General features: G+C 43.5%; 14 protein-coding genes and 3 pseudogenes across 19 annotated transcripts in view; 13 read left to right on the forward strand and 4 right to left on the reverse strand.

The window, feature by feature from the left end:
* LOC132592509 (olfactory receptor 5L1-like) overlaps positions 1 to 1,903 on the reverse strand; it is a 7,651-nt gene extending 5,748 nt beyond the window's left edge. The window contains exon 1 of one of the 2 annotated variants that reach the window (XM_060277524.1): positions 968 to 1,903. In XM_060277524.1, the coding sequence (XP_060133507.1) occupies positions 968 to 1,881 (914 nt within the window). In that variant the 5' untranslated portion in view covers positions 1,882 to 1,903. Of the gene's footprint in view, positions 1 to 764 lie in introns of those variants that run through there. The other variant, XM_060277525.1, reaches the window with a different exon arrangement.
* A 3,605-nt stretch (positions 1,904 to 5,508) lies between these two features.
* Positions 5,509 to 7,743, forward strand: LOC118090016 (olfactory receptor 5AP2-like). Its single transcript, XM_060271550.1, has 2 exons — positions 5,509 to 5,916; positions 7,191 to 7,743. The coding sequence occupies exons 1-2, from the start codon at positions 5,522 to 5,524 to the stop codon at positions 7,741 to 7,743; spliced, it is 948 nt and encodes a 315-aa protein (XP_060127533.1). The 5' UTR covers positions 5,509 to 5,521.
* Positions 7,744 to 12,771: 5,028 nt separating this feature from the next.
* Positions 12,772 to 17,718, forward strand: LOC132592522 (olfactory receptor 5F1-like). 2 transcript variants are annotated; one of them, XM_060277528.1, is made up of 3 exons: positions 12,772 to 13,365; positions 14,870 to 14,876; positions 16,784 to 17,718. In XM_060277528.1, the coding sequence occupies exons 1-3, from the start codon at positions 12,772 to 12,774 to the stop codon at positions 17,716 to 17,718; spliced, it is 1,536 nt and encodes a 511-aa protein (XP_060133511.1). The 2 variants fall into 2 exon arrangements, with proteins under 2 accessions (XP_060133511.1, XP_060133513.1); XM_060277530.1 differs by lacking the exons at positions 14,870 to 14,876; positions 16,784 to 17,718 and having other exon boundaries at positions 12,772 to 13,716.
* Positions 17,719 to 20,765: 3,047 nt separating this feature from the next.
* Positions 20,766 to 21,710, forward strand: LOC132591715 (olfactory receptor 5F1-like). The gene has a single exon (XM_060271580.1). It carries the CDS (start codon positions 20,766 to 20,768, stop codon positions 21,708 to 21,710), a length of 945 nt encoding a protein of 314 aa, XP_060127563.1.
* Positions 21,711 to 27,043: 5,333 nt separating this feature from the next.
* Positions 27,044 to 28,050, forward strand: LOC118080880 (olfactory receptor 5AS1-like). The gene has a single exon (XM_035106906.2). It carries the CDS (start codon positions 27,091 to 27,093, stop codon positions 28,048 to 28,050), a length of 960 nt encoding a protein of 319 aa, XP_034962797.2. The 5' UTR covers positions 27,044 to 27,090.
* Positions 28,051 to 33,151: 5,101 nt separating this feature from the next.
* LOC118090036 (olfactory receptor 5AS1-like) lies at positions 33,152 to 35,662 on the reverse strand. Of its 2 annotated transcripts, XM_035125331.2 has the most exons (2): positions 35,656 to 35,662; positions 33,152 to 34,101 (listed from the first exon to the last, which is right to left on the reverse strand). In XM_035125331.2, the coding sequence occupies exons 1-2, from the start codon at positions 35,660 to 35,662 to the stop codon at positions 33,152 to 33,154; spliced, it is 957 nt and encodes a 318-aa protein (XP_034981222.2). The 2 variants fall into 2 exon arrangements, with proteins under 2 accessions (XP_034981222.2, XP_034981233.2); XM_035125342.2 differs by lacking the exon at positions 35,656 to 35,662 and having other exon boundaries at positions 33,152 to 34,123.
* Positions 35,663 to 49,143: 13,481 nt separating this feature from the next.
* LOC118090056 (olfactory receptor-like protein COR4) lies at positions 49,144 to 50,091 on the forward strand. Its single transcript, XM_035125381.1, has one exon. The coding sequence runs from the start codon at positions 49,144 to 49,146 to the stop codon at positions 50,089 to 50,091; it is 948 nt and encodes a 315-aa protein (XP_034981272.1).
* A 4,657-nt stretch (positions 50,092 to 54,748) lies between these two features.
* Positions 54,749 to 56,091, forward strand: LOC118090040 (olfactory receptor 5J3-like). Of its 2 annotated transcripts, XM_060277554.1 has the most exons (2): positions 54,749 to 54,770; positions 55,172 to 56,091. In XM_060277554.1, exons 1-2 carry the CDS (start codon positions 54,755 to 54,757, stop codon positions 56,089 to 56,091), a joined length of 936 nt encoding a protein of 311 aa, XP_060133537.1. In that variant the 5' UTR covers positions 54,749 to 54,754. The 2 variants fall into 2 exon arrangements, with proteins under 2 accessions (XP_060133537.1, XP_034981247.2); XM_035125356.2 differs by lacking the exon at positions 54,749 to 54,770 and having other exon boundaries at positions 55,162 to 56,091.
* Positions 56,092 to 56,265: 174 nt separating this feature from the next.
* LOC118090048 (olfactory receptor 5AP2-like) lies at positions 56,266 to 59,340 on the reverse strand. Of its 2 annotated transcripts, none has more exons than XM_035125370.2 (2): positions 58,434 to 59,340; positions 56,266 to 56,285 (listed from the first exon to the last, which is right to left on the reverse strand). In XM_035125370.2, exons 1-2 carry the CDS (start codon positions 59,338 to 59,340, stop codon positions 56,266 to 56,268), a joined length of 927 nt encoding a protein of 308 aa, XP_034981261.2. The 2 variants fall into 2 exon arrangements, with proteins under 2 accessions (XP_034981261.2, XP_060133527.1); XM_060277544.1 differs by lacking the exon at positions 56,266 to 56,285 and adding an exon at positions 57,976 to 57,984 and having other exon boundaries at positions 58,432 to 59,340.
* A 6,676-nt stretch (positions 59,341 to 66,016) lies between these two features.
* LOC132591723 (olfactory receptor 5AP2-like) lies at positions 66,017 to 66,774 on the forward strand (annotated as a pseudogene).
* A 3,615-nt stretch (positions 66,775 to 70,389) lies between these two features.
* On the forward strand, positions 70,390 to 71,325 carry LOC118090064 (olfactory receptor 5AP2-like). Its single transcript, XM_035125394.2, has one exon. The coding sequence runs from the start codon at positions 70,390 to 70,392 to the stop codon at positions 71,323 to 71,325; it is 936 nt and encodes a 311-aa protein (XP_034981285.2).
* A 2,448-nt stretch (positions 71,326 to 73,773) lies between these two features.
* Positions 73,774 to 75,120, forward strand: LOC118090078 (olfactory receptor 5AR1-like). Its single transcript, XM_060277560.1, has 2 exons — positions 73,774 to 73,793; positions 74,196 to 75,120. Exon 2 carries the CDS (start codon positions 74,206 to 74,208, stop codon positions 75,118 to 75,120), a length of 915 nt encoding a protein of 304 aa, XP_060133543.1. The 5' UTR covers positions 73,774 to 73,793; positions 74,196 to 74,205.
* Positions 75,121 to 80,172: 5,052 nt separating this feature from the next.
* On the forward strand, positions 80,173 to 81,213 carry LOC132591729 (olfactory receptor 5AR1-like; annotated as a pseudogene).
* A 4,231-nt stretch (positions 81,214 to 85,444) lies between these two features.
* On the forward strand, positions 85,445 to 87,513 carry LOC118080942 (olfactory receptor 5AR1-like). The gene is made up of 3 exons (XM_060271705.1): positions 85,445 to 86,353; positions 86,430 to 86,487; positions 87,155 to 87,513. The coding sequence occupies exons 1-3, from the start codon at positions 85,445 to 85,447 to the stop codon at positions 87,511 to 87,513; spliced, it is 1,326 nt and encodes a 441-aa protein (XP_060127688.1).
* Positions 87,514 to 90,906: 3,393 nt separating this feature from the next.
* Positions 90,907 to 91,854, reverse strand: LOC118090084 (olfactory receptor 5AR1-like; annotated as a pseudogene).
* An 8,337-nt stretch (positions 91,855 to 100,191) lies between these two features.
* On the forward strand, positions 100,192 to 101,130 carry LOC118090092 (olfactory receptor 5AR1-like). Its single transcript, XM_035125436.2, has one exon. The coding sequence runs from the start codon at positions 100,198 to 100,200 to the stop codon at positions 101,128 to 101,130; it is 933 nt and encodes a 310-aa protein (XP_034981327.2). The 5' UTR covers positions 100,192 to 100,197.
* A 10,175-nt stretch (positions 101,131 to 111,305) lies between these two features.
* LOC118090774 (olfactory receptor 5AR1-like) lies at positions 111,306 to 112,241 on the forward strand. The gene has a single exon (XM_060277580.1). The coding sequence runs from the start codon at positions 111,306 to 111,308 to the stop codon at positions 112,239 to 112,241; it is 936 nt and encodes a 311-aa protein (XP_060133563.1).
* Positions 112,242 to 119,677: the final 7,436 nt, after the last annotated feature.

Raw genomic sequence — 119,677 nt, forward strand, 5'->3', positions numbered from 1 at the left:
AGAAATAAAAAAAATGCTTGGAATATCATTTCAAAAAAGACCGGAGACACTATTATTAAGTATAATAGGGAAAGACATACCGAACCCAATGAAGGAATTATTCTTATACGCAACAGCGGCGGCCAGGATTCTGGTCGCCAAGAGTTGGAAAGAAATAGAGGTCCCCACAGTATGTGATTGGCAGGGCAAGTTACAAGAATTAGCGGAAATGGCCATTCTGACTAATAATATTCGAGGTAAATCAAAACAAAATTTTGCTGTAAAGTGGGAAAAATATAAATTATATGTGGAAAAATATTGTAAAGGAATATTACCTGTTTTATTGCCGGACTGAAATTTAAATGTGGCGGGATAGTAGACGTTTGGATAGTAAAATATTGGTGCGATAAGAAATATGAACGCATTTGATATTTGATATAGATAAGTGTATTGTGTTACGTACGTTCAAAATTAAGACGAATAAAATGCATCGGGGAAGGCGGGAAGTTTGAGGAAGGAAATAAAATTAAATACAAGAAGGAGTTAATAGGCCCACCCTCTTATCCCACTCCTTAATGGTGAGGGTGAGGACGGTGGACGGGTAGGGTTCTGGGAGGGAAAGGGAGGGGCATGATTCGTTATTATTCATTTATTGACTTGTTGGCAAAGATGGTTTTACATTAAGGTTGTATTTGTATTTTTATTGAGAATCTACATGCACATATTGAAACGTTTTGTAATAAAGAATTAATAATAATAAAAAAGGAATAACTTTGTCCACGTTGCAACTGCAGCTGCTCACCAAAACAGCAAACAAGAAGGAATCCTAGAATTTAGCACTTTCCTAGTCTTGGGTCACTAGATGCTGTTCAACTACAACTCCCAGCATCCGTGACCCTTGGCCATGCTAGCCACTGTTGTTCAGCAAAATCGGGGACCTAAGGTGGGAGGGCTACTCTACCCTCAATCCACATGCTATCTGAGGGACATCAGTCTTTTGAAGGCACCTTTCACTTCCTTGTTCCTCAGGCTGTAAATCAGGGGGTTCAGCATGGGGATCACTATTGTGTAGAATACAGAAGCAATTCTGTCTCTTTCGAAGGAATGGCTAGCATTTGGCTGGCAATATATGAGGAGAATGGTACCATGGAATATAGTGATGGCTGTGAAGTGAGAGGCACAAGTGGAAAAGGCTTTGTATTTTCCTTCATTGGAGCGAATCCTGGATATAGATATAATAATGAAAATGTACGACAGGAGAATGATCACTATGGTGCTAGTCTCCACAAAGGTAGCAAAAATGAAAAGTAACATCTTATTGATGCTGTAGTCAGAGCAGGATAGGGCTAACACTGGGGAAATGTCACAATAGAAGTGATGGATGACATTTGGCCCACAGAAAATTAGCCTAAAAGCAGAACAAGTGTGAACCAGGGCACAAACCATGCCACACATGTAAGAAACAGCTACCAGTTGGGCGCAGAGCTTTCTAGACATGACCACTGTGTACAGCAGGGGATTACAAATGGCCACATAGCGATCATATGCCATCACAGCCAAGAGGTAAGACTCAGCCACCACCAAATTGACAAAGAGGTACATCTGTACTGCACAAGCAGAGAAAGAAATTCCTTTGGCCTCAGAGATGATGTCAATGAGCAATTTGGGTGTGATGGATGAAGAATAACAAATGTCAATAAAGGACAGGTGACTGAGGAAGAAGTACATAGGAGTGTGGAGTCGCACTTCAAGCCGGATTATGAGGATGATGCCAAAATTCCCCATCAAGGTGACAACATAGATTGCGAGAAACACCAAAAAGAGGAGGATCTGCAGCTCTGGGTGGTCTGTGAAGCCCAGGAGGATGAACTCTGATACCAAAGTGTAATTTCCTCTCTCCATTCCTTTGAGATCGTGCTTTATCGCTAAGAATTGGGGAAGGTGGTGGCGGATACAAAATTGTTGACTCAAAAATCAGCTTTGAACAAGATTATCTGTTGACATATTATTTTGTCAATGAAGAGTGCCACAATAAAGGCTTCATATTGACACCTCTGTGCATGGTCTGGATAGAGTCTTTTGGGCTGGATAGAGAGATCTGGATGACTTAAATGATCCTGTAATTGGTTTGAAAGGGAACCAGATTAATCAAAGGTTGATCACTATGAAATATTCTGTATTCATACTGGATATGTTTTTCTTGTTTTCTCATTTCTTATTTGCTGTCCTGTGTTCCTGTGTGAGGAAGGATGGCATATAAATTTAATTAACAAAGAAATAAAATGCAAGAAGCATATTAAATTCAAAGTCCACTCACTACATTTTTTATTTATTTTTATTTCAAAGGATGCTTTTGTTTCTCAGGTTTTTATCAAACCATTCTAGAAGAAATCTCAGCTAAAAAAATACTGTGTGCAAAAATCTTTATGAAACAGGTCAATTTAATATCAGTATTAAAAACTATTAGAATGTTGTCCTAGTTCAAAGGTGCATTTTTCACATATCTTACTAGACAACCAAGGGATGGACCTATTGAAGTCTTTACTACATCTATTTACTGATCAAATTAGAAATGGGTACATGAAACTGCTTGCAGGAATCAGGATACATAGCTAGTGTTATAATGACCACAGAATGTGAAAGGAGAAGGAAAATCTCCCTGCAGTTGTCTAAATCTGGGGTAAAGTTTATGGGAAAGCTATGTAGCTATTCTAAGAGTTAATGCTGAAGGGAAGGTCTTTGCCTCTGAAGGATCTTGGGAGGAAAGAGAGGGTTCCAGCCCTTCTTACCTGTCTGATCCTTATCATGGGAAGCCGTGAAGGAGGAGAGAAGATGCTCTGCCTTGAATTCAAAAGCAAATGCTACTTGAGTTTGCAGGAGCTGTTTTTCATTCACTTTTATGACCTTTGGGGTTTAATCTCTGGAGCAACTTGATAATTCCCCATCTTGGGGAAAAGAAACATTATGACAAAACTTTAGTTGCAATGCTTTTTTGCTTTTTTTTAAAAAAAGGTGCTGATACTCACCATGAAGTTGTTACAGTAAGTGCCATACTTTTTAACAACAACAAAAAGAGGTGCCAGTACTGCATCCCTTTGAGTACCCCCTGAAAAAAAAACCTGTATCGGTTGTATTTATCAGTGCTTTTTTTCTATAAAAAAAATGTTTAGGGGTACTCTCATTTTCCTACTCATATTGAAATACTGCCCCTTAATGTAGCCAAACTTAGATTGACAAAATGTTTAGGAGTATGCGTACCCCCAGAAAAAAGCACTGATTATTATAATGCACAGTTATCTTTAAAGGATCAAATAACACTGCTACCATTCCTTGCTCCACCAGCCGCAGGCTACACTCTTTACTTCCAAACTTACCCCCTGACTTACAGGACCAGAGTGTTGGGCGATCTATTTTCTAATCAAACCTAGAGATCCTTTGAACATAAGTTCTCAGTACAGTGATACCTCAGAAGTCGAACAGAATCCATTCCAGAAGACCGTTCGACTTCCAAAACGTTCGGAAACCGATTGGCTGCATGAAACTCCTGCGGCCAATCAGAAGCTGCAGAAGCCCCATCGGACATTTGGGTTCCAAAGAATGTTCGCAGACTGGAACACTCACTTCCGGGTTTGCAGTGCTCAGGAGCCAAAACGTTCAACTCACAAGGCATCTGGGATCCAAGGTACGACTGTAAAGTGAAGTACAGCCATACCTTGTTTTGCAGCCCCAGTTGCTAACTGAAAAGGACGCAGGGAAAAGCACCGTGTCTGTGCATGCACGCGGAACAGTTTGCGCCTTTGTGCATGCGCGACGAGTGATTTAGCACTTCTGCGCATGCACAAGCAGCAAACACGGAAGTAATCTGTTCCGGTACTTCTGGGTTTGCCGTGGACATTTGCTGGAATGGACTCTAGACAAGGCAGACATTCGCGGAGGTATTACTGTACAGCATAGGCAAGCTGCAGCTCATGTGCATAAATGTCAGAACTGAATTAAACTTTGGCTGCCTTCAGTGTGAGAGAGCGAAAGCTTGGAAATAACAGGCTGTGACTTGAGCCACGTTGTTGGGCTTGTATAGCTCTATTTAGGCATTCCGCTGCAACACAGCTGTAATTGTGTGGAAAGCCAGAGTGGTGCTATACCTGGTTATCTGCCCCCAGCCCTATGAAGAGGCGGGCAGGGAGGGCAAAATCTCCACTCCTCTGTTAAACCATGCTGCAGCTGCCTTTAAATGGAGGGCAAAGTGCTTCACAGAGCACTTTAGCAAACAAATTAGGATGGCTTAAGGACTCCAATTGGTGTGAAAATGGTTTGAGAAACAAGGCATCAAATAGTAGTATTGTATAAGAAAGTACTAGATACATGTGTATTTTGAGTTATGTCGTGTGAACATGTCCAGCACTGGAAATGCAGTTGAGTACACAGTAAATGGGAGTCTGAACACAGCCTAAGTTGCAGTCTTAAGGAGCTCCTTATACCAATGGATGAAAAGTTAAGCTCATAAAAATAATTAATTAAACTTGTTTATGTGGCAGCTCATCCTCAAGGATACCTTATTCTTCCATGTAGGACATAGATAGGAATAATATGTGGCACCACAGCAGTCTTGTGAATGACATGCTACACCAATGACCTAATACCAGGACCTGAGTGCAAAGATGCAGGACTGTCATATGAACTAATGAATTAAGTTCTGGATAGTTTCAAGGAGATTTTCCCCTAAGACAAAAATCCTCCTGTGCTTCCATCTCCCAATCTAACACAGAAAAACAAAGCCCAAGTGCAGAAACAACTTGAAAAAGAAACAAACAAATTCAGAATCATTGTGCCCTTGGGCTGAGGCCACGGTATAGGCACTCCTGGGGAGAGAAACAAGTCTTTCCAGTGACTCGTAGTTTCATACATGTAATGAAACAACGTTGAGAGCTTGCAGAGGAGCCATTTTGATGCCTCTTAACCGTTAAAAGTTAAAATTCTGATCTTATTTCCTTCCTTAGAAATAACTTATTCCAAATGTTTTATATGTATATGATGATATATTGGTTGATGGTGATATTTGTGCATTTGGATATGAATGGTGAGAAGGCTCAAGTGTAGCAATTAAAAACATGTAGCATAAAATAGCAGTGAAGATATTTAAAGAGATGGAAATAGAATGCAAATCAGAAACATTCTAAATTGATGTGGTTTTTTTCTGCCAAAAGTTTAATGTATATATTAACCAGTAAATATATGTTTTAATACTCAAACTAAGGGGTGTCAAAGACATGGCTAAAGGTTTTGCCAGGAGATGTAGAGAAAAGGTAGGATTTGAAATATTGAAAAGAATGGCAGGATTTGGAAATGGCTTAGATATAGGAGAAGGAAGAAGATGAGTTGGAGATGATTACAAGCTTGGACACAAAGGAGTTGACCAATATCCTTGTAGACTTTTACAGCATTAGCAGCCAACTAAAATAAAATATATTTTTTTCTTTCAGCTCCAATGCCATCAAGTGTCAGAGACAGACAAAGACTGGCATCCGAGAGCAGCATTGAAGGAATGTCTGAGGGAAATGGCTCCTCGGGAACAGACTTCATCCTTTTAGGATTTACAGATCAGCATGAGCTCCAGGTTTTGTGCTTTGTGCTCTTCTTTGCCATTTATATTTTCACTGTGGCTGGGAATCTTGGCATGATTGTGTTAATCAGGATGGACCACCGGCTCCACACACCCATGTACTTTTTCCTTAGCCATCTTTCCTTCTTAGATGTGTGCTATTCTACTACAATTGTCCCCAAGACCTTGATGAATTCTTTAGCAGACAGCAAATCCATTTCTTTCTCCAGATGCACCATTCAGCTCTTCTTCTTTGCAGCTTGTGCTACCACTGAGTGCTACCTGCTGGCTGCCATGGCCTATGACCGTTACGTTGCCGTTTGTAACCCTCTGCTACCGTGTTTCTCATATTTTAAGGCATCCCCCAAAAATAAGCCATGACAGGATTTCAAAGGGTTGGTGAAAAATAAGACATACCCCGAAAATAAGCACTATCGCAAAGCCCCGACCGAGCGAGAGGCGAAGGCGCGGGACCCAGCAGGAGCTCCCTGCCTGCTTCCCCGAGCCGTAGCGCATCGGGGGACAGAGCCGAAGATCGGCGGGCGCTCCTTGCTGGGCTTGACAAGCCCGGGAAACAGCGCCCGCCGATCTTCGGCCCTGTGCTGTATGATGGGCGGGGGTGGGGGGAAGCGGAGATCGTGCTCCGCTCTCCCCCCACCCCCGCCTGTCACCGAAGATCGGCGGGCGCTGTTTGCTGGGCTTGACAAGCCCGGCAAACAGCGCCCGCCGATCTTCGGCCCTGTGCTGTGTGACGGGCGGGGGTGGGGGGGAAGCGGAGATCGTTCTCCGCTCTCCCCCCACCCCCGCCTGTCACCGAAGATCGGCGGGCGCTGTTTGCTGGGCTTGACAAGCCCGGCAAACAGCGCCCGCCGATCTTCGGACCTGTCCTGTGTGACAGGCGGGGGTGGGGGGGAAGCGGAGATCGTTCTCCGCTCTCCCCCCACCCCCGCCTGTCACCAAAGATTGGCGGGCGCTCCTTGCTGGGCTTGACAAGCCCGGCAAACAGCGCCCGCCGATCTTCGGCCCTGTGCTGTATGGCGGGCGGGGGTGGAGGGGAAGCGGAGATCGTGCTCCGCTCTCCCCCCACCCCTGCCTGTCACCGAAGATCGGCGGGCGCTGTTTGCTGGGCTTGACAAGCCCGGCAAACAGCGCCCGCCGATCTTCGGCCCTGTGCTGTGTGACAGGCGGGGGTGGGGGAGAAGCGGAGATCGTTCTCCGCTCTCCCCCCACCCCCGCCTGTCACCGAAGATCGGCGGGCGCTGTTTGCTGGGCTTGACAAGCCCGGCAAACAGCGCCCGCCGATCTTCGGCCCTGTGCTGTGTGACAGGCGGGCGCTCCTTGCTGGGCTTGACAAGCCCGGCAAACAGCGCCCGCCGATCTTCGGACCTGTGCTGTGTGACAGGCGGGGGTGGGGGGGAAGCGGAGATCGTTCTCCGCTCTCCGCCCACCCCCGCCTGTCACCGAAGATCGGCGGGCGCTGTTTGCTGGGCTTGACAAGCCCGGCAAACAGCGCCCGCGTGCACTTTATTAAAAAATAAGACATCCCTCGAAAATAAGCCATGCCGTTTTTTTTGAGGAAAAAATTAATATAAGACATGTCTTATAATATGAGAAACACGGTATATGCGGTTGTGATGTCTCATAAGCTTTGCACAGGGCTAGTGGCTGGGGTGTACGCTGCTGGAGTGATTAGCTCAGCCACACACACCATTTCCATCTTTCGCCTGCCATTCTGCCGTTCTCGTAAGATCAACCATTTTTTCTGTGATGGGCCTCCACTCCTAACTCTGGCCTGCTCAGACACACATTTCAATGAGATGCTGCTTTTTGCAGTTGTTGGCTTCAACATCATAGTCACCACTCTTATCATTCTAGCATCGTACTTGTCTGTCCTCACCACTATCCTGAGGATCCAGACAACGGGAGGGAGGCACAAAGCCTTCTCCACCTGTGCCTCCCATTTGGCCTCTGTTACTTTGTACTATGGGAGTTCCCTCTTCATGTATTCACGGCCCAGCTCAAGCTATTCCCTGGATCAGGACAAGGTGGTTTCTGTTCTATACTCAGTTACAATCCCCATGTTGAACCCTCTCATCTACAGCATGAGGAACAAGGAGGTGAAAGATGCCCTCAGAAAAGTGAGAGGCAGATTCCTTTCTTGGTGACTAAAACTGCACAGTAAGTTAGAGGGGCGGTCATACATTTTTTCTGATGCAAGAGCCAGGCAGTGTGGCTAACCAAATGTCTGGTGGTCTCAGGGCAGAGGTGGGGAAGCTGTGAGCCTCCAAATGTTGCTGGACTCCAGCTCCCATTGTCTTTGACCATGAACCATATTGGCTAGGGCTAATGGGAGTTGGAGTCCAGCAACATCTATAGAGCCTCAGGTGGTCCACAAGTGGGGAATGCCCACAGGAGATCTGCCATCATGTAATATGCTGGGAATGCTGCTCTCTTTAAGAAATACGTTCCTGCCCTGTTCTTGACTTGGTACAGGAATCTCTGCAATTTTTGTTGGCTTGCATTGTACAGAACCATCTATTCCAATTGCATGATATGCAATACATTGGTGTTTTATACTTTTTGATAAAGTTAGATGTCTCCTCTGTGCAAAGAGGAAGCAGAAGGGGGGAAATCCACATTTGAGTAGACATTTGCACCACATGCCCAACTCTGCTCTGTTTCTTTTGAGAGTCTGCTGCTGATGTCACAAACTGAAAGGACACATATGAGCTGTGTAAGGCCTTTGGTATGATGGGGAGAGCAGTCTGCTTCTTTTTCTGATAGTGTGTTTCACATACTGGTAAGTGAGTTTGACCTTTACTGCCTTTTCTACAATTAAGGTTCCCAGAGTAATTGCACTGGAATGCTTTTACTGTAGTCCTGTACAATTTACTTCAACAGATTAAAATAGATTAAATCACACCAGTCAGGCTTCACAGTGCTATGTGAAGCAGGCAATTAATGAGCTGTTGCTCCTTCCCATCTTTAGGCTATTGTGTAGTTAATGATAACCTCTGCCTTTCAGGATGAGCAACAAAGTTGTAAGGAGCCCACCTTCAGTATTAAGTCTCATACTCAGGTTAACCTTAAGGACAAACGCCAGTATAACAAAAGAAAATTGCATATACAGAGCATGTTATATAAATGAAGGACATGTTCGATGCACTTTTAATGTGTTGCTTTGCTGTAATCAGAAGGTTTTTTGCCAATCAGAAGGTTGGGGGTTCAAATTCCCACGACGGGGTGAGCTCCCGTTGTTCGGTCCCAGCTCCTGCCAACCTAGCAGTTCAAAAGCATGCCAAAAGTGCAAGTAGATATATAGGTACTGCTCTGGCGGGAACGTAAACGGTGTTTCCGTGTGCTGCTCTGGTTTGCCAGAAGCACCTTAGTCATGCTGGCCACATGACCCGGAAGCTGTCTGCGGACAAACACCAGCTCCCTCGGCCAGTAAAGCGAGATGAGCTCCACAACCCCAGAGTCGTTTGCGACTGGACCTAATGGTCAGGGGTACCTTTACCTTTATACAAAATCCCAGTAAGGTAAATTGGTATTATTAACCCACATTGTGGACTGAGGGAGAGCAGCTTGCATAAGTCTACCTAGTCAGCTGAAAATCAGACCTTCCATGGCTTTGTTTACAGCAGTAAGTCCTGACAGTCACCTAGTTGTCCTGACACTGTGTGATTGACACATGGACACCACCTTCCTGTCAAGCTTGGCCCATGGGGGATGGGGAAGATGAGAATGAAGCCCACTGGGCAGCTCCAGTTCCTCACCCCAGACCTAGTGAGATGATGGTAGAAATGTATTCCTGAAGGGGAGTTCCTGATTTCTAACCCAGTCACTCAGCCACTATGCTATGTCAGCATTCAGTAAGCTAATTTATCAATTTATGAAGCTTTGGGTAGTACTTTTAGGTAAATAGGTCCACTAGCTGAGGATGAATTCTTTCTTCTGCCTCTCAGTTAGATTGCACCATATATTTCATTCAAGTGCTCAAGCCTTGTTATGAAAAGTACTTAAGCATGTTCTTCATTTAAACATATCAGTAATCTAACAGAAGTATCCATGCTTCCGATCATATTATGTATAATTTTAGAGATCATATGAATTGTTTTTATTTTTGGAGAAGACTCTGGACTGTTCCCCTCAAGACAATGAGCATAATATGGTTCTGAGAAAAAACGTTTCATGTAATTAAAGTTCTTCCTGGAATATATGTTCCCCCAAAATGGTGCTGGGGAGCTGTGGCTTTAAACTGTGTCCTTTGACAGGGAAGCACTGAAGGTTTCCATCCCGTCTCACATCTAATGTGGGGAAGCTGCTGAGCTCAGTTATCTGTATGGAGCCTACTAACCCTGAAAGTGATACCATCCCTGGTCCTGGCACTTATCCTGATATAATGTTGAATGATTGATCCCTGCCTTGGAAATATGGTCTGTGTTGCTTGTAAACCTGATCAATAAAGTTGTGGCTATTGATAAGGAGTTGCCTCATGGTCTATCTTCTAGCTGGTTCAGTAATATGGAAATGACAACTTCTGCATCTCTGGGTCTTTCTTACTCCTCTGAGATCAAGTCCCTCAAATTAGTAAACAGTATATCTTTCCAATTAGTATAACAGTGTTTGTTCCCATATGAATACATGCAAAAGGAATTTAAAGCCAAAAGGAATTTAAGGCACAGTGGAAGAAAGATATAGCTCTTTTGCCAACCTCAGCTGACTGGCCATCTGTCCTCAGTGAGATCAGCAGCACACTCTATAGTTGCTGTGATAATTTTACTTTCTTGAGGACTTATTTACATTACGATAAAATCAACAAACAGCAGACAGTGAGGCGCTTCCACTGTCAAGGAACTTTCATCACAGTCATTAAGGTAGGTAGGTAGCACATGATCACAACAGATCAGTTGAGTTGTCTCCTTACTGCCCTTGGGGATAGAAATGGTGGCTGACTGTATTTGTGGGGGGTCTGTATGTATATTGTGTTGCGCTGAAAATAAGACACCGTCTTATATTTATTTTTCCTCCAAAAGCACACTATGGCTTATTTTCAGGGGGTGTCTTATTAAACACAAAGGAAATTCAAATGCAATGCCAAGTGTTTTTTTTGGGGTGGGGTGGGGTAATTTAGTCCCAATCCCAATCGTTTAACCTACAAGGATAGGATCCCCCTGGAGCCTGGTGAACAGCCTAGCAAGTCCCCTGTCCAAAGTGTTGTGTCAAAGTGGTGAAAGAATATAAAATACAGAAATTAAAAACCGTTTAGCCATTGGGGGGGGGAGATACCCACTTCACTACTGGTACTGATAATAGGTGAAGAAACCAGCTGCTGCTGTTGGTCCTGCTGGCTCGGGGCTCCGCATGGCGTGGTGCTGCTGTTGCTGTTGCTGCTGCTTCTGGGTCCCGCTGGCTCGCCGTGGAGCTGCTGGGCACTTTGTCGGCGCTGCAGCAGCAGCCAGTTCCAGGCTCCGAGCCGGCAGACCTCCTCCTCTTCCTCCTGCTGCAGCCGGCGTTGCTGCTGCACCTATCACTATGTCTTATTTTCGGGGTATGGCTTATTATTCCTTGCATGCTTAAAAATCCTGCTATGGCTTATTTTATGGCTACGTCTAATTTTCGGAGAAACGGGGTATATGTAAATGAAAGGATGTGTACATGAGAGAATGGTGTTTGTGTGTGTGTTTAAAGGTAAAGGGACCCCTGACCATTAGGTCCAGTCGTGACCGACTCTGGGGTTGCGCGCTCATCTCGCATTATTGGCCGAGGGAGCCGGCGTATAGCTTCCAGGTCATGTGGCCAGCATGACAAAGCCGCTTCTGGCAAACCAGAGCAGCACATGGAAACGCCGTTTACCTTCCCGCTGTAGCGGTTCCTATTTATCTACTTACATTTTGACATGCTTTCGAACTGCTAGGTTGGCAGGAGCTGGGACCAAGCAACGGGAGCTCACCCCGTCACAGGGATTCGAACCGCTGACCTTCTGATCAGCAAGCCCTAGGCTCAGTGGTTTAACCACAGCGCCACCTGGGTCCCTTGTGTGTGTGTTTAGGGGGAGATGAATACTTGTGAATGGGGTATCAGAGACATAAAAGGAGCAGGCCCTGACCTCTCCCATGGCACCTTCCCCTCAAACTTGCTGGATCTTAACTCAGCGGGACTGGCAGAATTTCATGCCTGCTTAGGACATCCTGAACCAGCGTGAGAATCATAGTATAAAACACTAAAATATATAGCTGTGTAATTCTTAAAACATTGACTTAAATCAGGCATCCCCAAATTGCGGCCCTCCAGATGTTTTGGCCTACAACTCCCATGATCCCTAGCTAACAGGACCACTGTTCAGGGATGATGGGAATTGTAGACCAAAACATCTGGAGGGCTGAAGATTGGGGATGCCTGACTTAAATCCATACCACAATCTGATGCCTGTTTACCCTGAAGTAACACCTACTGAGTGCATTGGGGCTTACTTCAAAGAAATAAGGCATAGGATTGCAGCTTCAAAGCATTTTAAAAAGAGAATAGTTGCATATTAAATGATCTAATATGAAAATGATTTTTAAAAAGATGCATATCCACAAAGCTAGATATTAGTGCAAATGAAGAAAAAAAGTTTTCCCCTAAAATTTATTTGGAATTTATTTAGCTAATGAACTATGGGAAGTAACATTTGTTAAATTATATAACTATTCTTTGTAATATAAACTGCGGGAGGCAGTGGAAGACAGGACTGCCTGGCGTGCTCTGGTCCATGGGGGTCACAAAGAGTCGGACACGACTAAACGACTAAACAACAACATTCTTTGTAATATCCCTAGGCATTATGATAATGTGTTTTTTTATATATTTACAGATTGAGGATAAAGAAGAAATTCATGCTCTACAAACTGCGGCACACAAGCAGTCTGTACGAATTGGTAATCACAGAAACACATTACTACGTACAGTGATACATTCTGACATTTTGGGTTATGACTTCTGAAGGTATATCAGTGCACTCTATCTCTAACTGCCTCTGTCCCCTTAGTATCTTGTAAGGGGGTGGAGAAGTCAAATGACCTCTTCACAGAGCAAGATGTCAAAAGAGGCAGCACACTACTCTGCAGACTTCACTTCCTTCCCCAACTGAAATCATATGAAGATTGCTGTTCATTCAAAATAAAGATAGCAGGAATAAATCAGCTACAAAAATGTCTACTGAAAATACCAGTGTTGTGTCTGAATTTATCTTTGTGGGATTTGCAGATGTACCAGAACTGAAGATTCCCATCTTCACAGTGTTGCTGCTGATCTATGGTATCACTGTGGTGGGCAACCTAGGGATGATTTTGCTGATCAGAATGGACTCTCGGCTTCACACCCCCATGTACTTTTTCCTCAGTAATCTGGCTTTCTTAGATTTTTGCTATTCCTCCAACATCACACCCAAAGCCTTAAGAACTTTGCTATCAGAGAGGAGAACTATTTCTTTCCTGGGTTGCCTCATCCAAGTGTATTTCTTTGTTGCTCTGGTAAGTACAGAATGCATGCTTTTTGGGCTGATGGCTTATGACCGCTACGTGGCCATCTGCAACCCTTTGTTGTACACATCAATCATGTCACACACCCGATGCGTCAAGATGGCTGGCGGAGCCTTCACAGCCGGCTTCTTGAACTCAATCATTCATACCACTTTGGTAGGTACTTTGTCTTTTTGCCAGTCTAATGAAATCAACCATTTCTTCTGTGATATCCCCCCACTACTCAAGCTCTCATGTTCTGATACATCCATAGCTGAAGCACTAGTCTCCATTTGCGCTGGAATCAATATGTTATGCTCTCTCTTGATGATCCTGAGTTCTTACCTGTACATCCTTTTCACGGTGCTCCAGATGAAGTCAGCCAAGGGCCGCAAGAAAGCCTTTTCCACCTGCATCTCCCACCTGATTGCTGTGATCATATTCTATGGAACTACTGCATATGTTTACTTACAACCTAGTTCCAACTATTCAGAGGATCAGAATAAAGTTGTGTCAATGTTCTATTCCTTTGTCATCCCAATGCTCAACCCCTTAATTTACAGTCTGAGGAACAAGGAGGTGAAGGAGGCATTGAAGAGAGTGATGGAGAAGAATGCATTTTCACATTTACTATGAAATATTATATCTACAGACTGTCAAATTAATTAGATTGCACCCTAGATTTTATTCAAGTACTGTAGCCTTGTTATGTAAAGTACTTAAGCATGTTCTTCATTTCAACATATCTGTAATCCAACAGAACTGTCGAGGTGCTTTGCCATATTTTTGAACATTTTAGAGAACATATGGATCCCCATTGTATTTGGAGTTGAGAGTCAAGTATTCACCCTGATACAATGAGCATTGAGCTAGTAGAAAACACTCCCAAAAAGAGGCCCTCAAAATTTGCAGGAAAGTAGCAATGCAAAAATGGTGGTAGAGCTGAATGCATGTGTTCCCAAATTAGCCTAAAATGGGTGGGAAACCTGGGGTCCTCCAGATTCCTTTGGACTCTGATTTCCTTCATCCACACACAGCATAAATCCTTCTGGACCATAAGGGGAAGGAAGAAAAAACATTGTTCTGTGTGGTTCAGCTACTTCCTGAAATACAAGGTGGTGCTGGGTACTGTCTCCCTAAAATGTGACCTTTGACAGGTAGGCACTGAATGGTTGTATCCTGTCGCCCATGCTTTTGACATCCACCTGAAGACGTCACCTGTAGTTTGGTGGTGGAATGTCATCACAATGCTGATGACACCCAGCTCTTATTTATTGCTTCCACAATTCACTCCTGGGGAGGCACTGCAAATTCTAAACTATTTCTACTTTTGGAATAAAATCAATTGAAATGTAATCAAGGTAGGACAGAAGCAATCTTGGTTGGCCATTTTAATGATCTTGGAGGAAGTACACAGACTTTTCACAACTGGGTATGCAGAAGTGCCCTTATATTCAGAAAGATAGAATATACATTTCTGAAAGAATCTGAAGAACTAGGGTGGTTGGTTTCATACCTCACGTGGTAGTACAAGCATTTATCTGCAGGGCTAGAGGGATATGGACGGAGTTTATACTACTGTATGTGAAGAAACAGCTGAGCTCAGTTTATCCTTGCCTTGGAAATGTGGTCTGTGTTGCTTGCAAGCTCAATCAATAAAGATTTGTCAGTTAATGGTCTACCTGTTAGCTGGTCCAATAAAATGGAAATGACAACTTCTGAGTCTCTGGATCTTTCTTATTCCTTGGAGATTAAGTTCCTTGAGAAAAAAAATGTATGCTCCAATTAGTATAAAAGTGTTTGTTCCCATATGAATACTTGCAAAAGGAATTTAAGACATAGTGGCAGAAAGGTATAGTTCTTTTGCTAACCTCAGCAGATGGGGTAGACCTGACCCTGAATGAATTCAGTCACACACACTTTGCTTACTAGGACAATAACTTTATTGAGGACTTAAATGTAGATTGTTGCTGAATCAGTGAGTCACAGAAAGAAAACACTTCTGAAGGTTGGTGGTGGGGCACTTCCACTGTCAAGTGACTTTCTTCGTAGTCATACAGGTAGGTAGTTTCTGATCCCATCAAGTTACAGGTGTTCTCTTATTATAGCCCTTTTACAGTGCTTCTGACTGGGGATATGAATGGTGGCTTTGTGTGTATGTGTGTGTCTATACTTTCTCTGTGTGTGGCACACACACGCATATATATGGAAGAGTGTGCGCATGAGAGAACGGGTTGTGTGTTTTTAGGGATGGATGAGTACTGCTTGATATGTGAATGTGGTATTTGAGTAGTTAGAATGTGAGATGTGGGGGGAGGGGGAGGAGAGTGAATAGTGTATATATGTGAAATGGGAGCCCTACAGTGAAGGTATCGGATGGAATCATCCTCCCAAGAATTGTTAATACTCTTCCATGTCACCCCAATCTCCAAGTGGTGGGAGATTTTAGGGGTTCCAGCACTTTTTCAGGGTATGTTTTCTTGGAATGAAGCTGAGCGAAGACTGTGGTGCATTTAAGATATCTAGTTTCATTTAGACACACACAACCTGTGCATAAGATGGAGTGGCTCACATAATAAACACCCCAACAGATCTTGTTTCTCTATTAGTCCGAGCTTTGGATATAGCACACTTCAAGCATGTCTCTGTTTCTCCAGCTTCCAGCCTGCTTCCAGCTCAGTTCACACCCATCCACCAGGCTATTGTTTTCCTATCTAGCAGCTAGACGTGTGCAAGCGGATGAAAGGCCCACTTATTAGTCTGGAAGGCACCACCACCTATTGGTAGCTCATTCTTTTTGAATACCAAAGAGAACATTTAAGGGGTCAGCTAAAGTTATTGAAATGCAAAGAAACTTCTCTGACTAGTTCAGCTATCTCCTCTGTTAGATTTCAACCCTCGCTGGGTACAGGACCCCAATAACTGGAAGGGGCTAAGGGCATTATCCAGATAGGACCTCCAAAATCCACAATGTCGCTGATAACTGCAGTCCCTCAGCAATTGACACATACTTGTGTCATGCACAGACTCATTATCTTATTCAGACCTGCCCCCTATCTCTCTATTTAACATTAGGGACGCAGGTAAAGGCCAATCACAAAACCCTCATCCCCCATAGTAACCGTTGTTCATCCATGAGTGGTGGACGTATTGCCCATCATTCATGGATCTACAACTACTTTCCTCAAGGCCATATCATTCAGAGAGTTAGGGAAATGAATCATCTTATAGTGTAGTAGCACAGCACTCATGAAAAAAATGTTTAACTAATTACATATAATTTGCTGAGGGGTTTTCCCTCAAACCCACAACCAATGCTGAGAATCTCCATTTCTAATCAGCCAATGAACAGAGAATTTCTGCATCTGTGCCCGTGTACAGTGGAGCTCTGTGACATAGGGTTGCCATTTTTCAAACAGTGAAAATCCAGACAGAAAAAGCTTGTTTTATTTTGTATTTGCAGATTGAGAAGAAAAGAAAAATCATGTTCTATAACCTAAGGCACACAAGCAATCTGTAGATATTGACAACCCAAGAAATGCCCAAAATAGTACAGCCAGACTATTTTGGTTATGACTACTGAAGGTATATCAGCACTCTTCCCAGCTGAATCCATTCTCTCCTCCAACTGAAATCACATGAAGATCCATGTTCATTCAAAATAAAAATAGCAGGAATAAATCAGCTACAAAAATGTCTACAGAAAATACCAGTGTTGTATCAGAATTTATCTTTGTGGGAATTGTAGATGTACCAGAACTGAAGATTCCCATCTTCACATTGTTGCTGCTGATTTATGTTATCACTGTGGTGGGCAACCTAGGGATGATTTTGCTGATCAGAATGGACTCTCAGCTTCACACCCCCATGTACTTTTTCCTCAGTAATCTGGCTTTCTTAGATTTTTGCTATTCCTCCAACATCACCCCCAAAGCCTTAAGAAATTTCCTGTCAGAGAGGAGAACCATTTCTTTCCTGGGATGCTTCATCCAACTGTATTTCTTTGTTGCTCTGGCAAGTACAGAGTTCATGCTTTTTGGGCTGATGGCTTATGACCGCTATGTGGCCATCTGCAACCCTTTGTTGTACACATCAATCATGTCACACACCCGATGCGTCAAGATGGCTGGCGGAGCCTTCACAGCCGGCTTCTTGAACTCAATCATTCATACCACTTTGGTAGGTACTTTGTCTTTTTGCCAGTCTAATGAAATCAACCATTTCTTCTGTGAAATCCCCCCACTACTCAAGCTCTCATGTTCTGATACATCCATAGCTGAAGCACTAGTTTTCATTTGTGCTGGAATCAATATGTTAGGCTCTCTCTTGATAATCCTGAGTTCTTACCTGTATATCCTTTTCACGGTGCTCCAGATGAAGTCAGCCAAGGGCCGCAAGAAAGCCCTTTCCACCTGCATCTCCCACCTGATTGCTGTGATCATATTCTATGGAACTACTATATATGTTTACTTACAACCTAGTTCCAACTATTCAGAGGATCAGAATAAAGTTGTGTCAATGTTCTATTCCTTTGTCATCCCAATGCTCAACCCCTTAATTTACAGTCTGAGGAACAAGGAGGTGAAGGAGGCAATGAAGAGAGTGTTGGAGAAGAATGCATTTTCACATTTACTATAAAATATTATATCCACAGACTGTCAAATTAATTAGATTGCACCCTAGATTTTATTCAAGTACTGTAGCCTTGTTATGTAAAGTACTTAAGCATGTTCTTCATTTCAACATATCTGTAATCCAACAGAACTGTCGAGGTGCTTTGCCATATTTTTGAACATTTTAGAGAACATATGGATCCCCATTGTATTTGGAGTTGAGAGTCAAGTGTTCACCCTGATACAATGAGCATTGAGCTAGTAGAAAACACTCCCAAAAAGAGGGCCTCAAAATTTGCAGGAAAGTAGCAATGCAAAAATGGTGGTAGAGCTGAATGCATGTGTTCCCAAATTAGCCTAAAATGGGTGGGAAACCTGGGGTCCTCCAGATTCCTTTGGACTCTGATTTCCTTCATCCACACACAGCATAAATCCTTCTGGACCATAAGGGGAAGGAAGAAAAAACATTGTTCTGTGTGGTTCAGCTACTTCCTGAAATACAAGGTGGTGCTGGGTACTGTCTCCCTAAAATGTGACCTTTGACAGGTAGGCACTGAATGGTTGTATCCTGTCGCCCATGCTTTTGACATCCACCTGAAGACGTCACCTGTAGTTTGGCGGTGGAATGTCATCACAATGCTGATGACACCCAGCTCTTACTTATTGCTTCCACAATTCAATCCTGGGGAGGCACTGCAAATTCTAAACTTTTTATACTTTTGGAATAAAATCAATTGAAATGTAATCAAGGTAGGACAGAAGCAATCTTGGTTGGCCATTTTAATGATCTTGGAGGAAGTACACAGACTTTTCTCAACTGGGTATGCAGAAGTGCTCTTATATTCAGAAAGATAGATTATACATTTCTGAAAGAATCTGAAGAACTAGGGTGGTTGGTTTCATACCTCACGTGGTAGTACAAGCATTTATCTGCAGGGCTAGAGGGATATGGACGGAGTTTATACTACTGTATGTGAAGAAACAGCTGAGCTCAGTTTATCCTTGCCTTGGAAATGTGGTCTGTGTTGCTTGCAAGCTCAATCAATAAAGATTTGTCAGTTAATGGTCTACTTGTTAGCTGGTCCAATAAAATGGAAATGACAACTTCTGAGTCTCTGGATCTTTCTTATTCCTTGGAGATTAAGTTCCCTGAGAAAAAAAATGTATGCTCCAATTAGTATAAAAGTGTTTGTTCCCATATGAATACTTGCAAAAGGAATTTAAGACATAGTGGCAGAAAGGTATAGTTCTTTTGCTAACCTCAGCAGATGGGGTAGACCTGACCCTGAATGAATTCAGTCACACACTCTTTGCTTTCTAGGACGATAACTTTATTGAGGACTTAAATGTAGATTGTTGCTGAATCAGTGAGTCACAGAAAGAAAACACTTCTGAAGGTTGGTGGTGGGGCACTTCCACTGTCAAGTGACTTTCTTCGTAGTCATACAGGTAGGTAGTTTCTGATCCCATCAAGTTACAGGTGTTCTCTTATTATAGCCCTTTTACAGTGCTTCTGACTGGGGATATGAATGGTGGCTTTGTGTGTATGTGTGTGTCTATACTTTCTCTGTGTGTGGCACACACACGCATATATATGAAAGAGAGAGAATGGGTTGTGTATTTTTAGGGATGGGTGAGTACTGCTTGATGTGTGAATGGGGTATTTGAGTAGTTAGAATGTGAGGTGTGGGGGGAGGGGGAGGAGAGTGAATAGTGTATATATGGGAAATGGGAGCCCTACAGTGAAGGTATCAGATGGAATCATCCTCCAAAGAATTCTTAATACTCTTCCATGTCACCCCAATCTCCAAGTGGTGAGAGATTTTAGGGGTTCCAGCACTTTTTCAGGGTATGTTTTCTTGGAATGAAGCTGAGCGAAGACTGTGGTGCATTTAAGATATCTAGTTTCATTTAGACACACACAGTATATATGCAACCTGTGCATAAGATGGAGTGGCTCACATAATAAACTCCCCAACAGATCTTGTTTCTCTATTAGTCCCAGCTTTGGATATAGCACAGTTCAAGCATGTCTCTGTTTCTCCAGCTTCCAGCCTGCTTCCAGCTCAGTTCACACCCATCCACCAGGCTATTGTTTTCCCTTCTAGTAGCTAGACGAGTGCAAGCGGATGAAAGGCCTACTTATTAGTCTGGAAGGCACCACCACCTATTGGAAGCCTAGCTCATTCTTTTTGGATGCCAAAGAGAACATTTTAGGGGTCAGCTAAAGTTATTGCAATGCAAGGAAACTTCTCTGACTAGTTCAGCTATCTCCTCTGTTAGATTCCAACCCTCACTGGGAACAGGACCCCAATAACTGGAAGGGTCTAAGGGCCTTATCCAGACAGGACCTCCAAAATCCACAACGTCACTGATAACTGCAGTCCCTCAGCAATTGACACATACAGACTCATTATCTTATTCAGACCTGCCCCCTATCTCTCTATTTCACATTAGGGACGCAGGTAAAGGCCAATCACAAAACCATCATCCCCCATAGTAACCATTGTTCATCCATGACTGATGGACGTGTTGCCCATCATTCATGGATCTACAACTACTTTCCTCAGGGCCATATCATTCAGAGAGTTAGGGAAATGAATCATCTTATGGTGAAGTACCACAGCACTCACATAAAAAAATGTGTAACTATTTACATATAATTTGCTGAGGGTTTTTCTTTAAAAAAAAAACACCGATCCTGAGACTCTCCATTTCTAATCACTGAATGAACAGGGAATTTGGGGATTTCTGGATCTGTGCCCGTGTACAGTGGAGCTGCCATTTTTCAAACAGTGAAAATAAAGACAGAAAAGGCTTATTTTATTTTTTATTTGCAGATTGAGAAGAAAAGAAAAATCATGCTCTATAACCTAAGGCACACAAGGAGTCTGTACATATTGACAACCCAAGAAATGCCCATTACTTAGTACAGCCAGACTTTTTTGGTTATGACTACTGAAGGTATATCAGCACTCTCCCCAGCTGAATCCATTCTCTCCTCCAACTGAAATCACATGAAGATCCATGTTCATTCAAAATAAAAATAGCAGGAATAAATCAGCTACAAAAATGTCTACTGAAAATACCAGTGTTGTATCAGAATTTATCTTTGTGGGATTTGCAGATGTACCAGAACTGAAGATTCCCATCTTCACATTGTTGCTGCTAATCTATGTTATCACTGTGGTGGGCAACCTAGGGATGATTTTGCTGATCAGAATGGACTCTCAGCTTCACACCCCCATGTACTTTTTCCTCAGTAATCTGGCTTTCTTAGATTTTTGCTATTCCTCCAACATCACACCCAAAGCCTTAAGAACTTTGCTATCAGAGAGGAGAACTATTTCTTTCCTGGGTTGCCTCATCCAAGTGTATTTCTTTGTTGCTCTGGTAAGTACCGAATGCATTCTTTTTGGGCTGATGGCTTATGACCGCTACGTGGCCATCTGCAACCCTTTGTTGTACATATCAATCATGTCACACACCCGATGCGTCAAGATGGCTGGCGGAGCCTTCACAGCCGGCTTCTTGAACTCAATCATTCATACCACTTTGGTAGGTACTTTGTCTTTTTGCCAGTCTAATGAAATCAACCATTTCTTCTGTGAGATCCCCCCACTACTCAAGCTCTCATGTTCTGATACATCCATAGCTGAAGCACTAGTCTTCATTTGTGCTGGAATCAATATATTGGGCTCTCTTCTGATAATATTGAGCTCCTACATGTACATCCTTTTCACGGTGCTCCGGATGAAGTCAGCCAAGGGCCGCAAGAAAGCCTTTTCCACCTGCACCTCCCACCTGATTGTTGTGATTATATTCTATGGAACTGGCCTATTTATATATTTACAGCCTAGTTCCAACTATTCAGAGGATCAGAATAAAACGGTCTCTCTATTTTATTCCTTTGTCATCCCAATGCTTAACCCCTTAATCTACAGTCTGAGGAACAAGGAGGTGAAGGAGGCAATGAAGAGAGTAACAGGTAAAACCGCATCTTCTCACTTACTATAGCTTGCTGCTTTAAAAGGTTTTCAAGCCATATGGATTACCTTTTTTGTATATAATTTTTATTATATTTTCTGTTTTACAATTTAAAATACTCATTTTTACATCTTTAAAATATCAATGACTTTCCTTCTTCTCTTTCCCTGATTCAATACATATCATAAATCCCTGCGTATTTTAAAAAATACTATACCATTCAGTATTCCATTATTGCTTCCATCACAACTATTTACACTGTTGAATTTATCTTAATGCTGCCAACATTTTCAGCTGTACACAATTATTTCCCATATATTCAATAAACTTTTTCCAATATTCTCTAAACATGTGTTCTTCTTGTTCTCTTATTCTATTTTGGGGCTAACAAAACACGGGCAGCAGTAGTAGCATACATAAATAACCTTTTTTGACACCTGGGTATTTCAGTCTGAATTAACCCCAACCGAAAGGACTCTGGATTTTTTGGGGGGGGGGGGTACTTTTAGACATTTTTCTCAATTCATTATGGATCATTTCCCAATACTCTTTTATCCTTTTACAAATCCACCACATATGAAAAAATGTTCCCTCCATCTCCTTGCATCTCCAGCACTTATCTGATTCAGTCTTATACATTTTAGCAACCCTACTTAGAGTTAGATACTATCTGTAAATCATTTTCAAGTAATTCTCCTTCACAAAATAACATGCTGTAAACTTCAAATCACTTTTTCCTAGTTTTTCCCAGAGGTTAAAATCTAGTTTTTGTCCTATATCTATTGCCCAGTGTGTCATAGAGGCTTTAACATGCCTGTCTTTTGTTTCCCAGTTTAATAACATATTATATAATTTGTACAAAAGTTTCTCTTTGTTTTGTAGAAGATCTTTTTCAGATTGTGAGCTTTGGTCCGAAAAACATTTTTTTTTCTATCTAATTTAAACATTTCATGTAACTGATGGTATTGTAACCAATCCGTAACATGGCTCCTTACATTTTCCACTGATTTCAGTTTGGGTCTCACCCCACCCCACCCCACCCCCTGTAAAGTAAAGCAATTCCCTGTAAGTTACCCACCGATATGGATTACCTTTTAGATATTTTCAAGTATTCAAGTGACATGGGGTACTTAAGTACTTAACTTCCATTTAAGTGAATCTGAAATCGTCTAGAAGTATTTGCTATGTCCTCAAGGCTAGATACACACACACACACACACACACACACACACACACACACACAGCATACTTGCTCTTTTGGGGGGAGTGCAACCCTACCAAGGTCAGGCATTCTTAGGCTGGGAACTACTCACCCACACCAACTCCATCTCCCAAGTGGCCAGCATTCATCTCACCACTGTATCCAGGCACCATTCCAGGGTTTGTCTGGCCTCTGCTTATTAAGAAGTTAAGGATAAATTGAGCCTGATGTCATCAGCATACTGATCTGACCTTGCCCCAAATCTCCTAATGATGGGTCCCAGTGTCATCATATAGATATCAAATAGCACTGGGTATACAACAGTGCCCCAGCAGCACTCCAAAGCACAATTGCCAGGGTGCTGAAAAGCACTTCCCCAATGCTCCTGGACTTGACCATGTAGGTAGAACAAGAACTGCTGGGACACAGTGCCTTCAATTCCCATCCCACAGAGCCAGCCCAAGGTGGAGGAATCCAAGGTCATAGAGAGACAGAGATGCAGGAGAAAGCTTGAACTTCCCATGTCCCACTCTTGGTAAAGGTCATCCATCAGAGCAACCAAGACTGGCTCCATCTCATGGCCAGGTCTGGACCCAGATTAGAATGATCTAGATCAGGGGTCCCCAAACTTACGTCGCCGAGGGCCGGTGCCCCCAGCGCTGATTGCGCTGCGGGCCAGAGTGTGCGGGAGCATGCACCCATACGTGCACACACACACGATTTCCGGTGCACTTCCAGGTCGCTGGAACACCGGAAATAGCTTGTGTGCATGTGCATGGGCCTCCTCCAGCATGGGAGTGCACCAGAAATGATGCTTGCGCATGCACACAAGCTATTTCTGACACTCCGGCAACCCAGAAGTGGGCAGCCGCGCCGCACCACGCCATTAAGAGCGGGCGGTGGCAGCGGGTGGTGGGGGTCACCCGGGGCCGCATAAAAGAGCCTCACGGGCTGTATCCGGCCCCCGGGCCTTAGTTTGTGGAAGCCTGATCTAGATAATGCAAGACATTCAAAATGTCTGCAGTTCCTCTCTTGACCACTTGCCCAAGGAAGGGGGTAGGTTGCCTTCTGTCCCTTTCTTGCTGTCTTCCAGGACCACAAAGGGCTTGAAGAAGCAGGCACAGCAGCAACTTCTGTGTAGGAGAAGTCGCAGGTTACTTGTGTGTGCGTCATCAGATGACGGGAACATAAGTTTGGGAGAGGCATGGTTGTGCTGTTGCTCCAATAGTCCAGCTTGGAGCACAAATCTGAGGAGAGGATGGAAGCTACTTAGGCACCAGAAGCGGGTGTGTTTAGTGCACCTTAGGAGCTACCATGTGTGCTTTGTCAATAAAGAATTAAACTACCATCCATTTGTCATCTTTGGGCTGGGTGTGCTCAGGACACCTGCCACATGGGAGGCATGCTTCTGTGTACTAACCAGTGTTGGGTTGACTTCAAAATAAGAATTGCACCATTTGTGCTCTAGTCTTCATCTGGCTTGTTTCATAGCCTGCAGCTCACCAGAATACCCCGGAGTCACTTGGGTTCCACAATGCTGGAGTGGACATTTAGCAGTGACTCTATCAACCACCCGTCTCATCTTGACATTCCACAGCGAGACCATGATCAACAGCTTTCTCCACTGGAAAGCCTGACAGAGCATTCAGGAATCCAACAGGTTCCATCAGTCTCTGGGGGTGAGCTACCCAATGAGTTCCACCACCCTTGCAGTGAGGAACATCTGCCACCACTCCAATCTAGGCCAGAAGCAAACTTCACTTGGGGAATGCTGGACAGTTGGGCCAAGATGCCTGCGTCACATTCACATATCTGAGTCCACATTTATTTATTTATTACCCACCCTTCACCCTAAGCTTCCAGGGTGGGTTACCACATTAAAGCACAACATCATTTTAAAAAAATTAGAATCATAAATATAAGGTGGGTCCTGAAAACATACACCTCAAGTTTCAAAGGCCAGGGTAAAGAAGTACGACATCAGCATTCTCCAGAAGTTGTAAAATGAAGGTGCCAGACACACCTCTGTGTGTCTCCCTCTGTGAGGAGGGAGTTCCACAAATTAAGAGGCTGCCACAGAGAATGCCACCACCGCCTGAGCTTCTGAGAGCAGAGGAACTACCAAGAGGGCTTCCTCTGCTGATCTCAGCACCTGAGAGGGTCTTTAGGGAAGGAGACGGTCTTTCAGGTATTTGGCACCTGAGCCATTTAGGGCCGTTTTCCTGTAGTGGAAACAAGGGAGAGCATTTCAAAAGCTTTTCTGAGCACTGGTTAATATGAGCACTGGTGTTTCCATCCTAAAATCTTAGGACACCAACCTTCATTGATTCATATTTTACCCCTGCAGTATCGTGATATACCTGTAACTCTTTGGTTTGGACATGCAACAGTTCCTTTCCCCCTGGACCCTTCCCCAGCTTCCATCAAGTTCTCCAGGGACTTGGTCTCAACAGCATGATGATTAACGCAAACCTTCAAAAGCAACAGTTCCTGCAATGAGACAATGAATAACCCATTACGTGCTTCACAGGTAAGTTGCCACAAATGAGAACCATTTAAGGAGAATTTGACCTGAATATGGTAATTTTTGCTATCTTAGGAGCTGCAAATTGCTGTCTTCCTTGATACAGACACTATTCTGCATAAAAGCTTCACAAAGGCACCTTACTGTATTTTCTTATACATGGTTTTCTGAGCTCAAATTGCGTTAATTCATCAAATTATTGCTTTCCTTAAAAATTGTCAGGAAAGCACAACCTCCAAAAGTAAGAAAACTTGTTTTATTATAATCTGCATAGGATGAAAAGAAACTATACAATATTATAAGTGATCTGCTCTTTCCAATAATGTTATGAAGGCACTTAGGTGTTCTGTTTGTACTGCTTTTGCATTTTACTGCTTTTGCATATACTAGTTCGGGTATTTTTTAAAAAATAAGCCAGTGGTTATTCCATAAATAGACATCTATTGGCAGCAAGTTGTTCTGAGCAGTCAGTAAACACACACAGGGACAACTTATTTCTAAGCATGTTGACTATTATGCAGTGATATTTTTGGTTTAATTTCAGTTAGGGTTCATGAGGTTGAAACCCTGTAAAGTATTTTAATGCCAAGGCTCAACTCTGAGAATAAAGAAGATACGGTAGCTCTGAGCACATGCAAAGTGTCATTTATCATCAAAGAGAGAAGGCAAATTTAGGTGTGGCCCCCAGATCAGCACGTGAGGTTTCTAATTACACTTGAGCCATAGCATTTACAAATTAACCATTAAGGGTACTTTTACACACCCTAGCCATAGTTTACACCACAATCAGAGTTCTGTAGATCTCCTTTGTGAAATGCGCAATAAAGCTGTGGCCCCAGTTACTAAACTAATAGTGGCTCCCCCTTTGCACTTGCACAGCATTAACCTCCTCCTTGCCTCCCAGGGGTCAGCAAACATTTTCAGCAGGGGGCCGCTCCACTGTCCCTCAGACCTTGTAGGGGGCCGGTCTATATTTTGGAAAAAAGATATGAACGAATTCCCATGCCCCACAAATAATCCAGAGATGCATTTTAAATAAAAGGACACATTCTACTTATGTAAAAACACCAGGCAGGCCCCACAAATAACCCAGAGATGCATTTTAAATAAAAGGACACATTCTACTCATGTAAAAACATGCTGATTCCCGGACCGTCCGCGAGCCGGATTTAGAAGGCAATTGAGCCGCATCCGGCCCCCGGGCCTTAGTTTGGGTACCCCTGCCAGACTCCTAGTAAGCAGCAGCTCTGCTGATAGGAGGCCAGGAGCATGGGCACTGCGCCTCCTCACCAGACACTATTGGTTAGGCAGCCTCAGGAGCCATCATGTGAGCCATATCTGGCTGAGAAGCAGATAGCCCTTCAAAGAGAGAACATCTTTCAAAAACAAGACTGTTCTCTGCAAAGAGCCCTCCCCACACTGCTCCTTTAAGCAACTGCAACCACATCCAAAACGTTCTCACAAGCGTAATATTTATTTGTTTGTTGTTTTTGTTTGTTTATTTAATTTTGCCATATATCACACACTTCCCTATAAAAGATACAAGGCAGCTTTCGATAATATTTCCTCTCCTTCTTCTAGTTTCAAGAGAGAGGCAGAGGAAACCACTGTCTAAAACCATTTCATTTTCATTGTCCCCACAGCTCATTCTTCTTCTTGATTCACCTACCATAGATCTAGATGCAATGAAACAAAAATGGGAGGAAATGGCCAGGGGGAATTTCACTGCAGTGACTGAGTTCATTCTCCTTGGTTTCACAGATCGTCAGGGGATCAAGGCCATCCTCTTTGTGCTCTTCCTGGCCATCTATCTGGTCACCTTGGTGGGGAACTTTGGCATCATCACATTAATCTGGATCAGTCCCTCTCTGCACAGTCCCATGTACTTTTTCCTGAACAACCTGGCTTTTCTGGACCTCAGTTATTCCTCTGCCATTACTCCCAAGATGCTGGCCAACTTCGTAGCAGAGAGGAAGAGCATTTCATTTGCAGGATGCATTGTGCAAATGTATCTTTTTGCTGCCTTTGCCGATGCAGAATGCCTCCTGTTGGCTGCCATGGCGTACGACCGCTACATGGCCATTTGTAACCCGCTGCTTTATCCAGTTCTCATGTCACGCAAGGTTTGTGTCTGGCTGGTAGCTGGCTCCTATCTCGCAGGCAGCATGACCTCACTGGTGCACACTTGTCTTACCTTCCGACTCTCCTTCTGCAGTTCCAACGTCATCAACCATTTCTTCTGCGACATCCCTCCTCTGTTGGCCCTTTCCTGCTCCAACACCCACTTCAATGAAATCCTACTCTTTGCCCTGTGTGGATCCATCCAAATGAGCACTTTTGTGCTCATCATCATCTCTTATGCCTCCATCCTTTGCACCATCTTGAGGATCCCCTCAACCAATAGCCGCCACAAAGCCTTTTCCACATGCACCTCCCATTTGACAGCTGTTGCCCTTTTCTATGGCACCCTCTTATTCATGTATCTACACCCTAGTTCCAGCTATGCCATGGACACAGACAAAATAATCTCAGTGTTTTACACGGTGGTGTTTCCCATGGTGAACCCCTTGATCTACTGCCTGAGGAACAAAGAGGTGAAGGACGCCTTGAAGAGAACGTTGGAGAGACATGCGTGCTGCTGTTAGTGATGAAATGCAGAGAAAAGGGGACACAAGCTCTTCTTAGTCCATTGTGTATAGATATACTTGTAAAGGGGTGGTCCAGAAGAATATATAAACCTGGTCAGAGCCACCTGAGTATGAAGAAGCCACACTTCTACATGGTTTGGTTCTAATATACTATGTTATTTTGATGTGGCTCAGTGGTAGAGTATCTGCATGCAGAAGATCCCAGGCTCCATCTCCAGGTGGGGCTGGGAGAGATCCCCATCTGAAATACTGGAGAGCAGCTGCCAGTCAGAGTAAAAAAATACTGCGCTAGATGGACCAATTGTCTGACTCAGGATATAAAGTATCTTTCCATGATTCCTATTCTGAATGGGTGAATGTCATTTTCTCAGTGAAATTCACTCTCGACTCCGAGCGATTTCAAACGTCTCCTCTCCACAGACGCTGAAGAATGTCGCCCTCTTCATGGCATCGTTGGTGACTTCTTTCGCTTGCAGGAGGAAGTCGAAACGGGCAGCGTACCCTTCCCAGTCTCCTGATGCTGGTTTGAATGGCGAGAAGCTGCTGTCGGTTGCCATTCTGGGTTCCTTGGGTCCTGGAGCTGAAGCCTGGATGCACGGTGCGAGGCAGCGGTGCAGCAGGTGGCGGTGCTGCGGTGCAGTGCGTGGTGGCGGTCAGCTCAGCAGGATCCCACCTTCGTCGCCAGTGAAATATACTCGGAGTCCAGAGTGAATTTCATGCTCTTTATTCAGCTCATAGTCATCAAGGAGGAGAAGAGAAGACGAATGGCTCTTTTCCCAAAACCATCTGCTTATATACATTATTTACACAATGGGCCTTGCGTGATTGGCTACTTCAGGGCTACACCTGTGGGCCAATTATATTGTGGATTGACTTCTGCCTGCAGCCTGATTGGCTGCTCCTACAGGCCAATCAGGTAGCAGATTCACTTCTGCCAGCCGCCTGATTGGCTGCTCCAGCAGGCCAATCAGGTTGCGGATTCACTTCCACCTGGAGTTGGATTGGGTAGCTCCCGCTGATTCTGAATCCTATTGTTCTAGGATTCAGCTCAGTACATAACACTCAGTGATGTATTTGTTCATCTGACACTGCAGGGGGAGGGGTTCTGAACAGGGAGAAGGAAGCACCCCCAACCCTGAAACCACATTACATAAATGTGGAAACATTTTAAAACATATTCATTGATAATTGGTGTTTTCCTTTACCATTTCCCTGCACATAGGGAAAGATTTACTTGACTCTTCCTCCCATCCTCCATTATTCATTTCATCTTCCTTCTTTCTTGTCTTTTTGGCATGAAATTTGATTTGTGTTTGTTAAAGGGCTGATGTAATGTGACAAAGAAGTGGAATCTGAGGGTCCCCTAATACAGAATACAGTGGTACCTCTGGTTAAGAACTTAATTCGTTCCAGAGGTCCGTTCTTAACCTGAAACTGTTCTTAACCTGAGGTACCACTTTAGCTAATGGGCCCTCCCGCTGCTGCTGCGCCGCCGGCACGCGAGATATGTTCTCATCCTGAAGCAAAGTTCTTAACCCGAGGTACCACTTCCGGGTTAGTGGAGTCTATAACCTGAAGCGTTTGTAACCTGAAGCATTTGTAACCCGAGGTACCACTGTAGTACTGACTCAATAAAAAAGGAGTGTTTCTTCATTGCTTATTGGTGTCATCTTTCACTCTCTCTTCCCAATGAGTAAGTTGAAGCATGAGATAGAAATTGGCAGGAAACCAAGTGGCAGAAATGAGCCAATTCAACCAGTGAGCCTGAACATCAACAGCAAAAAACAAAAAAACCAAAACCAGCTTTGCTTCACTGGGAGAACAATCCTATACATGTTTCCTCATGGGTCAGCCCTACAGTTTACAACGCAGCTTACACCCATGTGATGATAGGCAAATTTGCCGATTTCAGTTTCTCATTTCTCCACACTTACAAATTGATGTAGAAGCATAGCTGCCAAGTTATCCCTTATTTTAAGGGATTTTCCCTTATGCTGAATAGGCTTCCTCGCAAGAAAAGGGAAAACTTGGCAGCTATGACTGTAGAAGGTTGTTGTTTTTTTAATGTGAATTAGTTTTTAAAGTGCTCATGGAAATTCATCAGCATTTTAGTGTGGATTTATTCGAATATACACATAGTTGCAAAGTGATTTCCCTTAATATAATGCACATTTGTATGCTTTTCACCAATATATGCGTTTCATGCATACCTCACCACGCGCGTGCGCGTGCGCACACACGCACACACACACACAGTGAGAGAGAGAGAGATTACTTGCCTGGGGAACTGCATTGCAAAATTTGCAGAAGTGTAAATTCTGAAGGATGTCTGTATTTTGATCCTTGTGTTGTTTCAGAAAGTGCAGGTTAGTTAGATTCCCCTTTAAAGAAGATCCCCTTTAAAGGAGAACTGAATCAAATTTCTCCCCCTTCCCTACTCCTTGTGCACAGGAATACAACATGAAAGGGCCAATTCATGCTTTTAGTTGCAGAACAGATATGCTGGCAAACTCATACAATGTCAAGTAAATGAAGATTAGTGATGACCAGGCTCAGTCACTGAAACACAAATGAAATGAATTGGACTTCTTGTCCTTTTTTGTGAGCTCTCACAACCACCCTTCAAATAATTTATTATCTAAGGCTGGGTTATAATGGGGGTGTATGTGGTTTCCTCCCCTGGCAAAAATCCCACTCACCATTTGTGATTAGGGCCCCTTTTCTCCTGAGGCCATTACAGAGAGAAGTCCCAACAATTTAGGCAGGCCCCACTCATTGAGGAGGCAGTCCTTAGCTCCCTGCTCCCCATTCCAGAGGCAACACTATAACTGGTGGCTACTGCTACTGAAAATGGCTGCAGCTTTACTGTGGCTCTTTTCATCAAATTGCCCGTCTCCCACCAGTAACAGTGGCAATGCCACTCTGATCTGGCTATGTGACGATGTCACCAAAAGCAAAGCAAACTAATTCAGACCTTTACTTGCTCTCCATCAGTTGTGCTTGCCCTCAGTGGGCAGCAACATCACCATTGCTAGGATGGCAAAGGGCAATTTTAAAGGGGAACAAAAATAATGGCCAAGTAACACCTGTTGGGGCGCTGTGGGTTAAACCACTGAGCCTAGGGCTTGCCGATCAGAAGGTCGGTGGTTCGAATCCCCGTGACGGGGTGAGCTCCCGTTGCTCGGTCCCGGCTCCTGCAAACCTAGCAGTTCAAAAGCACGTCAAAGTGCAAGTAGATAAATACAGCGGGAAGGTAAACGGTGTTTCCGTGTGCTGCTCTGGTTTTTGTCATGCTGGCCACATGATCTGGAAGCTGTACGCCGGCTCCCTCGGCCAATAACACGGGATGAGCGCCGCAACCCCAGAGTTGGTCACGACTGGACCTAATTGTCAGGGGGACTCCTTACAGGGACCCTCCCCCAGTCATCCTGACCAGCACTTCGCCCAGTGACAGCGCTAGCAGCAGGTCAGGAGAAGGGAATGAGGAATGGAGCGGAGTGGAGAGGGGGCTCCAAGACATGTCAGAGCCTCGGCACCGACCCAGCTGGCCAGAGGAGGAAGGACAGCGCAGCAAGGTGTCGGAGCCTCAGGAACACTCCAGCCAAAGGACGGGAGAAGGAACGCAGCCCCTTCCGGCGCCCGAATTGAGGCGCGCGCCCACACGCAGGGCTAGGGGGCGGCGCTTTGGGGTGCCCAGGCTTTTATGCTGGTCCAAGGCGCGACGGAAGCCATTGCTGGGTTCTGAATCAGACTAGGCAGTCATGTTTTCTGATCTCTCTGCACTGTAAATATTATGCCCAATAAAGCTCTTGAGGACAGAGCAGGCTGGAGCGTCTTTACTCGAGAGTAGCCGCAACAATCCCCTGACACTAATGGTCAGGGGTCCCTTTATCTTTACCTTTAACAGTAAAGTCCAGCTTAAAGAACCACAAGGAGGGAGAGGGTCAGGAAGCCTTGAAACCGCTCATCAACAACACCTGAACCACAACAGATTGAGCAGGCACACAGGTCACATTCCTTCTCACTATGGTGAGACACCTTTCTATTTAAATTATAGCAAACTGTAGTAATTATTTCTATCTGTGTGCATTATTTTTTGCCTGCCTCTTTGATGATGCATATGGACCTACCCTAAATATAGTCACATGGGGATCTCTCAACCCCCTGAAACACCCCCTTTTACACCAAATTGTCCACTGGGAAACATTTAGGCCCATTCCTAACTGTGTGTGACATATATTCATGATGCACTCATGGCAATTCAGAAAATGATTAGAAATGTGTCTCCAGGTCCAGAAGGTGATCACTGGCAGTACAAACCACAGGTCCATCTATTCCAGCATTGTGTTTTCAGTAAGATGCTTCTGAGCATGAAAAGAGCAATTTCTGAATAAAGCTTCAGTGAAAATACTATTTTATATTGCCCCAATAAATTGTTTATAGGAACTCTTATCCAGAGCACTTACATTGTTTTCATGATAACTGAGAGAAACTTTATGACCGTGATCCACAAATCATATGACTCACGGTGTATCTATTTGAAAATGTCTTCATCACCTCTTCCAAAAGATGTAATGTTGTCCAACTTTTCCATTAGAAAGCTGCTATGTCCCACTAAACATCTAAATATCACTGGTTAAGCAAATGGTTTTTAATGAAGTAATGATCACCTGCAGAAATGAATTGAAGCAATATAATTAGGATCACCATATTTCAAATGGTGAAAATCCAGCCAGAAAAGTTGCTGAACTGCTGCTTCTCCCTTTTGCCAAAGTTGTTTTGCTTTTTTGAGTTTTGGCCCAATTTGTTGGGCAAACTTTTTGAAGTTTTTTGAAGGGAAATCGCCAAAAACAATATTGCCGACACGGGTTGCCATACATCTGGATTTTCGCAAATATTTTTGCGATTCCTACCCAGACACTGCTTCCAAATGCAGTATTCCAGATATGTCTGGGAAATTCAGGACATGTGGCAACCTTAAATATAATACAACCACAAGTACTGTAAAGGGTTAGCATTCTGTTGTGGTGGATCCATAGATTCAAATCTGTATGGCAAGTGGTGGTGTTTATGCCGCCAATAATAAATGGAAATCTTGCTATCGACCTCTGAGTACCATCACTTTCCTTTGCAATATTTTGCCGAGGGTATCCTTCACCTCTTCATTTCTCAGGCTGTAGATCAATGGGTTCAACATGGGGAAAATAACAGTATAAAACACTGAGATTATTTTGTCTGTGTCCAGAGCATAGCTGGAGCTTGGGCGCAAGTATGTGAAGAGAAGAGTACCATAGTACAAAGTGACAGCCGTCAAGTGGGACGTGCAGGTGGAAAAGGCTTTGTGGCGGCCTTCTGCTGAGTGGATCCCTAGGATGGTGCAAAGGATGTAGGCATAAGAGATGAGGATGAACACAAAAGTGCTCGTTTGGATGAATCCACAAAGGGCAAAGAGCAGGATTTCATTGAAGTGGGTGCTGGAGCAGGAAAGGGCCAACAGAGGAGGGATGTCACAGAAGAAATGATTGATGACATTGGAATTGCAGAAGGAGAGATGAAATGTAAAGTAAGTGTGCAAAAATGAGCTCATGCCGCCTGTGAGATAGGAGCCAGCAACCAGACAGACACAAACCTTGCGTGACATGAGAACTGGATAAAGCAGCGGGTTACAAATGGCCATGTAGCGGTCGTACGCCATGGCAGCCAGCAGGAGGCATTCCGCATCTGCAAAGGAAGCAAACAGATACATTTGCGCAATGCATCCTGCAAGCGAAATAGTTTTCCTTCCTGTTAAGAAACTGCCCAGCATCTTGGGAGTAATGGCAGAGGAATAACTGAGGTCTAGGAAGGCCAGGTTGTTCAGGAAAAAGTACATCGGACTGTGCAGAGAGGGACTGATCCAGATTAATGTGATGATGCCGATGTTCCCCACCAGGGTAGCCACATAGATGGCCAGGAAGAGCACAAAGAGGACTACCTGTGTCTCTTGGTGATCTGTGAAACCAAGGAGAATGAACTCAGTCACTGTTGTCTGATTCCCCTTGACCATTGCTTCTGTTTTCATATTCATATATATGGAAGCAGCACTTGCCGATCTGAGTAGGGAGATGGCAGAGAAGTTGCTCTAAGAGCAGGTCTCCCTTCAGATTTCGTCTGTTCCCTGTATCTGAAAGAGAAGGTGAATGTGCTTAACAGCCCATCCATTCTGAAACGCTGCTTTGTATAATCACCGTTTATCCAACTGAAAACCTTCACAAGCGTTGTCATAAGGGTAATAAAAATGATTGGCTCTATTTGGCATAAAATGAATATATTCAAGTTGTGCCTATAGCAGGCACCCTCAAACTGCAGCCCTCCAGGTGTTTTGGCCCACAACTCCCATGATCACTAGCTAACAGAACCAGTGGTCAGGGAAGATGGGAATTGTAGTCCAAAACATCTGTAGGGCCGAAGTTTGGGGATGCCTGGCATATAGTGTTTGGAGATGTGAATAAATTGAGAATCAGGAGCTTTACAAATCCTGAAAAACCTGCTTGCCGAAGGCAAAAGGGAGATGAGTCCCCATGTGCCACATGTAACAGCAATGTCTGCCGTTAATGTCCTATGATACACACACGCACAACATTTCTGGATTACTTGCACTCAATAAATATAACACAATAATACAGTGCTCCATTATGCAATGTGTTAGATTTAAAACTTGTATTAAATCAGAAAAAAACTTTCAAAATTAAGAACACCATTCAGTAGAACAGAGTTGGGGACGTTGTGGCCCTCCAGATCAGGCATCCCCAAACTGCGGCCCTCCAGATGTTTTGGCCTACAACTCCCATGATCCCTAGCTAACAGGACCAGTGGTCAGGCATGATGGGAATTGTAGTCCAAAACATCTGGAGGGCTGAAGTTTGGGGATGCCTGCTCCAGATGCTGCTGTACTACAACTCCCATCATGCCTGACAACTGACCAACTGGGGCTGATGAGTGTTGGGAGGCCAGCAACCTATGGGGCCCCAAGTTATCCACTTCTGCATTAAACTTGTTAATTTCAAAAAGGAACTGCGAGATGAGAGGAGCAATAAAGCCGAATGGCGGGAGGGAGGGAAGTCGCAAGCTCGGCAGAGCGAAAGGATTGAGAAGGGTGAATTTAAGATGTAATGTAATTTGTTTTGTTTATTTGGAAAATTTAATGAAATTTTTTTTAAAAAAAAAACTATAAACCAGCAGGAAGGTATTTACACAGTCACAGCTTTAAAACAATAAAACAGATTTTAATCAGTGAAAAACTAATGGGGACAGAGGGGTGTATGTGTGTGCATTTAAAGTACCTGTATTTTTTAATACTATGGTACTTCCCTGCTCCTTACTTTGCTCTATCTTTCTCTCAGTATAAAAGCACGATTATGCACATATAATACTATATATATATATATATATATATATATATATATATATATATATATATACTCAGAGCAAAGAGAGCTTTACAGCACAATCTTAACCACGTATATTTAACAGGAAGTCCAAAGTAAGCAGGGTTAGTATTGCAGGTTGAGCTATCTTCTGCTTTCTTAAATAATCCCTCACTGCCTCCCAAAAGCTGCTAACAAATCATGATGATATGTGCAGTACTGTACTTACTTTCAGAACATAATGACTATCACTAGAAAAATGGAAGGAGGAGTGACAAATTCCGGGGGTATCTGCAAGAAAGAGAAAGTTTTAGCGTTTTGTGCACATAACAGTCCATATAACAAGTTCACCTTTTTTAAAAAAAAAATCCAGGTTAACCAATCGAAAGAGCTGTTTCTGTTTCTTGATTCCCTGTTCACTTGGTCCACCGTAGCTACAGAGACTACTTCATAAGGGAGGGCACCCATATCCAGCCACTGTGTAAGAACTCGAAGGTAAATCAGCTTCGCCGTGAGGAGTTTCTGTGAGGAGTTCATTGTGAAGAGTTTCACTAACTTAGCTGAGGGGTACATAGCGAAAATATGTCGTTTTGCTTTGGGGTTGTATTTTGGCACTGTGCTGATTTTAGGTGAGCTGCCTTGTGTACTTCAGTAGAAAGAGGGTATAAAATCTTATTATTTATTTATTTATTTAAAAACATTTCTGAGCTGCCTATTATTTCAAAATACAATAAAACAGAGAATACATTAAAAAAAACAAAGCTGCAGCATAAAACCGGTAAAGGGAAATGATAAAAACCGGGAAATCAGTAATAATGGGCTCCGAACATATGGGTTTGTTTGTTTAAAAGCCTGAGCAAAATGTTTTAGCACTTCAGCATCTGAAGAAACTTGGGGATAATGCTTCAAGTACTGTATTATCAGAGAAAATAATATGACTAAGGTGCTCCCTCTGGCCTTTTCTCTCCTAGTTTCTGCCCTGTGACAGGCTTTTGCTTCCATTGCCATCTGCACTTTGAGGAACATGAATGCCGTAGCAGAAGGAATATATCCTTCAGTGTCTACTAAGAATGCAGATACTGTACCATTCTTACTTCACATCGAAGCTTACAGAGAGAAAGTGCAGGGTCTAGGGATAACTAATCTATGCAATGCTCTCATAAGAATTCACACCAAACTTGTTGGATCGGGTTGGAACTATGGCCTGGAGAACTTGCATCATAGCATCATAGAATTGTAGAGTTGGAAGGGACCGTGAGGGTCATCTAGTCCAACCCCTTGCAATGCAGGAATCTTTTGCCCAATGTGCCCTGAGATTAAGAGACTCGTGCTCCATCTTTGGCACTGGAAAACATACTGCCTCTGAAAAGTGGGAGCAGTAATCTAGTCCATAAAGTGCTCATTGTAAGATTATGAAACACTGTGCAATTTAAAAGTGCTATACGGTAAATGATGAGGCACTCTCTGCTTCAGCATTAGGGCATATAATACTATCGCAATATATAAATATATAGCAATGGCAGAGCAGGGGGAGAGAGGCATGATAATCACCTTGTCTGCCTTTTATTTAATTTTAAATATAGGTAAGCATAATTTTAATATAGGATTATCAACAAATTTAATATAATTTTAGCTCTTTAACCAGTTAGTCAGTTTCATTAAAATAATGTAATGTTACCCATACTTCATTATTCTTTATTATTATTACTCTTATTTATTAATTGATGTATTTATATACCACCATCTCATAAAATATCAGGGCAGTATGGTGCAATATAAAAACATAAAAACCATTAAAGGTAATACAGAGCAATCATTAAAATGATTGGCTACTCAATAAAATTCTAAACAACTGCATAGGCCTGTTCACATAAAAAGGTCTTCAAGAGACATCTGAAAAGTCAAAAGGGAGGATGCCTGCCCAATCTCTGTTTGAGAGTGTTTTACAGTAGGCATGTCCAACAGGTAGATCGTGGGGTGTTCCTAGTAGATGCTGGTAGATCTTTGGCCCCTCAGTGAGCTCCCCCCCCCTCAAAAAAGGGGGGAACTATTTTTGACTTCCTAAAAAAAGCTCAACAACTTTGCCTCTCCCAAAAAGCTCAACAACAATGGGTAGATCACTGCCAGTTTTTGTATACTGTGAGTAGATTGCAGGGAGTTGTTTTGCAGCATAGGACCAATGACACTAAATTAATGGCTTCTGTGTGAGGTCAGTCAAGCCTCTGTAACATTTCGTTTATGCATTGCTTCCCATAAAACATCCCATAGTGATTTTACAAGAAACACAGGTTCTTTTTCAGATATTCTTGCAATGTAACTTGAATTTAATGTTAGAAGAAAAAGTTTTCCTTAACTTTCATTGATTCCCTTTTATAGAAACCTGTAGCAACTAAATTAGCCCCCCTAATAACCTCTTGGCTCCTCTGACACATTTGGCTCTTGCTAATTCAAGTTACCAACCTTCACTCAATCAACTAACAAACTTTAGTTGATATATCTACCAATCAAGTCTTCAATCCTATTGAAATTATATTTTGCGTTAGTACAAGAGCTTCAAAAGATACTTTAAGAAAGCAACAGTGCTGTTTTGAAATATTCCAAAGGAGAATATCTTTCTCATCACTTTCTCAAACTTTGGCACAGATGCTTAACTCAAAGCTTCTTATTTCTCTGACCAACTCATCACCAGCCCTTTTGTCCCTTTACATTGGAGAAATGATCATACCTGTTAGATAAGATGGACGACGACCATTCTCTATTCCTGAGGATATGTCAGACAGAGTTGGTGGTTTCCTTCCATCCAACATAATGCCACTTTGAAAGCGAGATAAACTCATTTCTCTGTCTTTCAAGACAAGACCTGTTGGGAAAATTAAAATGCCCTTTGCATCTCCTGGGGAGTTGCTTAATGACATGCAGAAAAGTGGCCTTGAAAAGTTAAGTAAAGTTCATAGTATTTTGACTAACATTTGGTAGGGAAACTTAGCAAACTGCAAAAAAGCAAAATCAAAAACACAGTACTTTCTTTAAAAGCACAGACATTTGTTGCCTGACGTGAAGATGAGTAAAGAACCCATTTTGATGGAACAACCTGAGCACCTTATTTTGCTAAAAGGGAAATAGTGCCTGTCATTTTGGTTGTCAAGCTAGTTGGCAAGAGGGAAAGAGACACCATATAAGGTCCCTTTGAGTAAGTCATCCATTACAGGCATGTCCAACTTTCAAGAGACTGAGATCTACTCCCACTATTAAAAAAAACTGGCAGTGATCTACCAAAGTTGTTGAGCTTTTTTGGGGGGAAGTCAAAGTTAGTGGGGGAGCAGTGATCTACCACAATCTACCAAAGACCCCCCGCAACGCGATCTACCAGTAGATGATGATCTACCTGTTGGCCATCCCTGCATTATGGCATGCTGGGGGGGGGGGGTCCAGATCTTATATCCATCACAATGGTCTCTCTAAACTTATTGCCTGACCTGTGTACTCAGAATTCCTGCTCACTTAGAACAGGGATGGGAAATCTTTTTTTCAATCTGAAGGCCACATTCCCTCCCTGACAAGCTTCTGGGGGCCATATGCCTGTGGTGGATTGGGAACAGAGGCAAAAGTATGCAGAGCAGTGAATGTGATTCCTCACATGTGTAGTAAACTTCTTCCAGCCCTGCAAAAGTCAGGAATTTCTACACACCCAGCTACACACCTCTCCATTTTCCTTTCAGGCAAGCAATTGGCTTTATGAAAGTTTGAGGAGTCATCCCAGCCAGGCCAAAGCCCCAACAGTCCTACCAATGACATCCCATCTACTTTGCACTTGATTTAATTATTTGTGGCTATGTTCTTACATTTGTACTCCATAAAACCCAAGGTGGCATAAATGCATTTTGCAGAGGTCACCTATTCAGGTACAACCATATCTAGACCTGCTCAGCTTTATCAAATGGCTCCATGTGCTTTCCCAGCCATAGCCTAGGACCATTGTAAATTGACTCTTCACTTGACTTATTACTATTATTCATTAATTTTTTTATACCACCTTTCATCCAAAGATCACAGGGTGATTTACATGATCAAAGTATAAAGACTTGTGGGCTAGAGGTTCCCCACCCCTTTCAGAAAACCCAAGTGTTGTATCCAACATTAGTTGTATTCAGAGTAGAACTATTGAATCAAGTCATCCCAATCTCTGTCAAGCATAGAATCATAGATTTGGAAGAGACCACAAGGGCCATCCAGTCCAACCCCCTGCCAAGCAGGAAACACTATCAAAGCATTCTTGACATATGGCTGTCAAGCCTCTGCTTAAAGACCTCCAAAGAAGGAGACAGTAGCAAGAGATTCCAGGGTTCTTGACAATTCACCAGGGTTTGTGTTTCTTTGGAGGAAGTGAGGCACAATGGAGGCTAGTGTCTTTAGGAAGTATGGTTTTTACACACATATTTACCACCTGAGTTTTATGGAGAGTTCACAGCATTTGCATCTCTAGAGGGCCTTGTCCTTCCCAACAGTGCAGCATTGGATTCAGAAGCATGCTAAGCACCAAACTTGTGTCTGTCTGTAACAGCCTGCTCCAGCCAGCCAGCATGGCGGCTGCCCTTCAGTCCTGACATGGAGCTCTGCCCACTTCCTCCTCCTGTTTCCTGGTGGTATCTGTGGAAAACAACCCTTCCGCTTCCAGCATCCCCAGCCTCTGTTGCCTCAACCATGGCAACCTCTGTTTCTCTTTTTAAAAAATAATAATAATAATAATCAATTTTTATTAAATTTTCACTTACAAATCAATCATATCAAACCAATTATTCCAAATTGTACAAATATATACCTATTAAACCAAATATTATGCCAAATTATAAAAATTTTGCTTCCCCATGCTTCAAATTCTGAGGGTTCTGATTATCGATAATTGCTGCCATTCTAAGCAAAGTTCCAAGTTCTTTCCAGTCATTTTAATCCAACATAGTCCAGATCTTTTCCAACAGTTCTAATAATATTGTTCTCTTCCTCTTATAGATTCATAGAGTTGGAAGAGACCACAAGGGCCATCCAGTCCAACCCCCTGCCAAGCAGGAAACACCATCAAAGCATTCTTGACATATGCCTGTTGTGACGGATTGGCCTGGTGGGCAAAAGAACCCCAGGGTGCAGAGAGTTAAACCCCAACCTCCTGGATAAATGACGCATTCCATTCCTGAGGGGCGGGACTGCCAGGAGTTTAAAAGGAATGGGAGGCAGTTAATTCGGGGGAGAGGGTTGTGGGAGCGAGGGAGAGTGTGGGTAGGCGTAGGAGATCTTAAAGTGTTCTGAGGAGTTTAATTGATTTATAGTATCTAGCCATTGTTTATTGAAACTAAGAATATGATCTAAGAGCCTGTACACATGAAACCATTACGCGTTTAAAAGACCTCTAGTAATAAAGCTTTCTTAAATGTTAGTGGATGTGCTTAGTTATTCCAGCTGGGTATCTAATCTCACAGAAGTGGTGGCTCAGTAGAGGACAAAACTTACCTCGGGAATAGAGGCAACGGGTTGTGTCTTAGAGTTACACGGAGGAGGCTTAGGAGGCTAACCTGGGGTGCTACAAAGTTGCCAGAGTGGAAAGGGCAAACTTTTGCAGTGGGGAATCAATCTGACTGAGACCCTTTACTGTAGGCAAGAGGTTAGTCTGTCAAACAGCCTAGAGTTTATCATGATACCGGGCCATGTAAGCTGGAAGACTCTCTTTACTAAGAAACCCAAGTAACAGGGGTTTATTTTAAGGCAGCAGGAGAAGTGGGGGGTGGTGGTTTCACCCCGGATTCCTGTGTCACATTTTTAGTAATAGAGAGTGAGGACATTTCGTCACATATTAAGAAGGATCCCCGAAAGTTTAGTGACAACGCCGGGACTGGGTTTGCCGCATATTAATTGGTGGCAAAGTCCTTCTGGTTTCGTCGCACCTGTCAAGCCTCTGGTTAAAGACCTCCAAAGAAGGAGACTCCGCCACACTCCTTGGTAGCAAATTCCACTGTCGAACAGCTCTTACTGTCAGGAAGTTCTTCCTAATGTTTAGGTGGAATCTTCTTTCTTGTAGCTTGAATCCATTGCTCCGTGTCCGCTTCTCTGGAGCAGCAGAAAACAACCTTTCACCCTCCTCTATATGACATCCTTTTATATATTTGAACATGGCTTATCATATCACCCCTTAACCTTCTCTTCTCCAGGCTAAACATACCCAGCTCCCTAAGCCGTTCCTCATAAGGCATTGTTTCCAGGCCTTTGACCATTTTGGTTGCCCTCCTCTGGACACGTTCCAGCTTGTCAGTATCCTTCTTGAACTGTGGTGCCCAGAACTGGACACAGTACTCCAGGTGAGGTCTGACTAGAGCAGAATACAGTGGTCCTATTACTTCCCTTGATCTAGATCAGTGGTTCCCAACAGGTGGTCCGGGGACCCCCAGGGGTCCGCGAGCTATGCCAGAGGGGTCCGCAAGATGCTATTAGAATAAAAAATATATTAAATATATTTCGTATGATAACAGATTTTTTGTTTTGGCCGCTTCCTGCATGAGCCGAGTCTAGCACAAAACTAGAATTAGATAGAGGCAGTAGTTCTGCTGTATGCCGTTAGGTGGCGCTTTACAAACACTACTGTTTTGCAAAGAGGCAGCGTGCGCATTCTACTAACGCTCACCTCCCCAAGATTCTTTGCGCGCGTCAGCTTCATTTGTGCGCTACTGCGCAGGTACCCTGTCTTAGGTACCCTGTCTTCTCCATTCCCCTCCCTCCTCCCTGGCGCGAGCTGCCTCTTTGCAAAACAGTAGTGTTTGTAAACAAAGCGTTGTTTTTCACGGAAGCTACAGTTTGCGTAGTTAAAAATGGACCGTTGGTTAAAAAGCGGTTCGTTAAAACTCCTCCTATGGTGCTGGAGGAGACTCTTGAGAGTCCCATGGACTGCAAGAAGATCAAACCTATCCATTCTGAAGGAAATCAGCCCTGAGTGCTCACTGGAAGGACAGATCGTGAAGCTGAGGCTCCAATACTTTGGCCACCTCATGAGAAGAGAAGACTCCCTGGAAAAGACCCTGATGTTGGGAAAGATTGAGGGCACTAGGAGAAGGGGACGACAGAGGACGAGATGGTTGGACAGTGTTCGCGAAGCTACGAACATGAGTTTGACCAAACTGCGGGAGGCAGTGCAAGACAGGAGTGCCTGGCGTGCTATGGTCCATGGGGTCACGGAGAGTCGGACACGACTAAACGACTAAACAACAAAAACGACAAAGGCCTACAGATGAAGAGGAAGAACTGTAAAAAACGTATAAATATAAAATATAAAAAGACTCTTAATTTGGCTCTCACTTTTTAATTTTAGGATTAGGAATTAATGGGGGTCCTTGTCACAATAGCGGCTCGATGAGGGGTCCTCGAGAAAATTTTGTTGGGGACCCCTGATCTAGATGCTATACTCCTATTGATTATCACAGCCTCTGAAATGTTTTCAAGCAAGATTTACCACAAAGCCTATGTTTCTGTGAGGATTTTCCTGTCCAGCTTCCCCATAAGTCCTTGCATTCTTTTTCCAGACTGGAATGTTTTCCAAGCCCCACCAACCGTTTTTCACGGACAGACGCCATCTTAAAGATCCAACAAATCATGTCCAAGCTTCTGCTTGTTAATTCCTCCGGTTGCGGATTCACAGTCTTTCCGGGCAGGGTCAACCAAATCCAGATATTAATACACATCTTATGACAAACTCATGGCTCCCCCCGCCCCTTAACTGCTCTCACTCCCCGGCCTCCATTTTTAGCGAGCTCAATTAAAAGTGTGTCACAAGTCGTAAATCTTCTTAAAACCGTCCACAAAGAATTTTAACAAACTCCAGCTGTTGATGTAACCACCTTAGGGAAGCTTTCATCTTACAGGCTTATCTAAGCAAATTCAAATAAATCCTCTATTGTATATATTTCAACATCCATACAGTTTATATTTTTATAACTTCTCACTTGTTCTATCCAGGGAAGGTGTTAAGTGTAATCTTGAAACATAAAAATAAAAGAATTCACTTCCCTTTCTGTTCAGTCCAACGTAGTACTTTCTTTCTTTAATACAGTATTTCCTTGACTCTTTTGTCTCTCAAAGGCTGAATTTCCTGGCAGTATTCTCCTCATCTTCATTTGAAGCATGTCCATGAATTTAAATCCAATTATTCCTCTTAAATCATGGACTCGTGCACGAAGAGGGTGGCCTCCAAGAGTTCCGGCCCCCACGGGTGCTCGGTCCAGGCCCAGGCCCACCCCCGAAGGGTCGGAGTGGGTTAAGGGGCATCAGCGGGCCAGCGGGCCCTCCCATCCTCCCGGGAGGGTAGGGAGACTGCCTACTCACCAAGCAGCCGCCAAATTTCCCCATGGGAGTCGGGAGAGATGTTACGGGTCAGCCATTTCTCTCGACGAGCACGAGCGGAAGCCGGCAACCTCTGTTTCTCAAGTCCACTGCAAAAGGCTTTTGACTTTTTTTTTGCTACTGCTTACATCAGAGGTAATCCTATCAACCCCAAAAGCTACTGGGCAGAGATCCTGATGTTCTGCCAATGGCTTGCCATTATCAAACAAAGCAGGCCTTTATCAGCCTTTTGTTTCTTCAATGAACCACCCACAGTGAGCCTCATTTGGAAGCTAGCTAGTATTATTTCCAGCCCTTGCTAAATTCATGAATTTATGAGTTTGCTCATGAATTTCTAACCCTTCACTGAATGTAGAGGTTATTGGGGGGGGGATCTCACCTCCCAAAACTCATAACAGTAACTTAAAACCATTTATTTCAATGGGTCTACTTTGAGTATGAAGCATCTGAATATGTCTCCAATTCATAGGTGTCAACTTTTCCCTTATTCTGAATAGGATTCCTCGTGAGAAAAGGGGAAAGTTGACAGCTATGCTCCAATTACTACAAATTTACTTGCTCAGATTGTCTTTCTGTGACTCCAACATCATCAACCATTTCTTCTGTGATATCACTGTTTTGCTGGAACGTTCTTCCACAAACACTTACATCAATGAACTATGTGTTTTCGTGTTGGGTACCTTTGCTGAAATGAGCATCATGGTGTTTAAAACTGGGGGCAGGGACAAGAATATGCCCATGTTTACAATACTGTTTGGTCCAATAAAATAAACAATCTCATCAGTTATATGCCATTATTTCACTGGGAATTGATATTGGGATGTATTTCCACCGAAAAGGGTGGTTTAGGGAGCGATCCTAAGCATGGGGAGCTAGCATAAGTTGCACTGCCTTAAGTTTTTCAGGGATATATATCCAACTCTGTTTCCAGGGGTAAATATTATCAAGGCACTCCTCAGTGGTAGAGCATCTGTTTTGCTTCCAGAAGGTCCCAGGTTTAATCCCCAGCATCTTGAGGAAGGGTGGCAGAGACTCCTGCTTGAAACCCTAGGGAGCTACTGCCAGTAGATGTAGACAATACTGAATTAGAAGAGCAAATGGTTTGAGTACATCACCGTCTTATGTCAATGTGCTTTCTACTTTAAGGCTGTACTTTCGCCACCGTTATGGAGACAGGCATTACAGGAAATTCTGCTATATTAATTTTGTTTCATTGGGGCTAAACGGCATTCCTGCAGGTATGTGAACCTTCTTGAGTGATAAGAAGGGAATTGGGCTCATTTCCACGCCCTCTGTTTAGATTAAGGATTCAGCTCAATGCCTTTATCCACCAGCAAGTTTACCTCACATTTGTTGTGAGGTAAGCAAAACCTCCAAACCAGCCCAATTTGACTGTAGGCAAATTCTGTAAGCTGTTTCCTCCTTGGCCCCAAATATGGTGACCGAGTAACTCCACAGCAAGGCCATTCACATGTATTGCCCACTTACCTTTGGGCAGGGGCAAAACATGCAAGTTGGGTGGGTGGGACATCCGTTGACAACGGTGCTGCTGAGCATAAGCACATGGCTAGAACTGCAAAGCAGAAGTAAAAAAAAAGTACAAAAATTACTTTGGAGTAAAAGAAGCATTTCGCAAGCAGGGACAATATTCACAAATACCTTTGAGATCAATTACCTTTCTACCATTGGGAGAAACTTTAATTGTGTTGTTTAGGTATCAGAGATATTTTTGAAAACTTCCCGTAATTTGCCTCAAATCTCTCTATGATACACATAAGTAGTTCAGAAAAGCACGCCTTCATTTCAGGAATGATTTCTTAAGCAACTGGATATCTTCCATTTCTTCTACAGGTAATTCTCATAGCATTACAGTAGAACCTCTACTTACAACTGCCTCCACTCACGGACGTTCCAAGTTGCGACCGCGGCAAACCCAGAAGTAACCGCAGCGATCGCCGTTTGTGATGCTCAGAAGTGGGCAATCGCCGCTCATGCCTGCGCACAACGGCGCCTCTCCCAGCGACCCATTTCGCCATAAGAACAGGCCTCCAGAACGGATTGTGGTCGTGAGTAGAGATTTCACTGTAGGGACTATTCTCTTTTCGGGGTTATCCAGCAAACCACCATCCATGACTGACGGTCCATGGTCAACTTGGTGAGTCACAAGTAATGCAGCTGGGGCATCTCCTACATTGTTCAGAGTCAGGTTTCCCTCATTTGTCATAGTGGAATACTAGTTTGAAGGCGTATTATTGAACTCATGTTTAAATAGCAAAGACAGGGATTTTGAAAGCAATGCAGTAAGAATAGGAATGCTTAAGGAATTTGATTGTTTCAGACTTACATGTCTAGTACTAATGGGAGAATTTAAAGTCAACTATCCACATCCTCAGATATTGTTGTTCAGTGTTAGCACCTCAGTGCTAAACAATATGCACTTTGCAAAAACATACATTTAAGAATACTCATTTAAATGCAAATTTGTGTGCATATTTCTTTTAAAAATGCAAATTAAGACAGAAACAGGAGGGGAGGGACTTGTTGAACATATGTGGAAGTGCCAGTTACCAGAAATAGACTGATTTGTGCCCTCCAAAATATGATCTGTTATATTTCACACAAGATTCATATTTTCTGAATAATAATAAATAAATTTGTTTTGTGATGTCATTAGTACTTTTGTGATGTCATTAGTAGTTTTGTTGAATATAAAAGCCAAGCAATAAAGAAACCTATAGCCATGAATGAACTTTCTGTTTCTCGTGTGGTTAGGAGGGTGGTTCCAAGGGTTAGTGTGGTTAGGAAAGTGGGGAAACACTTGGAGAATGTGTGGTTCTTTAATTCTACTGTTCCAATTTTGAAAACTTAAGAGCATTTTCCTAACTCTCACTGGAGTGATCTGTGCAGAGGGCCAACATTGTTCAAACTAGAAGAAACTTTGGCATATCTACTTATGTAAATGTGAGGAGACATAGAAGTGAGGTTCAATCAGGGAGCGTGATCTGGGTCCATGATGGAGACACTTGTCAAAGAGAAAGAATAATGCTCAAAGGGAAGAGTTAGGTAGAAGATCTTGAGGAATAGAAATGGGATGAAGAGCTATGGGGAAAGAAAGAAAAGCGTCTGGTAGGACAAAATGAGGAGTAGTGGAGCTGATGCCAGTCTGCTGGGGTCCATAGTCAATAGTGGAGAGAACTTCACCTTCCAGAGCAGTGTAAAATTCAGATGCAGGGAGCATTGAACTAGAAGATAAGAGAATGGGTGCCCCAACAGTTAAGGAGGCTCTAACACTCCAGTCCTAGAGGACTATGGAAACTAGGGGTCAGAGACTCAGCTATACAGCTGCAAATAAAACGTTTTAAGTGTGTTGTAATGTGCAATATACAAATGTGACACTAGATAGCGACTGAGCTATGGCAAATTCAATGTATTTTTTTAAAAAGCATTTTCACAGTGTGCTTTTTTCAATGTCCACAAGGCTCACTATTGTAACTTAAAACAATAAATTGTTATGAGCTAGAATGGTGTCAAAGTTGTATCATTTGAGGGTATTTGGAATTTGCATGACATGGAACTTTCCCCAGCAGCCTGCAGAGGACATGGTATCATTCTGACATTTTATGTACTTCTAATGTGGTGAAATCATAGAATCATAGAGTTGGAAGAGACCACAAGGGCCATCCAGTCCAACCCCCTGCCAAGCAGGAAACACCATCAAAGCATTCTTGACATATGCCTGTCAAGCCTCTGCTTAAAGACCTCCAAAGAAGGAGACTCCGCCACACTCCTTGGTAGCAAATTCCACTGTCGAACAGCTCTTACAGTCAGGAAGTTCTTCCTAATGTTTAGGTGGAATCTTCTTTCTTGTAGCTTGAATCCATTGCTCCGTGTCCGCTTCTCTGGAGCAGCAGAAAACAACCTTTCACCCTCCTCTATATGACATCCTTTTATATATTTGAACATGGTTATCATATGACCCCTTAACCTTCTCTTCTCCAGGCTAAACATACCCAGCTCCCTAAGCCGTTCCTCATAAGGCATTGTTTCCAGGCCTTTGACCATTTTGGTTGCCCTCCTCTGGACACGTTCCAGCTTGTCAGTATCCTTCTTGAACTGTGGTGCCCAGAACTGGACACAGTACTCCAGGTGAGGTCTGACCAGAGCAGAATACAGTGGTGCTATTACTTCCCTTGATCTAGATGCTTGATCTAGATTGATGCAGCCCAGAATTGCATTGGCTTTTTTAGCTGCTGCATCACACTGTTGACTCATGTCAAGTTTGTGGTCTACCAGGACTCCTAGATCCTTTTCATATGTACTGCTCTCAAGCCAGGTGTCTCCCATCCTGTATTTGTGCCTTTCATGTTTTTTTGCCTAAGTGTAGTACTTTACATTTCTCCTTGTTAAAATTCATCTTGTTTGCTTTGGCCCAGTTGTCTAATCTGTTAAGGTCATTCTGAAGTGTGATTCTGTCCTCTGGGGTATTAGCCACCCCTCCCAATTTGGTGTCATCTGCAAACTTGCTCAGGATGCCCTCAAGCCCATCATCCAAGTCATTGATAAAGATGTTGAATAAGACTGGGCCCAAGACAGAACCCTGTGGCACCCCACTAGTCACTACTCTCCAGGATGAAGAGGAGCCATTGATGAGCACCCTTTGGGTTCGGTCAGTCAGCCAGTTACAAATCCACTGAATGGTAGCATTGTCTAGCCCACATTTTACCAGCTTCTTTACAAGAATATCATGGGGCACCTTGTCAAAGGCCTTGCTGAAATCAAGATAGGCTATATCCACAGCGTTCCCTTCAAATTGTCTGCAAGGCCAGTGAGGAATCTGTTTGACCTTATGCTCTTGGCTGAGTTTGACATCCAACAACAAATCTGTACAAGGTAACCCAAACTCAGTTCTGAGCAAGCATCTAGACCACTGCTCTTGCCAAATTCCATTTTATTTGAGTTGTGATTCCATCTAGTTGAAGCAGGAATGTGAAGTAGCCAAGAGCTCTAAGGGCATCAATGGCTCACTTTAGCTGAAATAATTGATTTTATGGAATTTACAGTGTGTCCAGGTGATAGATGGGTCAATGGCAAAACCAGATTAAACTGCCCCCCACCATATATCACTTTATAAAAAGTCTCCAGTTAATAAAGGTCAAAGAGGACCATACACTCCCAGCCAAACAATTGTAGCTCACACAGTTCAGCTACTTAGGTTAGAGAAAAGGACACAAAAAAGAGGTTAAAATGCTATGGTGCCCAATATCTAATAATGAAATCTCGCTTTGTTTTTCCTAACAGGAAAGTGTGAATGAATCCAATAGCTAAAGAAAATGACACCATGGCAACCAGCTTCAATCTCTTTGGACTAACAGAAAATCTGGAGCTGTGGCCTCCACTCTTTGTAGTCTTTTTAATAATCTATATTGCCACACTGGTGGGGAATCTTGGGATGATTATATTGATCTGCATAGATCCTCAGCTGCACACCCCAATGTATTTTTTTCTCAGCAGCCTGTCCTTTCTAGATGCCTGCTATTCTACCACCATCACACCTAATATGCTGGTGAATTTTTTAGTAGAAAACAAAAGCATCACTTATGCTGCCTGCATTGCACAATATTGTTTCTTTGCAATCTTTGCCACTACTGAGTTTTTTCTGCTGGCAGCCATGGCGTATGACCGGTATGTGGCTATCTGCAACCCTCTGCTCTATGCTTCTGTGATGACCAATAAACTTTGTGCAGGTCTGATAGCAGGATCCTACCTCTTGGGTATTGTGAACTCCCTGATTCAGACGGGTGGCTTGTTGAGACTGTCCTTCTGTGGTTCCAACGTCATCAATCACTTTTTTTGTGATCTCACGCCCCTTCTGAAACTGGCCTGTAATGATATCTACATAAACGAGATGCTGGTATTCATTTTTGGTAGCCTGTTTGAAATGAGCACCTTGCTGGTCATTATAATCTCTTATGTATTCATTATTATAGCTGTAGTCAGGATCCGCTCTGCTGAGGGGAGGCATAAAGCTTTCTCCACATGTGCCTCCCACCTCACAGCAGTGGCCATATACCATGGGACCATTCTTTTCATGTACTTCAGACCCAGCACCAGCTACTTTCTTGACACAGACAAAATAGCCTCTGTGTTTTACACGGTGATAATACCTGTGTTGAATCCTTTGATCTACAGTCTGAGGAACAAGGATGTAAAATGTGCTCTAAGAAAAGTGATTCAGAGAAAAGTGGTATTTCAATAAATATCTCTTTTAACAGTGACAAAGTATAGGTGGGCTGGGCCACCCATATGCCAATAAAATCTTGAGGCATGGCCTTATATCAACTGAACATACTGGAACGTTTCCAAATGTATTTTGGTGTTCTATACCAGTAGAATAATAAAATCCTTGCAATGGTATCTTTTTCCAGCCCACCACATATACCTTAAACCTTCCTGTCTATGGACATCGAGGGACATGGAACTTCAGGTCCAGCATTACCCTACAAAGAACTAATCAAATGCCAATCATCTTGTCAGGAGATGAGGGAATTGAGAAGGTGTATATTTCAGAATTCCCTGGATGTGTTAAATGCATACATTGTGCTTTCCTTCTCTGTTCAGTCTGTCATAGGCCTCTCAGTTTCATCAGGATCTAGCATGGTTTGGCAGTCCCAAATGGAAGAAGAAGAGTTTGGATTTGATATCCCGCTTTATCACTACCCTAAGGAGTCTCAAAGCGGCTAACAATCTCCTTTCCCTTCCTTCCCCCACAACAAACACTCTGTGAGGTGAGTGAGGCTGAGAGACTTCAGAGAAGTGTGACTAGCCCAAGGTCACCCAGCAGCTGCATGTGGAGGAGCAGAGACGCGAACCCGGTTCACCAGATTACGAGCCCTCCGCTCTTCACTACATCACACTGGGGAGAGGAGCAGAGAGAAGAAGCGGTGGAGGTTGAACCTTGAAGGCTGCCACCCGGGAATGGAAGATGGTGGTTCTCCTCTTGAGACTCTAGATATCAGGGAGAGGGAGAAGCAAATCTGCTGGCTCTCTCCACTGCCCCTCCTGTGAAGCACAGAGTTTCACTGGGGAAGGGGGAGCACTTTGGCCAGCTTATAGGAGGGACTGAGCAGAAAGAGGTGGCAGTGAATCCAGAGTCTGAGGGCAGGACACAGTGAGCCCACACATCAACGTGAATGGATCATACATTTGTGCGCACAGAAATCTTGTAAGGCAAGAAAGTCTTTTGTGTGAGCTTGCCCTGTCTTTAAAATCTTGGTGGGAGGGGTGTGGCAACTGTTGGGACATCTTCATTGTTTCCATTCAAATGTGTACCTTTCGTCTAGCCCTTGTACCTTGGAATCATGATTTGTGGGCCCTGTGATTGCTGCTGAACCTCTTTTGTTATTAGCCTGAATAAAGGTATCTTCCTTACTCTCAGATAAGAACCACCATTACCGTGTTTTGGTATGGGAGCATGACACAGTCCTCCCACGGCTGTGAAATGCACATCATTTGCTATCAACAATGGGATTCTGCCCTTAGTGGTTGGGCAACTTGACATGGTTAAGTTACTTCAGAGCAGAAACTAAACCAAAAGGGGTGACCATGAAAGTAGCAGCTGCATTGCTAAGAACAAAAAAAAAAGGTAAAAGGTAAAGGAGCCCTGAATGGTTAAGTCCAGTCAAAAGCGACTATGGGGTTACGTCGCTCATCTTGCTTTCAGGCTGAGGGAGCAGGTGTTTGTCCACAAGACAGCTCTCCAGGTCATGTGGCCAGCATGACTAAACCACTTCTCGCACAACGGAACACCGTGACAGAAACCAGAGTGCACGGAAACACTGGCGTCCTTTCAAACTGCTAGGTTGGCAGGAGCTGGGAGAGAGCAACGGGAGCTCACTCCATTGCGGGGATTCAAACTGCCACGCTTCCGATCAGCACATCCAAGAGGCTCAGTGGTTTAGACCACAGCACCACCCGTGTCCTCACTAAGAACAAAAGCAGCATACTTGACTGCCTCAGCTAACACCCTATGGTTGGAAATAGGAGCAGAAAAGTTAAGCTCCCCATTACAGACATGCAGGAATGTGTCAAAAGTTGTAAAGATTAGAAGACAGCAAAAACTAGCGCAACTTCATCAAAAAAATGAAACACCACACACAATTGAAAATGCCATTTAAAGTGAATCCTTTAGATCAGTGGTCCTCAACCTTGGGCCTCCAGATGTTTTGAGACTACAATTCCCATCATCCCTGACCACTGGTCCTACTAGCTAGGGATCATGGGAGTTGTAGGCCAAAAACATCTGGAGGCCCAAGGTTGAGGACCACTGCTTTAGATGTTCAGCAGGTCTTGGTCAAGCAATGTAGTGGGATTAGGGGTCTGCATGCTGATGCACATCAGTGTCTTTAGCAACACCTGTGGGAGGTCATATGTGCACAGAAAACCCTTCCAAGAATGTGTCTCTCTCTTGCAGGATTTGAATGACTGAATGCACTGCAATATCCCTATGTGTGTTGAGAGAATTTCTCTCATAGTGATACATGGGAGATCCTTACACAGACATGGTAGATATGACATGCAAGGAGAGTTTCTTGAATCTATGAAGGAAGAGAAGCCAAAGTCCTATCCAGTCCTAAACTTCATGCTACAGCCCTTTAGACCAATTAAATACAAAACAGTACAGATTGCCCAGTCAAATTGTATTGTGGAGACTGTGTCTGATTCAAGACACTGTAGCACATACACCACCACCATTTGTGTAATTCAGACAGTTGGAAAGGATCCAGCTCTGCCATTGTTGGACTCTGGTTCAAGTGCAATGGAATACAGTGGTACCCCGCAAGACCAATGCCTCGTGCAATGAAAAACTCACAAGGTGAAAGTGTTTTGTGTTGCGCAAGGCGTCTCACAAGACAAAGTTTCCTATGGCCACGCTTCGCAAGACGAATAGGAACACATTGATTAAATGGGTAGACCGGGTAAACCGGATAAATGGTCAACCATGCTTTGCAAGATGAATTTTTTGTTATACAAAGTGACTCACTGAACAAATTAATTTCGTCTTGCAAGGTACTACTGTACATTCCCAATATCAAAGGCAGTTTTAGGGTAGCATGACCAGTTTGGCCACACTGGGCACCACAACAATGCTGTAGAAAACAGCACGAGAGGCAGGGGGTGCTGAATTTTAGCATTGCACAGGACACCACTGGAATTTGAGAGCCCAAAGTCCGCCATTGCCCATATGGCATACATAAAACTGAGAAAATTATTTATATGTCATACTGAAGACTGGGCTAACACAAATATTGATTATGGAGTTCCTTGTACTTTGAAGCATGGACAAAATAAATTATGAGGAAAGGTATGTTCATTATTTATATTCAACTAGAGGGGGGGGAAGAACAGCAATTCAGTTTTTAATTAACTTTAAAAAAGCAGAGCTTTTTTAAGAGCTCCCACAAGTGTACTTTTTAATTATTTTCTCTGAGACTAGAGTTGCTTCAGGGATTTCATTAAAAATAATAAAAATCCCTCTCCCATCATAAACCATTGAATCTGGTTACAGGTAGGTAGCCGTGTTGGTCTGGATCGAAGTAAAATAAAAAAATTCCTTCAGTAGCACCTTAAAGACCAACTAAGTTTTTATTTTGGTATGAGCTTTCGTGTGCATGCACACTTCTTCAGATAGAAGAAGTGAATCCCATTGAATCTGGGATCAACTGTCCTGTAAAAAATTGTGCAGTGATGCTGCCATGCACTCATTCCAGCCTCCTGGTAAAGGTAGACTGCCTTCCTCTATTCCTTGCAGATGGTGTCAGCTGTAGCTGGGACTTCCAGATTTCATTTGCATGTTTTAAGGTAGCAGCAAGCAAATTGCATTCAGTGTTTGTTTTCCACTGCAAACTGAATGATAATGAAGATGTATGTGATTCATGCCCAAACCTGACAAATCCAACAAAGGTGCTGGTAAGAACAGAGTTTGTTTGCTTATTTAGTTGGAGTCTATATTTCCTTGGACACATATTTTGAATCTATTCAATTAGTACATTGATTGTTAAAGTCCATTCTGATCGTTTTAATGTTTATGTAAAAAATATGCTAAATTTCTGGTTTCACTATGCTGGCTGTTTAGCCGTAATAATAAACATTCATTCAGTTTGTTCATTTTAAAAAAATACTTTCCTTGAACGGGTATGTAATGTTAGAATTACAAGGGCATGAAAACATAAGTAGACCCATTGGGTCTAGTCGTGACTCATTGGCCGAGGGAGCCGGCGTACAGCTTCAAGGTCATGTGGCTAGCATGACAAAGCCGCTTCTGGCGAACCAGAGCAGTGCATGAAAACACCGTTTACCTTCCCGCTTGGAGCGGTACCTATTTATCTACTTGCACTTTGACGTGCTTTTGAACTGCTAGGTTGGCAGGAGCTGGGATCGAACAATGGGAGCTCACCCCGTCGCGGGGATTCGAACTGCCAACCTTTTGATCGGCAAGCCCTAGGGCTCTGTGGTTTAACCCACAGCGCCACCCGTGTCCCCTGAACATAAGTACCCATCAGCAAATGTGAGTTCCCTAATTTGATGAAATATTGCAAATGGGGGGTTATAGGGGTAAATCAGAAGATAGAGATTCTTAACTATTTCTGTGCCCCACCCCCAATTCTTCCCTTCAAGTTTCCTTTCAATATGTCATTCCCTTGGATTACGGTAATTTCCAGTCATGTAGTCCAGCTGAAGGGAAACCAGGATAAAATGACTGCCCCATATCCAGTTCCTGCTTATTTCCCCCTGTAAATTAGTATTATGAAGAAGACAATAGTTGAATACCTTCTGTTTGCCTCATAATGTGTAGCTCTGACAAACAAAAATTTGGTATGCCTCTAAAAGAAGTCTTATTTTCATTATTTCTCCTAATACACATGTTTCCGGGAGAATTCCTCCTAATTAATACACACACACACACTTTTACAAAGCCATTTCCCTTGCTATTATGCTTTTTTGCATGTTACTTTAACAAATATATGGATTTTTATACACACCACCCTAGTACAGGATTTATTTGTTACAAAATACTTGACTGGATAACTTCATTGCAAGATTCAGAGAAGTGCAAGTGCTGAAGTATGCCTGTGTTTTGGCTTGCTGATTCTTTTGGAAAATGTGAATTAGGTAAGCTCACATTTAAATGTGATGCAACAACATATAACTCTTTAAGTCTTTCTAGTGGGTTGGTTACTGTGCTACCAACAGTGCTACCAATCAGAAGTGATGACCCTCTTCTTTTCATTGTGTTTACCAGGTGCAAGTATCATGTCATCACAAGTAAATGGCTGTAAACAATTACACTATGGCGACTGAATTCATCCTTCTTGGACTAACAGATCGGCCGGAGGTTCAAGTTCCCCTCTTTGCGATATTCCTGTTGATCTATATTCTGACATTGGCTGGGAATATGGGGATGATAGTACTGATCAGGGTTAGCCCCCGGCTTCACACCCCTATGTATTTCTTCCTTAGCAATCTTTCTGTAGTTGATCTCTGCTATTCTTCCATCTTTGCCCCAAGGCTGTTGATGAATTTAGCACAATCTAATATCATTTCTTATGCGGGATGCATCACTCAGCATTGCTTCTTTGTAGTGTTTGTGAGTACTGAAGCCTTCCTCTTAGCTGCAATGGCATATGACCGTTATATTGCCATATGTAACCCCCTGCTCTATACTGCTATTATGTCCAAAAGTGTCTGCATTTACTTAGTAGCAGGGGCATACTTTGGGGGGATATTGAATTCCATCATACATACTTCTGGATTGCTGAGGCTATCATTCTGTGCCCCTAGTATAATCAACCACTTCTTTTGTGATACCCCAGCTATGTTGAAAGTTGCATGCTCTGATATCCATATCAATGAACTTTTGTTGGTAACCTTCTCTGCGACAGTTGCTATTTCTACACTCCTGATCATTGTAATCTCTTACCTCTACATCCTCTCCTCTGTCATAAAGATGCGCACTTCTGAGGGCAGAATCAAAGCCTTCTCCACCTGTGCTTCCCATATGACAGCTGTGACTTTGTTCTATGGACCAGTAAGCTTAAGCCACTTGCAGCCCAGTTTCATGTACTCTGTAGAACAGGAGAAGATCTCAGCTGTGTTCTACACCCTGGTGGTCCCAATGCTGAACCCATTAATCTACAGCTTGAGAAACAAAGAGGTAAAGGATGCTTTGAAGCAAGTGATCAATTGGCAAAAGAAATAATCTGAGTCTCCTTGCCTCAGAATGGTTTGGACTGCAGGGGTGGGCAATCTGTGGACCTCCAGATGTTGGGCCATAGCTCATATCTGTGGCCACTGGGCATGCTGACTGGAGCAGATGGGAGTATCCAACAATATCCAAAGATTCAAAGTCAAAGATTCCCCATCCCATATTCAGTCATTTCTTTTGAATGAGTTGGAGGTCAATTGTGGAGAGGAGATATTGTCTTAATTTGTCTGATGTACAAATATGATGTATAAATTAAATAAAATGGAGGGAAAATAAGCTGGTGTAGAAAATGCCTTTGTTTATTCATTTCATTTCATTTGGTTATCTCCTCCCAAGAATTAAGTGCTTCCCAAGGCAATGCACATGAAATACAAAAGCAAAATTCACATTTTAAAACAAACCAGTGAAACAATCCCATATTTTAAAATCCAGCTGTCCAACATAATATCAGGAAAGCAGCATAATGAAGCCACCAAGGCCAGGCCACACAATCAGATACCCAGCCACAATTTGTTCCTGAAAGGCAAGGCAAAAATATAGTTTTTACAGCCAGTAATGGAACCTACCTAACATCACATGGAATAGTGTGTCTGCGTATCTACTGTATATAATATTACTGTTTACTTGATTTAAAGAACAACAACCCTCTAATCTAAAATATACATTAGAAAAATACAGTCTGTTCCAATCACAGTGATTTAAGGGAGAAATAAACAGAGTCGTTCTTCATGTGGAGCAACCTTCTCCTATGTTTTGGCAGTGAGAGAATAGTGAAAGCAGAAAGCAGAGTGATAGCACTCTTCGGGTGGCTTGTTTCTTTCCCAAGTGCTCTTTTTGCTAACAGATCATTAGAAAGCATGGCCTTCTCATTCTTTCTCATTCAGCTTTGGTGTCAAGGTTTCGGTGAATCCTATCACTCCCTCAGGGGCAGCAAAGAAGCAGAAAGGAAAGAGTTCTTACCAATCAGTTTATTCAATAATCACAGCGAGAGACAAAGGACAGCATCTCTCTCCTAAAAATGGCATTACTCCATGTAAATCCCCCCTCACGCTTCATCTCTCTCATACTACGTCATCCACGTGCCAGTTGGACTAGGATTTCTGTCTCTGAGCTTTCTGTTTAGCTACTCTCGCAGCACTCCTAGTCCCGGGAGAGGCGGGCTCAGGAATGCTCTCCAAAGACACTGAGTCTGCCGGCTGCCTCTCTCCTGGTGCTTCTCTTTCTTCCTGCTGTTCCTCTTCTAGTATTTCCCAGCTTCTGTCCTCTGCAGCCTGTGAACCATGCCCTTCTGCAAACCACTGCTCTAAATCTACACTGTCCTTCTGTTCTCAGGAAACTTCAGAAGAAAGGGGCAGCCCCTACCATTCCTTCTCAGTCCAGCCCCTGACATTGTGTGTGAGTGCTCAGGTTCAAGTGTCTTGGATTCTCATGGTTTCCAGTTGGTGGACTCAGAAAATTTTTCAGAAGGAAACACACCAATCTAGGTGGTGATATTCCGCCCCCCCCCCCCATGAAGAAGTAGCCTTCTGTGCTCATATCCCTGGCTACACAAGAACCTCTGAACAGTTGATTTTTTGTTTTTACCATCCCTGATAACTGGGTGTCACCAACAATGGCAAATTTGGCCTTCTCACTGCTTACCTCTGATTTCATTTATGAACAGATTTAAAAGCATCAGTCCCAATACAAATCATTGTGGAACCCCACGCCTTACTTCTCTTCATTGTGAAAACTTCATTTATTTCTACTTCTTTCCTCCAATTCCGTTACCAGTTACTTATCCATAAAAGCACTGGTCATCTTATCCCATGACTTACTCAGAACTCAGTGGCGATGGACTTTACGAAAGGTTTTTTTAAAGTCCTTTGGGTAAAACTCTCACAGCATCTGGTGCTTCCAACAGGAACACAGAAAAGCACAGACAGGCAAAGAAGATGGTGGATCCCTCTGCCTCAGTGCTGCAGATGACCCAAATGCTTACAGGCCAAGGATGAGGCTAGCAAAGGAAGCAGTAATACTGTTTATGTTAGACTAAGAGAGGCGGGAACCTGAGCATAAAAATGTAGGAGAAGCCCATGGGAGGGTCCTGTGATGAACCAGGCTCCTGAGTTGTAGGGACAAAGGGCTCACAAAGTCTAATCTTAAACAAAGAGGGTCTGGGATTCTGAGGAACCTCAAAAGGGATGAGTTTGAGGAAAGACTGTAAAGTGTAACAGGATCGAAGAGATTTAAATAGATACTTTAACAATGGATACAGAAAGTTATCTCACCAAATCAGTTTTATCTCAAATGAAGTTTGACTACTCAACAAGTAAAGATCTTTCTGCCGAGTGCCCTTTTCACAGCTTCCTTCACTTCCCTGTTCCTCAAACTATAAATCAAAGGGTTTAGCATAGGGATCACCAGTGTATAAAACACTGAGATAATTTTGTCTTGGTCCATTGTGTAGCCAGAGGTAGGCCGCAAATACATAAAGATCAGAGTTCCATAGAAGATAGTGACAGCCATGATATGGGATGCACAGGTAGAGAAGGCTTTGCGCCTACCCTCAGCAGAGTTGATCTTTAAGATGGTGGTGACAATGGAAATATAAGACACTAGGACAATCAAGATAGTACTCATGACAACTATTGTGGACAAGGTAAAATGAACAATGTCTGTACTGTGGATGTCAGAGCAGGACAACTTCAGGATTGGAGGGATATCACAGAAGAAATGATTAATTACATTGGAGCCACAGAAAGACAAACTAAATATAAAAATTGTCTGTGCAGTGGAATTCACAAAACCAGTTACGTATGACAAAATGACAAGCAAGATACAAAGTCTCTTGGACATTGCGGTGTGATAAAGTAATGGATTGCAAATAGCCACAAAGCGGTCGTAGGCCATCACACCCAAAAGACAACATTCATTTGTTACAAAGATACAGAAAAAATAAAACTGCACAGCACATTCAATGAAGGGAATGGTTCTGTTTTCAGATACAAAGGTCATGAGCATCTTAGGGGCAATGACTGATGAATAACCAACATCTACAAGGGACAGGTTACTGAGAAAGAAATACATTGGAGTCTGAAGTCGGGCATCAATCCAGATTAAAAGAACCATCCCAAAGTTCCCCACCAGGGTGGTGATATAGATACCAAGGAACAGGACAAAAAGAGGAATCTGCAGCTCTGGGTGATCCATGAATCCCACCAAAATGAATTCTGTCACACTGGTATGATTCTTTCTTTCCATTTATGTTCTTTTGTTCTCCACTGAAAGAGAGAAGGAGCATTTACAATTAAATGAGCACCAGCATTAATAGTTCTTCAAGACAAGTTCATGCACACTTGCTTGCTCTCTGGTTTTTCAATAATTCTACCCCCTTATTTGATTACTGCATTCCAAATACCTACTGCGTGATGCACCTCAGTAGGTTCCACAACACTCATTAACAGTAGCAGTTTTGTTCCTTCCACTAGAGCTTTTGTTCCTTCCACTATCGTTTAGCTGCAATGAGTTTTCTTTCTGAGTAAATATTATTGGGATGGAACTGTAATGGTATTTTACTGATCTGTGGCAAGTTGGAAAAGAGAAGGGAAATTAAGTTTCATTAAAAAGTCAGTGAGAGTCTGTTTTTCTGAATATTGTATGTTGGGGTGAAGAACAGGGGACGTCTACCAGATGCATGCCTTGTTTGTGAGCTTCCGAGAGGCATTTCCCTGGTCACTGTTTGAAGCAATATGTTTGATCTCAGCCAGCCAGGTCCTTCTTCTGTTCTACATCCTGTTCTACATTTCCAGTACCTTGAAAAATGTTCAATACATTACGTATTGAAAGTTCAATAGATGTTTTATGTGATGTTCTTAATACATAAGAAGGCTGTAGTATAAATGTTCTGATACAATAAATGAAATAAGATGCTGCTCTTTCACTATAGAAGGGCTTCTGAATAGTGAGACCAGGGACCTAGAAGGTGCAGGACTAGTCCAGTCTCATCAGTGCTGACCTTAAGGCAATTGGAGCAATTTGGCCAAATTGGGCCCTGCGTGCTGCTCCTAAGGGGGCCCCCGCACCAGGGCCATCTAGATGGATTTTATTTATACAGTGGTACCTCGACAACCGAACGATTCGACTTCCGAAGGTTTTGACTTCCGAAGTCAACAACTCCGGAAGTCTTTTCGCTGCGCACACGTTCTGCATTCTGCGCCTGTGCAAAGTGGCCCGTGTGGCCGGTGCATGCACAGAAATGGCACTTCGACAACCGAATACTTCGACTTGCGAAGACGGCTGCAGAACGGATCATCTTCGTAAGTCGAGGTACCACTATATCTATAAGATTTTGCTGACTTTGGCTGTGAACTGGGGTCCTAAAAAAAAATCAATTGCACCCCACTGCTTCAAATTGGGCCCCACTGGCTAGCCCTGAGTCTCATAGTTGCTGGGCCTGAGTTGCCCTGCCCTTCCAACATTCAGGAATAATCAACTGGAGTGGTAGTGGTGGTGGTGGTGTAGATCAAAGCTGATGCACAGAAGATATTGGACATATATGATTTTCATATGTTACCATATGAAACATGTATACATGTCTTATGTCTCAGTAGGGTGTTTCTTTCAGAGTACTATACTTTCATGAGAAATTAATGTGCTTCAATTGACTTGTGCTGCTGTATAATGTCAGAATGATTTTTCCTAGTTTCATCTAGTATGGAACTGGGAATCTATCCATCTCCTTTCTGTTGCTCCATAAACTTTTCAAGGCAAGGCACAGTTTTCTCATTTTTTCTTTGGATATAAGGAATGGAAAGGTTTGTATGTATCTCTACGGAGGGAGGCGGTGGCCTCTGAATACCAGTTGCTGGAAATAAAAAGAGAGAGTGCTGTTGCCTTCAAGACCTGCTTCTTGGTTTCCAACAGCCATCTGGTTGACCACTGTGAGAACAGGATGCTGGACTAGATGAGTGACTGGCATGCTCAAGCAGGCTTTTCATATGTCCTTACTTAAAGCTTGCTCTGAATGCCTAGTGTCAGTATTCATGAATACATAATAGCAACAAAAACAAAATCCACTCATGCACTTCCATTTGCAGAAGGCTCTTTGATATAGCAGAAGCCTTGACTAATGGAAGCAGTTTCCTTCTATTTCTCCCTGCAACCTTCTCTACCACTTGCAGTGCTGATTTGGGGTGTCCCCCAATCTTTTGGAGCAGAGTTTTGGAAGGCAAAGGGGGAGGCATGGAAGATTTCTGAAAATTACTTCCTACCCCTCTTCTGTTCGTGGAAGCCTCTTTTGGAGAGGGGAGACTGCAGCACTGGGGAGTGGGCAGGCTGGCGAGGCCCCCTAGATTTAGAGGCCCAAGTTGCCCTGCCCTCACATGAAGTCTTGGGTTTGCAATTTTGGGAGAGGGGAGACTGGGCGGGCTAGCGAGGCCCCCTAGATTTAGAGGCCCTAGGCTTCAGCCTACTTAGCCTACTATACCATAAATCAGGCACTGCCCTCTGGTGCTTCCTCCTCCTCTCCCATGATTTCCCAACTTTCCTCCTAATCTGCCTCTGAGCTGTGACCTCTCTCAAACCCCTTTTGTAAATCTAAACTGTCTTCCTCTTCCTCCTCCCTGGAAGGGTCAAGCTGGGGAGGCGGTCTCCACCATTCCTCCTCTGCCCAGTCTCTGGCACGGTCGCATTCATAGGAAAATGATTCCAAAATGCTCAGCACATTTTACAACTGTAAAATGTAAAACTCAGCCACCCAAACTGTAAAACTCAGCCACCCAAAAGCCCAACTCGAAAACAGAGAGCAGTGTTTGAGAGTAACTGGCACAATGGACACACCTGGCTGAAATACTCTGTTTCTAGTGACAGGGTTCTCTGCTACCCTCGTAGAATATATTTCATATATAAATACTGGAAATGAATCCTCTTTGTCAGCGATTTTAACACCTGGAAGACTGCTTTGGAGAGCAAAAAAAAGGACTGTAAAAACAATAGCTGCTATAGTATAGCAAACAGTATGGGAAGATCACAAACAGAGGTAAGAAATGGGGAAAGAGATTCACACCCTATTTGTTACTGAGCAGATAGGAATTATTTCACCAATATGGTGGAATGCATGGACCAGCCCTCATATGGCTAGAGAACAAGTGTGAAAATGGAATAAAATACTCTTCTGTATTCACCATTCTGGGGATTTTTTTTAGGCTACTGAATGTCGCTCTAAGCAACAATGCATGTGTGTGTTTGTCATAGCTGCCAAGTTTTCCCTTTTCTCGCGAGGAAGCCTATTCAGCATAATGGAAAATCCCTTTAAAAAAGGGTTAACTTGGCAGCTATGGTGTTTGTGTGTGTGTGCGCACACACACACACACACACACACAGACACAAAGATGTGCAGGTGTGTTGTAGTGGGGCATGGATTACAATACATGTTATGATAGTTTGCTACACACATGCACATTACAGCAAAATTTATGGGGCCCCATAAAGATAAATTTACTGGACATGCCCCTGGAAGGCAGTAAATGCACAAAAATCTGTGGTGAAATGTGCATGTACAGGGCACTGTGCAACATTCAGAAATACAAACAATAAAGGATGAATCAGTGGGGGAATTCTCCAGTTCTGAAACTTTAAAACCTGAGGAGAAATTTAGATGAGAAATACAGAGGCACCCCAGTATATTGGTTGCTCCCTAACATCCTTCATTGAGTTAATGTGATGCTGCTTGGCAAATGGCCTTCAAACCAGCAGCCCTCCCCATGCCTTTAACTCTAATTGAGTTCTGCTTAGAATTACAGTTACTATAGTTAGTACAGTGTCACTAAAGTTAAACTCTGTTACATTCCATGTTACATTCCATTTTACCTGCCCCCTTGAAATAAGCTGGAGCAATGTTTGAAATACATTCTAGTTTTTTTTGGGGGGGGGGACCTCCTAATAATAACCATGTTATTTCTAACATTGTATAACTGCAAAATACCAACATGATGTCCATACAAAGATGCAGTACTAATCCAGCATTTCTATTCTTGCTGCTTATTTATTCCTAAAACAAATAATATGTGGCACTCCCCTCCTTTGCCATCGACCCCTCTTTGTCCCATTTGCTACTGAAAAGTTTTAAGTATCAATATAAATATCCTTTCTAATCCAGGAGTTTTACACAAATTTTGAGCTGGGATATTTAGAAAAGTAGCACTAAATCAAGTTCAACATAGCACTAAGCAAATTGTTCTAGTAGCAAAAGGATTTCCCCCTGCATATTGGACCATTCTCCCCATTTGCTCCCTCTGTTAGCTCCCTATATCTGTTTTGAATTTCTCCCCCCCCCCCCCGGAGCAGATTTCGGGATGACATGGAGGAAGGAAAGTCCCATTGCGCTAGTGCTAATCCTTGGATTCAAATATTTAGTTCACTATCACCAGTAATATTTCCAGTTTAGTGGAATATTGTACTCAGTGCAATTATAAATAACTTCAAGATTGTTCTTTAGGATTGAAATGAGAATAAGTATTTTTGCAATCTATTTGATTGCAGCTTCCCCCTCCTGCTTGCAGCTCCCCCTGCTCCTGCAGCAAAAATATTCATATAGGACATAAAGTAAAAACATCCCTGATTATTGGCCATGCTGGGTCATGTTGAACACACTATCTGGAGAGCCACAGGTTCCCTGTCTTTGTTTTAGAAGAAAAGATATCCCTGTGTTACAACTAGTCTGGGGAGATAGCCAGCAGTAGGTGAAGGAAGCCTGAGTAAAATTTGTTTGAATGATTTCTACAAGCATCCTCTCCTGGCAATTGACCCAGCCCTCTCACTTTCAACTCCATTTCAAGAAAGCTGGGATAAATTAACTCACCCAGGAAGAGTGTCTGTTCTCAAAACATTCCTGCACAATACAGCATAATGTGTTATTTCCATGAGGCATTTGTATTTGATATAGTTTAATGGTTATTTGAGGATGCGATTCGGAACAATATGAATTTTGGATGAGGCACATGATGCTCTTCAGTTATTGTTCATGCCTTTGGGACCTAATCACATGAATGCATGCCTCCTCCAAAGATTATTGCACAACGTCAGCTTTAATGAGTTTCAAAGAAAACTCATGAACTGATGAAATAGTTTAACTTTTAAAGGTCTCTAATGATTCCTGAGAGTTAGTAATGCCAGCAATGATCCATCTTGTTTTACTCAAGTTTACGTCAATCAATTGATGCCGAAGAATTGATGCTTTTGAATTATGGTGCTGGAGGAGACTCTTGAGAGTCCCATGGACTGCAAGAAGATCAAACCTATCCATTCTTAAGGAAATCAGCCCTGAGTGCTCACTGGAAGGACAGATCGTGAAGCTGAGGCTCCAATACTTTGGCCACCTCATGAGAAGAGAAGAATCCTTGGAAAAGACCTTGATGTTGGGAAAGATGGAGGGCACTAGGAGAAGGGGACGACAGAGGACGAGATGGTTGGACAGTGTTCTCGAAGCTACGAACATGAGTTTGACCAAACTGCGGGAGGCAGTGCAAGACAAGAGTGCCTGGCGTGCTATGGTCCATGGGGTCACGAAGAGTCGGACACGACTAAACGACTAAACAACAACAACACGTCAATCATCAGCCAGCCAGTTTCTAATGTTTAAATCATACAGTAGATGATTTTAACTCAGATGATTTTGGGGTCCTGATGAGGCTCACCCCAGTCTGTTGGGATCCCCAATCTCCTTTCAGCTCCTTTCATTCTACTAGAGACTCTCCAGCATATCTCCTTGGGACTCATGAGAAACATACCCTTACCCCTTAATATACCAAATTCATCTTTTTTTTCTCTGCAGAAGAGAGCCACCTGATGATACCATCATGTCAGGAAGTCTGCTCTGTATGATATAGGAATCAGATCTTGACTGTGGCAGCATCTACCCTTTGGAATGCAGACGGGGCTGTCTCTACTTTTTTTTGGTGTTGATTGAAGACCTTCCTTTTCCAACCACCCTTTATCTCAGTCTCTGTCTATATTGGCTGTGTAAATGGTTTTATATATAAAATTCTAAAAAAACAAACAAAAAACCCCTTTTTATTGTGAAATTGTTTTGAGATATTTTATGGATAGTAACTCATGAATAGGTTCAAATGCATAAAGAGTTGATGAAGATTTGCATAGGCATTGCTAGGATTTCATTGCTCTTACTCAGCTAAGTGAAACTAGTGGAAGGCTAGAACTTAAATTAGCAATCCTGCTCACAGATATTGCAGCTGAAATCAATGAGAGCTTACTTTTGCAAAGGTGCATAGAAAATATCATCACTCAGGTGGCCTTGAACCTTCTCTGCTGCCCACAAGTTGCCCTTCTGGACTTGAAAGAAGCATCCTATGATAAGCTGCATTGTCTGCTTGGTTGTAGTATGTGTGGCACTCATGGCAATTTTCCTGATTTGCAAATGTGCCCAAGAAAGTTGCCAGCCCCTGGCATATAGGAATTGTAAAGAAAGCAAATCCAACCATTATCTGCTTACTATATAACTGTGGATCCTATATATAGGATATATATAGACCTTATTTGGGCTAAATTGTGACAAAAAAACCAGACTAATGTGACAGAATTTGTTTTCTTGGGCTTTACAGAGCACCCAGAGTTCTAGATGCTCCTCTTTTAGGTGTTTCTGTTCATTTATGTTGTGACTCTTCTGTTTCTATTCATTTATGTTGTGACTCAGGATGGATTGGCAACTTCATACTCCCATGTACTTCCATACTTCCTCAGCAACCTGTCTCTTTTGGATGTTGCCTGTATAATGACCTTTTCTCCCAAAATGTTGATAACATTATTATTATTATTATTATTATTATTATTATTAAACTTTATTTGACAGACAACATTAAATTACACAACATCCCACATTACACCATAATATACTACAGAATACAACAATACAGAATACAAAATGTTGATAACTTTTGTGATGGAAAGCAAATCTATTTCGTTCAATGAGTGTGCAATCCAGTTCTCCTTTTTCTGCATTTCTATGTCCAGGGAGTGTGATCTCCTGGCTGCAATGGCACATAATCACTTCACAGGCATCTGGAGCCCATTGCTGTATACAGTTATCATGTCCAGAAGACTCTGCATTTCTTTATTATGGTTGCATATACCTGTGGCATTGTGTATGCAGTTGTTCAGGCAATTTTCATATTCAGTTTGATATTCTGTGGCTCCAATGTCACTAGTCATTTCTTCTGTGATGTGCCCCCATTCTGAAACTGTCGTGTTCTAACGCCTATTTTACCCATCTTGTACATTTCATCTTCTCCACCATTATTTTGTCAAGCACCATCTTAACCATTCTTGTTTCCTACATAGACATCCTGGCAGTCATTCTCTAAATCAATTCTACAGAAGGTCGATGCAAAACCTTCTCCACTATTGCTTCCCACTTGACTGCTGTGACCATTTTTTGGAACTGCCATATTTGCATATGTAAGACCTGATTCGAGGTTTGCAGTTGCCCATGACAAAATCATCTCTGTGTTCTACAATCTAGTAATTCCTATGCTAAACCCCCTGATCTACAACGTAAGGAACAAGGAAGTGAAGGTTGCTTTGAAGAGGACTATACAAAGAAAAAAATTCTTCTCAATAGAAGCTTTGCTTAGGGACTGGTACGTAAAAATAAAACAAACAAACAAACAAATGGTTCCGTAACAGAACACTATCAGCACAGTGATTTTGAACCTGAAGATTTTTTTATGTGCCATTCAAGCTTGCAAAGTTAGCAGCTATCAATTCTCAAAATCAGTAATGGGTGTGTGCTTGCATCCACATGCATGTGTCCTTTTACCAAGTCAGTTTCAGGAACTCTACTTCCTTGTCACTCACAATCAATTGATATGATCCAAAGATGTAAATTCTGGGCATACCTAAATTTAAATGGTTGAAAATATGTTCTGAATACTGAAATGAGTGGCATGGGGACAGTATTGTTTCAAACCAATTATGGAAATAAACTCCCAGCTTGCATGTCCTCAGGTGTGACTATGCAAAGAGGTCATACTGGATATTTTAATGATATGGGTTTCTCTCCTGAGAATTTCAGCAATTCTGTTTCTAGCTCAATACCGAACCATATAAAGTGAGAAATTCTATCCACATTTCCTTGTTTTTTTAAGCTTTGGGAAGGACATCTTGTGATTCACAGGTAAGAGTTCTTTGACTATTTCTTCTTATTATGGTTGACACGTGAAATATTGGCCAAAAAAAGTTCTCTGGCATTCAGAAGTATAAGCAGCTAAATTGTCTGGAAGCTAAACAAGTTTTCAGTAGCCACCAAAGATGGGTAGGGGTTGGAAGCCCTTTTGTGATGCTGCATTACAAATCTCTTGCAGGTGTCCCAGGGATCTACGCCATAGCTGCCAAGTTTTCCCTTTTCTCACGAGGAAGCCTATTCAGCATAATGGAAAATCCCTTAAAAAAAGGGATAACTTGGCAGCTATGATCTACGCACTCAAAGCTGATCTTCAGATGAGCGAGGTACGAACATCACATAGATCCATCCATTAATTATCATCCATTTATTAATCTAGAAGTTTATTAATCCTTTTGGCATTGCCAAAGTCCAACCCATGCGAAATCACTTTAAAATCAAGGGGATCATAATTGGTGCACTATCTTTTTAATCATCCATTTATAATAGCCCCTTATTTATCTATATAAATTCACTAAGGACTGCTTGGGTGCTGCAGAGCTATTTATTTCTTTATTGCCTACAGCAGCCTTGGCAATAAATAAGGAGAGGCTTTTCACAGGTGGGAGAGGAGAAGCAATTCTGGGACTCACAGCCACAATCCTGGCATTCTTTAAAAAAAAAGTGCTGGATGCAACCAGTGCTGAAATAATTTGAAAGGCTAGATTATCCACATTGCCCAGCTGCAATGGTGCAACAGGTTCTTATTGGCATCTTATATTTGCACTGTAAAATTTGGGAGCACGGAACTTAGTGGAATTTGCTACCAAGGAGTGTGGTGGAGTCTCCTTCTTTGGAGGTCTTTAAGCAGAGGCTTGACAGGCATATGTCAAGAATGCTTTGGTGGTGTTTCCTGCTCAGCAGGGGGTTGGACTGGATGGCCCTTGTGGTCTTTTCCAACTCTACAATTCTACGATTCTATGACTTACTCTGATGTGAATGTGTTTAAGGATTGCAGTCTTAAATTCACAGAATAAAATTTTTTTTAAAAAATTATTAAATTTTTATTCACTTTTCTCAGTCAGGCCCCCTACTGCCCCAACAAGAACCCCTTGGTTTTCCTTTATAACCTCAACCAGTTCCACTGTTTTTTCCATTTTCACCACTTTCCCTTCCAGGGCATTTACTTTTTCATCTAGTTTGTCAAACTTCTGGGATAGAGCCTCCTTAGAGTTCTCTATATCTGACCTAACTTCCAAAAATTGTCTATTCACAGTTTCCTCCAACCCTTTCCTAAATTCTGCAAAATGTAAAGTCATAAATTCTGCAATGTCTGGCTTAGCTGCTTTTTCAATATCCTCTTGTGCTGACGCTCTTTTCTTTTCAACTATTTTCTGTCTTACTGACTCCTGTTTAGGTTTCTCTGCCATGTCTCTTCTCAAAACAATTGCTTCAAAACACTTCTAACTCAAGGTCACTTCACCACCTTATCTCTTTCTCACCTTTAGGCTTATGTGTGGAAATTCCCCTGCAGGCCCAGTTTCAACTCAGTTATATACCAATCTATGTCAACAGTTTAGCCTTAAACCATTCATAAGTAATCCAAAAAAATATAAAAGAACCACATATATATGTACAATCTAAAGAAAGAAAAAAACCTGGAGATTATCACAGTCACGAAAGAATGTTGTAGTATTTCCTTTAGTGATGGTTGTTGCTTTTAAGAACTCTTGTAGTATATTGTATTCCAAAGTTCTCCAACTGTTGCTTGGGATCCAATATTCTTCAGATGAAAAATTAAAATTGTAATCAAAATTGTATTTATAATCCAAATGTTATTTGTAATCTGAATGGTATTTATAATCCAAAATATAATGCTCTCCTCAGTTGTAATTCCAATATATGACCCTGCTCATTTTTAATCTTTTTTCTGTCCCTACTCCCACTCTCCCAGGCACTCGTCCTCCCTGAGATTTCTCCCAGTTATGGAAGAGTGTTCTCCTGTTGAGCTTTGGTAGGTTTTTGCAAGATCCAGGGTCTTTTTAAATTAATTTTATTTTTTTCTCAATCTTTAAAGCACTTTCATTCATAAAAGTAGCTTTGCCATTCATAAAAACTGAGGATACTCCAGTCCATTCATATAAGTTCCATTTAAAAGTTCAGAAAGACAACAGCTCAATTCTTTGTATCCAACAGAGAAATGGGTTGCTAAAAGTTAACTAATTGAAGCTAAAAAAGTAACAACAGACTGATGTGTTTCCAAATGCCTTTGATCTCATTCACAAGTCCTTACTGCAGAGTCTGTCTTTCAGAAGACGGAAGTTGACTTCCTTTTTAGTTTCCGTCTTTGCGGAATTAAACTTAAACACAAATTCTTCAATTTTAGAATCAAAAAGTTTGGCAATAAGTACCTTATTTCAGAAAGGCTGCTGCTTCAGGTGGCGATTCGTGGTTTTGGCTGTGATAGCACTGTGAGCGAACTCAAGCCGCTTCTCTCGCCACCCACCCCACACACACTGCCGATGCATCCTTATGTGAAAGGATGGAGGCTGCTTTTCCAAGCAATCTAGTCATTATGAGACTGGTCTTCCCCCCAAATAAAGGTTGCTTCAGTGAATTTTCTTATTCATTTCACATCAATGTCTAGTGAACAAGTTCATCAAAGCAGAAACCGTGTTACTGTTTCTGACAAAACAATTAAATAATAATAATAATAATAGACTTTTCTCAGTGTCCCACTTAGGATGGGACAAAATAGAAGGTATTCCCAGTGGCTGCACTCAGGTTAGGAAACCCTGAAATCATTTTATTTTTATGATTTTTTTTAAGGTGGCCCTGTCCCTATTATGCAATTGTTTGATGTTGTATTGTGAAATTGAAATGTTTCATTATGTACCAGATCAATCACCTCACACTTCATCTTACTAGAAAGTCCATACCATATGACATAAGAATCAGGCTTTTAGTGTGATGGTACCTACCCTTTTGAACTTCCTCCTATTACACATCAAGCAGGGCTCATCTCTATTGCCTTTTCACAATATACTCCTGACAGATGTAGAAAAGCAAAGATGTTGTTGACCTTGACTGTCACATTATGCTAATAATTATTTTTATTCCATTATAGAGGAATAATAATGAAGCAAAATCGCACTTCTGTAACAGAATTCATCCTTGTAGGATTCATGGACCACCCTGACCTCCGAGTCCCGCTCTTCTTCTTGTTCCTGATCATCTATGTAGCCACAATAATAGGCAACCTTGGGATAATCATAATAACCAGTGTGGATGCTCGACTCCACACCCCAATGTACTTTTTCCTGAGAAACCTCTCCATTATCGATATTGGTTATTCAACTGCCATTGCCCCCAAATTGCTGACAACCTTTGTGGCAGAGAAGACAACCATTTCTTTCAAGGGATGCACAGTGCAGTTTTTCTTTTTTTGTCTGTTTGTGACCACTGAAGGCTGCCTTCTTGCTGTGATGGCATATGATCGCTTCATAGCCATCTGCAACCCACTGCTCTATTTTTCTGTTATGTCAAATAAGTTGTGTGCCATATTGGTGGTGGTTGCATATAGTTGTGGCTTGGCAAGTTCAACTATCCATACTATTTTCATATTCAATTTGTCCTTCTGCAGTTCAAATGTCATTAATCATTTTTTCTGTGATGTTCCTCCTATACTCCAGTTGTCCTGTTCGGACACCCATGTCATTCGCACTGTGCATTTCGTTTTATCCACTGTCATTGCACTGACGACTTTTCTCATTGTCTTGGTCTCCTACATTGCCATAGTTTTTGCTATCATGCAGATCCACTCTGCCCAGGGTAGATACAAAGCCTTCTCCACCTGTGCTTCCCACTTGACCACAGTCACTATCTTCTTTGGAACCATCATCTTCATGTATATACGGCCTGGCTCCAGTTTTCCAAAGGATCAGGACAAAATAGTTTCTGTGTTCTATACTCTCGTGACATCCTTGCTCAACCCTCTCATCTACAGCCTAAGGAACAAAGATGTGAAAGATGCTGCATGCAGGATAGTAGGCAAGGTGACATTTCTGAAGTAGCCACTCTGCAACTGCTCATTTCCACAGTACTGATTCAGACTCATCCTGCCTCCACCATCATTGCCATGAGGGCATGAATTCCCCCTGTCCAGTTACCCCACAGCAAATCCGGTAACCCAAAAGCAAGCCACTTTTCCTGTTACTGTTGATGCTACCTGTAACACATGTGACTCTTTAGGGCAGGCATCCCCAAACTGCGGCCCTCCAGATGTTTTGGCCTACAACTCCCATGTTCCCTAGCTAACAGGACCAGTGGTCGGGGATGATGGGAATTGTAGTCCAAAACATCTGGATGGCCGAAGTTTGGGGATGCCTGCTTTAGGGACTTGTTTTGAACCAGTGATGTTCAGTTAAATTCTTTGTGTTTGGGCTTCTGTGTGTGAAATATGAAAAGCCAAGGTAGGTTCATCACACACACACGGCTCTTGGGATGAAATACACTGACCTTTTAAAAAATGAGTTCTTTGTTGGTCATGTTCTCCATTTATTCTGAAAGTCTGGATCCATGCCCTTGGGTGGTATTGGATTTGGGGAGTCCACATGGGATGCACAGGGAGAGGAGAGGGTCAAAATCCATGCACTAATGAGACATGTTAGTTGGATACCACCCATTGTTAAGTTTCCAAATGTGTTGAGAATTTTTGTTTTCTCCCAAAGCTTCCTGAATTAGTCCATTCTAGTTCTACAGTTTCAAATTCTTGTTGGCTTTGCGTATTTAGCATTGCTTTATGATTTGTATTCTGTTTGATATTCTGTTTTTGTACACCACTCATGTATTCTTGGAATGTAAAGGTAAAGGTAAAGGGACCCCTGACCATTAGGTCCAGTTGTGGATGACTCTGGGGTTGCAGCGCTCAACTCACTCTACAGGCTGAGGGAGCCGGCGTTTGTCCGCAAACAGCTTCTGGGTCATGTGGCCAGCATGACTAAGCCACTTCTGGTGAACCAGACAACACACGAAACACTGTTTACTTCCTGCCGGAGCGGTACCTATTTATCTACTTGCACTTTGATGTGCTTTCGAACTGCTAGGTGGGCAAGAGCAGGGACCGAGCAATGGGAGCTCACCCCATCGCAGGGATTCGAACCGGTGACCTTCTGATCGGCAAGCCCTAGGCTCAATGGTTTAGACCACAGCACCACCCACGTCCCTTTCTTGGAATGTAGACTGGTTAAATAAATTTTAAAAACCCAAGAAGTGAACTGGTGCTCTAGATCTGAGACAACATATTACTTTGTAGTCATCTACTATTCCCTAGTGGAGGTGAAGTGAATGTTGCAATCCCAGTTATATCTTAGTTAGAAAGTCCCATGGGGCTATGTCCCTAGTTTCCAAGGAATCATATATAAACATATCTTGCTAATTCACACAGTAATACGCTTGTAGTCATGAAATGACTTTTCTTTCCACTGGCAAGAGTTACCAGCTTGGCTAATAAAGCTGAAATAGATACCATCATAATTTTTTCTGCATTTTTGTTATGTCGGTAAGAGATATTGCATTCAATTGAAGCAACTATTTAAAAGCCTTTCATTTTGACATTTGCAGCAAACTGACACAAAATCTTTGGGGGGGGGAGAGTCAAAAGAAAGAACCTATGCCCAGTTGTATTTGCTTAAACATAATAGAATATAGAGTATTATGCTCAGAAGTAAATCTCATTGAGTTCAGCCATATATGCCCCCCTAATAACTGCAGCCTGAATTATTGAAGCTTGTTTTATTGTCCAAGATTCAAGAATAGCAAACTGGCGTGCAGGGGGTATGGATGGAAGCTGCTGCAAAAGATATTGGAAGCAAGTCTTTCTAGGAAGCAGCAATATGGGTATGTAACCATATGAAACATGCACTTGAGCTGGTTGTTTCTGAGTACTATGCTTAAATGAGAAATGAATGGGCTTCAGTTAAGGATTTCTGATTTCGAGGGTGTGTGCCAATCTGATCCCACCCAACTGCCATGTATACTCCAGAAGGCTGTCTACCAGGTAATGTGCGTCTCACTTGGAAAAAATGCTTCTCATACCTGCACCGTCCAGGGGTCCTTTACATCATGTGCTGATTATGACCTGATGACTCATGCCTAAGCTCAACAATGGCTGTCATTTAAAACCATTTGGTGGGATTCAATGAATAACTCCCATGAACAGGAGCCCATTTGATAAATTCCATCTTCACAATGGGGGTTTCTCCCTCTCCTCCCCTATAGCCCTGGTAAGGAGAACCCCCAAACTGCACACAGTGGGAAAGGGGATAGAACATCCTTTCTAGCAAGCTGATGTACTTGTCATGACAGAACATTCAGAAGAACCCAGGACTTAATTCCTCCCATTGTGCTTCAAGTCATGGAAGGTGATATTTTAAAAGATTGTCATGGTTTCTGATCCCTTCTGAAATTTTCATACAAGTCATCACTTGATTGTGCATTAATTAGCCCCGATGCTGGTAAAGATAGTCAAAACTAGGGGTAGATGAGAATTTTGCTTGGATTTTAATGAGAAACCACCCAGTTTGCACTTTTCAAACCAATATGATAGTCAAAAACTTTAGACCAAATCCACCCTGCTCTGAATTTTGTGATGCAGTTGTTCCACCAAATAATATGTACAAAAATGCATAATTACATTACTGAAAATAACAAAGAGAACTGAATTAGGTGAAGTCACATTCCAATATATATATATATATATATATATATATATATATATATATATATATATATAGAAATTGAATGCAAAAATGTGTTTATTGAAAGAAATTCACACTAAAATGCTGGCACATTTTCATGAGAATTTTTAAGAATAAATAAATAAAATTACTTGTTTTTTATTTGCTTTTTGCTCTTCCTCCTAGGGATAAATTATGGAGTACACAAATCAAACCATGGTTACTGAATTCATCCTTCTGGGCTTCATGGATCATCCAGAGTTGTGGACTATTCTCTTCCTGGCATTTCTCTTGATCTACATTGTCACAGTCTCAGGAAATCTTGGCATCATCATCCTAGCCGCTCTTGATGCAAACCTTCATACCCCAATGTACTTTTTCCTCAGCAACCTGTCCTTGGTTGACGTTGGCTATTCCACCACTATCGCTCCCAGGTTGCTGATGACCTTTCTACAAAAGAATAGTACTATTCCATTCACAGAGTGTGCTATGCAGTTCTTCTTTTTCTGCATGTTTGCCACAGTTGAAACTTGCCTGCTAGCTGTTATGGCTTATGATCGCTTTACTGCCATTTGCAACCCATTACTCTATTGTGCTGCCATGTCTAAAAAGGTCTGTCTGGTGTTAGTAAAAGGTGCATATATTTGTGGATTTGTGAATTCAGCTGTTCAGACATCATTGATATTTAGCCTGTCCTTCTGCAGCTCAAATGTTATCGGTCATTACTTTTGTGACATCCCTCCCATCCTGAAACTTTCCTGTTCAAGCACAGAAGTGGCTAACACTGTACACTTTATCTTATGTACTGTGATAGTCGTGATCACTTTGTTGATTATCCTCATCTCCTATATCTACATCATTTTTGCCATTCTGCGGATTCGCTCTGCCCAGGGGAGACACAAAGCCTTTTCCACCTGTGCCTCCCATCTCACGTCTGTCACAATCTTCTATGGAACCATCATCTTTATGTATATGAGGCCCAATTCCAGTGTCTCAAAGGATGAAGATAAAATTGTTTCAGTGTTCTATACCCTTGTGATCCCGATGCTAAATCCATTGATCTACAGTCTGAGAAATAAAGATGTAAAGGATGCTTTCATAAGGATGAGAGGGAAGATGACATTAAATTAATGCATTCCCATTTCAAGATGAGTTTCAGTTTCCAATAGATATGAACCAAGAAATAAAATGTGTATTTGTTTCATGTGTGTGTGTGTGCAATTGTCCTAGTGCAGTGGTGGTGAACCTTCTGGAGATCGAGTGCCCAAACTGCAACCCAAAACCCACATATATAGCGCAAAGTGCCAAAATGGCACTTGTGGGATAAACAAATGAATATACCTTTATTTTTTGTGTATAACATGCCCCCAGAGTTTTTGAGCTTTTGGGGGGAGGATTGCTCAGAGTTGTTGAGTTGTTGAAGCTTTTGGGGGGAGGTGGTTTTGCAGAAAAACAGTCACACAGAGGAAAGAAGCAGAAGCAGCCGATAGTTTCAATGCTTGACGGAAGGGAGCAATCAACAAAAAACCTTGACTCAGCAACCAACCACATGCACCTTTTCATTTTCCTACACAAACAGTTTCACACCCACAGCAGTGGGAGGGAGGTAGCGCTGCGGCCAGAAACCAGCTGCTTGGTGGGAACGCTACTTTCCCCCAACACTGCTGCAGTCAGAAAGTGCTCTAGGGAGCATTTCCACCCTGCAATGGCAATGGCGGGGGGGGGGGGCAGCTGTACACTTTTGCAACAACCTAGAATGGCACTACTGGGGCGATGGCACACGTGCCCACAAAGAGGGCTCCACATGCCCACTCTGGCACGCGTGCCATAGGTTTGCCTCCATTGTCCTAGTGGGTTGCTTTTTTTGCCTATTCCTCTCTGAGTAGTCAGTAGGTGGCATGAGTATTCCACAGCATGGTTGGCTGTCATCTGTCGGCCCTGGGAAACAATGGATGAGTGTGCCTTCATGAGTGAAGTCAAACTGCTGGAGATTTACAGCACCTGCTTTGGCTGTAGAGACAGATCCAGGCGAGGCATGTTTTGTTGCATCTGAGGCAGATGAAGACATCTGGTTTTGCTGCTAAAGATGCACCATGGCGTCCCTTCTTTCTGCACTCCATCAAGTGGTGCTTCCTCCTCTCATCCCTGCTGTGAATACACATCCTGACTGTCTTTGGGCACTATGGCCACCTGCAAGGGGTCCCCACACAATAGGGTTAATGTTGCCAGCCTTCACGTCATGTTTACAGACATCTTTCACAACACAGAGTTGGTCTGCCAATTGGCCTGGTGCCAGAAGCCAGCTCCCTTTGCAGCATGTCCTTGGGGATCCTGTCGTTTTTCATTCGGTGGTCATGACCAAGCCAGCACAGATGTCACTGAGGGATTCTGGGAGGGTGAATGTGCTGGGAATGTGGGTTTGGAAGACCACATCTTTGTTTGAGACTCTGTCCTGCTTTGCCATGCCCCAAATCTTCCTGACGCATTGCATTTGGGAGGTGTGGAAGACTTGCTCCTGGAGTGTGTAGGTTGCCCTCCCCTCTCATGGCATGTAAATATGTTGATTCAGTCATAGAATCACAGAATAATAGAGTTGGAAGAGACCACAAGGGCCATCCAGTCCAACCCCCTGCCAAGCAGGAAACACCACCAAAGCATTCTTGACATATGCCTGTCAAGCCTCTGCTTAAAGACCTCCAAAGAAGGAGACTCCACCACACTCCTTGGTAGCAAATTCCACTGCCGAACAGCTCTTAGTGTCAGGAAGTTCTTCCTAATGTTTAGGTGGAATCTTCTTTCTTGTAGTTTGAATCCATTGCTCCATGTCCACTTCTCTGGAGCAGCAGAAAACAACCTTTCACCCTCCTCTATATGACATCCTTTTATATATTTGAACATGGCTATCATATCACCCCTTAACCTTCTCTTCTCCAGGCTAAACATACCCAGCTCCCTAAACCGTTCCTCATAAGGCATTGTTTCCAGGCCTGTGACCAGTTTGGTTGCCCTCTTCTGGACACGTTCCAGCTTGTCAGTATCCTTCTTGAACTGTGGTGCCCAAAACTGGACACAGTACTCCAGGTGAGGCCTGACCAGAGCAGTCACTTTGGACGGTGAGGTGTAGGAAGGATGTAGGAAGGAGTTTTAACCTAGATGATCTCCTTAGGCACCTTTTGGGGTGAAGGGATGCCCCTGAAGCTGACTCTTGGGACTCTGGGGCCCTGGAGCTGCATAGGGAACACCTATGAGACCAACTTGCCTCATCTGCTTGCAGCTCTGGGACCCTGGGCTGGAGTAATGCAGGGGAAAACTGCTTATTTGCCTTCAGGGTGTGGCCAGATAAAATGGGTAGGTGGTACCGCCACATCTCCCAAAGGCAAGGGTTGGGTTCCCTTATGGGTTTCAGGCTTTGCCTGGTGTTTGTAGTTAATTTCTGCACGGAGAGGGGTTTCGATTGGTTTGGCCATCAGGTCACCCTCACAATACTCACAGATATAAATGGTGGAATGCTTGGGCTGGGAGTGAGTGCTTTATTTCCTGCTCAATGTTACCTTCTTTAAATTATTTTTAATAATATTCTTCTTTTATTTCTTAAAAAAATTCAACTTCACTTTTTAAATATAAATCAAAGCCATCATGGTTTGCAGAGAATTATAAAATTGTTAAGACAATGAAAACAGTTCACACTACTAAAATTATGGTTAGCACTCAGGTTTAATAATCTGTTAAAACCAACAGACGGACCATATAAAATTAGTATAAAAAAGAAGCAACCCAGACTAAAACACAGTAGAATAAAATGGATTGGCTGCCAATCTGAACTTTAAAAGGCCCTGTCTTGCATCCCAACCAATCATTCTTCTGGATAGGAGACACATATTGAAAGCCTCTGAAATTGAGCACAGTCAATGCACAGGACTGCGTTTCTTTGCCACGGACCAGCATAGAGCAATATTACAATCTCATCTTGTTACCATTCTTCTCAAATATTACTGTTTTTGTTGTTGTTGTTTAGTTGTTAAGTCATGTTCCGACTCTTTGTGACCCCATGGACCAGAGCACGCCAGGCACTCCTGTCTTCCACTGCCTCCCGCAGTTTGGTCAGACTCATGCTGGTAGCTTCGAGAACACTGTCCAACCATCTCGTCCTCTGCCATCCCCTTCTCCTTGTGCCCTCAATCTTTCCCAACATCAGGGTCTTTTCCAGTGAGTCTTCTCTTCTCATGAGGTGGCCAAAGTATTGGAGCCTCAGCTTCAGGATCTGTACTTCTGGTGAGCACTCAGGGCTGATTTCCTTCAGAATGGATAGGTTTGATCTTCTCGCATTCCATGGGACTCTCAAGAGTCTCCTCCAGGACCATAATTCAAAAGCATCAATTCTTTGGTGATCAGCCTTCTTTATGGTCCAGCTCTCACTTCCATACATCACTACTGGGAAAACCATAGCTTTAACTATACGGACCTTTGTCGGTGGGGTGATGTCTCTGCTTTTTAAGATGCTGTCTAGATTTGTCATTGCCAGATATTACTCAGAAGGTTGAGGAGGGATCTTGCAAGGTTCACCCCAGCTGAAGCCAGCTCCAAAGTTGCATAGACTCTCTGATGACTCTGCTTTGCTCTCCTCTCCTCTCCCAATTAACTCCCATTTCTGCAAAATATGGCATAGACTCTCCAGGGGGAGTTGCATCTTCCCCTCCCAGTGGACTTGAGTCTCCAGGGTGAGAGCAGGTGAAGGAAAATAACTGGGCTGGTCTCAAGTGGAGGAAGAGGGGGTTTTTTTTAGTGTTCATGCACACCTGGCATGAGATGCAGGGCTGTAAATCAAGCAGAGCGCATTGAAGAACTGGGGTGGTAGGAGCCTAGGACTGCTGCCTTTGCCACCTACAGCATCTCCTGGATGCCCTGTGGAGTCTGCAGTGCTGAGAGACAGGACTGGGGGCTGGAGAGTCTGCAATGGAGGAGGTGTTTATTATTATTTTTATTTCAAGTGGAGACCACAGGGGTCATTTCAAGAAGAAGTGCATGGGGTTTAAAAACTAAAATCAGAATTGAAGATATAGCTACTGTATATTGATTCACAAAGGGAGCTTCAACTAGCCCAGTTGTATGTTTTGGCTCCCAACAGCTGTGCTTTTTAAACATAGTGCTTGGGTAATAAATTGTGTTGTTGTGTAATGTAGACATTTAGAAATGTCTGCTTTTGGTGTGAAAAGAGGTCCTTGCCATTGTTATTTTGGTGGACTACAATTCCCATCTTAAACACAGACTTTGAGGAATAAATGTGTGTGTTTCAGTTTAAAACAGAGGCTGGGTAGGAGTGCTTTAGTCGAAGTGCAGTGCTTGGGAAATTCTGTTTTGATATCCAGTGCAGTCTTCCAATTGTTAAAAACACTGACAGAGAAAGTTCCATTATTTTCCCTTTCTATATATTTAGCAAAAATAGATGTCACTGGAGACAGACTTTTACAACCCGGAATATTCATTGTTCCAATTACCATTAAACATTTCATTCATGGTTTCAGCCAACAGGAGACTGAATCACTGTGACATACTAACATGCAGACACTCTTTGTGTATTCAGGGAGTAAAGAATGTCAGGACTGCGACATTCAGGACTGTGACAGATGTGGTCCTCATGTGACTCTAAGTCCATAGGACATTCCCGAGGTAAGACTTCCTCACTAGACAATGCCTTCCATTAGCCTCCTCAAGTACTTTTGCCTGCCTGGAAGGTGATATTGAATTATCCCACTGAGCTTCAGGTTATGGGAGGTGATAGGAAGAATTGGTCCCAGATTTTTGAGTGGATTTCTGAGGTGCACTAGCGGTGGAGGTTAAATTAAATTTTGTTTACATTAAATGACTTAATTTGTACTTCTTGAACCAACATGCAAACCAAGATTTAGCTATCCTTAGAAAAGGGGGACTTCCCTGATTTTTATGATGCCACGTTCAAAAAAGAACATTAGGTACAAATATGCATATATTAGTGAAAATAACATTCAAAACTGGATTACATTGGGGGGAAATCACTTCAAAAAATTTGACATATTAGTCAAAAGTGCATAGAAAAATGTGCTTATGATAAGAGATTTGCACTAAACTGCTAGGAAATGTTCATGAGGATTAAAAATATATACATGTTTCAGAATTTCATTTTCTTCCTACAGGGAAACTTTGGAGTAAATAATGGAATACACGAACCACAGCATTGTGACTGAATTCATCCTTCTGGGCTTCATGGATCATCCCGAGTTGTGGACCATTCTCTTCCTGGCATTTCTCTTGATCTACATTGTCACAGTCTCAGGAAATCTTGGCATCATCATCCTAGTCGCTCTTGATGCAAACCTTCATACCCCAATGTACTTTTTCCTCAGCAACCTGTCCTTGGTTGATGTTGTTTATTCCACCACTATCGCTCCTAGGTTGCTTATGACCTTTCTACAAAAGAATAGCACTATTCCATTCACAGAGTGTGCTATGCAGTTCTTCTTTTTCTGTATGTTTGGCACAGTTGAAACTTTCCTTCTTGCTGTTATGGCTTATGATCGCTTTGCTGCCATTTGTAACCCATTACTCTATTTTGTTGCTATGTCAAAAAAGCTCTGTCTGGTGTTAGTAAAAGGTGCATATATTTGTGGATTTGTGAATTCAGCTGTTCAGACTTCATTGATATTTAGCCTGTCTTTCTGCAGCTCAAATGTTATCGGTCATTACTTTTGTGACATTCCTCCCATCCTGAAACTTTCCTGTTCAAGCACAGAAGTGGCTAACACTGTACACTTTATCTTATGTACTGTGTTAGGTATGATCACTTTGTTGATTATCCTCATCTCTTATATCTACATCATATTTGCCATCCTACGGATTCGCTCTGCCCAGGGCAGACACAAAGCCTTTTCCACCTGTGCCTCCCATCTCACGTCTGTCACAATCTTCTATGGGACCATCATCTTTATGTATATGAGGCCCAATTCCAGTGTCTCAAAGGATGAAGATAAAATTGTTTCCGTGTTCTATACTCTTGTGATCCCCATGCTAAATCCATTGATCTACAGTCTGAGAAATAAAGATGTGAAAGATGCTTTCATAAGGGTGAGAGGGAAGATTTCATTAAGATCTCATTAAATTAAGTCAGTTATTGTTCAAGATGAGTTTGAGTTTCCAATTGATAATAATCAAGAAAGTGTGTATTTGTTCCATTTTTGTGTTTGTGTGTAATTTCCCTGGTGGGTTGCTACCCCCCCCATTCCACCCTTAATAGTCAGTAGGTGGCATTAATAGTACATACCATGGTTGGCTGGCATCTATGTGTTTTAGGAGACAATGGATGAGTTTGTCCTCAGGGGTGAAGTCAAACCGTTGGAGAGTTACATCAGGCGGTTGGACATTGGGGAGGTCCAGATATTGGGTTGTTGTTGTTTAGTCGTTTAGTCGTGTCCGACTCTTCGTGACCCCATGGACCATAGCACGCCAGGCACTCCTGTCTTGCACTGCCTCCCGCAGTTTGGTCAAACTCATGTTCGTAGCTTCGAGAACACTGTCCAACCATCTTGTCCTCTGTCGTCCCCTTCTCCTAGTGCCCTCAATCTTTCCCAACATCAGGGTCTTTTCCAAGGATTCTTCTCTTCTCATGAGGTGGCCAAAGTATTGGAGCCTCAGCTTCACGATCTGTCCTTCCAGGGAGCACTCAGGGCTGATTTCCTGAAGAATGGATAGGTTTGATCTTCTAGCAGTCCATGGGACTCTCAAGAGTCTTCTCCAGCACCATAATTCAAAAGCATCAATTCTTCGACGATCAGCCTTCTTTATGGTCCAGCTCTCACTTCCATACATCACTACTGGGAAAACCATAGCTTTAACTATACGGACCTTTGTCGGCAAAGTGATGTCTCTGCTTTTTAAGATGCTGTCTAGGTTTGTCATTGCTTTTCTCCCAAGAAGCAGGCGTCTTTTAATTTCGTGACTGCTGTCACCATCTGCAGTGATCAAGGAGCCCAAGAAAGTAAAATCTCTCACTGCCTCCATTTCTTCCCCTTCTATTTGCCAGGAGGTGATGGGACCAGTGGCCATGATCTTGGTTTTTTTGATGTTGAGCTTCAGACCATATTTTGCGCTCTCCTCTTTCACCCTCATTAAAAGGTTCTTTAATTCCTCCTCGCTTTCTGCCATCAAGGTTGTGTCATCTGCATATCTGAGGTTGTTGATATTTCTTCCGGCAATCTTAATTCCGGCTTGGGATTCATCTAGTCCAGCCTTTCGCATGATGAATTCTGCATATAAGTTAAATAAGCAGGGAGACAATATACAACCTTGTCGTACTCCTTTCCCAATTTTGAACCAATCAGTTGTTCCATATCCAGTTCTAACTGTAGCTTCTTGTCCCACATAGAGATTTCTCAGGAGACAGATGAGGTGATCAGGCACTCCCATTTCTTTAAGAACTTGCCATAGTTTGCTGTGGTCGACACAGTCAAAGGCTTTTGCATAGTCAATGAAGCAGAAGTAGACGTTTTTCTGGATATTGGGTAGAGGGCAGCTTTGTAGCCTCTGCCTGCCCCTCCTTGGTTAAGGGTATTTTGTTAAAGGGATTGGGGGGGTTGGCCTATAACTGACGCCCAGACGAGGTCTGGGCTCATATCACACCTATAACAGGGACCCCCCAGGGGGACCCCCTATCTGATGTAGGCCATAGGCCCACTCCCCATGGTGGTCTACCATTAGATGCATTCCCAGCAGATGGGCTGGAGTGATTTAAACTGGCTTCACCCAATGTTTATGAAAAATAACTCACATCTGTAACTAATAAAAGTGGTGGCCTATTCATTCCACAAACTGTATATACTGTGCCCTGTCTATTTATTCACCCCTGGGGAGCTGTGGGTCCAGGGGTCTTGGCATGCAATTACAGCACCTGCTGCGGCTGTAGCGACTGATACAAGAGAGAGATGTTTTGTTGCATCTGGGGTGGATGAAGGCATCTAGTTTTGCTGCTCCAGATGCACCATGACATTTCTTCTCTCTGTGGTCCTCCCAGTGGTCTTTCCTCCTTTGGTCACGGCTGTAGATACATGATATGACTGTTTCCAGGCACTGTGGTTGTCTGCCAGGAATTCTCACATGGTGGGGTTAATGTTGCCAGCCTTCATGTCACGTTTGCATAATCTTTTTTAATGCAGAGCTGGTCATCCAATTGGCCTGCTTTACCTCTTGCTCAATGTTAACTTCTTTTATTTATTTAAAAAAAATATACTTCACATTTTAAATATAAATAAAGTCATCATGGTTTGCAGAGAATGGTAAAACTGTTAAAAGACAATGAAAACAGTTCAGACTACTAAAATGATGGTTAGCACTCAGGTTTAATAATCTGTTAAAACCAACAGAGGGACCCATATAAAATTAGCATAAAAACCAGGGAAACTTGACTAAAACACAGTAGAATAAAATGGATTGGCTGCCAATCTGAAGTTTAAAAGGTGGGAATCTGGTGTTTCTTTCTGGAGAGGTTATGCTACAACCTGGGTGCCGCATTAGAAAAGGCCCTGTCTTGTATCACAACCAATCATTCTTCTGGATATGAGACACATATTGAGTGGCTGGGGGAACCTGGCCAGATGGGCGGGGAATAAATAATATATTATTATTATTATTATTATTATTATTATTATTATTATTATTATTATTATTGAAAGCCTCTGAAGTAGAGCACAGTCAATGCACAGGATTGTGTTTCTTTGCCACAGACCAGCATAGAGCAATATTACAATCTCATCTTGTTACCATTCTGCTCAGAGATTAGAAAGAAAGTTGAGGAGGGAGTTTGCAAGCTTCATCCCAGCTGGAGTCAGCTCCAGAGTTGCATAGACTCTCTGATGAGTCTCTTTTGCTCTCCTCTCCTCTCCCAATTAACTCCCATTTCTGCAAAATATGGCATAGACTCTCCAGGGGGAGTTGCATCTTTCCCTCCCAGTTGACCTCAGTCTCCAGGGTTAGAGCAGATGAAGGAAAAGAACTGGGCTGGTCTCAAGAGGAGGATGAGGGTTTTTTTTAGTGTTCATACACACCTGGCATGAGATGCAGGGCTGTAAATCAAGTAGAGCGCATTGGAGAAGTGGGGTGGTAGGAGCCTAGGACTGCTGCCTTTGCCACCTACAGCATCCCCTGGATGGCCTGGAGTGCTGAGAGACAGGACTGGAGGCTGGAGAGTCTGCAATGGAGGAGGTGTTTATTATTTATTTTTATTTCAAGTGGAGACCAAAGGGGTCATTTCAAGAAGAAGTGCATGGGGTTTTAAAAATAAAATCCGGATTGAATATATAGCTATTTTGATTCACAAAGGGAGCTTCAACTAGCCCAGTTGTATTTTTTTGCTCACAACAGCTGTGCTTTTTAAACACAGTGCTTGGGTAATAAATTGTGTTGTTGTGTAATGAAGAAATTTAGAAATGTCTGCTTTGGGTGTGAAAAGAGGTCCTTGCAATATTTAATTTGGTGGACTACAATTCCGATCACATTCCATGTCTTAAACACAGACTTTGAGGAATATATGTTGTGTGTGTTTCAGTTTAAAACAGAGGCTGGTTAGGTGTGCTTTAGTTGAAGTGTAGTGCTTGGGAAATCCTGTTTTGATATCCAGTGCAGTCTTCGAATTGTTAAAAACACTGACAGAGAAAGTTCCATTATTTTCCCTTTCAATATATTTAGCAAAAATAGATGTCAATGGAGACAGACTATTCCAGCCAGGAGTATTCATTGTTCCAATTACCATTAAACATTTCATTCATGGTTTCAGTCTACAGGAGACTGAATCACTGTGACATGATAACATGCAGACACCCTTTGTGTATACAGGGAGTAAAGAATGTCAGGAATGCGACATTCAGGACTGTGACAGATGTGGTCCTCATGTGACTCTAAGTCCATAGGACATTCCTGAGGTAAGACTTCCTCACTAGACAATGCCTTTCATTAGCCTACCCTCCTCAAGTACTTTTGCCTGCCTGTAAGGTCATATGGAATTCTCCCACTGAGCTTGAGGTCATGGGAGGCAATAGGAAGATTTGGTCCCTAATTTTTGAGGTCCACTAGCGGTGGAAGTTAAATAGAATTTTGTAGTGGAAATGACTTAATTTCTACTTCTTGAACCAATATGCAAACCAAGATTCAGCTATCCTTAGAAATGTGGACTTCCCTGAATTTTATGATGCCACGTTCTAAAAAGAACATTAGGTACAAATATGCATATATTAGTGAAAAGGACATTCAAAACTGTATTACATTGGGGGGAAATCACTTCAAAAAAATTGACATATTAGTCAAAAGTGCATAGAAAAATGTGCTTATGATAAGAGATTTGCACTAAACTGCTAGGAAATGTTCATGAGGATTAAAAATATATACATGTTTCAGAATTTCATTTTCTTCCTACAGGGAAACTTTGGAGTAAATAATGGAATACACGAACCACACCATTGTGACTGAATTCATCCTTCTGGGCTTCATGGATCATCCCGAGTTGTGGACCATTCTCTTCCTGGCATTTCTCTTGATCTACATTGTCACAGTCTCAGGAAATCTTGGCATCATCATCCTAGCCGCTCTTGATGCAAACCTTCATACCCCAATGTACTTTTTCCTCAGCAACCTGTCCTTGGTTGACGTTGGCTATTCCACCACTATCGCTCCTAGGTTGCTGATGACCTTTCTACAAGAGAATAGCATTATTCCATTCACAGAGTGTGCTATGCAGTTCTTCTTTTTCTGTATGTTTGGCACAGTTGAAACTTGCCTTCTAGCTGTCATGGCTTACGATCGTTTCACTGCCATTTGCAACCCATTACTCTATTATGTTGCCATGTCTACAAAGTTCTGTCTGTTGTTAGTAAAAGGTGCATATATTTGTGGATTTGTGAATTCAGCTGTTCAGACTTCATTGATATTTAGCCTGTCTTTCTGCAGCTCAAATGTTATCGGTCATTACTTTTGTGACATTCCTCCCATCCTGAAACTTTCCTGTTCAAGCACAGAAGTGGCTAACACTGTGCATTTCATCTTTGGTAGTGCAATAATCTTGATCACTTTGTTGATTATCCTCATCTCCTATATCTACATCATTTTTGCCATTCTGCGGATTCGCTCTGCCCAGGGCAGACACAAAGCCTTTTCCACCTGTGCCTCCCATCTCACGTCTGTCACAATCTTCTATGGAACCATCATCTTTATGTATATGAGGCCCAATTCCAGTGTCTCAAAGGATGAAGATAAAATTGTTTCCGTGTTCTATACTCTTGTGATCCCCATGCTAAATCCATTGATTTACAGTCTGAGAAATAAAGATGTGAAAGATGCTTTCATAAGGGTGAGAGGGAAGATTTCATTAAGATCTCATTAAATTAAGTCAGTTACTGTTCAAGATGAGTTTGAGTTTCCAATAGATAATAACCAAGAAAGTGTGTATTTGTTCCATTTTTGTGTTTGTGTGTAATTTCCCTGGTGGGTTGCTCCCCCACCCCCATTCTACACTTAATAGTCAGTAGGTGGCATTAATAGTACATACCATGGTTGGCTGGCATCTATGTGTTTTAGGAGACAATGGATGAGTTTGTCCTCAGGGGTGAAGTCAAACCGTTGGAGAGTTACATCAGGCGGTTGGACATTGGGGAAGCCCTGATTTTGGGTAGAGGGCAGCTTGTAGCCTCTGCCTGCCCCTCCTTGGTTAAGGGTATTTTGTTAAAGGGATTTGGGCGGGTTAGCCTATAACCGACGCCCAGACGAGGTCTAGGCTCATATCACACCTCTAACAGGGACCCCCTATTTGATGTAGGCCATAGGCCCACTCCGCATGGTGGTCTACCATTAGATGCATACACAGCAGATGGGCTGGAGTGATTTAAACTGGCTTAACCTAATGTTTATGAAAAACTACTCACATCTGTAACTAATAAAAGTGGTGGCCTATTCAATCCACAAACCGTATATACTGTGCCCTGTCTATTTATTCACCCCTAGGGGTGGGACCAGGGGTCTTGGCGTGCAATTACAGCACCTGCTGCGGCTGTAGCAACTGATACAAGAGAGAGATATTTTGTTGCATCTGGGGTGGATGAAGGCATCTAGTTTTGCTGCTCCATATTTCAAGCACTTTCTTGTTCAAGCACAGAAGTGGCTAACACTGTGCATTTCATCTTTGCTACTGCAATAATCATGACCAGTTTGTTGATTATTGTCATCTCCTATACCTACATCATTGTTGCCATTCTGCGGATTCACTCTGCCCAGGGGAGACACAAAGCCTTTTCCACCTGTGCCTCCCATCTCACGTCTGTCACAATCTTCTATGGAACCATCATCTTTATGTATATGAGGCCCAATTCCAGTGTTGCAAAGGATGAAGATAAAACTGTTTCCGTGTTCTATGCCCTTGTGATCCCGATGCTAAATCCATTGATTTACAGTTTGAGAAATAAAGATGTGAAGAATGCTTTCCTAAGGATGAGTGGAAACATCTCATTAAATTAAGTCAGTTATTGTTCAAGATGAGTTTGAGTTTCCAATAGATAATAACCAAGAAAGTTTGTATTTGTTCTATTTGTGTGTGTGTGTGTGTGTGTGTAATTGTCCTGATGGGTTGCTTTTTTTTTTTTTTTTTGCCCATTTCGCACTTAATAGTCAGTAGGTCACATTAATAGTACATAGCATGGTTTTCTGGCATCTGTGTGTCTTGGGAGACAATGGATGAGTTTGTCCTCACGGGTGGAGTCAAACCGTTGGAGAGTTACAGGGGGCGGTTGGACATTGGGGAAGTCCAGATATTGGGTAGACGGCAGCTCGTAGCCATAGGGAGTGGCCTATGACTGATGCCCAGCCAGGGACCAGAGTCATATCACACCTTTAACAGGGACCCCCCAGGGGGACCCCCTATCTGATGTAGGCCATAGGCCCACTCCCCATGGTGGTCTTCCATTAGATGCATTCACAGCAGATGGGCTGGAGTGATTTAAACTGGCTTCACCCAATGTTTATGGTCTTTCCTCCTTTGGTCACTACTGTGGATACATAATCTGAGTGTCTCCAGGCATTAGTTGGAATCTCCTTTCTTGTATCTTAAATCCATTGGTTTGGGTCCTAGCCCTAAGAGAAGGAGAAAACAACCTTGCTTCCAAGAAAGAAAATGTGTATTTGTTTCGTGTGTGTGTGTGTGTGTGTGTGTGTGTGTGTGTGTGTAATTGTCCTTGTGTAGTGGTGGTGAACCTTTTAGAGATCGAGTGCCCAAACTGCAGCCCAAAACCCACATATATAGTGCAAAGTGCCAAAATGGCACTTATGGGATAAACAAATGATTCTACCGTATTTTTGTGTGTATAACAAAAAATAGTCACACACAGGAAAGAAGCAGAAGCAACCGATAGTCTCAACGCTCGACGGAAGGGAGCAATCAACAAAAAACCTTGACTCAGCAACCAATCACCTGCATCTTTTTATTTTCCTACACAAAGAGTTTCACACCCAAAGCAGTGGGAGGGAGGTAGCGCTGAGGCCGGAAACCAGCTGCTTGGTGGGAATGTTACTTTCCCCCAACACTGCTGTGGTCAGAAAGTGCTCTAGGGAGCATTTCCACCCCGCTATGGCAATGGCGGGGGGGGCAGCTGTACACTTTTGCAACAACCTAGAACGGCACTACTGGGGCGATGACATGCGTGCCCACAAAGAGGGCTCCACGTGCCCACTCTGGCATGTGTGCCATAGGTTTGCCTCCATTGTCCAAGTGGGTTGCTTTTTTTGCCTATTCCTCTCTGAGTAGTCAGTAGGTGGCATGAGTATTCCACAGCATGGTTGGCTGTCATCTGTCGGCCCTGGGAAACAATGGATGAGTGTGCCTTCGCGAGTGAAGTCAAACTGCTGGAGATTTATAGCACCTGCTTTGGCTGTAGAGACTGATCCAGACGAGGCATGTTTTGTTGCATCTGAGGCAGATGAAGGCATCTGGTTTTGCTGCTAAAGATGCACCATGGCGTCCCTTCTTTCTGCACTCCATCCAGCGGTCCTTCCTCCTCTCGTCACTGCTGTGAATACACAACCTGACTGTCTCCAGGCACTATGGCCACCTGCAAGGCTGCTAATCTGAAGGCCCTGTCTTGCATCCCAACCAATCATTCTTCTAGATATGAGACACATATTGAAAGCCTCTGAGGTTGAGCACAATCAATGCACAGAATTGTTTTTCTTTGCCACTGAGAGCATGGATGACATTACAGTCTCATCATGTTACCATCCTGCTCAGATAACATCAGGTATTTTACAAAAAAATTCAAAAGAACCTGTCTTAGCATAGCTCCTTGTGTGACCAACTTCTTGCATCCTGTCATTGTGAGAATAGTCTGTTTATTCCTACTCTAAGCTTCCTCCTCTTCAATCATTTCCTTATTCCTAGAGGAGCTGTCCCCACTCATTCCTATTACTGCTAAGCTTACTCAGGAGTCTCTGACTAGATAGTGCATGTTTTTGAATGGTTAAAAACTCCTGCACAAGCTGGACTACCAGTGATGTGTATCCTTTGGAGTGTATCACACACAGAACACCACTAGCAGAATGATATGGCAGCTTGAGTGCCAAGCTAAAAATGCAAGCTGCATGTAATAGGTATTCAAAATCCTCTACTGAGACTGGGAAGAAGGGAGGGTGGGAAGAATTTCAGCAAAGGAAATTCTCCAACCACATCAGTAAAAGATTAATATTTGTATCATCATTAAAAAAATTAATATGATGAATTATTGTATTTTAAAGTTTTGCTGGAAGCCGCCCAGAGTGGGTGGGGAAACCGAGCCAGATGGGCGGGGTATAAATAAATAAATAATAATAATAGTTGTTGTTGTTGTTGTTTCAATCTGACCTGAACAGACTGAACCAAAACTTACAAAATGAATTCCAATATAGAGAAATGTTAAGTTCTATACTTAGACAGGAAGAACCAGCTGCACGGATATAAGATGGGTGGCACCTGGCTTACCAGTAGTACATGTTTAAAGGGTCATAATAGACAAGCTGAACATGAATTAATAGTAGGGTTGCCATACGTCTGGGAATCCCCAGACATGCCACTTTTGGGGGTTCTATGGGATCTCCAGAATGTGAGCAGATGAGGGCAACCAAGGTGATAAAAGGTCTGGAAACCAAGCCTTACGAGGAATGGTTAAGGGAGCTGGGTATGTTTAACCTGAAAAAGTTACACTGAGAGGTGATAGGATAGTCATCTTCAAATATCTAAATATCTAAAGAGCTGTCACGTGGAATATGAAGCAAGGTGGTTTCTCCTTCTCTTGGGGCTAGGACCCAAACCAATGGATTTAAGTTACAAGCAAGGAGATTCCAACTAAGGCCTGGAGACAATCAGATGATGTATCCACAGTAGTGACCAAAGGAGGAAAGACCATAAACATTGGGTGAAGCCAGTTTAAATCACTCCAGCCCATCTGCTGTGAATGCATCTAATGGAAGACCACCATGGGGAGTGGGCCTATGGCCTACATCAGATAGGGGGTCCCCCTGGGGGGTCCCTGTTAAAGGTGTGATATGACCCTGGTCCCTGGCTGGGCATCAGTCATAGGCCACTCCCTATGGCTACGAGCTGCCCTCTACCCAATATCTGGGCTTCTCCAATGTCCAACCACCTGATGTAACTCTCCAACAGTTAGACTTCACCCCTGAGGACAAACTCATCCAATGTCTCCCAAGACACACAGATGCCAGCAAACCATGCTATGTACTATTAATGCCACCTACTGACTATTAAGTGTGGAATTGGGGGGGGGGAGCAAGTCACCAGGAAAACTGCACACACACACACACACACAACAAATACACACTTTCTTGGTTATTATTTACTACTCAAACTCATCTTGAACAATAACTGACTTAATTTAATGAGATCTTTCCATTCATCCTTAGGAAAGCATTCTTCACATCTTTATTTCTCAGACTGTAGATGAAAGGATTTAGCATTGGGATCACAAGAGTATAGAACACGGAAACAATTTTATCTTCATCCTTTGAGACATTGGAATTGGGCCTCAGATACATAAAGGTGATGGTCCCATAGAAGATTGTGACAGACGTGAGATGGGAGGCACAGGTGGAAAAAGCTTTGTGTCTCCCCTGGGCAGAGCGAATCCGCAGAATGGCAAAAATAATGTAGATATAGGAGATGAGGATAATCAACAAAGTGGCTGTGACTATTGCAGTAGAAAATATTAAATGCACAGTGTTAGCCAGTTCTGTGCTTGAACAGGAAAGTTTCAGGATGGGAGGAATGTCACAAAAGAAATGATTGATAACATTTGAGCTGCAGAAGGACAGGCTAAATATCAACGAAGTCTGAGCAGCTGAATTTACAAAGCCACAAATATATGCACCTATTACTAAGACCAGACAGAGCTTTTTAGACATGGCAGCAAAATAGAGTAATGGGTTGCAAATGGCAGTGAAACGATCATAAGCCATAATAGCTAGAAGACAAGTTTCAACTGTGATAAATAAACACAAAAAGAAAAATTGCATGGTACACTCTGTGAATGCAATAGCATTGCTGTTCGCTACAAAGGTCATCAGCAACCTGGGAGCGATAGTAGTGGAATAGCAAACATCAACCAAGGACAGGTTGCTGAGAAAAAAGTACATGGGAGTGTGCAGGTTTGCATCAAGGGTAGCTAGTATGATGATGCCAATATTTCCTGACACTGTGACAATGTAGATCAAGAGGAACAGCAGGAAGAGAAGGGCCCACAGCTCTGGATATTCCATAAAGCCCAGAAGGATGAATTCAGTCACCATGGTTTGATTTGTGTACTCCATTATTTATCCCATAGTTTCCCTAGGAGGAAAAGCAAAAAGCAAATAAAAAACAAGTAATTTTATTTATTTATTCTTAAAAATTATCATGAAAACATGCCAGCATTTTAGTGTGAAATTCTTTCAATAAACACATTTTTGCATGCAGTTTCAATTAATATATACCGTACATATTAGAGTGATTTCACCTAATTCAGTTCTCTGTGTTATTTCCAGTAATGTATTCATTTTTGTGCACCCTTCCCCCAATATATGCATTTTTGTACATTTTATTAGGTGGAAGAACTGCATCACAAAATTCAGAGAAGTGTAGATTTGGTCAAAGATTTGGGTTATCATATTGGTTTGAAAAGTGCAAACTGAGTTTGGATTTGATATCCCACTTTATCACTACCATAAGGAGTCTCAAAGCGGCTAACATTCTCCTTTCCCTTCCTCCCCCACAACAAACACTCTGTGAGGTGAGTGGGGCTGAGAGACTTCAAAGAAGTGCGACTAGTCCAAGGTCACCCAGCAGCTGCATGTGGAGAATCAGAGACATGAACTCGGTTCACCAGGTTACGAGAATACCGTTCTTAACCACTACACCACACTGGTGTACACCAGACAAGACAGTACAGGACAGACTTAGGACCTAAGAATGCAGGTTGTGCCAAAAACAGCAGGGTAAGGAGTAATTTCAAATGAAAGGCAGGAGGGGGTGCTGAACCCTATCTCTGCTCTCCACTTTCCCACTGCAAACTGCTCACACACCTGCTTTTCTCCGAGATGCAATTTGAGATTAGCAATTAATGACAGGATTCACCTAACCAGCCTTGTCAGAGGAAGACACAGACTTATACTTTTACACTTTCTACCCTCTTCTTCCTCAACACCCCAGAAATTGGCTCAAGGGGGTTGGGTAATCAGTACACTTACGAAAGAGACGGGGATCATTTCATCTGACAAACTGCAATACTTGCACAGACAGAATATTTAGAAAAGTGTGGCATTAGCCTAATTCATTTTGCCCATTCACAACTAGGATTTTTTTTAAGTGGCTATACGTTTTGACAGGAGTGGATGATATCTGCAAACATAGTAGCCTCTTTCCCCAAGCAGCTTGGAATGATAAATGTAATTTTTTCTTGATTAGGCAAAATACCAACAAAAATTGATATGTATTTCCCTAAAGTTTTTTAAAAAAAAATAAATAAATAACTTTGCAAATGTTGTGGAAACGGGGAAAACAGAATTAGTGACTGGAAAAAATAAGGCAGTAAGAAAAACTGAAATTGACATATTCACCAATGTCTAATTCTGACAAGTGTCACAAGTTTTCCCACATCATCCATATGTTTTGTTCACAAAACGTTGGTCTTTTAGAATATCCTTAATGAGCCCTATTACAGCAAAGGGGGAGCTCCATGTAGTCTTTCTAAATCCATCAAATTTGAGACTTCCATATAATTTCATGTTTCTTTTCCCACATTCTTTTTACTTTTAATGTCATCATCTCTGCCACTTGAGTAAACAGAACTTTAAAGCTGGGGGAAATTGTGCTCTTCTTCCTACTGAAAGTGTGTGTTCGCATACATTTGTTAGCCTGCTGTGGCAAAAGAAAAAAGAAAAAGAACATTCCTGCAATGTTTAAGCTGCAAATAGATGGAACCAGAGAATTTTGAAGTTGGAAGGGACCACAATGATCATCTAGTCCAATCCCCTGCAATATGGCTTGAATCCACAACCCTCAGATTAAGAATCTCCTGTTCTACTGACCGAGCTATCCTTTCCCTTTCACAGAAAGAAAGCAGAGATATTGCATTAACCCACTTCCCTCAATGCCCAACTAATATGACGAGTCCCTTAAATCTGAAAGTTAAATGTTTTATCTGAGCTGAGGTTTAAAATTTGGCTGCAAAGCCTCATGAAAACACTGCTTGGCTAATTAGTTTCAGTCCACATTTCTGGAGATCTGATTTATCTTTTGATCTCTTAACAGTCACAGGCAACATGCAGGAGACAACATGTAGCAAAGTGTGCCAGCCATACGACTTATGTGAACAGAAAATGAAAATAAATTCTGTATAACTGAGATTTTATCAGATTAGTCAACATAGCCCAAGTAACGTTACCTTTGAAGGTGATAGATGTCATTTCTAAAGCCTTCCAAAATGAGATGCGTAGATAGAACTGCTCATTTTATACTTGGTTTGGTATTGCCTAGAAACCAAATCCCTGAAAGATATGAATGAGAGCTGTATCATTAAAATGTTGTGTACGACCTCTTAGCATAATCACCTGAGGACATGCTGTGTGGGAATTTGTTCTTGTTCCCACTGTTCATCCTTAATTAGTTTGAAACAGGACTACTGGCTGTCCAATTTGGTAACAACCCTCATTCGTTATTTTTTTCTACCTTGTTTTAAAATAAGCTCATTGATAAAGAGTATGGTAGAATCAGAAGATTCTTTATTTGCATCAGCCGCTAGCCATAGCAATGAAATAAAATGGAATATACTGAAGACAGGGGTAAAGACTTGACTATACAAAATACGTTCTGGAGGTATACATCAAAAATCAAATAAAAGATCTTATTCTAATTGCCCCTACTAAAATATTGCAGTTTTTGCTGTCATCTGATTACCTTGATCTGCTAGAAGAAAGGACACAGTAGCAATGGTTGAGCGACCTGGTATGGATAGTTGTTGCTTAGTCGTTTAGTCGTGTCTGACTCTTTGTGACCCCATGGACCAGTGCATGCCAGGCACTCCTGTCTTCCACTTCCTCCCGCAGCTTGGTGAAACTCATGTTTGTAGCTTCAAGAACACTGTCCAGCCATCTCGTCCTCTCTCATCCCCTTCTCCTTGTGCCCTCCATCTTTCCCAACATCAGGGTCTTTTCCAGGGAGTCTTCTCTTCTCATGAGGTGGCCAAAGTATTGGAGCCTCAGCTTCACGATCTGTCCTTCCAGTGAGCACTCAGGGCTGATTTATTTCAGAATGGATAGGTTTGATCTTCTTGCTGTCCATGGGACTCTCAAGAGTCTCCTCCAGCACCAAAATTCAAAAGCATCAATTCTTCGGTGATCAGCCTTCTTTATGGTCCAGCTCTCACTTCCATACATCACTACTAGGGAAACCATAGCTTTAACTATACGGACCTTTGTCGGCAAAGTGATGTCTCTGCTTTTTAAGATGTTGTGTGGGTTTGTCATTGCTTTTCTCCCAAGAAGCAGGCGTCTTTTAATTTCGTGACTGCTGTCACCATCTGCAGTGATCAAGGAGCCCAGGAAAGTAAAATCTCTCACTTCCTCCGTTTCTTCCCCTTCTATTTGCCATGATCTTAGTTTTTTTGATGTTGAGCTTCAGACAATATTTTGCGCTCTCCTCTTTCATCCTCATTAAAAGGTTCTTTAATTCCTCCTCACTTTCTGCCATCAAGGTTGTGTCATCTGCATATCTGAGGTTGTTGATATTTCTTCCAGCAATCTTAATTCCGGTTTGGGATTCATCTAGTCCAGCCTTTTGCATGATGAATTCTTCATATAAGTTAAATAAGCATGGAGACAATATACAACCTTGTTGTACTCCTTTCCCAATTTTGAACCAGTCAGTTGTTCCATATCCAGTTCTAACTGTAGCTTTTTCCATAATCCAGCTATTTGGTCTCTGGTTCCTCTGCCCCTTTGAAATCCAGCTTGTACTTCTGGGAGATCTCGGTCCACATACTGCTGAAGCCTGCCTTGTAGAATTTTGAGCATAACCTTGCTAGCGTGTGAAATGAGTGCAATTGTGCGGTACTTGGAGCATTCTTTGGGATTGGGATGTAGACTGATCTTCTCCAATCCTCTGGCCATTGCTGAGTTTTCCAAACTTGCTGGCATATTGAGTGTAGCACCCCTTCATGGATCACTGCCTTGTCGTGGCAATAACTTAGAGAAGTTATGTTTTGACCAAATGTGATCCACCTGGAGAAGGAACCAACAAGCCACTCCAGTATCCCTGCCAAGAAAACTCCATGGACAAAGACAACAGGCATATAAAAATTATGACGCTGGAAGATGAGCCCCTCAGGTCGGAAGGCGTCCAACATGCTACTGAGGAAGAGCAGAGGACAAGTACAAGTAGATTCAGAGCTGATGAAGCAGCTTGGCCAAAGCCGAAAGAACACTCAGTTGCGGATATGCCTGGAAGCGAAAGGAAAGTCCGATGTTGTAAAGAAAAATATTGCATAGGAACCTGGAATGTAAGAACTATGAAGGAAGGTAAGCTGGATGTGGTCAAAAATGAGATGGCAAGAATAAATATTGACATCCTGGGCATCAGTGAACTAAAATGGAAGGGAATGGGTGAATTCAGTTCGGGTGACTATCATATCTACTACTGTGGGCAAGAATCCCGTGGAAGAAACGGAGTGGCCCTCATAGTCAACAAAAGAGTGGCAAAAGCTGTAATGGGATGCAATCTTAAAAATGATAGAATGATCTCGATACGAATCCAAGGCAGACCTTTTAACATCACAGTAATCCAAGTTTATGCACCAACTACCGGTGCTGAAGAAACTGAAATTGATCAATTCTATGAAGACTTACAACACCTTCTAGAAATGACACCAAAGAAGGATGTTCTTCTCATTATAGGGGATTGGAATGCTAAAAGTAGGGAATCAAGAGATAAAAGGAACAACTGACAAGTTTGGCATTGGAGTTCAAAATGAAGCAGGGCAAAGGCTAATAGAGTTCTGTCAAGAGAACAAGCTGGTCATCACAAACACTCTTTTCCAACAACACAAGAGACGACTCTACACATGGATATCACCAGATGGGCAGCATAGAAATCAGATTGATTATATTCTCCGCAGCCAAAGATGGAGAAGCTCTATACAGTCAGCAAAAACAAGACCTGGAGCTGACTTTGGCTCAGATCATCAGCTTCTTATAACAAAATTCAAGCTTAAACTGAAGAAAGTAGGAAAAACCACTGGGCCAGTAAGATACAATCTAAATCAAATCCCTTATGAATACACAGTGGAAGTGAGGAACAGGTTTAAGGATTTAGATTTGGTGGACAGAGTGCCTGAAGAACTATGGACGGAGGCTCATAACATTATACAGGAGGCAGCAACGAAAACCATCCCAAGGAAAAGGAAATGCAAGAAAGCAAAATGGCTGTCCAACGAGGCCTTACAAATAGCGGGGGAGAGGAGGCAAGCAAAATGCGAGGGAGATAGTGAAAGATACAGGAAACTAAATGCAGATTTTCAAAAAAAATAGCAAGGAGAAACAAGAGGGCCTTCTTAAACGAGCAATGCAAAGAAATAGAGGAAAACAATAGAATGGGGAAAACCAGAGATCTGTTCAAGAAAATTGGAGATATGAAAGGAACATTTTGTACAAAGATTACCATAATAAAGGACAAAAGTGGTAAGGACCTAAAAGAAGCAGAAGACATCAAGAAGAGGTGGCAAGAATACATAGAGGAATTATACCAGAAAGATATGGAGGTCTCGTACACCCCAGGTAGTGTGGTTGCTCACCTTGAGCGAGACATCTTGGAGAGTGAAGTCAAATGGGCCTTAGAAAGCACTGCTAATAACAAGGCCAGTGGAAGTGATGATATTCCAGCTGAACTATTTATTATTATTATTATTATTATTATTATTATTATTATTATTATTATTTAAAAAGAGAGAGATGTTTTGTTGCATCTGGGGTGGATGAAGGCTCCAGATGCACCATGACATTTCTTCTCTCTGTGGTCCTCCCAGTGGTCTTTCCTCCTTTGGTCACTGCTGTAGATACATGATATGACTGTCTCTAGGCAAGGGGTCAGCAAACTTTTTCAGCAGGGGGCCGGTCCACTGTCCCTCAGACCTTGTGCCGGGCCAGACTATATTTTTTAAAAAACTTTGAATGAATTCCTATGCCCCACAAATAACCCAGAGATGCATTTTAAATGAAAGGACACATTCTACTCATGTAAAAACACCAGGCAGGCCCCACAAATAACCCAGAGATGCATTTTAAATGAAAGGACACATTCTACTCATGTAAAAACATGCTGATTCCCGGACCATCCGCGGGCCGGATTTAGAAGGCGATTGGGCCGCATCCGGCCCCCGGGCCTTAGTTTGGGGACCCTGCTCTAGGCACTGTGGTTGTCTGCCAGGAATTCCCACATGGTGGGGTTAATGTTGCCAGCCTTCATGTATCGTTTGCAGAAATCTTTTTAATACAGAGCTGGTCATCCAATTGGCCTGCTTTACTTCCTGCTCAATGTTAATTTTTTTAATTTTTTTTTAAAAAAATATACTTCACATTTTAAATATAAATCAAAGACATCATGGTTTGCAAAGAATTATAAAATTGTTAAGACAATGAAAAGTAGTTTACACTACTAAAATCATGGTTAGCACTCAATTGTAGTAATCTGGGTGCCACATTAGAAAAGGCCCTGTCTTGCATCCCAACCAATCATTCTTCTGGATATGAGACACATGTTGAAAGCCTCTGAAGTAGAGCACAGTCAATGCACAGGATTGTGTTTCTTTGCCACGGACCAGCATAGAGCAATATTACAATCTCATCTTGTTACCATCCTGCTCAGAGATTACAAAGAAAGTTGAGGAGGGAGCTTGCAAGGTTCATCCCAGCTGGAGTCAGCTCCAAAGTTGCATAGACTCTCTGATGAGTCTGCTTTGATCTCCTCTCCTCTCCTCTCCTCTCCTCTCCCAATTAACTCCCATTTGTGCACAATATGGCATAGACTCTCCAGGGGGAGTTGCATCTTTCCCTCCCAGTTGTCCTCAGTCTCCAGGGTTAGAGCAGATGAAGGGGAAAAAACTGGGCTGGTCTTGAGGAAGAGGATTTTTGGAGTGTTCATGCACACCTGGCATGAGATGCAGGGCTGTAAATCAAGCAGAGCGCATTGAAGAACTGGGGTGGTAGGAGCCTAGGACTGCTGCCTTTGCCACCTACAGCATCTCCGGGATGCCCTGTGGAGCCTGGAGTGCTGAGAGACAGGACTGGAGGCTGGAGAGTCTGCAATGGAGGAGGTGTTTATTATTTATTTTTATTTCAAGTGGATACCAAAGGGGTCATTTCAAGAAGAAGTGCATGGGGTAGAGAGGGACGGGGGGGGGGGGGCTACACCAGACACTGAATAAAAAAATGCTGGAGTGAAAGAAAGGAGGGGTGGAAGGGGGCAGTATGCTTAAGAAAAATGGATGAGTTTTTAAAACTAAAATCAGGATTGGAGATAGAGCTATATTGATTCACAAAAGCCCAGTTGTATTTTTTTTTGCTCCCAACACCTGTGTTTTTAAACTACTGCAAGTGCTTGGGTAATAAATTGTGGCGTTGTGTGTAATGTAGAAATTTAGAAATGTCTGCTTTTGGTGTGAAAAGAGGTCCTTGCCATTGTTATTTTGGTGGACTACAATTCCCATCTTAAACACAGACTTTGTGGAATAAATGTTGTGTGTGTTTCAGTTTAAAATAGAGGCTGTGTAGGAGTGCTTCAGTTGAAGTGCAGTGCTTGGGAAATCCTGTTTTGATATCCAGTGCAGTCTTCCAATTGTTAAAAACACTGACAGAGAAAGATCCATTATTTTCTCTTTCAATATATTTAACAAAAATATATGTCACAGGAGACAGACTATTCCAATCAGGAGTATTCATTGTTCCAATTACGATTAAACATTTCATTCATGGTTTCAGCCAAGAGGAGACTGAATCAACTGAATCACTGGGACATACTAACATGCAGACACCCTTTGTGTATACAGGGCATAAAGAATGTCAGGACTGCGACATTCAGGACTGTGACAGATGTGGTCCTCATGTGACTCTAAGTCCATAGGACATTCCCAAGGTAACCCTTATTCATTAGACAATGTCTTCCATGAGCCTCCTCAAGTACTTTTGCCTGCCTGGAAGGTGATATTGAATTATCCCACTGAGCTTCAGGTTATGGGAGGTGATAGGAAGAATTGGTCCCTGATTTTTGAGTGAATTTCTGAGGTGCACTAGCGGTGGAGGTTAAATTGAATTTTGTTTACATTAAATGACTTAATTTGTACTTCTTGAACCAACATGCAAACCAAGATTCAGCTATCCTTAGAAAAGGGGGACTTCCCTGATTTTTATGATGCCACGTTCTAAAAAGAACATTAGGTACAAATATGCATATATTCGTGAAAACAACATTCAAAACTAGATTATATAAGGAAAAAATCACTTCAAAAATTGTCATATTAGTCAAAACTGCATAGAAAAATGTGCTTATTACAATATATTTGCACTAAACTGCTAGGAAACTGCTGGGATTAAAAATATATACTTTTATTTTCTTCCTACAGGGAAACTTTGGAGTAAATAATGGAATACACAAATCACAGCATTGTGACTGAATTCATCCTTCTGGGCTTCATGGATCATCCCGAGTTGTTGACCATTCTCTTCCTGGCATTTCTCTTGATCTACATTGTCACAGTCTCAGGAAATCTTGGCATCATCATCCTAGCCGCTCTTGATGCAAACCTTCATACCCCAATGTACTTTTTCCTCAGCAACCTGTCCTTGGTTGACGTTGGCTATTCCACCACGATTGCTCCTAGGTTGCTGATGACCTTTCTACAAAAGAATAGCACTATTACATTCACAGAGTGTACTATGCAGTTCTTCTTTTTCTGTCTGTTTGTCACAGTTGAAACTTGCCTTCTTGCTGTTATGGCTTATGATCGCTTTACTGCCATTTGCAACCCATTACTCTATTTTGTTGCCATGTCTAAAAAGCTCTGTCTGGTGTTAGTAATAGGTGCATATATTTGTGGCTTTGTAAATTCTGCTGCTCAGACTTCGGTGATATTTAGCCTGTCTTTCTGCAGCTCAAATGTTATCAATCATTTCTTTTGTGACGTTCCTCCCATCCTGAAACTTTCCTGTTCAAGCACAGAACTGGCTAACACTGTGCATTTCATCTTTGCTACTTCAATAATCATGACCACTTTGTTGATTATCGTCATCTCCTATACCTACATCATTGTTGCCATCCTGCGGATTCGCTCTGCCCAGGGCAGACACAAAGCCTTTTCCACTTGTGCCTCTCACTTCATGGCAGTTACAATCTTTTATGGGACCATCATCTTTATGTATCTGAGGCCCAATTCTGGGGTCTCAGATGAAGATAAAATTGTTTCAGTGTTCTATACTCTTGTGATCCCGATGCTAAATCCATTGATTTACAGTTTGAGAAATAAAGATGTGAAGGATGCTTTCATAAAAATGAGAGGGAAAATTTCATTAAAATAATACATTGTCTTTTCAAAATGAGTTTGAGTTTTGAATAGATAAAGATGTGGATTTGTTTTTTTGCGAGTTGCCTGGTAAATTGCCTTTTTGTCTACACCTGCTGAGTGGCAGTTGTAGTCCATTGTGTGTAAATGGGTTGATTCAATCACTTTTGGTGGTTAGGTGCAGGAAGCAGGTTTAGCCTAAGTGATCTTCTTAGGAGTTGGCCCCAAGGCTGGCTTTTGGGACTCTTTCGCCCAGGGGCTCTCCACAGAGTTTACAATTGTTTTCTGCACTTACCGAAGTTTCTTTCTACAGGTTTTGATTGGTTTGGTTTCAGAATCAATAAAGTGGCTTGAAAGCCAACCTAATATATCTGACTTTTTATTCAGCCATCAGGTCACAAGAGCAGTATTCAATGATCTAAATAGTGGAACAACTAGACTGTGAGTCTAGTTGTTCTATTTGTCCTGCTCTATGTTACTCTCTTTTATTTATATGGAAAATCATAACTCACCTTTATTTATCAGATTACTTCACAGTGGCTCCCATCTTCAAAAGCCAATATAAGTAGCCCAAACTTCTAAAATCAATTTTTGTACTCATTTTTAATAAACAGTTTACACCAACAGAAGGATAAAATAAAGCCACACTAAAACTCAGCCGAGTAAAATGGTTCTAGCTGCTAATCTGAAGTGTAAAGTGGGGAGATCAGATGAATGTTTCTCAGGTGGGTATTCTACAACCTCGGTGTTTTGAAAGAAAAGGCCCTGCCTTGCATCCCAATCAGTGATGCTTCTCAACATGGTGAGACACAGAAAAGACCCTCTGAAGTTGATCACAATTGATGCACAGGATTGTGTGAATTGCAATGGGATTTATTTTTGGCCGAAGTAGGTTGGGCCCCTCTTGCCTGGTGGGGTAAGGACTAGCGGAGCTTCAACTGAGGGGCAGAGTTCTGCCCGTATCATGCTCCTGTGGGGTTTCACAGGAAGAAGCTCTACCTCTGAATTTTGGGAAAGAAGGTTGCTGGTACAGATGCAGAAATTGCATTGGGCGGGATCAACATAGTAAAGGGGGCTCCTCATAAGGGGTTTGAGGAGGGGGATTGGGCATGGCACCCCAAGCTCAGGAGTTGAATTCCTGGTTGGAATCCTCACCCCGGTCAGCCAGCAAAATCCTGCAAACTTTGCAAGTGCAGAAATAGCCTTCTTGACCCTTGGACCCACTATTGGTCTTGTCCAGGGCTAGCTGAACCTGAGTCCCTTCCAACTTGACAATTCCATGATTCTATAATATGGGGGAATGGTAAAATGCTTTACTCATTGTATTGTTATATAAGTTGAAAATATAGAGGGCCGGAGATATGGGGCTGTATGATCCCCAAGGGCTGACCTGGAGTCTCCAGTTTTGCCTTGCTTTTTCCAGGTGGCAGTGGGAGAGCTTGGATCTACTGGTGGGCAAGAGTGTCTTTAAAAAAACAAACATGTTTTTTAAAGAAGACTGCAGGTGGAGCTAGTAAGCTTCAGCCCAGCTGGAACCAACTGCAAATTATTGCATACATTTTCTGAGGAGTCTGCCTTCCTTCCCTCTCCCAATTAACTCCCATCTCTGCAAATTATTGCACAGGATCTCCACGGGGCTACATCCTCCCCTCCCAATTAAACTCAGTCTCCTGGGCTTAGTGGTGGGAGGGAGAGCAGCAGAAGAAAAGGAACTGAACTGGCCTCAAGAGGAAGATGGGGCTTTGAGTGAACTTCCACACCCAACATGAGATGCAGGGCTGGAAACCAAGAACAGTAAACTAAAGAATTGGAGTGGCAGGAGATTAGCACAGATGCCTCCGCCACTGCAGCATTTCTTTGATGGCCTATGGAGCCTGGAGTGCTGAGAGACAGGACTGGAAACTGGAGAGTGTGGACAAGAGGAGGTGTTTATTATTTATTTTCATTTGTAGACATAGCTGCCAAGTTCTCCCTTTTCTCATGAGGAAGCCTATTCAGCATAAGGGAATTTCCCTTTAAAAAGGGAGAACTTGGCAGCTATGTTTGTAGAGGAGTGGAGATGAAAGGGATCATTTCCAGAAGTTGATGGGTTGGGAGGCTGCATCAGAGGCTGAATAAAAGAAAATGCTGGATTGAGAAATTCCCAATCCCACTACAGGACTTTTTCCTTTCCAACTCCAAGGAAGTCCCCACATTTGCTCACCCCTGAAATAATCCAGTTGGCAACCCTGGGAATGGGTATAATACAGTGGTACCTCTGGTTAAGAACTTAATTTGTTCCTGAGGTCTGTTCTTAACCTGAAACCATTCTTAACCTGAGCTACCACTTTAGCTAATGGGGCCTCCTGCTGCTGCCACACGATTTCTGTTCTCATCCTGAGGTAAAGTTCTTAACCTGAGGTACTACTTCCAGGTTGGCGGAGTCTGTAACCTGAAGCATCTGTAACTCGAAGCGTTTGTTTCCCGAGATACCACTGAAAATTAATTTGGATATGGGAAAGAGTAGAAGGGGAGAAGTGTATTTAAGAAAAACAGAGGATTTTTCTAAACTAAAATCTGGATTGAAGATAGAGCTTGATTCACAAAGGGGATTTCAGCTAGCGCAGTGGTATTTTTGTCTCCCACCCCCTTTGTTTCTTAAATTCAGTGCTTGGGGAATAAATTAAGTTGGTGTGTAATGTAGAAGTTTAGAAGTGTCTGTTTGGGGTGTGAAATAAGGTCCCTGCAATTTTTACTTTCATGGACTACAATTCCCATCACATTCCGTGTCTTAGACACAGAGTTTGAGGAATTTCTTTTTTTATGTGTTTCAGTTTAAAGGAGAGGCTGGGAAAGTTCATCTGCTTTGTGCTACTGTCCCCACTTCTGCCACATAGCTTCCTGTGCCAGACAGGTAGACCTGCACAGTTGATCTTGTATGTTGATGTTAATGTTATGTGTTCTAATGAACTCAAACAGGAATCCCTTTTGGTACCTTAAACACTACCAAATTCTGTAATGGCATACCGTAAGTGTTGCTGGGGAGGGGGGGTGTCAATCATGTGGTCAGAAGGAAAGGAAATGCATACAGTACTGACTGGCAATTGCATCCTTATCACTGGCTGCTTGCAAGAGCTGTTCACGACAAGTAAAAGTTGCAAGGGCCTCTGTTCTTCCTTTGGCATGTGCTATATTTGCATGTGCTGTATCCTTTGCATGTGCTGACCTGTAGGAGTATCTCAACCCCCATTGTCCCGCCCAGACACTGAGGTCCAGCGCCGAGGGCCTTCGGGCAGTTCCCTTGCTGTGAGCCAAGTTACAGGGAACCAGGCAGAGGGCCTTCTCGGTAGTGGCGCCTGCCCTGTGGCACGCCCTCCCACCAGATGTCAAAGAGAACAACAACTATCTGACTTTTGAAGACATCTGAAGGCAGCCCTGTTTAGGGAAGCTTTTAATGTTTGATGCACTATTGTATTTTAATATTTTGTTGGATGCCGCTCAGAGAGGCTGGGGAAGCCCAGCCAGATGGGTGGGGTATAAATAATAAGTTGTTGTTGTTGTTTGTTTGTTTTGGTGAGTGCTGAAGGTGTGTTCTGCTTAATGCCATTGCTGCCCAATGTGATTAATGGGACCTACCCCTATGTTTCAAGTTTGGAACCTATAATCTCAGCAACTCCTGACCTGGAATGCTCCTGACCTGGAAACCCAAAAAGGATATCTTTTTCAGAGTTTTTCTTCTCCTAGATGGGCTATCTTCCCACCTTGACTAGCCCCATCTGCCTCTCCCTTTCCTCTACAGCAAGTGCGGAAGTGGCCTTCTTGAACATTGAACCCACTATTGGTCTTGTCCGCTCAATTTGACGGAGCCTGTCTTCACATGAAGGGGAAGTCCCTATCACACCAAGGCTTTGAGACCATGGCTACTGTCACAGTGGCCGGAGCGGGCTACTTCAGAGTAACGACTCTACACAGCTCTGCATTTTATCTTTTATTGGTGCTGCGTATTTACAGTGCTGAAGGCAATGCTATTTACAAGGACACATCTTCTCAGCTTGAATCAGAACCTCCGAATGGCGTTTGGCGCGTTTTTCTCCAACAAAACAACTTTGGTAGACCCATCCTCTTCCCTCTCCGCTTTCTGCGCAATTCCGGAGTTGGGGGGATGGGTCTGCCCCCCTTGCTTGCCCCTTCCTGTCCCACCTGGGACCCTGGCTCCGCTACCTTGTCTGAGCCTCGGACACGACTTCCTGCTTCCCTACTGGAATCGGAACTCTCCCTGCTTTCCCCTGCGCTCGGGGATGGGCTTGAACTCAGGAGGGGAGGGACTTCGCGATATCCCCTGTCCCTCACATCCATCCCCCTCCCAAGCTCCCCTTCTCCCCTCCCAGGGGGCTCCCCGGGTGTCGGTGACGACTGAAAGCCTAAAAACTCTGTACTTTCCAAGCCCGTAGGTGTGAACACCTCCCCCCAGTCCTGCGAGCTCCCTCCTTCCGCCTGGGAGGACTGAAATCCCAAAAAGTCTGTGGTGTCAGAGCTGGTGGGGGTAAAAATACGCTGCCAGTCTGCCTCTTCCTCTGACAGGGTGGACCTCGGAGACACCCATACCTCTTCCTCCGGGTCCTCAAACTCCGCTTCCCATCCCCATGGTGAACTGCTCTCCACTACTTCCTCCCCCTCCCCCTCCCCCTCCCTTTCCATGTGCCAGGGCTTGGGTCTGTGTGGGAAGAGGGCGTGAAATTCTTCCACCAAGAATTCCTCCTGTATCTGAGTGGCCGGGACCCATTCATTCTGGGACGGCGGGGCATCCTCCCATGCCATGAGGTACTCCAGCCCCCCCACCCCTCTCCTTGAATCAAGGATGGCCGTGGCCTCATTGAGTTGCTCCCTGCCTCCCCTCTCCCCCCCTCCCTCGGGGGTCTGTTCGCTGTCTCGGAGCCTGCTGCTTTCCCTGTACGGCGACAGCAGTGATCTATGAAATACTGGATGCACCCTCATGTCCTCTGGCAGTGCCAGCCTGAAGGCAACCAGGTTGACCTGTTGCATGACCGTGAAGGGGCCCAGCCGTCTGGGTGCCAGCTTTTTGCACCTCCCTCTGGTGGGAAGGCCCTCCGAGGACAACCAAACCTTGTCCCCCACCCTGATGACCTCCCCTTGTCGCCTGTGGCGATCTGCCCCCTTCTTGTACGCTTCCTTGGCTCTCTCCAAGTGTTCTCTGAGCTGCTGGTGCACCGTCTCCAGTTCCTCTGCCCAATCCTCTGCCTGTGGGCCCTCCTCCTCCTCCTCCCCCTCCCTCTCCGGGAAAGATCTGAGGTCGCGCCCGTAGTTGGCCTTAAAGGGCGACACCCCTGTGGAGATGTGCACTGCATTGTTGTAGGCAAATTCTGCCAGTGGCAGGCGATCCACCCAGTCCGTTTGCCTCTGGCTGACGTAGCATCTCAGGTACTGCTGCAGAATGGCGTTGACCCTCTCCGCCTGTCCATTGGTCTGCGGGTGCCGAGCCGTCGACAAGCTGACCTCCACCTGCAGGAGGTTCATGAGCCGCCTCCAGAACCTGGAAACAAATTGGCGGCCTCGATCCAAAATAACTCTTAAAGGTAATCCATGCAGTCTGAATACGTGGTCAACAAACAGTTTGGCTGTCTCTTCTGCAGAGACCGCCCTGGCACACGGTATAAAATGGCACATTTTGGACATGAGGTCCACCACCACCAACACTGCGGTCTTGCCCCTGGACGACGGCAGGTCTGTGATGAAGTCCATGGACACTACTTCCCACGGCCTGTGCGGTGTGGCTAATGGCTCCAGCAACCCTGCTGGTGGTGCTCTGACCACCTTTGCTCGCTGGCAGGTGTCACAGCCCCTTACATAGTCCCGAACATCTTCCCGCACCCCTGGCCACCAGAAGTGTCTCATGACTAGGTGAGTGGTTTTGTCCCTTCCAAAATGACCCGCCGTTGGGTTGTCGTGCATCTGCTTGAGGACCTTACCTCTGAGCTGGTTGGTGGGCAGGTACAGGGCTCCCCTGTAAAAAAGGAGCCCCCCGCGTTCTGCAAAGTCCTTTGCCTGCTCCCTCCCCCCTCGCAGCTCTCTGAAGATGCGGGTGGCAAACTCATCTGCTGCCGTCAGTGCTGTGAGTTCTGCCTCGCTCACCACTGCTGCTCCGCAGGACCATGCTGATGGGGGGGGGGAAATGTGCCGGGGTGCTGGTGGCAACTCCTCCTCCATGTACTCTGGCTTGCGGGAGAGGGCATCCGCCCTGACGTTCTGCTCCCCCGGTATGTAGTGGATGGAGAAGTTGAAGTGCGAGAAGAACTCTGCCCACCGTATCTGCCGCTGGTTGAGCACCCTGGCTGTTCTCCAGAACTCCAGGTTTTTGTGGTCTGTGCATACCTGAATGGGGTGCTTGGCGCCCACCAGGAAATGTCTCCAGTGTTTAAACGCAGAATGGATCGCGAGAAGTTCCTTATCAAACACCGTGTAGTTGCGCTCTGGCTGGGTCAGCTTTCTGGAGAAAAAGGCACAGGGTCTCCACTCTCTGTCGGCATCCAGTTGCAGCAGGATCGCTCCCAAAACTCTGTCTGAAGCGTTGGTTTCCACGCGTAGGGGCGCATCCTGCACCACGTGGAACAGGTTCTGGTCTGAAGCGAACACCCTCTTGAGGCTTTCGAACGCTGCTTGCGCCTCCGGCGTCCACCTGAACTTCTGCTTGCCTCTCAGGCAGTCCGTGATGGGAGCCGTAACACGAGAGAAGTTCTTGATGAACTTCCTGTAGAAGTTGGCGAAGCCTAATAGGCGTTGGGCATCTTTGCGCGTCCTGGGGCTGTGCCAGTCCAGGATGGCCTGCACCTTGTCCTTGTCCATCGCTAGCCCCTTGTCTGACAGCTTGTAGCCCAGGAAGTCCACCTCTTTGGTGTGAAACTTGCACTTCTCCAGCTTCACATACAGGTGGTGCTCCTTCAGGCGCTGCAACACCTCCCTGACATCCTTCACATGCTGCACTGGGTCATTGGAGTAAATAAGGATGTCATCTAGGAAGACCAAGCAGTTCTTGAAGAGGAGGGACCCCAGGACGTGGTGCATGAAGGCCTGGAAGCATGCTGAGCCCCGTTGCAAACCGAAGGGCATCACCAGATATTCAAAAGAGCCCAGCGGCGTGAACATCGTGGTCTTCCACTCATCGCCTTCCCGGATCCTGATCAAGTTGTACGCCCCCCTCAGGTCGAGCGTGCCGCTGTCAGCAGATCGTCCACTCTGGGCATTGGGAAAGCCACCGGTTCTGTCATGTTGTTCAGCCGTCTAAAATCCACCACCAGGCGGCACTGTTGCGTGTCTTTCTTGTCCACCCAGAAGACCGGGCTGCCCCCTGCTGCCTTGCTTTCTCTGATGAACCCCCTCTTGAGGTTCTTGTCTATAAACGCACGCAGATCCTCCAGTTCCTGATCTGACATGGAGTACAGCTTGGCTGGGGGTAGCGTGGCCCCTGGCACCAGGTTGATCTGGCAGTCAAACGACCTGTGCGGGGGTAGGTGGTCGGATTCCGCTTCACTGAAGACCTCCTGCAGGTCCCAGTACGGCTTGGGTATCGCCTCACCCCCCTTGACGTGCATGGTGGCCACCGTGGCTATTGGAGGCCCCTCCCCTGGTTGGTGCTGCATGCAATGTTCCAGACAAAAGTCTGATCCAAACGTGATGCATCTCTGGTGCCAACTGATGGAGGGGTCATTGCGCGCCAGCCAGCTCATGCCCAAGACGATGGGGGGGTCTGAGATGGTGGTGACGTTGAATGCCAGTGTCTCAGAGTGCCGTCCCACCGTCATTCTCATGGGGGGGGGTCTGGTGGGTGATGGCCCCTCCCAGCAACTCCCTGCCGTCAATGGTGGAGACGTGCAGGGGAAAATCCAGCTGCAGAAGTTGGATCTGGTGCGCTTCTGCAAAGTTTCTCGAAAAGAAGTTGGCAGAGGCACCTGAGTCGATTAACGCGAGGACCGTCAGGGGATACCCATTAGGGAGCGTTAACGTCACTTCTAGAACCACCCCTGCTCTGGGGTGGGTGGGCTGGCGCTGCTCCTCGCTGTGCGGGTGGGTGGGCTGGGGCTGTTGTTTGCCGATTGCGCCTGGCTGCTGCCCCTTGTCTCCTGCAGCCAGGCTGTCTCGTTTCCCTGCTGTGGTGCTGCGTCAGTGGGGGAGGGCACAACCGTTCCCGCCTTTCCTTGCCATTCCCTGCGATGTGGGCAGTCTCTGACGAGATGCTGAGGGGAGTTGCAGAGAAAGCAATTCCCGCCTCTTCCCTCCTTGCGTCTTGGCGCCGCTGGGGTTTGAAAAGCCCCCGCGCGCGCGCTATCAATTTGCATGGGTTCCTGGTCTTGGCTGGCCCCTGGCATGGCCTGAGATGGCTGTTGGGGGAGTGGCTTCTCCTGCGACCGTGGGAACCAAGCTCGCTTTGCGCGCATTGGCTGCTTGTCGTTCCATCGGGATTCCTGTCTCACCCCCACCGCCAGAGCCGCTTTGCTCAGCTGATCCATATTACTGGGCTTTGGACCTCTCGAGAGCTCATCTTTCACATCCTCATTCAACCCCAGGTAGAACGCCGCTTCCATCGGAGGCGAGTGCAGTTCCCACCCCAGTCTGTGCACCAGCTTGGTGAATCTTGACCAATATTCGCGAACTGTCATTTTTCCTTGTCGTAAATTATGCAGTTCCTCTTTGGTCTGGTCCATATGGCTATCAGACGCATACATTGTTTTTAAAGCCCCTAAAAATAGTTTGACATCCTTCATGCAAGGATTTTTTGTCGCGATTAACGGTCTAAGCCACTCCCTGGCTGCCCCGGTAAGGTGTTCCACTATAAACGCTACTCTGTGCGCATCATCAGGGAACTCATCATGGTGCAGCTCAAGAGCATACACGATCTCAGTCTCAAAGCCATGATATCCCCTCGGATCTCCATTGAACTTGCTTACTAGGGTCCCTGCTCTCCTTCCTGGCAGCACTTGGAGTTGGGGTCCCCTTCCTCCCTTGTTTTTCTCTGCATCCAGCTTGTTCTGGAGGTCCACCGCCACCGCCCTTAACTGCTGCTCTTTCTCCTGTAGCGCTCTCACCTGTTCCGCAAGGTGTTGCCTGTCCTCCTGGACCTTCTTCGTCTCTTCTTTAGCTGCCTTCAATTCTCCCTGTGCCTGTAACGCCAGTTGCTGCAGGTCCTGCTGGGCTTTCTCTGCGATCTGCCGCCATTTCTCCGCTTCTGGCGCGCTCATCCCGGCAACTCCAAAGTAGCCCAAAAAAGATTCGGAGGTTGCTGTCACAGTGGCCGGAGCGGGCTACTTCAGAGTAACGACTCTACACAGCTCTGCATTTTATCTTTTATTGGTGCTGCGTATTTACAGTGCTGAAGGCAATGCTATTTACAAGGACACATCTTCTCAGCTTGAATCAGAACCTCCGAATGGCGTTTGGCGCGTTTTTCTCCAACATAACAACTTTGGTAGACCCATCCCCTTCCCTCTCCGCTTTCTGCGCAATTCCGGAGTTGGGGGGATGGGTCTGCCCCCCTTGCTTGCCCCTTCCTGTCCCACCTGGGACCCTGGCTCCGCTACCTTGTCTGAGCCTCGGACACGACTTCCTGCTTCCCTACTGGAATCGGAACTCTCCCTGCTTTCCCCTGCGCTCGGGGATGGGCTTGAACTCAGGAGGGGAGGGACTTCGCGATATCCCCTGTCCCTCACATCCACGATCATGTGGCCTAGCCAACCAGTCAAAGTCATTTCCCATGGTGTGGACACTGTCACATGTTGATAGCTTCTAGGAGCCACAGGTGAGTACGGGCTGGGACAAAAGGTGGACAAAATACCCCTGAAGGAGCATGCCGTGTCTCCCACAAGAAGCACTAACCCTTCCCTAACTATGTAACTCAAACCTCTCAAACTAATATGCAAATCCAAATTCTGTTATCCTTAAGTGGGCATTCCGCTGAATTTTGTGGTGTAGTTCGCCAAAAAAGAGTTCAAAAATGCATATATTGGGGAAGCTGTTCATAAAATGCACATATTAGTGCAAATAAACTTTATCACCTTGGAGTAAATCCATTGCAAAAATGTGCATGTTACTCAAAACTGCATATAGAAAGGTGTTTATTAGGAGAAATTTGCACTAAAATGCTGATAAATTTTCATGAGGATTTTAAAAAGTACTTGTTTCAAATGTATTTTGCCATAAATCATGGAATATATGAATCACAGTATTGTGACTGAATTCATCCTTCTGGGCTTTATGGAACATCCAGAGCTGTGGACCATTCTCTTCCTGGCATTTCTCTTGATCTACATTGTCACAGTCTCAGGAAATCTTGGCATCATCATCCTAGCCGCTCTTGATGCAAACCTTCATACCCCAATGTACTTTTTCCTCAGCAACCTGTCCTTGGTTGACGTTGGCTATTCCACCACTATCGCTCCTAGGTTGCTGATGACCTTTCTACAAGAGAATAGCATTATTCCATTCACAGAGTGTGCTATGCAGTTCTTCTTTTTCTGTATGTTTGGCACAGTTGAAACTTGCCTTCTAGCTGTCATGGCTTACGATCGTTTCACTGCCATTTGCAACCCATTACTCTATTATGTTGCCATGTCTACAAAGTTCTGTCTGTTGTTAGTAAAAGGTGCATATATTTGTGGATTTGTGAATTCAGCTGTTCAGACTTCATTGATATTTAGCCTGTCTTTCTGCAGCTCAAATGTTATCGGTCATTACTTTTGTGACATTCCTCCCATCCTGAAACTTTCCTGTTCAAGCACAGAAGTGGCTAACACTGTACACTTTATCTTATGTACTGTGTTAGGTATGATCACTTTGTTGATTATCCTCATCTCTTATATCTACATCATATTTGCCATCCTACGGATTCGCTCTGCCCAGGGCAGACACAAAGCCTTTTCCACCTGTGCCTCCCATCTCACGTCTGTCACAATCTTCTATGGGACCATCATCTTTATGTATCTGAGGCCCAATTCCAGTGTCTCAAAGGATGAAGATAAAATTGTTTCCGTGTTCTATACTCTTGTGATCCCGATGCTAAATCCATTCATCTACACTCTGAGAAATAAAGACATGAAGAATGCTTTCCTAAGGATGACAGGAAATATTTCATTAAATTAAGTCAGTTATTGTTCAAGATGAGTTTGAGTTTCCAATAGAGAATAACCAAGAAGGCGTGTGTGTGTGTGTGTGTGTGTGTTTGCCCTGATGGGTTGCTTTTTTTGCCCATTCTACACTTAATAGTCAGTAGGTGCCATTAACAGTACATAGCATGGTTGGCTGGCATCTGTGTGTCTTGGGAGACAATGGATGAGTTTGTCCTCAGGGATGAAGCTAAATCCACTGATCTACAATCTGAGAAATTAAGATGTGAAAGATGCTTTCATAAGGATGACAGTAAAGATTTTATTAGATTAATACATTTCCGCTTCAAGATGAGTTTGAGTTTCCAATAGATAAAAATGTGGATTTGTTTTTTGTGAGCAGCCTGGTGAGTTGCCTGTTTCCCTACACCTGCTGAGTGTGTAAATAGGTTGATTCAATCATTTTGGTGGTTAGGTGCAGAAAGCAGGTTTAGCCTAAGTGACCTTCTTAGGAGTTGGCCCCAAGGCTGGCTTTTTGGACTCTTTGGCCCAGGGGCTGTCCTCAGAGTTTACAGTTGTCTTCTGCACTTACAGAAGTTTCCTTCTATATGATGGAACAAGTAGACTGTGAGTGAATTGTCTTTGTCCTGCACTATGTTACTCTGTTTTATTTATTTTTAAAATTATACCTCACCTTTATTTATCAGATTAATTCACAGTTGCTCCCATCTTAAAAAGCCAAAATAAGTAGTCTGAACTGCTAAAATCAATTTTTGTACTCATTGTTAATAAACAGTTTACACCAACAGAAGGATGAAATAAAGCCACACTAAAACTTAGCAGAGTAAAATGGTTTTATCTGCTAATCTGAAGTGTAAAGTGGGGGAGATCAGATGAATGTCTCTCAGTAGGATCAGCCCGGGTGCTATGAAAGAAAAGGCTTCTCAACATGGTGGGACACATCAAAGAACCTCTGAGCCTGGTGCACAGGATTGTGTGAATTGCCACTAATAGCAGTGGGATTTATTTTAGGCCGAAATAGGCTGTGACTCCTTTTGCCTGGTGGGGTAAGGACTAGAGGATCCCCTTGTTTGAAATTATCAATTTGTCCCTTGGCACGGGGACAATCCCAGGGGAGCTGAAGGAAGCAGTGGTGTGTCCGCTCTTAATGAAAACTTCATTAGACCCTTTAGATCTATCCAATTACCACCCAGTTTCGAATCTTCCGTATCTGGGTAAGGTAATTGTGTGGCGATGACCCTCCTTCCCATGAAATAAGACACAAGACACACTGTATAGATTTTAATTGGGCGAAAAGGCCACAACTTTATTGGTTACGGATGTTGAGCAGTATTGGCTTAGGCATTGGAACCTAACCACTAAATCTGACTGCAACCCGTGTGTTGCACTCTGTGAGAAGTTAACCACCAGCAAGGTGCCCAGTGATGTACATCTACCGGAACCGCCTTCTGTGGCTGCCGTTGGGGCATGCATTACGACCCTGACCTCCGCAGGCTCAGGACAAGCTCCGCCCCCAACACCTTTATCAGAATATTTCACTACTCTCTGGGCAGATGATGACGTAATTCATGCTAATTTCCAATGCCTAACCGCCACTCGAGCCTCCTGAGGTGGTTTTGAGAGAGTGGTTGCTAAACAGCTTGGTAGGTTTTTGGAGGAAACATGGCTTTAGATCCATTTCAGTCCTGTTTCCGTCCTGGTTTCGGGACCGAGACGGCTCTGGTTGCCTAATGGATGATCTCCATAGACAACTGGATTGAGGCGGGTTGGGACTGCTGATTATCTTAGATTTGTCAGCAGCTTTTGACATGGTTGATCATGATCTTCTGGACCACTGCCTCGCCGATGTGGGGATACAGGGCACAGCCCAACAATGGCTGTGCTCTTTTATCTCTGGTCGCGGACAAAGGGTGGCACTAGGGAGGGAGATGTCATCGCACAATCCTCTCCCCAATGCTTTTTAACTTCTTTGTCCGCCCCCTTGCCCAAATTGTCCAGAGCTTTGGGCTGGTTTGTCACCAATTATGCTGATGACACTCAACTCTATCTGCTGATGGATGGCCACACCGACTCGGCCCCGGACACACTGACCAGATGCTTGGAGGCTGTGGCTGGATGGTTTTGTGGGAGCTGATGGAACTAAATCCTTTGAAGACATAGGTCCTCTGGCTGGATCGGGATGGCATGGGGATGAGGGACCAGCTCTCTTCTCTTGTGCTCGCCCAATTAGTGCCAGCGCCTTCCGTTGAGAATTTGGGTGTAATCCTTGGCGCCTCCCTTTCCATGGAGGCACATGTTACAGCAACAGCTAAGGCGAAATTTTTCTATCTTCGCCGCATTAAGCAGTTGGTCCCTTACCTCTCCCGCCCCAATCTGGCCACAGTGATCCACGTGACAGTCACATCCAGGCTTGACTGCTGTAATTCGCTCTACGCGGGGCTGCCCCTGAAACTGTCCCAGAAACTCCAGCGGGTGCAGAATGCTGCAGCGAGGCTCCTCACGGGGTCCCTGCCATGGGAGCATATTCACCCAGTGCACTTTACCAGCTGCACTAGCTCCCGGTGGAGTATAGGGTCAGGTTCAAGGTGCTGGTCCTTTGTGGCTTAGGGTCCTCGTATTTACAGGACCGCCTCTCCTGGTGTGCCCCACAGAGGACCTTAAGGTCCATGAGTAACCATAGTTTAGAGGTCCCGGGCCCTAAGGAAGTCAGACTATCCTCCACCAGGGCCAGGGCCTTTTCAGTGATGGCTCCGACCTGGTGGAATGCTCTGTCCCATGAGACTAGGGCCCTACAGGATTTAATCTCCTTCTGCCTGGCCTTTAATTTGAACTCAAACTGATTTTTTATTTCCCTTCTCTTCCACACACCCCTTTATGAAGATTACCCGCTCTGGGACCCCACAGCTAATTCTCCCCTGGCCTCCTCACTGGCCCAAGTAGGTCTAATTTAGGCAGCTCGCCCTGGTGACTATCTAATGTTTATTGGATGGGTTTCCCCCAAATTGATTCTTGAGCTTGAATTTAATTGTTATTCATATTATTCACTGTATTTTATGCTGTGTTTATGTTGTATTACAATTAAGTGTTTAAAATTTGTTGTTAGCCGCCCTGAGCCCTACTGCGCATGTGCCCCACGGACAGCCATTGGGACTTGGAGCGCAGAGACTTCGGACGGGATAAACCATACCAGAAAAAAAAGTGTGTGGCTTCTCCTTGCCTCTGCTGCGCTACAGAAGGATCTCTCTCTTTCCTCCTGGTTTCTTCTCCGTTAGAGGGGAAGGAGAGGAGGCAGGCGTGTGCCAGCGAAAGGGAAAAGGAGGGTAGGTGGGTGTGGATACAGAGAGCGTGCGAGTGATGCGGCTGCTGGGCTGAAGGATCGTTTAGCGTTAATGAGGGGCGAAAGCAGGAGAGTGGGCGGGCAGGCGCACCCGTGGGGGAAGGGGGAATTAGTCCCTGGAAGTGTGTGTGGATTTTTTTTGGGGGGGGTTGGAAGGGCTGCTGCAACTGGGACCAGCGAGGGGGGGGGAGAGGGAGAGAGAGAGAGAGAAGAGGAGTAGAAAAAAGAGGGTGGGAAATGGGGAGGGAGAGAGGAAGCTGAGGAGGCAGCTGGCTGGGGCGGGGAAGGGACTGAGTGAGGGGCTGAGGTGGTGGCGGTGGGTGAGTCACCGGGGGGGGGGGGAACCCGCTAATTAATTCTAGCACCCATTAATTTAACGGGCTTCATGATACTAGTTATTATATAACTTAGGGACAGAGTTCTGCCCTCGTCATGCTCCTGTGGGGTTTCACAGGAAGATCTCCCTCTGAATTTTGGAAAAGAAGGTTGTTTGTACAGATGCAGAAATGGCATTGGGCAGGATAAACATAGTAAAGGGGTGTGAGGAAGGGGATTGGCCATGGCACCCCAAGCTCAGGAGTTGAATTACTGGTTGGAATCCTCACCCCGATCAGCCAGCAAGATCTTCCAAGCTTTGCTTGCACCACAAGGTCTAACGCTATAGGCACATACCTCCACATGTAGTGGGATTGCTCCAAAATTCAACACTTTTGGACATCAGTCCTACAAGAAATCTGCAAAATAACAAAGCAGGTATTAGAAGCAACCCCAGAACTGATCCTATTAGATATCTTCCAAGACAACCATGCACACTCAGACTACAGAGAGCTCATAAGACACTTGCCACTGACAAGTATTTTGGCACTGCTGGGTTGGCTTGAATGTTCATGGGTTTGGGAATAGACTATGATACCCCTTTTTGAGGAGTGAGGTTATTACCCATCTACTACTATCCATACCAGGTCACTCAACCATTGCTACTGTGTCCTTTCTTCTAGCACATGGGTGTCAAACACAAGGCCCGGGGGCCAAATCCGGCCCGCCAGACCTCGTCATGTGGCCCGCCGAGCGCCCCAGCCAGCGGGACCCAGCAGCGGGACCTTGCTGCTGAAGCACCGCGCCGACAAAGCGCCGACAAACAGCTGGGGCCGGGGGGGTCCCTTCGCGCTCTTTTCTGGCCCTGAATCAAGGCGGCGACCCCCCCCTTCCCTTTCTTTCTTCCTCTCTCTCGTTCTTATTCTTTCTTTCCCTCTCCTTCCTTCCTTCTTTATCTCTGTCTTCTCTCCCTCTTTCTTTTTCTTTCCTTCTTTATTCCTTCTTTCCTACTCTTCTTTCTCTCACCTCTTTCCTTCCTCTCTCCCTCCTGCTCCCTCTTTTCTTTCTTCCTTCCTTCCTTCCTTCCTTCCTTCCTTCCTTCCTTCCTTCCGTCCTTCCCATCTTTCTTCCTCTCCCTCATTCTTATTCTTTCTTTCCCTCTACTTCCTTCCTTCTTTCTCCCTTTCCCTCTTCTCTCCCTCTTTCTTTTTCTTTCCTTCTTTATTCCCTTCCTTATTTCCTACTCTTCTTTCTCTCCCCTCTTTCCTTCCTTCCTCTCTCCCTCCCACTCCCTCTTTCCTTCCTTCCTTCCTCCCTCCCCTCCTCTCCCTCTCCCTCTCCCTCTCCCTCTCCCTCTCCCTCTCCCTCTCCCTCTCCCTCTCCCTCTCCCTCTCCCTCTCCTCAGAAACATAGGATGCTGCTTTATACTTCTGGCCCTTAAACCCTGGAACCAGGAGAGCAGCTCCAGTGAGTCAACCTCAGCCAGTCCCTTTGGTGAAGGGTGATGGCTCACTGGCAGAACATCTGTCCTGCATGCAGAAGGACCCCAGCATCTCCAGGTACCAGTAGCTCTGCAAAGCTCCTGCATGAAACCCTAGTGAGCCTCCACCACCCAGTGCAGTTACCAAAAATCATTTTTCAATAAATTGTACAACAATTGTACATTTGAATATCTACTATTCTGACTATGTTTCTGCTTTCAGAGCTAGTTATTACTTACATTATTACAAAAAAACAGTAATAATTGAATGCAGTGACAATAATTTATGATAATAAAGAGTGGACACATAGTCCTACAGATACAACCGGCCCTTTGAGGGTGACCAAACTGCTGATGCGCCCCCCGATGAATTTGAGTTTGACACCCCTGTTCTAGCAGATCAAGATAATCAGGCGACAGCAAAAACTGCAATTATTTTTAGCAGGGGCAATTAGAATAAGATCTTTTATTTGATTTTTGATGTATACCTCCAGAACATATTTTGTATAGTTAGGTTTTTACCCCTGTCTTCAATATATTGTATTTTATTTTATTGCTATGGCTAGTGGCTGAAGCAAATAAACTAATTTCAAACTAATTAAGGATGAACAGTGGGAGCAAGAACAAATTCCCACACAGCATGTCCTCAGGTGATTATGCTGAGAGGTCCTACACAACATTTTAATGATACAGCTCTCATTCATATGTCTCAAGGATTCGGTTTCTAGGCAATACCAAACCAAGTATAAAATGGGCAGTTCTATCTACGCATCTTGATTTGTGGGGCTTTAGAAATGACATCTATCATCTTCACAGGTAAAGATACTTGGGCTATGTTGACTAACCTGATGAAATCTCAAAGTGCTTGTGAATTTTAATTTCTATCCTTCAGATTAATGAACAGCTCAGTTATCTCAAGGCAAATCAGTTATACAGAATTTATTTTCATTTTCTGTTCACAAAAGTTGTATGGCTGGCAGACTTTGCTACATGTTGTCTCTTGAATGTTGCCTGTGACTGTTAAGAGATCAACAGATAAAGCAGATCTCCATAAATGTAGACTGAAACTAATTAGCCAAGCAGTGTTTTCATGAGACTTTTTTTAATTTTAAACCTCAGCTCAGATAAAACATTTAAGTTTCAAGTTTAAGGCACCCATCATATTAGTTGGGCATTGAGGGAGGTGGGTTAATGCAATATCTCTGCATTCTTTTCGTGAAAGGGAAGAGATAGCTTGGTTGGTAAAGCATGAGATTCTTAATCTGAGGGTTGTGGATTCAAGCCGTATTGGACTAGATAATCATTGTGGTCCCTTCCAACTCCAAAATTCTCTGGTTCAATGTATTTGCAGCTTAAACATTGCAGGCATGTTCCTTTTTTATTCAGCACAGCAGCCTGACAAATGTATGGGAAGACACCCTTTCAGTAGGAAGAACAGCACAATTCTTCCCAGCTTTAAAGGCTAGATGAAGCTCTCCCTTTGCTGTAGTAGCATGGTACAAGGGGTGATTAAGGATGTTCTAAAACATCAACTTTTTGTGAACAAAACATACGGATGATGTGGAAAAACTTGTGACACTAGTCAGAATAAGACATTGGTGAATCTGTCAATTTCAGTTTCTCCTAGTGCCTCATTTTTCCAGTCACTAATTCTGTTTTCCCCATTTCCACAGCAGTTTGCAACGTTTTATTTTTTCAAAAAAAATTCTTTGGGAAAATACATATCAATTTCTGTTGGTATTTTGCCTAATCTAATCAAGAAAAAATATAGAATCCAAACACTTCCATTTATCATTTACCATTCTAAGCTGCTTGGGGAAAGCGGCTACTATGTTTGCAGACAGCATCCACTCCTGTCAAAAAGTATAACCATTTAAAAAACAACAACCCCTACTTAGTGAATGGGCAAAATGAATCAGGCTAAGAGAGTGCAATTCAATGTCACACTTTTCTAACCATTCTGTCTGTGCAAACATTACAGCTTGTCAGATGAAATGACCCCCCCCCCTCTTTCCTCTGTGTACTGTTCTGCAGGTTACTTTTGAGCCAATCTGGGGGGTGTTGGGGGAAGGTTGCCTGGTTAGGTGAATCCTGCCTTTAATTTCAAATCTCAAATTGCATCTCAGAGAAAAGCAGGTGAGTTTGCGGTGGAAAAGTGGAGAGCAGAGATAGGGTTCAGCACCCCCTCCTGCCTTTCATTTGAAATTGCTCCCTACCCTGCTGTTTTGTGCCAATCCTCGACACAACCTGCATTCTTAGGTCCTAAGTCTGTCCTGTACTGTCTTGTCTGGTGTACACCAGTGTGGTGTAGTGGTTTAAG

This window comes from Zootoca vivipara, chromosome 1 (assembly GCF_963506605.1).
Source record: "Zootoca vivipara chromosome 1, rZooViv1.1, whole genome shotgun sequence".
Lineage (NCBI taxonomy): Eukaryota > Metazoa > Chordata > Lepidosauria > Squamata > Lacertidae > Zootoca > Zootoca vivipara.

What these genes read in the sequence shown, in the direction of transcription:
- LOC118090016 (XM_060271550.1), top strand. Translation starts at nt 5,522, where the DNA reads ATGTCTGAGGGAAATGGCTCCTCGGGAACAGACTTCATCCTTTTAGGA. An exon ending in GTTTGTAACCCTCTGCTACC is followed by an intron (nt 5,917 to 7,190) that starts GTGTTTCTCATA and finishes TTATAATATGAG; the next exon opens with AAACACGGTATATGCGGTTG.
- LOC132592522 (XM_060277528.1), top strand. Translation starts at nt 12,772, where the DNA reads ATGTCTACTGAAAATACCAGTGTTGTGTCTGAATTTATCTTTGTGGGA.
- LOC132591715 (XM_060271580.1), top strand. Translation starts at nt 20,766, where the DNA reads ATGTCTACTGAAAATACCAGTGTTGTATCAGAATTTATCTTTGTGGGA.
- LOC118080880 (XM_035106906.2), top strand. Translation starts at nt 27,091, where the DNA reads ATGAAACAAAAATGGGAGGAAATGGCCAGGGGGAATTTCACTGCAGTG.
- LOC118090036 (XM_035125342.2), bottom strand. Translation starts at nt 34,120, where the DNA reads ATGAATATGAAAACAGAAGCAATGGTCAAGGGGAATCAGACAACAGTG.
- LOC118090056 (XM_035125381.1), top strand. Translation starts at nt 49,144, where the DNA reads ATGAATCCAATAGCTAAAGAAAATGACACCATGGCAACCAGCTTCAAT.
- LOC118090048 (XM_035125370.2), bottom strand. Translation starts at nt 59,340, where the DNA reads ATGGAAAGAAAGAATCATACCAGTGTGACAGAATTCATTTTGGTGGGA. An exon ending in AGTGAAGGAAGCTGTGAAAA is followed by an intron (nt 56,286 to 58,433) that starts GGGCACTCGGCA and finishes CAATTGACCTCC; the next exon opens with AACTCATTCAAAAGAAATGA.
- LOC118090064 (XM_035125394.2), top strand. Translation starts at nt 70,390, where the DNA reads ATGAAGCAAAATCGCACTTCTGTAACAGAATTCATCCTTGTAGGATTC.
- LOC118090078 (XM_060277560.1), top strand. Translation starts at nt 74,206, where the DNA reads ATGGTTACTGAATTCATCCTTCTGGGCTTCATGGATCATCCAGAGTTG.
- LOC118080942 (XM_060271705.1), top strand. Translation starts at nt 85,445, where the DNA reads ATGGAATACACGAACCACACCATTGTGACTGAATTCATCCTTCTGGGC. An exon ending in TGAAAGATGCTTTCATAAGG is followed by an intron (nt 86,354 to 86,429) that starts GTGAGAGGGAAG and finishes AGTTTCCAATAG; the next exon opens with ATAATAACCAAGAAAGTGTG. An exon ending in GTTTGTGTGTAATTTCCCTG is followed by an intron (nt 86,488 to 87,154) that starts GTGGGTTGCTCC and finishes GTTCAAGCACAG; the next exon opens with AAGTGGCTAACACTGTGCAT.
- LOC118090092 (XM_035125436.2), top strand. Translation starts at nt 100,198, where the DNA reads ATGGAATACACAAATCACAGCATTGTGACTGAATTCATCCTTCTGGGC.
- LOC118090774 (XM_060277580.1), top strand. Translation starts at nt 111,306, where the DNA reads ATGGAATATATGAATCACAGTATTGTGACTGAATTCATCCTTCTGGGC.